This window comes from Zingiber officinale, chromosome 10A (assembly GCF_018446385.1).
Source record: "Zingiber officinale cultivar Zhangliang chromosome 10A, Zo_v1.1, whole genome shotgun sequence".
Taxonomy (NCBI): Eukaryota; Viridiplantae; Streptophyta; class Magnoliopsida; order Zingiberales; family Zingiberaceae; genus Zingiber; species Zingiber officinale.
Window position 1 is genome coordinate 2,063,858 of NC_056004.1, and position 122,917 is coordinate 2,186,774.

At 40.0% G+C, this 122,917-nt stretch overlaps 13 protein-coding genes, 3 long non-coding RNA genes and 2 other non-coding genes across 31 annotated transcripts in view; 9 read left to right on the forward strand and 9 right to left on the reverse strand.

Moving 5' to 3' along the window:
• Positions 1–545, reverse strand: part of LOC122027576 (probable glutathione S-transferase) — a 1,638-nt gene extending 1,093 nt beyond the window's left edge. Inside the window, exon 1 of the mRNA XM_042586561.1 lies at positions 157–545. Coding sequence (XP_042442495.1) covers positions 157–471 — 315 coding nt within the window. The 5' untranslated portion in view covers positions 472–545. The remainder of the gene's footprint in view (positions 1–156) is intronic.
• A 5,655-nt stretch (positions 546–6,200) lies between these two features.
• Positions 6,201–7,313, reverse strand: LOC122027795 (protein TIFY 5A-like). The gene is made up of 2 exons (XM_042586803.1): positions 6,871–7,313; positions 6,201–6,785 (listed from the first exon to the last, which is right to left on the reverse strand). The coding sequence occupies exons 1-2, from the start codon at positions 6,969–6,971 to the stop codon at positions 6,389–6,391; spliced, it is 498 nt and encodes a 165-aa protein (XP_042442737.1). The 5' UTR covers positions 6,972–7,313; the 3' UTR covers positions 6,201–6,388.
• Positions 6,998–13,860, forward strand: LOC122027796. Its single transcript, XR_006124521.1, has 3 exons — positions 6,998–7,220; positions 7,312–7,364; positions 13,621–13,860. It is a non-coding gene; the product is annotated as an uncharacterized LOC122027796 (long non-coding RNA).
• A 2,715-nt stretch (positions 13,861–16,575) lies between these two features.
• LOC122026262 (protein LATE FLOWERING-like) lies at positions 16,576–17,733 on the reverse strand. 2 transcript variants are annotated; one of them, XM_042584929.1, is made up of 2 exons: positions 17,422–17,733; positions 16,576–17,357 (listed from the first exon to the last, which is right to left on the reverse strand). In XM_042584929.1, exon 2 carries the CDS (start codon positions 17,321–17,323, stop codon positions 16,775–16,777), a length of 549 nt encoding a protein of 182 aa, XP_042440863.1. In that variant the 5' UTR covers positions 17,324–17,357; positions 17,422–17,733; the 3' UTR covers positions 16,576–16,774. The 2 variants fall into 2 exon arrangements, with proteins under 2 accessions (XP_042440863.1, XP_042440862.1); XM_042584928.1 differs by having other exon boundaries at positions 16,576–17,353; positions 17,422–17,718.
• Positions 17,734–33,723: 15,990 nt separating this feature from the next.
• On the forward strand, positions 33,724–35,119 carry LOC122026851 (syntaxin-121-like). The gene has a single exon (XM_042585558.1). The coding sequence runs from the start codon at positions 34,043–34,045 to the stop codon at positions 34,955–34,957; it is 915 nt and encodes a 304-aa protein (XP_042441492.1). The 5' UTR covers positions 33,724–34,042; the 3' UTR covers positions 34,958–35,119.
• A 566-nt stretch (positions 35,120–35,685) lies between these two features.
• LOC122028009 lies at positions 35,686–36,174 on the reverse strand. The gene has a single exon (XM_042587023.1). The coding sequence runs from the start codon at positions 36,172–36,174 to the stop codon at positions 35,686–35,688; it is 489 nt and encodes a 162-aa protein (XP_042442957.1).
• Positions 36,175–36,782: 608 nt separating this feature from the next.
• On the reverse strand, positions 36,783–56,745 carry LOC122026848 (D-lactate dehydrogenase [cytochrome], mitochondrial). Of its 5 annotated transcripts, none has more exons than XR_006124177.1 (18): positions 56,449–56,745; positions 56,265–56,358; positions 56,089–56,189; positions 54,664–54,712; positions 54,367–54,459; positions 53,271–53,385; positions 52,186–52,246; positions 52,036–52,072; positions 51,911–51,972; positions 50,918–51,014; positions 46,383–46,457; positions 45,494–45,602; positions 43,757–43,899; positions 43,025–43,090; positions 38,973–39,096; positions 38,698–38,828; positions 37,559–37,602; positions 36,783–37,004 (listed from the first exon to the last, which is right to left on the reverse strand). XR_006124177.1 is itself a non-coding variant. In XM_042585554.1 (18 exons), exons 1-18 carry the CDS (start codon positions 56,682–56,684, stop codon positions 36,885–36,887), a joined length of 1,716 nt encoding a protein of 571 aa, XP_042441488.1. In that variant the 5' UTR covers positions 56,685–56,745; the 3' UTR covers positions 36,783–36,884. The 5 variants fall into 5 exon arrangements, 3 of the variants coding, with proteins under 3 accessions (XP_042441488.1, XP_042441489.1, XP_042441490.1); XR_006124176.1 differs by having other exon boundaries at positions 43,025–43,093; XM_042585554.1 differs by having other exon boundaries at positions 38,973–39,052; positions 43,025–43,093.
• A 111-nt stretch (positions 56,746–56,856) lies between these two features.
• Positions 56,857–58,372, forward strand: LOC122026852. 3 transcript variants are annotated; one of them, XR_006124183.1, is made up of 3 exons: positions 56,867–57,026; positions 57,193–57,416; positions 57,545–58,372. It is a non-coding gene; the product is annotated as an uncharacterized LOC122026852 (long non-coding RNA). The 3 variants fall into 3 exon arrangements; XR_006124184.1 differs by having other exon boundaries at positions 56,868–57,026; positions 57,193–57,409; XR_006124182.1 differs by having other exon boundaries at positions 56,857–57,026; positions 57,193–58,372.
• A 293-nt stretch (positions 58,373–58,665) lies between these two features.
• Positions 58,666–63,261, reverse strand: LOC122026847 (beta-glucosidase BoGH3B-like). Its single transcript, XM_042585553.1, has 11 exons — positions 63,172–63,261; positions 62,320–62,575; positions 62,053–62,257; positions 61,824–61,914; positions 61,562–61,707; positions 60,774–61,017; positions 60,568–60,672; positions 60,221–60,403; positions 59,913–60,114; positions 59,182–59,662; positions 58,666–59,079 (listed from the first exon to the last, which is right to left on the reverse strand). The coding sequence occupies exons 2-11, from the start codon at positions 62,537–62,539 to the stop codon at positions 58,953–58,955; spliced, it is 2,004 nt and encodes a 667-aa protein (XP_042441487.1). The 5' UTR covers positions 62,540–62,575; positions 63,172–63,261; the 3' UTR covers positions 58,666–58,952.
• Positions 63,262–64,551: 1,290 nt separating this feature from the next.
• LOC122026850 (probable zinc metalloprotease EGY1, chloroplastic) lies at positions 64,552–71,496 on the forward strand. 4 transcript variants are annotated; one of them, XR_006124178.1, is made up of 10 exons: positions 64,552–65,315; positions 67,086–67,550; positions 67,632–67,772; positions 68,280–68,381; positions 68,907–69,118; positions 69,749–69,797; positions 69,870–69,920; positions 70,008–70,077; positions 70,788–70,856; positions 71,002–71,052. XR_006124178.1 is itself a non-coding variant. In XM_042585557.1 (10 exons), exons 1-10 carry the CDS (start codon positions 65,004–65,006, stop codon positions 71,292–71,294), a joined length of 1,632 nt encoding a protein of 543 aa, XP_042441491.1. In that variant the 5' UTR covers positions 64,568–65,003; the 3' UTR covers positions 71,295–71,496. The 4 variants fall into 4 exon arrangements, 1 of the variants encoding a protein (XP_042441491.1); XM_042585557.1 differs by lacking the exon at positions 69,749–69,797 and adding an exon at positions 71,136–71,496 and having other exon boundaries at positions 64,568–65,315; XR_006124179.1 differs by lacking the exon at positions 71,002–71,052 and having other exon boundaries at positions 69,863–69,920.
• A 266-nt stretch (positions 71,497–71,762) lies between these two features.
• TRNAG-GCC lies at positions 71,763–71,833 on the forward strand. The gene has a single exon. It is a non-coding gene; the product is annotated as a tRNA-Gly (tRNA).
• Positions 71,834–71,914: 81 nt separating this feature from the next.
• TRNAG-GCC lies at positions 71,915–71,985 on the forward strand. The gene has a single exon. It is a non-coding gene; the product is annotated as a tRNA-Gly (tRNA).
• A 7,966-nt stretch (positions 71,986–79,951) lies between these two features.
• LOC122026953 (glucan endo-1,3-beta-glucosidase 8-like) lies at positions 79,952–82,380 on the forward strand. The gene is made up of 2 exons (XM_042585720.1): positions 79,952–81,045; positions 81,123–82,380. The coding sequence occupies exons 1-2, from the start codon at positions 80,714–80,716 to the stop codon at positions 82,246–82,248; spliced, it is 1,458 nt and encodes a 485-aa protein (XP_042441654.1). The 5' UTR covers positions 79,952–80,713; the 3' UTR covers positions 82,249–82,380.
• Positions 81,818–85,272, reverse strand: LOC122026955. The gene is made up of 4 exons (XR_006124209.1): positions 85,135–85,272; positions 84,548–85,041; positions 82,844–82,914; positions 81,818–82,321 (listed from the first exon to the last, which is right to left on the reverse strand). It is a non-coding gene; the product is annotated as an uncharacterized LOC122026955 (long non-coding RNA).
• Positions 85,273–88,530: 3,258 nt separating this feature from the next.
• LOC122026952 (vicilin Car i 2.0101-like) lies at positions 88,531–90,923 on the forward strand. 2 transcript variants are annotated; one of them, XM_042585719.1, is made up of 5 exons: positions 88,532–89,024; positions 89,154–89,671; positions 89,755–89,826; positions 89,916–90,182; positions 90,254–90,923. In XM_042585719.1, exons 1-5 carry the CDS (start codon positions 88,739–88,741, stop codon positions 90,782–90,784), a joined length of 1,674 nt encoding a protein of 557 aa, XP_042441653.1. In that variant the 5' UTR covers positions 88,532–88,738; the 3' UTR covers positions 90,785–90,923. The 2 variants fall into 2 exon arrangements, with proteins under 2 accessions (XP_042441652.1, XP_042441653.1); XM_042585718.1 differs by having other exon boundaries at positions 88,531–89,671.
• Positions 90,924–90,962: 39 nt separating this feature from the next.
• On the reverse strand, positions 90,963–93,876 carry LOC122026954 (60S ribosomal protein L6, mitochondrial). Of its 2 annotated transcripts, none has more exons than XM_042585721.1 (3): positions 93,669–93,876; positions 93,466–93,539; positions 90,963–91,396 (listed from the first exon to the last, which is right to left on the reverse strand). In XM_042585721.1, exon 3 carries the CDS (start codon positions 91,375–91,377, stop codon positions 91,063–91,065), a length of 315 nt encoding a protein of 104 aa, XP_042441655.1. In that variant the 5' UTR covers positions 91,378–91,396; positions 93,466–93,539; positions 93,669–93,876; the 3' UTR covers positions 90,963–91,062. The 2 variants fall into 2 exon arrangements, with proteins under 2 accessions (XP_042441655.1, XP_042441656.1); XM_042585722.1 differs by having other exon boundaries at positions 93,615–93,876.
• A 110-nt stretch (positions 93,877–93,986) lies between these two features.
• On the forward strand, positions 93,987–99,077 carry LOC122027123 (transcription factor UNE12-like). Of its 2 annotated transcripts, XM_042585982.1 has the most exons (7): positions 93,988–94,311; positions 94,428–94,517; positions 95,101–95,229; positions 96,130–96,195; positions 97,339–97,404; positions 97,821–97,895; positions 98,530–99,077. In XM_042585982.1, the coding sequence occupies exons 1-7, from the start codon at positions 94,075–94,077 to the stop codon at positions 98,758–98,760; spliced, it is 894 nt and encodes a 297-aa protein (XP_042441916.1). In that variant the 5' UTR covers positions 93,988–94,074; the 3' UTR covers positions 98,761–99,077. The 2 variants fall into 2 exon arrangements, with proteins under 2 accessions (XP_042441917.1, XP_042441916.1); XM_042585983.1 differs by lacking the exon at positions 94,428–94,517 and having other exon boundaries at positions 93,987–94,311.
• Positions 99,078–100,875: 1,798 nt separating this feature from the next.
• On the reverse strand, positions 100,876–103,511 carry LOC122027366 (serine/threonine protein phosphatase 2A 57 kDa regulatory subunit B' beta isoform-like). Its single transcript, XM_042586314.1, has 2 exons — positions 102,053–103,511; positions 100,876–101,463 (listed from the first exon to the last, which is right to left on the reverse strand). Exons 1-2 carry the CDS (start codon positions 103,172–103,174, stop codon positions 101,140–101,142), a joined length of 1,446 nt encoding a protein of 481 aa, XP_042442248.1. The 5' UTR covers positions 103,175–103,511; the 3' UTR covers positions 100,876–101,139.
• Between the last annotated feature and the right edge of the window lie 19,406 nt (positions 103,512–122,917).

Consider the following 122,917-nt stretch of genomic DNA (forward strand, 5'->3'; position numbering starts at 1 on the left):
AGTTAAAAAAAACTAACAAACACCGCCAGCTTAGAAGCTTAGAGCCTCCTTAGCAGCTACCTCCTCTGCTATCGAGTCTAACGTACGGTGACCCAGCCTAAAACTAGGCTTATTCTATACAACCAATAATCAAACAGGCGGCGGGCATAGCAATACCTTTTTGTCAATGAAGTCGCCCCAGAAGCGCGCCTGGGCGCGGGCGTAGGGGTCCACCGGCAGAAGCGGTGCGCCATCGGACCACACCTCGTCGATGTATTGCACGATGATGAGCGACTCGCACACCGGCTTGCCGTCGTGGATGAGGACGGGGATCTTCTTGTGGACGGGGTTGGCTTGCAGCAGCAGCGGGCTCTTGTTGTCCAAGTCCTGCTCCTTGTACTCGTACGCCACCCCCTTCTCCGCCAGCGCGATCCGGCACCGCTGCCCGAAAGGACTCACCCACAGATCCAGCAACACCACCGCCTCCGCCATTCTCTCTCTCGCTCGCTTTCGAATACGATGCAGATGAGGAAGCAACGATGCAGATGAGGAAGCGATTCGGGTGTTTTAAATAGAACACTGAAGTAGAACAATTCGATGGGCTCACCGCCTCGTGTGAGGTTATCACTTACGCCACCCACGTTGTCTGGGTCATTCCATGCAGGGAAACAAGTCACGGCTTGCGTCACGAGCGCCGACCGAGGAGCTTCCGTGAGGCGTCGCTGGGGAAACAACTGATTCGCTTCGTTCATGCATATTTCTCGTGTTACATTTCCAGCAATTAATTCCGGTAATTTTACCTATTACAGAAAAACAAGGAAGAATTGTTGGGCTTTGGCTTTGGCCCAGTTAAGCGCTGACATTAAGGCTACGTTGAGTTAAGTGCAATACAATGGAATTTGTAATTAATTAAATTTATAATATAATATAATATAATTTTGATTAACATTCATCATATAATATATGTAATATTATATATTTTTATTTAGTGTTGATTATTTTTTATTAGGAATGTAATTCATATTATAAAATGATAAAAATATTCTGCGACTTCTATTGATGCGTTGTCACATCTCTGTCGAAGTTTGAGGTAGCCACCGGTAACTAGCGACCGTTGTTGCTCGTCGTCGTCGTCGGTTGATGACCGGTGACGACGGGCGACCGATGGCGGCGGGCGGCGGGCGGCGGGCGGCGGTAACGACGGGAGGTCGACAGCGGGCGGTTGGCGGCCGGTGATTGCCGGGGGTGGTCGATGACGGCCGACGATGGATGGCGACGAGCGGTGGTGGAGGGTGATGACTGACTAAGAGTATATTCGATATTTAAATTTTAATTAAATAACGATCTCGTAATGTAATCGAATTATATAATATTTATTTTATAATTTAAATTATAAAATTTAATTATGTTTTAATCTCATTATATTAGAAGACATAGTGTAGCCAAACGTAGCCTAAGAATTAATCAATAATTTAAGAGGTAGCAGGTGAGATATTCGGCCCGACAGCAACGGCACATCAGGCCGTTCGCTGTCCCACTCCTTCGATCCGACGGCTCCTCAAACAGCCAGCACAGGGTACATTTGTTTGTTTTTAATCCAAAGCAGCTATCCAGCACGTGATCGGATGGAAGCAGAGCCATGAATATGGGACAAAACAAAAGGAAAATAAAATTTAAATAGTGGAGTAAAATCATTAAACAAGTAAATCCCTAGCTAGCTCGACATGCAATATCTCTAAAAGCAAATTTATGATAATCCAAAAAGCCATCCACGATCAACATTGACTTGTTGATGCTGATGTAACAACGAATTTACTGCACAACGTGTTAAATATTGAGAAAATTAACTTGCAGCAAATGTTGCAAAGGCCTCAGCTTGCATCGTTTTAAGTTGTCTTATAAGCACACTTTCAGGCCTGATAGATATGTTGATTTGGACTAAAAGAGAAGGGAAAAAGGCAGAAAAGACACAATGAATCTGAAGAGGGAAGAACACGAATAAAACCATATATCATCATTATTTTTCTTGACAACATTAAACTTAATTACTTCTGAAATCCTGAAACTAACACGCACCAACTTTGAACAACTAAACTCCTCCGTTCTACTTCTACACACAAAACTCAATTCATTAATTAATTTCTGATCTGTTAAGCCTAATCTCCCTGTTAATCTTCGTAATAAACTCTTCCACTCTCTTGTTGAGCTCCTCGTCCGACATGCTGGAATACTGATCACTCTCGCTACCGTCTGTTTCTACCGAATCCTGTAGCAAAACTACACTCTTCGCAGCTGGCTCTTCCATTTCTTCGAGGTTCTCTCCAACCGCATCGTCCGGATTCTGTTCCAATGGATCCGGAGGGAGTGAAGTCTGATGCACAACTACACTCCTCCCAATTAGTTCTTGCTCTACTTCCTTCCGCTCCTCCTTCATGACGACCAAGGCAACAGTACTGCCACTGTCCTTGAGGTGCATGACGTACTCATCGTGGAGAACCTCTCCGGAAGCAACAGCGGCGCCCGCGGGGGAGGAGAAGATGCCGGAGTCAGCCGCCACAATGAAGATGAGGGAATTGGACATGAGGAACCAGAAGGTAGTGTCAGTGAAGAGGGAGGAAGGGGGGACGTGGAGGAGGGAGACGTAGAGCAAGGGCAGAGAGATGACGAGGACGGAGATGGACAGCTCCTTGGCCTTCAAAGGAAGGGCTCTAATCTGTGTGCTTGGCTTCGCCATGGCCGATCAGAGATCAAGCTTTAATTTCAAGCCCGAAAGGGGGGGTGGCTTTATATATATCTTCTGCTGGGACTTCATGATTCACTACTAATTAAGATGAATCTTGAGATTACACGTGATTGAGTTTGATTTGTCACCATTTGAGTGGCAATTCATGGCTTGTGACGCACAGTTCTGTAGATGTTTAAGCATAATTATTGAAGAAGTTAGCAAAGGAGAAATGCTTCCTGTAAGCTAAAGTGTCCACGCAAGATTAATTTTAAAGGTTTTTCAACTGGTCCAGACCCTCTTCGTGTCCATTCTGTGGGGTTTCTTGTATTTTAGAACTTTATTGATTTACTTTATCGAAGAAATAATGGACTGTTAAAATTGACATATAGTGTTTTTATATATATCGGCCTACCTATCTCTTTGAATTTTGAACAGGGATGAGTATTCTTCAGACATATCCATTGCATATTTTATCGGTTTCGGATATTTATTTAATCTCTTCTATTCGATTTATTTATTTATTTATTTATTTATTTGTATTTTGTAATATTTGTTTTTTTTTTTTAAAAAAAATCTCCTACTTGTTGGGTCTTTATACATTTGGTTAGTAGGGCTTCGTGTTGCTATAAAGGCCGGCCCATACTTGGGGTTACGGATCGATTGATGGTGAAGTCGGCGGGACTCTCCCAGATCGCCCGACCGACGACGATTGCGCATCAGAAGCACCGATGGGGCTCCCTGCGGCCGGAGGTTCTACTCAAAGCAAACCGTCGCGGGCGGGGCGAGGCGAGGCGCACGGTGGCTGTCAAATTTCTGGAGAAAAAAAGCGCAGGAACTCGATGGATGAAGAAGATTGTAGGGTTTACGGAGAGGAACAAGCATTTTGGGGGCCGACTTGGAGTCTCTTCAGATTGGATTAAAGTAAGCCTCTTTTCGTTTTATGTATGAAAACAAGTGCTTCCTTTTTGTGCTAAGAAAGTTTAGGCAAGTCGAAATCATCAGAATCGAGGATGATGATGAACGATGATTTAATGTAGCGCTGCTGTCTGTCTAATCTTTGCATTTTGCATTAGGTTGTTGCATGAACGTATAAATGGTGCATTTTTTTTTATAAATAATTAAATTGCAGAGTAGCTTCCTATTAATCTCAGCATGATATTTACTACATTGTCTCACTCATAAATGTCACTATCATCGCAATTTCAAAAATTTCGATCATATTCTTAAATGAATTGGATGGTAAACCATAGATCACTGAGTAAGACGTTTTCCTGTAAGTTTGAGATTTGGAACATGTGGTTATCAATCAAGTCTTTGTCAATTATTAATCCCTCTCGAGGGATGATTGACGTCTATGGACTCCTTTTTCCTCCATTATCTACATTGAAATCAAGCTACTGTTATCATAACGAATGCTTCTTTATCACACATACAAAATTAAGATTTGATTATGATTTCTATGTAGCATCATCCTAAATACGAGTTCAATATCCATTTCTGCTCCAAATTCACTAGGACTTAAGAGAATTAGTACAGTGCTAAAGTAGTGTTAGAAATGTGAATGGAAAAGTAGGAAGGAGACTCCTTTTGTATGGGGTTAGTCCCACATTGGAAGTTTCAAGGTACTATGGTTGGTTTATATTGTTGCGCATGCATTGATGATGTGAACAAATACATAAGGAGAGATTCTTTTTTAAATGACTTTAATTCGTCCATTGAAAACTATAAGGGTCTAACCTGCTATATAAGGAGGTTGTGACCAAGAGTAAGAAGAGAGTTAATAGCAAAGTTTTTCCTCCACCTTCGTTCCCCCAAGTTCTCTCTCCGCCGTCTGTTGTTGTATCCTGGGGAACAAACGTCTATCATAACCTCAAAGCACACGACATCTTCTTTTCAGTACTCGGGACCCTCTAGTCGGGAGTCAACACTTGGGAGTTTGCAGCCTTCTGCAACTCGAACTCTGCAATGTTCTTCAACTCAGATTCTCAAGTCGGGACTCTTTAGTCAGGAGCCTCCAGTCGGGAACCTCTAGTCGGGAGTCTGTACTCTCGAGTTTGCACTTGGGCTTTGCTCTCAGAAGTCTGCACTCTTGTTTAGCCAACTCAGCCATCCCAAGCAGCTCTCTTCCTTCTCTTCTTGGCAGTTTAACATTATCAGCTCAAGTCAACTCAACAGATAAGTCTGATTTGATTTTGTAATTTAAATTTGAATTACTCCTCTATATCCGATAAGATTGTCCAACAATTAGTTGATCTCAAAACTTTTTGAAGTCCATGGGGCTTTGAGAAAAATCGTTGTTTATATTTTACTCACCAGTATTTCTAGAATATTGGGCTAACCAGTTAGTAATGGAGCATCTTCACTGTGGAAGATTCTGAATGCCTGCCAATTGTAGGGTAGATGTTTCTCTAACGTTATCTTCACAATGAAGGGAACACGAGATTAGGACATCACCGGTTACTTTTAGTGTTTAGGTGAGTGCATGTGCGGCATATGAGAGGCAAAAAGAACAGCACGTAGTTGAATGGCTGAAGAATCTACTGTTTTTCTAGAACAAGGTTTCAATTTTGGCATTGCTATTCATCAGAATTTGTTGAAGGTGAACCGTGCTTATAGGTGTTTTTTTTTTCTGAAACAATTCTACAGAGCATTCAAAACGTTTGGGCTTTTTATTTTATGTTTTGAAATATGTATCTGTGTTTTTTTTGGGCCAATTTGACTAGATGAAATGCTGCTGCACAAGTTATCTGCAAATGTAGATCCACCATATCTGATTTTGAACTGATGTTGTGAAGTTGTTGCTTTCAAAGTAATATTTGTATACGCTTTAAATAAACATATTGAAAAATTAAGATAAAGTAAAATAAATGTTGCTAACTTGCTACTATGACTCAAAATTGGGACCTAGCAACTGAATTGAAGATTTTCCCAGCCACTAAAACAAAGTCATACTTCAATATATCTTTGGTTTATAATATAGTTTATTGTTGGCGCTTTCCTGTTTTTTCTATCAAACCAAACCAGGATGCCCTCTTGTTCTTTGGTTATCGTGTTTGAATTGAATCAGCCTGCCGTGCCAGATTTTAGCAACAAGGTCATGATTAAGTGTCAGTCATCAAATAAAATGTTAATGAAATATTCTATGATGTCGACGAGGAACCTGGTCTAAACATTGCATATAATTATTTTAAGGGCTAGAATTTCTACTTGAAAGTAAATTATGGGCTGTGTCTTGTAGGTGTATATGTGCAAAAAAGAACCAGCTTGCATATATTTTTCTAGTTTCAGTTATAACAAAGATTTGTTGTCTGGAGAGGGTGAAAACTTTCACTTATGATGTGTAACCAATTAACTATTAGGATTTTGAAACTCTGTCATATTAGATTTTCTGGAGTCGAATGATCCTGTGTCCCCTTTTCTCCTACTGGTAGCACTCTGTATTTTTTTTTTAATTTACTTCTTTTCTGAGGGATAGTTTATCCATGGATACACTTGCTTGAAATCAAAGAAGTTCAAAAGGTTGTATTTATAATCAACACGAATACATTCGAATATTAAAAATCTGCCAGAAACCTGATATGTCAAACAATATCTGTGTCACCTAAAACATATCAGGAAAAATTTACAAAGAAAAAAAAAAGGCAATATTATTTTCTTGCAACCTAAGAGAAGCACAAATACTTATCATGCATGCTGAGGCTTAAGTGGGAACAATAATTTAGGTGTTTGTTTGTAAGGAGTTACTTCACTAGCTCTAGCCTTCCTCTTCTGCAGAAACCGCTGCAGCGACCGCTTCATCGACTGGCCCGGGTTAAGCATCTGCGGCAAGGTTTCAGAAGGCGGAGTGGGAGGCAGAGTCAGAACGTTAGACTCCGCCATGGCTTCCTGCTGCCGATCATGTTGGCTAATCAGGTTTTGCTTTCCGATTATTTCTTCCATCTTCTCGGCCATGGATATAATTGCTCTCGCTTGCATCTCTGTGGCGTCACATACAAAAATCCTGCCTTTATATAAGATCGTCATTTGCTTCATCTGTTCTTGCTGCTGGTGAGCTGGTGAGAATCTCAACCATGATTCCATCCTGCATCATTAGTTTCCAGTCGTTATATATATATTTATATATTCAAAATAAAATAAAACAGAGGAACCTGAGAACTTTTATTTACCTGTGGAGTCTCATAGAGTTGGACGTCCAGTTGCTGCCATCGCCGGCGGCGGCCTGACCGCCAACGGAGAGCCGGAGCTCAGGGTCACACCTCTTTTCCATCTTCTCTTCTTGGGTTGAAGGGAGAAGAGAAGGCGACGAATAAATACGCGGATTCGCGAGAAATATTTTGCGGCACGTGGAGAATGCGGTGTTTACTTGGTCACGAAAGCGACGTCGTCTTCGGCACGCGATCCTGTTGGTTTTTAGCAATTGTTCTTTAATCGGATATATATTTTTCCACGTGCAGGAATTGAAATCCTGGGGCGGGGAGATGGATCCGTACACGCTTTGTGTTGCTCCCAATGTTCGGTAAGCGAGAATCCGTTCTGTCAATAATTTATTTGCTGGAAAGATTTATATAATTACAATAAAAAAAGTGGGGGAGAAAAACATGTTGCAGGGTTTGCCTCGTGCTTTGTTGCTTTTTTTTAGGCTGGTGGTGGGCGTCTCGAGGTATTTTATCATCTACATTGTCAAATTCTTTTTCATATTCTTCAAACTAGCAACCAAAGTATTGATTTTTTAAAAGTTAAACGAGGTGCATGCCGTAGCCTCCAACTTGTAGACAAGGATAAGTCACGTAATGGTTTGTTTGGCCAAGTCGTTCTGATAGAAATTGATGTAAAAAAAAAATAATCGTGTTTATTGATGAATCTGAAAATTTAGGTGGTTAGAAAATAAAAAATATAAAGTTTTATATAATGAATTATCAGAAAAATCTAAATTTTAAATTTAAAAGGTAAAAAAGAGTTTATCAGATAAAAAATAAAAACACGAAATGGAATGAGTCTTGGTAAATATATCAGCTATTTACATTGAGGAAGGAACAAAAAGTAATATAATAATGTCAATCTGTAGATGATGACGAGTGAAATGACAGTCTATCTCAATATGTTTCGTTCTCTCATGAAAAATTATATTGCGCGCAATCTGAATGGTACTCTCATTATTACAATGAAGAGCAGTAGATTTTTGAAGAAAAATTTTTATATCCGCAAGCAATCAACGTAGTCAAACAATCTCACAAGTAGTGGTAGCTGTGACATGATACTTAGTTTCTATGGAGGATTTCGAAATAATATCTTGTTTCTTATTTTTCCAAAAGATAAGAGAATCTCCAAGAAAAATACAGAAGCAGTGGTCGACTTACGATCCGTAAGATCACCTGCCCAATCAGCATTAGAGTATGCACAGAGCTCTAACGAGAAAATAGAAGGGAATAAGAGACTTTAAAACTGAGTTCCTCAAAGATACTGAAGAATGCAAAGAATATCATCCTAATGAACTATGGTTGGTGCAGTGACAATCTGACTAACCACATGTATAACATACACAATATTAGGATGAGCAGTGAGATAAATTAAGCTTCCCACAACTGTACGGTAGAGGTTAGGATCTGGCAAAGGAGAACCATCTGATGGAGAGTACCTAGTATTAGTCTCAAGGAGAGTATCAACTACCCTATTGTCAGTGAGACGTGCAGCTCAAATAGATCAGTTACGTACTTTGACTGAGACAAGAGATAACCTTTAGGTGAAGAGGCGATCTCAATCCCTACAAAAATAGCGCAGTAAACCCAAGTCTTTCATAGCGAAACAACGAGCTAATTCAAACTTCAAAAATTCAATTTCATCAAAATTATCACCAGTAATTATCATATCATCCACATATAAAGATAAAAGTATACGACCTGCACTGCACTTGACAAATAAAGATGAGTCATGATTACTAGCATAAAAACCAAGCGAGGTAACTACCGTGGAGAACTTGGCAAACCAAGCAAGTGGTGCTTGTTTGAGTCCATAGAGAGCTTTGCGAAGCTTACAAACTTCACTAGATCGGCGAGCAACTCCAAGAGGAGGCACTATATACACTTCTTCTTGAAGATCACCATTCAAGAAAGCATTTTTGATATCTATATCTTCCATTGACGAACAGAGGTAATAGCAATTAACATACGAACAGTGGTCATTTTAGCAATAGGGGCAAAAGTTTCCTCATAATTCATGTCATACTCCTGAAAGTAACCTTTACCAACAAGATGAGCTTTGTACTGTTTGATAGAATCATCAGATTTATTTTTGATCTTATAGACCCAACGAGAACCAATGACATGTTTCCCTGGTGGCAGAGGTACCAAATCCCAAGTATGAGTATGATGCAGAGCTGTTAATTTCTCGTCTATAGCAATCTGTCAAAGAGGATTACCAACAGCTTCTCTATAGGACAAATGCTAAAAAGATGATGAATAGAGGTAACAAAAGCGGCAAAGGAAGTAGAATAATAAGAATAAGTAAAATTAGGTAGTTTAGTAGACTTATGAGGACGTGTAGACCGACGAATATGATTGTCCGCAATCTCTGGAGGTGAAGGAACAGTCGTAGGAGGGGAAGGTGGAGATGGAGGAGATATCTTGAGAATACCATATTCAATGAAGCCATCATGTGGAAGAGTAGCCGTGGGGGAGGCTTCGTCGGTGTCGGTACTAAAGGGATCAATGCGAATAAGATCTGTATAAGTCATGCCATGTGATAGAAGAGGTATGGAGAAGAAAGGAATATGCTCAAGAAACATAACATGACAAGAGACATATAATTTTTTACTAACTGGATCAAAACAACGATATCTCTTTTGACCAACACCATAACCAAGGAAGACACACAAAGCAAACTTAGAGGACAACTTATCACACTCAACATGTGGTCGGAGAACAAAATAGGTACAATCAAAAACATGTAAAGAGGAATAATCAGGAGCATAACCATATAGTTTTTGAAAAGGAGACAAACCTAAATTGTGAGAAGTTGGAATTCTATTAATTACATGAGCAGTAAGAATTGCTTCTCCCCAAAAAATACTAGGAACATCTGTAGACAATAAGGATGAATGAGCTATCTCAACAAGATGCTTATGTTTTCTCTCTGCAATCTCATTCTGTTCAAGTGTTTTTCGACACGAGGTTTAATGTATAGTACATTCTGATGCAAGTAAATGAGAAAAATTATTGGAAGTGTATTCGTCCCCTAAATCATAATGAAAACACTTGATAAATGCTGAATGTTGAGTTTTGATAAGAGCTTTAAAGTTATTGAAAATGGTAAAATAATCAGATCTGTGTTTCATAAGATAAACTCAAATATAGCGAGTGCAATCATCAATAAAAGAAACATAATATCTTAATCCTCTTTTTGTAGTAACAGGAGAAGGCCCCCACACATCCCCTCGGATGAGTATAGTGACTAGCGCATGAGGTGTTGCCACCATGAGGTTTGGGGTTCGAATCTCGGCAAAGTTGAGGTAAATGCCTCCCTTATGTGCTAGTCACTATTCCAAAGGCTAGTACCCGCCCGTGATTTACCTCCTCCGTGTTGACCCTGGGACGGGTTAGCGGGGGCGCTGGGGGCGAGCGTATTCGCCTTTTGCCACCAGGAGAAGGCCTCCACACATCAGAATGAACAAGATCAGAAGGATTAGGAGAAAAAGATAGACTTTTATTAAAAGGTAATGTAGAAAATTTTGTCAGTTTACAACCACTACAATTTGAAATATCATGATTTTTTAAAGTTCCTAATACTCCAGACGAAGCTAAAAATTGTAAACGAGAGGTTGAAACATAACCTAGACAAGTATGCTACAAGTAAAAATCAGAAGAAGAACGACTCAATCGGAAAGATGGCAAATCGATACTAGAAGCTGCAACATTTGGTACATGAAGCTTATCCAAGACATAGAGTCCCCTTGCCTACGACCTATCCCAATCACCTTCTGAGATAGTGGGTCCTGCACATAACAATTGGGCGAAGAAAAAGATATTAAATATCCAGACTTAGATAATTGACTAATAGAAACGAGATTAAGTGTAAGACTAGAAATATAATAAACATCAGGAATAGACAAACAAGTTGTAACAATAGAACCAACACATAATAATGGCATTGGAGTACTATCAGCCGTCATAACTGATAAAGATAAATTACAAGATAAGGAGATAAAAGATGATAAGTTAGGTGGCATATGATGAGAGGCTCCAGAATTTAAGATCCATAAAGAGGAAGATATACCTGATGTACTGGAGGATGACAAATCTATATAAGAAGAAGCAGACATGGCAGAGGACTGTGAAGAAAGGGATTTTTGAAACTGCTCAACCATATAAGGATCTAAAGAGAGGGCAATCACTGCATTACTAGACTGAGATAGTCCATTTGGTGACTGTTGTAGTTGATTACCCGATTTAAATGAAGTATTCTGATGTAGCAATGGTTGTTGTTGAGGTCGTTGCTGCTTATATTGCTGTTGCGGTGGTTGTTTTTGCTGCTGCGGTAGTTTATTTTTGTTTAACAATAATGGACATTGAGACTTCCAATGTCTTTTTTCTTTGCAATAAACATACTTATCACTAGAAACCTTCGAAGTCGACCTACTTTGATTATGCGACATAGATTGCTATGGTGCTGTAAAAACAGATAACATAGATGGTGCAACAGTCCTCTTATTAACCTGAGACTTAAGACGAATCTCCTAATCTGGCAATTCATGTACTAGTGAATCAACGGAAGGGAGAGGATTACGATGTAAAATTGTTCCACGCAATCCTTCAAAGTCATCACGAAGAACCATCAAGAATTGGATTAGACGTTGCTCTTCTCTACGAGTGACATAAGCTGGGAATGCTCGTAATTCTGAGGATTCTATGAGTACTAACTGGTCACATAATTTCGACATGGCAGAATAAAAATCTTGGATCCCTATATCTTATTGTCGAAGTGCACGTATATATGTTTTTAATTAATATTGTTTGGCAAAATTAGACTGCATGTATAATTTTGCTAGATGATCCCAAACCTCTTTGACTGTCTCGTACTTGGCCAATTGAACACCAATGGAGTGTAGAACAGAATTATTGATCCATGTAATAATCTTCGCATTATCGATCTCCCAAACATCCAACGATTTTACATAATCATCAGCATTAATGTCCGTAGATTGAACTCGTACACCTGAAATATATCTCTACATAGATTTTCTTCGTAAAATTTTTTTCATGATATATCTCCAATATGAATATTTTTTTTCATCCAATTGGATACTGATCGATTGAAAACTTATATAGTGAATTATCATAAAATTTAAATCCTAAATTAAAAAGATAAAAAATTAAATTATCTTTAAAAATATAAATAAATAATTTTAATTATATAATCGCTGACAGACATCCAACCCAACGTTTCTGTTCTAAACATTCAAACATGCTTAATTTGGAGCTCGACGGATTTCAGTTCCAATGGGCTCAGCCAACAGGGTAAGCATCAACCTCTTCAAAGTGTTATTTAAATTGCTTACATGAAAGTCAGATGGACAGATGGTCATTGGATGGGATATTATCATAAAGAGATCTGGAGGTCAATTTCTTAATACAAAATACTTGTCAGGTTCCTAGCCTTCCCTATGTGATAATCACTATTCAAAAATAAAATTATTCTTAATTTATCTCTCTATAAATAATTATGGAACCGATCGTGGATTATCCAAAATAAGGGTTGATCTTGTCCGCACACTGAGTCGATGGAAACTGGGGACATGGCGCTCTCTGCTGTCTCCCAGTGATATTCGTAGCGACGTAGCTTCCAATGAACCTGCAACAAAGTCGGGCCGGGAAGGGGTTCCCGACGATGACCCTCCGACGCTCAAGTCAATCAATGGCAAGAAGAGGCAGAATAAACATTGTGGCTACAGTAGAATAGGAGAGAAATCATACCTCCGTCGAAGTCCGGGGGTCTTTATATAGGACCCTGTAGAGGTGTGTGCACGCTTTCCAAAGCGTGCACGTTCCATAAAGCATACCTTGGAATGACTGTGTCAGAAAAGCATGTCTGACACAGTCATTCCAAGGTATGCTGTGGGGAACGTACATGCTTTGGAAAGCGTGCACGCGTCTCTCCGGGGTCCTATATAAAGATCTCCGGACTTCGACGGAGGTATGATTTCTCTCCTATTCTACTGTAGCCACAGTGTTTAGTCTGCCTCTTCTTGCCATCGCCTGACTTGAGAGTCGGAGGTCGTCGCCGGGAATCCTTTCCCAGCCCGACTTTGTTGCAGGTTCATTGGAGGCTACGAAGATTACTGGGAGGCAGCAGAGAGCGCCACGTCTCCAGTTTCCATCGACTCAATGTGCGGATAGGATCAAGGGTATATGTGGGATCGTCTAAGATAGGAGTATTAATACGAGTGAGTCGGATTGATTATTTTTTATAAAAATCACAATCAAAGTTTGTCTTAATCTGAATATAATTTGAAACTTTGAAATCTGAGGTCAATCAGTTCTAATTTGATCGGAATAATCTGATTAATCTAAATAAAAAATTTTATTATTATTATTATTATTATATATATATATATAATCATCTTAATTTTAAAAATTTAAATTCAGATAATCTTGATTAATCTGAATTGCAATTTGAAAATTTTATTCTAAAAATTTTTCAATCCGAATCCAATCAGGATAATTTTTCGGATTGACTAATAATCATGTCAAATGTATTTTTGACACGGATCAGCATATCATCTTTTGCCATCAAATTGCTTACGCGAAACGTTTTTCCTTTCTCCATTTTTTTGGTCGATAAAAATGCTATCGCCCTCAAAGCGCGTGCCTGAAAATGATTTCAACTCGAAGAAAAAAATAAAGTTGACTCTGATGTGATTGCAGGTAAGCAAATGCTTAGTTCGCCACAAAACATCTCCAACTGGATCCAGAGAAGCAGCCTAAGAATCCAAAATACCACACGAATTACACGTTTTAGCCTTGTGGACCATTGATTGAAGACCATATTTTATTTAATATTTATAAACAAAGATTGATCCACTGTTGAATAAGTTATTTTTACCAGCCATTAAACTCATGGACTGGTTCTACCTTCTTTGTTTTATTTTTCCACAGTAATTATCCAAGGGCTTGTTCTACCTTCTTTGTTTTATTTTTCTACAATATCAAAAGGGGTACTCAATTAATCAAAAGGCCTCTCGAGATTTAAAAATTGACTGAAAAGAACTTTTCCTCTTTTATTTCCTCTCCCAGCATGCCACACCTCTTGTCTATCCTCTTATCTTTCACTTTGGTATCCATAATATTATCCTCTTATCTTTCACTTTGGTATCCATAAAAAATATACCACAGCTTAATAATATTATTTTTATTCGGAAGATTTGAATCAGTATTACGAGGGGACAGGTCTGACTCAAATTCTCTAGGCCCGTGATAGTGTTGATTAAGATCCTTTGAGCATGATCTGATTTAGATTGGGCCTAATATAGACTTACTTTTTTAGAGATCTTATCACCTACTAACTGTCATCTAATAATATTTTAATATTTACAGAGAAATTGAAATAAATAATAAAAAATATTATTATTAGACTTCTCGCTATTTCAAAATCCACGTGATTCAAAATTAGTCTAATCGGATGTCTTTGGCTAGATTGTGATTATGGTCTCTATAAAATTAAATTTACATTGGGCATTATCCGAATCAGACTAGGTCCAGGCATGATCTAAATCAGACTAGATCCGTGGTGATCCGGTGGTAAGGTGGGGCCCTCCCGGCAGGAGGTCAAAGTGGTTAATGTCCTAAGCAGGCGTTCAAGCGAGCGAACTACCTTCCCGATCAGCAAGAAGAGTAGTCGGTCCGATACTTCGACAACTTGGTCAGACATCGAGCTTCCGATACTCACAAAGCTCAGCAAGGAGGAACGAAGGCCGAGCGGTTTCCCCGCTCGGCTAAGGAGTGGACGTCGTCTCGATCCGGCAGGCAGGGCTCCCCCGCTCGGTAGGGCGGAGCCAAGTAGCAAGTCATCGGCTGAGTGGACGCTCACCCCGACCATTATATCACCCAGACTTTAAACTGGCCAAGCAGCTTTCCCGCTCGGCCCAGTAACAGACAAAAGGAGCAGTTGACAATATCTTTTTAGGGACCAGTGTCATTGACAGGCGGCACGGTCAGCGGCATGGTAAGATAGAGAATCGCACAGTGGAAGCTTCCACTATCACGTTAGAGATATGCTCGGTCTGTTGAGGTATGATGTCAAACATGCTTTTTTGATACGTCCTTTCCAGGTATGCTTGGGGAAACGTGCACGCCTTGGGATGCATGTACGCGCCTCCCGGGAGCCCTATATAAGGACCCCTAGACTTCGACGGAGGTAGGTTCACTATTGTAGCTACAGTTACGCTGCTGCTCTTTCTTCTCTACTTCATTCTTCATTCACTTGGCGTTGCCTGACTTGAGCGTCGGAGGGTCATCGCCGGGGAACCCCTCCCTGGCTCGACTTTAACGACTTGTCGTTGCAGGCTTAGCTTGGCGGAGATTCATGTCACCTTCAGTCAACACCCGATCAACATGAACGTCATTTTTTCAGCGTCCGTCGACTCACCTTCGGACATGATCACATGGTAATACTGATTTAGATTATTTAGGAGAAAAAAAATAATGTAATTAAGTTATGGTACGTCAGACATTTTTAAACCTTACACGTCTTGTGGTTAATTTTAAATGTTGGGCGAGTCCTTGGGTGATTTCGGATTTTCCTGGCTTAGATGAACAGGCTCTATTACTTGATGAGATTTCGAAACACTTGTCTCAAACTTCCTTATCAATCAATCTCAACGCATAGCTTGCACTCACCACAATAAAATAAACAGGAGCTCGATTTATTTTCTTACGAGTTAGAAATATCCCAAAACTCTTGTTTCTCACAATACTTTATCCAAAATCACGCAAGCTGATTTATTAAAATTCGTAAAACACAAACAAGGAATGATCTAGTTGCCTGGTCCACTCGGCCATAAAGCTAAGAACAGCGACATTACGCATTTAATACCTTGTTGTCGTCCTCAATGGTCCAACTCAAAATACAGAAATACCAAACGCGACAAAATGAGTTTTTGTTTTTGTCGCTTTTACACTATAATTAATATTTTATCTTGATTAAATTCTTATTAAATTAACACTCGCAGGGAATATATCCCTGCCCCTGCAACTATGAAACTACTCAAATCACTTGCACACCTCTTAAACAATTCATAACTAGCACAACATCCGAGGAAACACCCTCCGAATATATAAATCTCCATGATAAGTTTGAATTAGTTAACAATAATTTTTAATCTTCGATCTTATCCTTTCTCTGACACCTGTAATCTTAATCAATTCCACTTTTAGAGCAATATGATGAACAGAGGACAGAGGCCAAAACTAATTCCCTGTTTAATTTTTTTTAATGTTTTAATAGTCTCTGGCGGCGATTAAAGAAGGGAAAAGTCTGCAGTAAAAGCAAGTGAATGGAGACTGGAAATGTCGACAAACAGTAGTTCTTACAGAGTTGACAAGAGATCCTCACCTCACACCACTGGCGTCCACGTCGTTTTCCTCATTCAAGAATCGTCTCCACCACCTCGATTCCCCGTTGCTGTTACTCGTAGAGCAACTTCAATGGTGGCACTGCTCGGCCATTGACAGTGGTAGTGTGAAACATCTCATCGACAAGTTGAGTCTGTAGGACCATCGTCGTCTTTCCCATTAGCTAGTGGTTAGTGCATTACACTGAAGCCCCAATTCCTCTATAAGGAAAGAGGGAAAAAAAGAAGAAGAGGAAAGCAACCAGAGGACTTGATGGAAGAACTAAAACTGAATTGTTTTGATTAAGGCAGGGCAGGGCAGAACAGAACAGAGCAGAGACATCCATAATGCAGAATATTTACATAACTACGATTCGTCCACAATGGGTTGCATGAATCGATAATGAAGAGAGAGAATCTAACACCCAGTGAACAGCAGAGAGAGAGAGGGGGGGAAAGATATAGAGATCCTACAGCCGCAAGGATAGGTCGAGTTCCGTCCGGTCTCCGGCGGCGGAGAAGTCCGCCGCTGGTCGTTCATGCGGAGGGCGGGAGCCCCTTTGCCAATTAAGGAGATCGATTGTCTCGTAACCGCTGGCGGCGGGGTCTCCGGCTGCGCACATTGCTCGGCCGTTGCTCACGGTGGCGAGCAGGGGGTGGTCGTTGGAGAACCGAGGGGCTCTGCGGGAGCAGCTCGAGAACTCCGACTGCCCGCCGTAGGTGCAGTCGCCGGGAGGGATGTTCCTGCACGCGTGGGCGAGCAGGGGCGAGCTCAGGTACGGAGGATTAATGGTGGCGGAGGCAGCGGCTGCGGCCGGCGCGAGGTACAGGTAGGAGCTCCATCCGATGCTCCTCTCCTTCTTGTGGGCGTTCTGATGGCCGCCGAGGGCCTGCGACTTGAGGAACTTCTTTTTGCAGAAGAGGCACGGGAAGAGCTTCACGTCCTTGGTATCTAACGCGCCGGCGAGGGAAAGATCCAAGTCCGGCTGCGGCGGCGGCGGCGGAGCAGGAGAATCCATATATCCCAAAGAGGGTGGACTTGTGCAAGCCTGCCTAGGCAAAATTAGGATATGTACCACCACATATATGAAAAGACTAGTGGCGACAGAGAGCATACCTTCTTCTTCCTCCTAATCACTGCGCCACAAAAGGTGAAGGATTAGAGCAACATCTTCCACCACGCAACTCACAGAATCACAGAATCTCTACATGGATTTGCAAGTTGCAACCAACAGCAAGGCACAGTGGCACAACTTGTCTCCCTACTTATAGGAAATCCAAATTGAGGAATAAGCCTTCGATTTTTGCCTGGTCAGCTGACTTGCTTGGGTTGGATTCAACCCGGCCATTTCACCTTCTTGTAGTGAAGTTGCAAGGGAAAGCTAACGCAGCAGCCATTCTGACGGCTGACACTGTAGAACCTGCTCCTATCGCCTTCAAGCGCAACCCAACACAAAATCCCAGCTCAGATTGCCGCACATGCAGTTTTTACTCGAACCCATAACCAATAGGAGCACACGACAAAATCCATGCATGCTCACGTCCAAGAGGATACTAGTTTTTCTTTTTATTTTCTTTTCTTTTATCTGGTCATATGCTCTCTGAGTTTCAGTTAGGATCCTATGTGCAAATATCTCAGCTGAGTGACCGTCTGAAGTCTGACTGCACAAATCACTCCCAACAGATAAACTGATGTTTTGTTTATGCTGTGCACCCTTCAGTCACTTCTGTTCTTGCACCCTTCAGTCTAGTGTAGCAAAAGTTGGATTAAATCGAATAAATTAATTAAATCGATCGAATTTAAAAATTCGATTCGGTTTATTCGAAAATTTGATTTGTTTTTTTCAAAAAATTGATTAATTTGGTTAATTCAGTTTGGGTTCGATTTTAAATTTTTTTTATTCGGTTAAACTAAATTGATCGGATAGACTGAATTTTTGAACCAAATCGATTTTTTACCATATAAATTTTAAACTGGATCAAATTTTTATTAAGCCACATCAAATTTTTAGAAAAAATCGATTTATTGGTTCAATTCAATTTTTATAGGATCGAAAAAAATTTAGATATTTCCACAATAGCAGATATTGTCCACTTTGAACCCCTCATGGTTTTACTCTTGGGCTTTCCCCAAAAGACCACAGTCGGCGATTAAATCTTCTGACAGACCGGACTCTAATACCAATTGTAGGATCGAAAAGAATTTAGATATCTCCACGATGATATGATATTATCCACTTTGGACCTAGACCCTCATGGCTTTGCTCTTGGGCTCTCCTCAAAAGGTTTCATGCCAATGGAAATATTTTTTCTCTTATAAATTTATGATTTTTTTTATGTATTTCCAATATGGGATTATGTTTACCACCCCAATAATTTTAAGAGAATATTCACTAGTAAGAATTTGTTGGCAAGGAAAAAGGGAAAAACTTTTCCAACGTAGTAACTGCCAGAGGGTTCTTGAACCTTCAGGAAGTTTGGACTATTCAAAGAGGATGCCAGACAGCTAGCTGGGTGTGAGATGGTCACTGCTGCCAAAGTTAATTAAGGAGAAGCCAACAAAAATTAAAGCCTTCTGGTTCGAATGCAACTGCGTTGGATTGGATCCATGGGCATCGTCAAAAAAGTGATGGTGAAACGAAAACTGCGGGTGGTCAGTTAATAATATTCTTGACCGTGGGCATTGGGCAGGCATCGTCCAAGAATTGATGGTTCTGATATAAGAAAACAGAAATTAGCAAGCAAATACTACACGCCATTCTTGAAGCAAAGACTTAATTCCTTGCTAGAAAACAAGATGAAGCGGATCGAGCTAAATAGGGGTGGTGGGTCTTTAACTTCGATCAACATGTAAGACGTATCAACTACCGAATCAATTGGACGCCCCTTGCTCATCTCCTTTCGATCTCGTCGACCTGACACTCTTGCTCATCTCTTCTCAGCCATGCCAATCCGACGCTCTTGTTCATCTCCTCTGATCCAACTATCTTAGCTGGTCAATAGCACGTGGGATAACACGTAGACTGACATAATACGTGAGACAACACATGAGTCATCATAGTACGTGAAACAGTATGATATGATCCCACACGATTTTCTAACCGGATGTGAGTGACATAACTCTCTAACATAATAATGTGACACTTTTCATATTAGGGTACGATGTCCCATCAATTAAGATAAGAGATATTATTTTATTTCTTCAACAGTGCTATAAAAAAGAGTCCGCTCCCACGGGTAAAGATACACACATGAAAGACATCCACAATTTGGATGACAAAGTAGTTGAGTTAGAGCCTCCCATCTGACCTCCATTCTAATCCTTTTGTGAGCTTTGTAAGCATCAAGAGAGTTTAGTCTCTTCCTACGCTCGGTAACTTTAGAAGAGCTCAATGGTTCATCCGTCGACGGTCTCAAACAAGAACACAATGTATGAACCAAAAATAAGAATTGTTAATCTTGGATGCGAGTATTAAGAGTCGGCAACATAATCTATGAAATTGATAAAGAATATAATAATGTATAGAAACAATCTTATATATCAAGATCCAAAGCAACTGGCCAAAACGCATAACTTTTGAGTCAGGACTTGCATAATATTCACAGCTAATGCATCTTTTCTTTTATGTTTAGCCAGTTACTTGTTGTCATTGTCTAGTCCCAAGAGCTCTCAGTTGTTGTCTGGCTAAGTGAAAGGCAGTGCTTGCTAATTTGCACCCTAATCCATCTGAAATGCAATTAAACTGACAAGGCCACATGACATGCTGTTAGTTGTCTGAAAACAAACAAACAAATAATAAAAAGAAAGTAAATACAATTTATGTGTGATCTCTGCCGAACAGCTAGTGTATGGGGATTGGGGGCACCCAAATAGTTGCATTTCACAGTGGATCAGTAGGACTGTAGAAGGGATGTGGAATTCAAGCAAAGTCATGGCTCATTTGAAGATCACCAAGACTACGTCTCAATAATGGTTTTGAATAGTTGTCTCGACATAAGTAAATTCCATGGCCCGAGAATAAAGTAACAGTGAAAAAAAAAGATAAATAGAAATTGTGTTGGCAAAAAGACAGATGGTTTCATTTAATAATCATTCATGCCACTGACGACTTGTTGGTCAATTAATTGTTGCTACGAGATCACTAGAGAGAGTTCTGATCTCTTTCCATATTTCATGGCTTGGCGTCCATTGATGGGGCTCGCACAGAAATTAAATAGAGTTGGTTCATATCAATGAAGCCCTTGCACAGATGCATCATGTGGAAAAGAGCCATCAGACTATCTGCAAATCGAGCATACTCCTTCTCATTTACAAGATCGAATTTGATTCTTATGGTGTGATGTGGTCAGACCTCCTGCTCTGCCGTACCATTTAAATAGAGCTCCCACGAGTAGAGCTCCTTTAGTTCTACACTGAGGCTGGCCTCTCATAGCAATCCATCGTTTTGAGCAAGCCTCCGTGTTGGTTTTACCCCCAATGGCGAAGCCAAGCATTAACTTACCCGAGCAATAGCTTAGGGGGTCCGGCTGATAATTAAGTCCAAGGTCACATTCGGATGACATTTTTAGCCTAGGCGGGCTATCATTCTTGACTCATCCGTTATTTATCCTTCCGATACTTAAGTCAGTAAAATAGAAAATAGAATTTGCTTTCTCTAAGGAAAGGACTTATGCTGGAAATAAAAGTGTCCTTTGCTGAGGACTAACTGTAGCAAACTGTGAAAGTAGATGCCTTCCCTTGAGAAAAGGCTTTTTGGTAGAGAAAGGAGGAAGAAGAATAATAGTGGAGCTGGTCAACTATTGGGTTTGCTAGAGAATACTCACAGAATTTGAATTCGGGAGAAAGTAAGGAGGAGAGAATCATTCTCTTGGTGAACTTCCTTTGCCTTGTATAGACCTAAAGCTTCCTCCCCACTGACTTGCCATACCTTGATCACCAACTTGCATGTTTGCTGTTGTCAACACTCTGCATAGGAGAAGTATGATGATTGTCCTCTCTTCTCTGAGATAACTTCTAACAGATTTGACAAACATCAATGAGGGTATATGGATCTCTTCTTATAGTACCACGCTTCTTGTTTTTCCTTTTGTTGGTCCGGTGTGACCGATAAAAGGAGGGTGAATTATCTGAAATAAAATTTTAACCTTTCTCGATCTTTCTACTTTAGCAAATACACACTTAATTAAATAAACTAAAATGCATAAAAAGGAAATACAAGACAACCAGATTTTCTTAGTTTGCAATCAAAAGATCGTTAGTCTAAGACAAAGAGAGCTCACTAAGATATCATTCTACGAGCGAATCCTCGAAGGTGAAGAAGCCTTATACACTAGTTGAAGAACAGAAAAAAAGTGCAGAATATGAAAATCAAAGTACAGAAAGCGTGTTATTCGATCAGGAGAACAAGCTCTCCTTGTATAACCCTTTAGTCAGATTTGATCGTTGGTTAACGTGACATCTCCGGGTGCTTGGAGTGGGTTCGGGCGCCCCCAGCGGTGCACTCTATCTTCTGCGCAACGACTCTTCAATGATTTTAGGATAAAATTTTATCCTCGTCCGAATGCTTGGACCGATCCGAGCGTTTAGAGTGTTGTTGACGTGGGCATTCAACGTTATCCATAGCAAAGTTTATGAAGAGGTGCCTGTGCTTGCCTAAAGTCTTTAGGGCACCCGGTTCTTATCCAAACGCCTGGAGTCCAGGTGCTTGGATTTGGTTCAGGCACATGGACAAGTCTGTTGGTGCAATATTCCCTAGGTCAAGGTTGACCTGGTTGACTGAGCCTGAATTGGTTTAAACTCGAGTCTTGATGGTTGTGTTTCGATGTTTGACAATACATGGAGACAAGACATGGAGATTGCAGGTGCAATTGTTCATGTGGGAGATTGTGAAGAAGAGTCAAGTAGGTCAAGGGTGACTGGATACCTGACTGGAAAATCCTAGTGAGTGAAGCCAGGTGAAAGACCTAGTGAGTGAAGCTAGGCAGTATGAGAAATCCTGGTGAGTGAAGTGTTAGAGTGTATACTAAAAGCCTAGCTTTTGGTATAAACATTTATCTAGAAATAAGAATCACATTGGTCAAATGTCTACATTTATGATAAATGAAGTTGTTCAATTAATTTATATTGTAGATAACATGGTGTGTGGTGTCACACACAGAGGATCATGTTATCAGTACCTTATAAATTATAAACAGTAGCTCATGACCATAATGGAAAGGAACAAACCATTGGAAGGTCGTAGTGTAATTAGGTATTAGTTTATCTTAACTATATAATTACACTAGTACACTTAGAGTGTATTGAGTAGGACCATTAGAGGTCGTTTCTTTTATACTGACTTTATAAAGAAACAAATACCTCAGTTATTATGGAAGTGTGTGCTCTTAATCCTAATATAATAACAAGCACATATATTTGATATTTATTTCTTTAATTTATCAATGGGTGAGATTTAGTTCGATGAATCAATAAGCCCGATAAGTTGGGAAATGATATCACTTATAGTGTGTTGTTGATTATAGAAGGAAGCGTGTCCTAGTGATCTAGGTTGAGAATGTCCCCAAGAGGAGCTCATAAGGATTGTCATGTTAAACCTCGCAGTGGACATAGTCCGACATGACGATGAAGTTGAGTGGTACTACTCTTGGAGCTAGATATTAATTAAGTGAGTTGTCAGTAACTTACTTAATTAGTGGACATTTGTTATCTTAAACACAGGGAGACTAACACACTCATAATAAGAAGGAGCCCAAAATGTAATTTGGAATTGGTGCGGTAGTTCAATAATAGTTCTTTAGTGGAATGAATTATTATTGATGAAATTAAGTTGTGTGTTCGGGGCGAACACGGGATGCTTAATTTCATCGGGAGACCAAAACCAATTCCTCCTCTCGGTCCCTATCGTAGCCTCTAGTATATAGAGATTTATACCCACCACATACCCACCTTCTTACCCATCCAATGGGGCCGGCCAAGCTAGCTTGAAACCCAAGCTAGGGCCTGCCAAGACCAAGTGGATGAGTCATGTAGGTGGCCGGCCAAAGCTTGGGTCCCAAGCTTAGGTGGCCGACCACTAGAATATTAAAAGGATTTTTATTAAAATTATTTCTTATGTGGATATCATGATTTTAAAAGAGAGTTTAAAAATTAAAAATTTCCTTTTATAACTTTCTACAAAAGATTAAGAGAAGAGATTAATCTCTTTCCTTATTTGTAGATTAAAAGGATGGTTTTAATTTTTGGTAAAAACTTTCCTTATTTGTAAATCATCTACATGTTTAAAAGAGAGTTTAAAATTTAAAATCTTTCCTTATTTGTTGATTAAAGGAGGATTTTAAATTTTAAGAAAACTTTCCTTTTTAACCATGTTCATGATTTAAAAGAAAGTTTAAAAATTAATAATTCTCTTTTATTAGTTTCTACAAAAGATTGAGAAAAGATTTGATATCTTTCCTTATTTGTAAATTAAAAGAGATTTTAATTTTTAGAGATAACTTTTTTTTTATCCACATGTTTAAAAGAAAGATTTTAATTTATTAAATTTCCTTTTTATAAACCAATCATGAAGGGATTAAATTATTGGAGAAATTTTATAAATTTCTGGAGACAAATTAGGAAGTTTTAATTAATTAAAACTCTCCTTGTTTATAGCTTGATGGTGGCCGGCCATGTAAATTAAGAAAAGGAAAATTGTTTTTAATTAAATAAATTTTTCCTTTTCATGGCAAAAGAATTAAGGAAGTTTTAAATTAAATTTCCTTATTTGCCAAGACCAAGGATTATAAAAGAGAGGGTAGAGAAGGCTTCATAGAGAACAACCTCTATTATTTCTCTCCCTCTTTTCCTTGGTGTTGTGGCCGGCCAACCCCTCTTCCTCTCTTCCTCTTGGTGGTGGCCGAACCTTCTCTATTTGCTTGGAGCTCTTGTGGTGGTCGGATACTACTTGGAGAAGAAGAAGAAGAAGGAGAGAAAGCTTGTATCCCTTGGAGCTTGGTTGGTGGAAAAAGATCTTCATCTTTTGGAAGCTTTGTGCTTGGCCGAAACTTGAAGAAAAGGAGAAGAAGGTGCTTTGGTGGATTCTCATCTCGGAAGATCGTTGCCCACACAACGTCCGAGGTTAGAAGAGGAATACGGTAGAAGATCAAGAGGTCTTTCTAAAAGGTATAACTAGTATTTTTTCTTTCCGCATCATACTAGTTATTTTTGGAAATAATACCAAATACAAGAGGCTTACGATTCTAGTATTTCGAATATGTTTTTCGAAGTTGTGTTCTTTTGTTTTATTTTTCCTTGTGATTTGATTGTTCTTTTCGGTTAACCTAAAGTTATTTTAGGAAATTAAATATTAGATTTCTATAAAAGGTTTTGTCTAGTCGGTGGTGGTTGCTCCCATATCCAAGAAGGCCATGTGCCTCGCCACGTCAGTACTGGGAACCAATTATGGAAATTAATATTTAATGGAATTAATAACTTAAGGTGATTTGGGTCGAACGTGTTAAGTTCCGCAGGAGACCCAAGTCAAAACCTAAAAGAACGAATAGATTAAGTTTTGGATCAAACGTGTTAAGTTCCGCAAGCGATCCAAAATTTAATTTAAAAGAACACATGGTAGCTAGGAAAAGGTTCAGACCTTTGTACAAAATTTTTGTACAGTGGAACCTCTAGGCTTTCCGAGTAGCAACCAACAATTGGTATCAGAGCTAGGGTTTTGCCTCTGTGTATTTGGTATTAGTTTAATTATGCACATGTCATACATAATTTAGGCAGGATAATAATAGGATGTGCTAACTTTGTGGATGCAGGATCCAACTATTATGGCTTTTAGTTATTATGTGTGTGATTGGACCCTTGGACATGTCAAGGGCATTTATATGTGTGTGCATGATTGTATTATAAAATACAGTAGGAGCTGTATTTAGTTTTATTAGGATTTTATTTTTGATCTAGATACATGTACATTCCTTTTATGGAATATAGGATCAAAAATGTAAAATTCTATTTATGTCGCGGATCGAATCTTGCAAAGCGTGGAACCTTCTAAGGACCAGAGGCGCAGTGGAACTAGGAGCAAGATGGATGCGACAGCTAGACCCGGTGGCGGTGGCCAAATATGGCAGCAGCTTGGGATGACAACACACGGAGGATAACTAGAGATAAAAGCCATAATAGTTGAAAATTAGATTTTCTATTTATTGCTTTTATATTGTGCTGTGTGTGCATGTTGGTTTACATATTTAGTAGGCTAGCATAGTTAAAATTCCTCATTTATAAATAACTAAGTGGGAGAGGGATTTTAAGTAAATCCCATGGTCTCCATTATTGGTTTGTAAGTGATGCAAACAAGCTTGCGTTGGCTCGAGTGCCTTCCTCCATAACGGATGAGCTTGTTTGTGGATCACTAGAAGACTTTCATTTTGGATGACTATAGGAAGTTAATTAAGGGCGTGTGATCTTCCCCAACGGAAGGGCATAATCTTATTAATGGACTTAGTGTCAAGTAATGGTATACACTTAGACACATTTAATAGTATCCTCCCAACGGAGTCACTACTATCACTTGTGTGACCAAAGGAAACCAACTATTGATTTGTCATAAAACTAGATTGGCAATATAATAAAATTAATAAACCCCTCTTACAAATGTTTGAATTTGTATCGTCCACACTAACGTGGCATACAAGATTCATGGTGTTTGAGGTAATTTTATTTGTCAAAAGTTATATTGACAAGATAGTCAATGGGTAAAACCCTTCTCTTACAAATGATGAATTTGTATCGTCCACACTAACGTGGCATGCAAAATTCACGGTGTTTGAGGTGTTGGTGAATTTAAATAATATTGTTTGAGGAATCAATGTTATTTTAAATTCAAAGAGTTTTGACCAAATATTTGATCAAAGACAGATCAACTATTAATTTTATTCGTCATAAAGTAAAGTTGACGAGATAATAAAATTAATGAATAAAATCTCCTCTTCGATTTTGTATACACAAAATTCATGGAGATTTTAAGGAGTTGATATTGACCAAATATTTTTGTGATTCTTAGGATATTTGTCAATCCCTAGTAGTCATACTATAGAAAAAGACTTAGTAGTCCCAATTGTAATGATTGGAAATAGGACTTGGACATTAAGGTAGACTGTCTTCATAGAACTAAGAACAATTAAGGTGTATTTAATTCATTAGTTGAAACATGTCTAGTGGTGTTATCTACCAGAACCTGGAGTGTAGATACAATATGCCATTAATCATGTCTGCAATTCATTACAGGGTTCCAGGAAACCCGACAACTAAATGAAAGGTAAATCACCGTCCACATGGACACTACTGTAAAAGTGGTAGCTGTTGCAGTGGGAGATGTTTATCCTTTGATAAGAATAAAATATGGATTTTAAGTAATTGTCTTTACGTACCAAGTTTAGAAAGAACCTGATTTCAGTTTCTAAACTATTATAGATATTGTGTCTATTTTGATAACAAAGTTGTTATCAAGAAAAATAGGGAAGTTATCTATTCTGGTATGATGGTTGACAATTTATAATCCAATAAACTCCCACGATGCAACAAATGGAAATAAGTAACACATCTTCTAATTTAAGAGAAAGCAACCTTCGGAAATGAACCAATTATATCTTTGGCATCTAAAGCTGGGTTATACTTGAGTAGGATTCATTGGTAGCTGATGAAATTTTGGGTTCATTGGTAGTGGAAATCTTTCCAACCTACGAGTCTTACTTGGAAGGAAAATAACCAAGAAGCTTTTAAGTCCAAGGGGTATGGAGTCAAAGATATGTTGAAAACGGTTCATTCTGATTTGTGTGATCCTATGACTATCCAGACAAGAGGTAGTATTGAATATTTTGTCTATTTAATAGACAACTATTCAAGATACAAATAAATTTACTTAATGTACCGCAAGACTAAGTACTTTGATTAGTTCAAAGAGTACAAGGTTGATGCGGAGAAATGTTAAAGTAAAAGGTCACTATGGAAGATCGTAGTGGCAAGTACCTCTTGAGAGATTTTAGGAGTCACTTATCAGAAGTTGGATTTCAATCCCAACTAACTGCATCTGGTACACCCCAACAGAATGGTGTAGTAGAAAGAAGGTAAAGGACTCTTATGGAATAATTAGATAGATGATGAGTTATTCAGAAAATTACCAAATTTATTTTAAGGATAAACTCTGAAAACGAAAGTGAACATAGTACCTTCCAAGTTAGAACTCTCTACTCATATAGAATTGCTGAATAGGTGAAAACCTATTTTGAAGCATATTCGGATTCGGGGTAATCCAGCACATATGTTAAAGAGAGACAATGATAAGTTGGATAGGAGTTCACTTGTTTGTAAGTTATCCTAGATAAACAAAAGTAGGTTTATAGTCTTAAAAATCAGAAGGTCATTGTTAGCATCAATGACTGATTTTTAGAAAAGGACTATATAATGAACCACGTGCTCATAAGTAAATTTGTTCTTAAGGAAATAATAAAGGACATGTCTAACCTAGTACCAACTGTACAAGATGAGATACCACAAGAAAACTGCAACACGTATCACAAATGATACACAATTGCATAAAGTGTCTTGTCATAGTGGGAGGGTTGTTAGGCAACCTAAATAGGTTCATGTTTTGGGAGAGTTTTTGGACTCGATCCCTGAAGGACATAAACCTGATCTCCGGACATATGACGAAGCACTCCAAGATAAATATGCAGCATCTTGGCAAAGAGTAATGAATAATAGAATTAGAATATATGTATTCTAATAAAATCTGGAAGCTTGTAGAACCACCAAGTGGTGTAAAAGCCTTTGGGTGTAAAAGGTCTATAATAGGAAAAGAGGGATAGACAGGAAGGTTGAAACCTTCAAAGCAAGGCTTGATGAAAAAGGAAACTTTTTTCACTGGTAGCCATGCTTAAGTCTATCCGGATTCTTTTATCTATTTGGCAAGTGGATGTCAAGACAGCATTCCTTAATGGAAGTCTTGAAGAAAGCATCCATATAAAGCAACCAGAAGGGTTCATTGCAAAGGGCTAAGAGCATCTTGTGTAAAGCTCAATCAGTCTATGGACTGAGGCAAAGCTTCAAGGTCTTGGAACATCCGGTTTATCAAAGTAATTCAGACCTATGGATTTATTTTGGTCGCTTGGGTGGTTCTTCTATCATCCAAAGTTGAATTCACCTGAACCTAACTCGGACCTTCTCTTCTCGAGCAGTCTTTCGTTTCGGCTTCTCGTCCCTCGGAAGTGTCACACACGTCCTTCTCGCTCCATTGATGTATTCTTTCGTAGTTTTGCATTCCTCGGATGCATCGAGCCCGTCGATTCATTTCCCATATCATCCTTCTCGTCAGCTACATTTTCCGTTCTGCTTTTTGTGTTACTAAGTCCCTGCACGCTTAGATATAAGACATAAAAAATGCAGAGTCTAACTTAACCTGGTTGATCACATCAAAACTTACTTGGGGTACTTAAAATTTCTCCTTTGTAGATGTACATCAACTCAAATTAAGTTAGGGTAATGAAAAATAATAAAATATTATTACAATTAAGTACAAGTAAAATTTTGTAATTAACTCCCCTTTAACTCCTAAATTTTGTTCTCCCGTTGAACAAAAAAAAAAAAAAAGGATAAATAAAGAAAAAAAATCTGAAACTTTAACTAAAGGTGATAGAAATAGTGACCAAGGTAAAATTGTTTTTTCAAGAATTATTTTTCAATTATTCGAATTTCTGAAATTTAAAAACCAAATTTGTTAGAATTTTTTTTTTAAATATTCAAAAAAATTCTGAAAATATTTATCAACATTAAACAAAAACATTCAGATTAGATAAACATTTTCACAAAAACATAAATATATCTTTAAAAAATAATTCATTTAATACATAAACATATATTTCTAAAAAATAAATATTTAAAAATAAATTTTCACCTCTAAAAATCATCCTAATTTTTATAAGTGTGTAAAATAAAATATTTATCTGCAAAAAAAAAAAAAATTTAAATTATTGAAAATACAGTTTTTGTGAATTTTTAATAATAAAAATTAGTGTTTCAGTAATTAATTTATAAAAAATTATTTATCAATCAGAAAATTATGAAAATATTTTTGCTAACATAAAATCTATGATTTTATCAGAATAAAAATTTTGAGAATAGAATTCGAATATAAGTTTGTACGAAAAACAAAATATCAATTAAGTTAAAAAAAATTCTAATCTAGCAAATTTATTATTAATTTGAAGGAAATCTAGATTATACATGCTTTTGGAACTAAATATTGATTCCTGCCTACATAATTAATCAGGAATTTTCTTGAAATTATATTTCTACTTTTATGTTTTGACTCTTGTGATATTTAAAATACCAATTGAGTTTTTAAAAAATTCTAAAATTTTGAACATTTATTCATGAATGATTCTTGTGAAGTGTCTTTTCTTTCGTTAATGCTCATCTCTGAGGTACTTTCATCATCTTTATGGCAATTCACTATTAGTGCTAGTTCAGCATACGCTTCTAACTCGGACATGGATGACAACTCATCCCACGTTGCTATGATGTTTTGGTGTTTGATTTTATTTGACCACCCTTTATCCATCTCTTTTTTCTTATTCTTCAGTTTTGGGTAGTTGTCTTTGCAATTGTAACATCTTATGTTCCTTTTGCATCGAAAAAGTTTCGTTGACTGTTTCTTACTAAATTTATTAGACTTAATTTTTTTTTTGAAAAGTCCTTACCATAAAAGCCACTTCGTCTTCGTTGAGTGATGTGTCAGAATTCGATTCGTCTTTCTTGTCTTGCAAAGCTAGGTTCTGACTTGACTATGTTTCTTTTGTAATTCCTACACATCGAGACTCAATATAATTCGAAAGTTGAGAATAATTCTTTTAGGATATTTACCTACAAGTCTTTAGAGTTGTAGTATGCATCTGCTAAAGTTAACCACTCTTGTGTTCTCAGAAAGGCGTTGAGCGCGTACCAAATTGAGTCTCGATTCGTTATTAATTCTCCGAGATGGTTGAGTTGGGTTATCAGTTCCTTGATCTTCGTATGGAGTTGAGCCACCTTCTGTCCCTTATTCATCCAAAGGGTTATTAACTGATTTTATAGGATGTCTCGTCTCGCTAACTTGACTTCCGAAGTACTTTCGTGCAACCCCAGGAACTTCTCTCATGAGTCATAGCTACTGATCCGATTGATTTAATTTCTTCATGCAGAAGAACGCTCAGTAGATGAAACTTTGCTTTCCCGTTCACCATGAAGTTGATTTGTTCCTTTTTGGTCCACATGTATTATTCTTTTTTAGCTCTGTGCTAATCTTTAAGTGTTACAAAATTATATTTAATTATTAGAAGAATTTCAAAGTCTGTTTTGAAAAATATCTCCATTCGCTTTTTCCGAATCATGAACTCTCCCTCGAACTTTGGCGGGTGAATGCTAGATCCAACCATCGTCTTGGTGCTTCAGCCGACGGTTAGTTCTTCTGAGACGGTTGGATTCTGATACCAATTGTTGGTCTCGATGAAGTCGATAAGAGGAGGGTAAATTGCCTAAAATAAAATTTTAACTTTTCTCGATCTTTCGACTTTAGCAAATAAACACTTAATTAAAGTAAACCAAAATGCATTAAAAAAAGGAAATACGAGACAATAAGATTTATTTGATTTGTAATCAAAAGATTGTTAGTCCCAGACAATGAGAGCTCACTAAGATCTCCTTCTACGAGCGAATCCTCGGAGGCGGAGAAGCCTCGTACACGCGCTGAATAACAGAAAAGAAAGTGTAGAATATAAAAATGAAAGCACAAAAAGTATATTAGGAGAACCAGCTCTCCTTTTATAGTCCTCTAGTAAGATTTGACTATTAGTTGTTGTGGCATCTCTAGGCGCTTGGAGTGGGTCCTGGCGCTCTTAGTGGTGCACTCTATCTTCTGTGCAACGGCTCTTCAATCACTTCAGAATAAAATTTAATCCTCATTCGAGCGCTTGGACTAGTTCGGGCGCCTGGAGTGTTGCTGACGTGCACGTTCGACGCCATCCATAGTAACGTTCACAAAGAGGTGCCTATGCTGGCCTAAAGTCATTGGGGCACCCAGATCCTGTCTAAACGCTTGGAATCTGGGCACCTGGACCAAGTCTAGGCACTGGACAAATCAACACAAAGTTGACTTGTCCTGCTGTCGCTCCGGTCGTTTGGGTGATTCTTTGACCATCTAGAGTTGAGCTCATCCGAACCCAACTCTGGCCTTCTCTCCTCGAGCAGTGTTTCGCTTCGACTTCTCATCCCTCGAAAGCGTTGTGCGCATCCTTCTCACTCCATCGGTGTACTCTTCTGTAGGCTCTTGTTCCATGGATGCACCAAGTCCGTCGACTCGTTTCTCGTGTCATCCTTCTAGTCTGTTGCGTCTTCTGCTTGACTTCTTGTGTTCCTAAGTCTCTGCACACTTAGAGATAAGACATCAAAAATGTAGAGCCTAAGTTAACCCGATTGATCATATCAAGACTTACTCTGAGTACTTTCAACTTCCACTATTGTTGTTGTCGTCACCTCAATTGGTGAACCTTCACTTTAGCCATGCTTAATCCACTGTTCACTGTTCAACTCCTAGTTTAAGAAGGCCTAGCAATGACAATGAAGTAAAGTAATTGACAGGCTTGGAGTTAACGAGAGATACTCACAGGTGAGGATATTCTTGTAGCCTAGGATTCGATGGTGCCCTTGTCAACCTGTTAGCCAAAAGGTTGTTAATGAGAGTAGCACAGTAAAATGATCGGAGGGGTTATAATCTAGAGGAGACATCTGCGGGTGGGGAGGTTCTTACAACCTAGGATAATTAAGGTCCACGAGTGATCTTTGTAGGTTGGGAGGCTCTCGTGACCTAGGGTAGTTGAGGTACAAGGGAGATCTCCACAAGTTGGGAGGCTCTCACAGCCTAGGGTAGTTGAGGTTCAGGGGAGACCTTCGCAGGTAGGGAGATTCTCACAGGGATAATTTGAGTCCAAGAGAGATCTCCATAGGTATGGAAACTCTTACGGCATGTGGCACGCCCCCGGAGGGGGGGGGGGTCTAGGGGATTTCGCAGTCTAGGACAGTTAGAGTCCAAGGGAGACTCTCGCAACCTAAGACAGTCGGGGTCCATGAGAGATCTCCATAAGTAGGGATGCTCTCACAGCCTGAGATAGTGTTAGTTAGAGACCCATTAACAAGAATGATGAAGTACAATAAGTGGAGTGATAGAAGTCTAAGGGAGATATCCTCAACTGAGGGTGTTCTTGTGGCCTGAATGGTGTGTTGGGGCGTTCCTGAGTGAGGATGCTCCTGTGCTAGTTTGATCGAGGTTGGTGGACTACCACTTCTTCATTCAAGCAGTCTAGCTACCAAATCGCTTTGGGGGATGTTCCCAAGTCATGCACTTTTTGTCTGGTCACATCTCTGGTGAGAATGTTTAGACCCGCTTGAGTATATATGCTCGAATGGAGATTGCGAGGCGCATCACAATGGAAAGAAGGCCCAACAAGAAAGCTCGAAAAAGGTCAGTGATAAATTAAATCAATACTAAACAAAAGGAATTACTAATAACTTACTAGAATCAATATGATTACGGAAGACGATCCAATACTAAATAAACGAAGACCTTCTTTAGACAAGAGCATATCTTCTTTTAAAAGTAATTTAGTTTCATCCGCCAAAGCTTGAAGAATTCCAAGGGATTTACATATTGAAGTATATTGAGATCCAATACATTGTTATAGCACTATAAATATTTCTCTTCCAACCACACACAATTACTAGTACTCCTTTATAATTCCTAATATAAGGATTAAAATGAGTACAAAAGTTCACATGAGGCATGGACATCTTTTAACGATTATGAGGTAGAAAAAGAATATATAATTTGTATTTCTCCTATCAATTATCATTTTAACAAGCAACTTTTCCTATAATAATTTTATACTACTTAGTATTATCATAATATCTAATTTTATAGAAGAATTTGCAAATTTACAGATGGACGAATTTTCCATTTCAAATAAATTTCTAATTCCTCTACTGGGGCTTCCCTCTTATGTAAAGTTACTGTTTCAACAACTCAAAATTAAGTGAAGGTTTTTTACTAATAAATTCTTATTCAAAATTATTCCATTTGATTTTCTCTACCAGAGTGTAGGACTTTTAAATTTTCACAGGTCCGTCAGAATTCCATTAGAAAAGTTATCGTTGTTTTTTAAGAAAACAAATTAAATCAATAAAAGGTTAGCGATAAATAATTAAATCCTAAGCATTTCTAGAGTTCAATATTAAATATCGATATTACAAGGACCAAAAAAACAGTTTCAAATCCAACGCATGAAGCCTGACGTAAAGTCAACGTCAACGATGGTTAGCCGCAGGCTTAGACTCGATCGTCGGGAGGAACAGGCAAAGTAGTTTCTACTTCGCCTGCCGCTGCTGCCTCTTTCTTCTCTGTTTCCTCCATTCAATTCCTCTTTCCCTTTCTTATTTTTTTTATCTTTTACAATTTTTTCCCTGTTTGGTCACCTAAATCCTTATTAAACATAGAGAAAGAGATCGATATGCCAAAAGGGAGGCCTTTTCCCCAATTTCCAAATTATCATCCAATCTTTTCAATCTTTCTAGAGTTTGTTGAGATTGATTATAAGAAAATTTGCAGATAAATTTGAGAAAAGAAGAGAAAGGAGAGATCTGAAGAAGAAGAAGAAGAAGAGAGATCATGAATAGCCTCTTCTCCACGGCGTCTTGGAAACGTGACGTCGAGTCCGGCGGCGGGGATGTGGAGATGGGGGCGGCGGCCGGAGGGGCGGCAGGAGGGGCCAGCCTTGACAAATTCTTCGACGATGTGGAGGCGATCAAGGAGGAGCTGCGGGAGGTGGAGCGCCTCCAGCACGCCCTCCGCGAAGCCAACGAGGAGAGCAAGACCCTCCACGACGCGTCGGCGGTGCGCGCCCTCCGCGGCCGGATGGACGCCGACGTGGCCGGTGCCCTCAAGAAGGCCAAGCTCATCAAGCTCCGCCTCGAGTCGCTGGACCGCGCGAACGCGGCCAACCGCGCGCTCCCCGGCTGCGGCCCCGGCAGCTCCACCGACCGCACCCGCACATCCGTCGTCGCCGGCCTCCGCAAGAAGCTGCGCGACTCGATGGAGTCCTTCGCCGACCTGCGGAGCCGGATCGCGGCGGAGTACCGGGAGACGGTGGGCCGGCGGTACTTCACGGTGACAGGGGAAGCGGCCGACGAGGCGACGGTGGAGTCGCTGGTGGCGACCGGGGAAGGGGAGCGGTTCCTGCAGCGGGCGATCGAGGAGCAAGGGCGGGGCCGGGTGGTGGAGGTGGTGGCGGAGATCCGGGAGCGGCACGGGGCGGTGGCGGAGCTGGAGCGCAGCCTGCTGGAGCTGCAGCAGGTGTTCATGGACATGGCGGTGCTGGTGGAGGCGCAGGGCCAGCAGCTCGACGACATCGAGAGCAACGTCGGGCGGGCGGAGTCCTTCGTCCGCCGCGGCACCGAACAGCTCGGCACCGCCCGCGCCTACCAGAAGAGCAGCCGCAAGTGTACCTTCATTGCCATCCTCCTCATCCTCATCATCATCCTCATCATCGTCCTCCCTACCGTGATCACCCTCACCAAGAAATAAAATTAAATCACTATTATATATCATTGCCATTGTTCCTTGTTGCTCCTTCTCCTGCTTATTTGTTCTTCTTTTCTTTTTTTTTGGATATTATATGTATTTGTATACACGAAATCTCATATGGATTAATAGCGAATTCCTCTGGTTCTTTCTGTAGAGAGTAAATCCCTTAGTAAAATGATATGTTCATGATTTTGAAGCAATTGAATGATTGAAACATGAACATTTTCAATGAGAAAATAAATAATAAATAATAAATAATAGAGGGTTGACGTCTGAGGATGGTGAAGACGAAGCAAACGTGTTGAAGAGCTCAACACGGAATTGGTCTTTGTTGCTGCCAAAATATCATCCAGTGCCAAAATATATTATTTCAGTAATATCTATTATCCTTTCAGTTTCAAATTTTTCAAGAGAAAATAAAGAAAATCACTGGCATATTATCATAGCCTAAAACATCCTGATCGTCATGCAATCACCGTCAAGTTCCTTCATGCTCTTCAACCTCATACATTAATGGACGCTTTTTCTCTTGAAATTGGAAGAAGGAAAGAATAAAAAACGAAGGGCGACCAGAAGAAAAAGAAAAAGAAAACAAAACAATCTGTTCGTTGGAAATGGAAAGCTTGTGATAAAGAGAGATGAGAAGGGAGAAACACAAATGAAGCCGTCGTACTTGTTTTATATAACGGCGTGAGAGGCCGATACCGTCGCGTGTAGATACCGCCATCTTAATAAATCAGCCGTGATCTCGGTTCTTCTTTTTGCGAAGGGCTCCGCCAGAATCCTGCGCCGTGGAACCGCGCGCTCATTTCCATCTCCACCTCCGCCATCTCCACCGGCGTCAGCCCCGCCGCCGCCGCAACCTCCTCGCACTCGGATTCCTCCTCGCTGTCCGCGGGGGAAGTCTCGTCGTCGGTCTTTTTCCCCAACAGCCTCGCGTCTCTGAGCTTCCTCATCCTCGCCTTGCGCGCCCGCATCACCTTCCGGCAGATCCCCGCCGGCAGCCGCACGGCCGTCAGCACCACCACGTCCACCGCCGCGCAAGGGAAGCAGCAGCACACCGCGACGCAGTCCGCGGCCGTGCCGCCGGCCACCTCCGCGCACCGCGCGCGCACGGGCGGCGACCGCTTCAGGATCACCGGTGGCCGGCGGGCGCTGGTTGCCGGAGGCATCGCCGACGGAGGATGTTGCGAATACAGGGCACCACGGCGCGCCATCGTTCCCTCCGGCGTTCGATCAAATCTGGCGGCGCATGGTTACCATGGTCGATCGGCGATCCCAGGGGCGTCCTTTCTTTCTTTTTTTTTTTTATATCAAGAACGTTCTGTAAATCGATCCATTATATAACGGAACGGCATATGGAATGGGCCGGAGACGAAAATAGCGCTCTAGTCGGCGTAGAACCCGGTCGATCCTTCCATTAAAGCCGGAAGAAGGCGTCCACTTAATCAAGGTTGCCCTCCTAAAACACACTTATCCACTAATTAATCGCCCATCTTGGTTAACCACCCAATCTCTCTCGTATTAAGGTTTTGCTTAATCGAGGAGTGAGTGATCCCATCTCGTTCTAATTAAAGATTTTCTTGACATATTTTACTCAATTAATTTGACCAATTCAATCCAAGTCAGCTCAGGCTAAATTGCTAATGGTACGATCTAATTGACACTGGTCGTTCTTCTCTTGCCACACCAAAATTTCCCTCAATTCTCCTATCCTTTCCTAATACGCAAAAGAAAGCGTTCCAACTATTTATTTTCCTTAAAAAATGTTCCATGCGACCAAAGATAATAGAAGAATTTTCGTTTCCAGGAAATATTTTAAACATAGTATAAATTTAGGCATGTTATACAGCCGCAACAGCACAGTGCGTTGATTTTATTCAACCTCTCGTGTGAGAGGGCATTCAAAAATGTCATTCTAGACTATCTATATACAGACGTGAGGAGGAATTATCTTTCCTGGATTCATGATATCGTTGGGATCCAAAACTGACTTTATACTTTTCATTGTTCGTAATGCCCCAATCCCAAGCTCCTTTTCCAGATACTGCAATACTCAGCAGACGAGCAGGGTTGATAATCAATAACATAATCTCAACATTCGATTGTAAAAGTTTCTATAGGCTCATGCAGTCACAAAGTAGGCGAACGCAATGTCCACAATATTGCGAGCAATTCAAATGACTCTGCAACAAAAAAGCAAAGGAAACGTGCAGTTCCTTGCTAGACTGTTGGCGCATCCACATGCGTTGCTACCGTTATTATCACAAATAATATAATGTACGATAATATCATTAGAACTTTTGGATGTTCGCTATTAGTGATTTCTAAGTGATATGATAATGTCATAGGAGGCGACAGGGGTAGTCTACATGATTTTCCAGTCAAAACAACTTCTGCTATTTTGTTGCAGGTTTTTGCATTGCGGATAAGATGTCTATTCTAATCCTAGCATTTGCTTCAGATATATTTCATGAACCATACCTATAAGTTAATGCGCATAATCCAAGGATAGGTATAAGGTTATCCGTGGCTGGTAATTTAACAAAAAGGAAGATAGAATTTTAACAACTTGTCGGTAAAAAAAAATGGAAAACTTACCTTCATTTTCCCAGTACCAACACCATGCTCGCCTGTACATGTCCCTGTATGGTAAAAGTAGCTAAATTATTTTTAATTGTGACAATTAGAAGCAGCAGTTTTAAACATTCAACATAGACATAGAGGAGTATACTTTGAAGACAGAAGCATCTTAAAATAAAAGACCAGGATAACATTAATTAGGAAAAAACTTACAGTTGCAGAACATGCGAGGATATTTTGGATCAATTACCAACCATTACAAATAAAGGTCATTTGTGGAAAGGCTTTTGTGCCAATTGAGACAGTAAACATAAATGAATCACCTAAATACCTGTGCTTGAAGTTTGAGCATATGACTAGACCAATTTTGATCTAAATGAATGATTACATAAAAAAAAATGCACAAGGACAAACCAGCTAAAAAGTAGGCCTGACTATCACTTGTCCCCACTTTATTTAGGACACATATATACCTTTGCTTGTGATTGGGAATCAGTGGAAGATTACAGATCTTTCAAAAGTAATCAAATAAAGCATTATAGCTCTCTACTTTTAGGTAAATCAAAGTCCACTTGATTAGGTAGATCACTGTTCTGCACTTAAAGAAAAATTATGAATTCAGACTAACTCGAAATTAGAACAAGATTCCGAATAGTTCAATCTCTCTACCTTTAGACTACGATAACTTCTCCCGGAATACAGATGAAAACATGATGCAATCTTAGGACCAATGGGTGGCGAATTCTTGGAACCAAATAGTAACTAGTCAACTACCAGGAATTGCATCTGTAACTGTGAAAATTGTCTTAGGAGAATGGAACCAGTGAAATTATTATGGATCCAATTAAGTCCATCAGACATCAAGCCCAATTTTAGTATGGATTGTTAAGTTAATAAAAAACACAATGAGAAGCAAACTTTTGGTAGAGTACATTTGCTGTCCGTGCCTGTATACATATGTAAACATTTCTTAGCCCACAAAAACAAACACTAATTAACTCTTGACAAGTAACTACAAATAGCACAAACAAGGAAACATGAAGAGAAGAAAAATAAGAATTATATTCATAATGAAATAAATAATTTATGAGCCTTTCACAAAATTTAATTCACATGTCAAAATATTGTTCATTGTAATTTCCAAATTACACAAGTACCTTCTAATGATAAGGCAGTCTGGACCATAAAATGATTCAATCTCTCTGCTTCTTGCCGTTGCTCTTCTTGTTCAGGATCAAACATAATTATTGTATGGAAGTTCCCATCACCAGCATGAGCAATGACCATACTGATATTCAATACAGTGTTTTAGATATCCAGGCCAGAGTATAAAATAGCTTAGGAAGACACTTTCCAGTCCCGTGAACTGAGAAATTAGCTAGACTTGTACTAATGATTTAAATCAGGTCTCAAAAATTTCATAAGTACGTACCACATCAATGGTGATGCATCAAGCTCTTCCTTAGACTTTGATATGCACTCTGCCAGCCTTGATAAAGGAACACATACATCCTGTTGAAAGGAAAATAGTAAGGGTGCACAGCAACATCATCTGCCTGAAATTAAAAAGAAAAACAAAACACTCAATGCACGGGCTCTGCCTGGCTTCCAAAAGCTAAAAATGTAACAAAACCCGTACAATATTCTTCTTTGATAGTTCATGATTAAATTCCCATACAGTCAACGAGACTGGCCTTGCTCAAACTGGCATAATGCAAATCTTACAAATGCCAGAACAAAATGGATACTTCTTGTCGGTGGCGTGATCACATACATCTTTGATGAAATGAATAATTTTTGGTGGCCTGATAAAGTGAATAGCTGATGAAAAGGATGAGACTATTGATGTTGGAATGTTACCCTGAGTAGACTTAACAGGCGTGTGCAGAAATGGTGATATAAACAGGAGGTGACATTGATTGAGTAGCTAGCTGCATAGTAAGTCAGCTATATGGATCCTTTTACGCCATTGAGTTCTATTCCCTACTATATTAATATCTATACTTAAATAAATTTTATCTTATTTTATTGTTCCTAAACCAAGTCTTTTTTGATCTTCCTCTTCCTCGTTTAATGTGCGTATTTGTTATAGTTTCACATCGCCTAACTGGAGCATTTATTGATTGTTTAAGTACATATCATACCATCTTAAATGTGTCTCTCGGAGTTTTCCCTCGATCAATGCAACTCTCACTTTCTCTCATTTCTTAATCGATCCATCCCCATATGTCCACACACACCTTCACATTCTCATCTTTGCAACTCTCATCTTCTACTCATGTGCTCGAGTTATAGCCACATTCAACGCCATATAACATAGCAGATATAACCGCCATTTTATAGATTTTCCTTTTAAGTTTTAGAGATATTTTACGATCACATAAAACACGCGACGCTCTCCTCCATTTCAACCATCCTGCTTGTATTCTGTGTAAGACATCTTTCTCAATCCCTCCATCATTTTGTAAAAAAGATCCTAAATACTTAAAGCTCTCAGTTCAAGATAACTCGTCATCTCCTATGTTAACAATTGTTTCATTATGTCTAATATTACTAAACTTAAATTCCATATATTCCATCTTTACTCTAATAAGTATAAAACCTTTCACTTCTAATTTTTCCCGCCAAGATTCTAATTTAGTATTTACTCCTTCACGTGTCTCATCTACCAAAATAATATCATCTGCAAAAAAACATACATCACGATACTATACCTTGAATGTGTATAGCGAGTTCGTCCATAATTAGTGTAAAAAGATAGATTTAGAGTTGATACTTAATGTAATTCTATCTTTATTGGAAATGCTTCGGTTAATCTGCCTGAAGTCTTCACTCTGGTCATTACATCCTAATACATATCATTAATTAGTTCAATATATGTTACGTTAACACCTCTCTTTTCTAGAATTCTCCATATAATTTATTTTGACTCTGTTATAAACTTTTTTCTAAATCAATAAATATCATGTGTAGATCTTGTTTTTGCTCCCAATACTTTTCAATTAGCTATCTGAGAAGATGTATAACTTTTATTGTCGACTTTCCCGACATGAATCTAAATTGATTTTCGATAACCATGGTTTCCTTCCTTAATCTCTTTTCTATTACTCTTTCCCAAAGTTTCATGGTATGACTTATTAGTTTAATACCCCTACAGTTTGTACAATTTTGTACATCTCCCTTATTTTTATAAAAGGGAACTAGAGTACTTATCCGTCATTGATGAGACATTTTTTCGTTTTCAATATCTTGTTAAATAATTGTGTAAGTCATTCTATACCTTGTTTCCCTGAGTAATTCCATACCTCTATTGGAATATCATTTGATCCAACGACTTTTCCAATATGCATCCCATTTAAACCTTGTTCTACTTCTAAAGTTTGAATTCTACGATAAAAGTTTACATTTCTATACTCATTTTACCTACTTAAATTATTTTAGTTAAGTTGGTCACCTAAATCTTCATTAAAAAGTTAATAAAAATATTTTTCCATTGCTTTTTTATTTCTCCATCATTTACTAATACCCTATTGCATTCATCTTTAACACATTTTATTTGGATAAAATCTTTTGTCTTTCTTTCTCTCACTTTAGTTATTTTATAAATATCTATTTCCCTTCTTTTATATATAATTTTCAATATAATCGTTCAAAATTTTCATTTTTTACTTCATTCACTATTTTTTTAGTCTCTTTCTTGGCTATTATATATTTTTTTAAGTTTTCTTCATTCTTACAAATATATAATTCTTCATAAGCTATTCATTTTCTTTCACTTTCTCTCGTATTTTCTTATTCCACCACCAAGATTTCTTACTTGGTGGTATATGTTCTTTTGACTCACCGAGTACACTCTCAACTACTATTTTCAAATTTGATATCATCTTATCCCATGTTGTATTAGTCACCGTATATTTCACCTAATCTTGTACTCCTACCTTTTTCTTAAATATGTTTTTGCATTTCATCCTTTAACTTCCACCACTTTATTCGAGGAGTTATGTATATTTTCCTTCTATTGATACATGCTTGAGGTGTATATCCAACACTACTAACCTATGTTGTGTAGTTAAGCTTTCTCTAAGGACGACCTTGCAATCTTTACAAATCTTTCTATTCCTCTGCCTCCTCATAAGAAAGTCAATTTGCGATCTATTATTCCCACTTTTGAGCGTGACCAAGTGTTCTTCTCTTTCCTTAAAAAATATATTAGCTATATAAAGTCATATGCTATCGCAAAATCTAATATAGTTTTCCCTTTTTTATTTCTCATTTTAAACTCATAACCCCATGTACTCTCTCATATTTTTCATTTTTCACTCGACATACTCATTTAGATCGTCTCCTATTAAATCATTTAATTTGGCAGAATATTTTGTAATACTTCATTTAAGTCATCCCAAAACCTTAATTTGATAGGTTCATCTAATCCTACTATCCTACTTGAGATGCATAAATGTTAATTCCGTTAATAGTTTCTTTCGCCATTACTCTAATTACTCCTCCATTTTTTGCTTAACTATTTTCTCTATACCATAACTCAAAACCCAAGTTTTCTATTATCTTTGCCTTCACGCCTACCTATTTCGTGTCTTGTACATACAAAATACTAATTTTTCTCCTAATCATCGCATCTACTACCTTCATTGATTTACCAATTAAGGTTCCTATATTCCTATGTTCTAAATTTTAGAGTATTAGTTTTCCATAATATTTGTTCTTATCCAACCTTTAGTGTGAGAACTTTTACCTATTTAACAAATTCAAGTTCTCATAGAGATGTACCGGTCATTGCCGATACGTTACAAATGTTGCAAAACCTTGCATATTTAGCACTACACTCGAGTTTTGGAGATGTAACAGTCTTTGTCGAGATGTTATAGTCGAACCTTGCAACACGTTTCTTCCGGGAACAACTTAGTATTAACACAATAGTTTAATGGATTTATTCATTGAACATTTGTCTTAGTTTAAACGCTGGCTGATGCAACTTTCCTCTTTTATCCGAGCTTAGGACCTAACGCAAAATGAAAAAAAAAAGAAAAACAAAAATGTAACTTATATGATTGTTTTGTCCTCGTATAAATTTTGCATATGTTACATGCATGTCTTCTAAATGATTACTTGGTAAAGGAACTACAAATTTCAAAAGAACCTTGTAATTTCCCTCTCGGTGATATGTTGAATATCTACTATAATAATAGACCCCAGTTAAGGAGGTAACCTACAGACATAGACTGAAAAAACAGTAGATGAATTAATCATCAGATAACCAAAAAGGAAACACTAACTCACTGACATTTGTATTGGTCATGTATTCCAATCAAGAGACAGATTATAATTGAGGTCATAAACAAAAGCTCCAAGCCCTACTGTTTATGTCTGTTGCATGGATATTTTTCTATATCTTTACATTTTTCAGAATTCAATATTACAAAATTGCAGAAAACTGTACACTGAAAAGGCATGCATGATGAAACAAACCGTGATCATTGCATCAGAATTATCAGGAGCCATTGCATAGCAAGCCCAGAGAGCCTCCTTCCGTATCTGCTGGAAAAGAATTTTGAGAAGTTAGTCAGGGATCATTGTGTTAATTTGACAAAGAAAATATGTTACGATTTCCAAGGAATCTTTCATTGACTGAATGCTACTTGTAAATCAAATCCAAAAGTGCCATTTTCTTACCATTTGTTATAAAAATACTTATCACGAATCAAAGAGCAGAGGAAACATTCATGTATTAATCCAATTAGCAAAGGATTATCAAAGGCAGTGAATAAAAATCCATGCTTTGAACAAATGTACATGAAGTTAGTCTTAACTATTATATAAAGCACATTAGATGTAAATAATTTGTAAACATGCAAGCTTGTAAGAAGATAATTACAAACACAGAAGCACATCAGGCGCAGATAACTGATCAACTGAAGAACACTAGACAGGTAAGATAATAACCTGACAGTTTTGGCAAGAGTCAGTTAGAAACTGAACTAAAATGTATGCACAATCTGTTTTTTTTTGTACTATACATATTAATTTTGTTCAGATAGAAAGTTTCTTAAACCATAATAAAATTTGCTTCTAAATTCCTTCAAAATGGTCATCAGAGAAAACTTCACTTTTTTTAGGTAGGAATACGGGGAATTCATGAAAGCCTTTCATATAAAATAAAACTCTAAGATATTAGAAGTAAACAAAGATAGGAAAACTGGCCTTCCACAGCTCTTCTTTAGAATTCTCACTTTCCACAAAAACAAAATCAGAGCCATTATGTTCTGAGACAATCTTTTGAACAATCAATGTCTGTTCTCGTGCATATGCTTCTGAGATTGTGCAAAAGAGAGAGAATCGGTCACCTAGGAATAGTCATGTTATACAAGAAAGAATGCCCAAGAAGTTGTCTGCTTGAAGAAAGGAACCTTTCACATGCTTGATTCTTGAAGCATAATTTAATATCAGACAGGAAGAGAGAATCAGTCAGCTAGGAATAGCCATATAATACAAGAAAGAATGCTGAAGAAGTTATGTGTCTGATCAAAAGAACCTTTTACGTGCTTAATTCTTGAAGCACGACTCAATGTCATACAGAAATAAGAGGACAATGCTAAATGCCTTTTTTGGCTTACAAATTATAGTGATTTCTATAATGGGAAGCATCACTAGGTGACTGACTTCTCCTAGATGATTCATTGCATCAAATTAAATAATTGCATACATAATTTGGAAACATATAGAAGAGTGACAAAACAAAAAAACAAAAGAAAATTGTGAAAGGTAAAATAAAAATTTCTGACATCACACACCCTCATTAAAGATTGAAGAAACAAACAAGAATGCTTGCAGCTGAAAATAGTGAAGCAGCCAAAGAGAATTGAAGACAAAAACGGCTGAAGTGGCAGGGCTACTACAAGGAGGCAACAAACTAATTCCAGTTACAAAATTACTTAGATATTACAGTAATTCAATTCAGTAAAGAATTCAATTTTCATCCAAACTTGGGACCACTACTGACGGCAATACTAAAGCACATGATATTAGCATCAATGAGAGAAAATAAGATATCATGATATGAAATATTCAAAGATGCTTATCGATTGTATACAGAAAAATTGAATCAATTAAAGTAAAAAATGTGGTTGAAGATTGTATGTTAATGCAATTAAAAATGATTTTAAAATGAGAATATATTATCTTGCATAAAGTTCAATGAAGGGGTAAAATTATGTATCCTAACCAAATAGTTGGGAATAAAACAAAGAGTGAGAGGAAAAAGGTGAAAACCAATTTATTGCTGAGACCCAGTCAGTAACAGAAAAATTCGTTAGAGGAGATCATAACACTTGGTTAGGGCTGCAAATGAGCCGAGCCGAGCCGAGCTCGTGCTTGGGTCAGCTCGAGCTTGAGCTCGAGAAAATTAAAGAGGTTGAGTTTCTGAATTTGAGCTCAAGCTCGGTTATTTAATCATGGGTTCGAGCTCGGCTTGAAAACAATGAATTTAAATGTAAAAACAAGTGCGCAAGCTGGGATTCGAACCTTCAACTTCTAACAACCTAATGAAACACTCTAGCCACAAACACCTCGTCAACTTATTATTTAATTTTAAAATAGTAATTTAAATATTAGAATATTAAATTAACCGAGCTAGAGCAGGCTCGACGAGCCTTTGAGCCAGTATTAAACGGGCTCGACATCGGCTCGAATATTAAACAAGCTCGGCTCGAGCTTGGTCAACTCCGAGCTTGAGTCGAGCTTTGACCGAGCTGCTTGCAAGCGGCTTGACTCATTTACACCCCTACACTTGGTTACATAATACAACAATGTGCGTTAGAAAAACAAATATAGAATCATTTCGTCGTTAAAAAAGAAAGTATATAATGAGGATCAAAATATCCAAGTTATAAAGAATAAAAAATATATCTAAACATGCGACGAGGAATTATTGTGTCTCACCTGTGCCTATAAATTCAAACATCAAGGTGGGGACTTCAGGTAAACTTTTGCCATTAGCAAAATTAATGGCCTTTACTTGAACCTCATCTAACAGTTCCACCCTTGAGACCTAAGAATGGAATGCATATTCACAAAAAACACCTTAGCATGTGAACATATTCAGGAGAGCAAGGAATAATTTTGTGTAAGTGGGAAAGATATTGACTGCCTTTTTGAGGAACTGAAGCAGTAGATTCCAGCATATTATGAAACTAATAAATTATATGGCAACACAATGTACAACAAAAAAATGGATATACAATGAGACATTAAAGTGGCCCAGTTCATGATAAAAAAGGTTATCCAATTAGGGCGTGTTTGGTTGGGGGTTATCGCTGATAACCTTGGTATGTTATCAAGGATAACTTTGTTTGGTTTAAGTAATAATTGATTCCGGGTAATGCAACATTCTCGCCAAAAAATTGGGTAACATTTAAATTTTAAAAAATTTTAAATCATTATATTTATTTATTACATATTTTATCAACTTATTATTTATTAATATTATTAATTTAATTTAATTTATTTTCAAAAATTAATTGAATATGAAATTCAACTAAGGGTAATATAGTAAATGTTAAATTAAATTATAGTATTACCTTGATTGAACCAAACAACGTTATGGTTATGTTTTATTCCCTATAACTTTAGTTATGTGATTACCTGATAATCACATAACCAAGGTTATGTATGATAACTTGAACCAAACACACCCTTATAGTGATAGAAAAAGACCAAGAACCATTATATATACTGAATATATATACATATATGTATGTATATACAAGCATGTCATGATATAACAAAGTAGCCGATTCATAAAGTGGAGATCCACATTTCATGGATTTACCTGTATACCAGAAAGCATTGTTGCTATAGCAACATCAGCAGCATCCTTAATTGTCTGGAAATTGCACATAGCAACCTGATGTAGCACAGATAGTTTTTGAGAAACAAAGAAATGGTATCAGAGAGTATCAAGAAAAGAATACAAGACATATAGATTGCAAAAAGTTGTAGAAAAATCGTTAAATGGCAACTGTGCACAACGCATTGATAAGACAATTGCAACAAACTCCAGTATTGTTCTAGAACACTGCTTATGTAGTGATTCAATATCAAATCTCAACCACAGTTTTATTTGTCTTAATGCCTCTTTCTATGTACTCTTAGCCTATTACTGAATGATTGGGAAAATGGAATGACATATATCTTGAATAGACTGCACATGCTAACCATCCAGTAATAGACTGCACATGGCTATAGGTTGAGTGGACATTGTTGAACAACTGTGAACAGCTTTCATAGCGTGTACAGAATAAACAGCTGTGTCGAACAGCTAGTACAGAATAAACAGCTGTGACAGTTTCAACAGTTATAAACAACTGTGAGATCAAGGGATGTAATTAGAAAGATATTAATTTCCTATGCATAGAATTTGCTATTAATTTCATATTCTCTCTTATTGTGATTCTATATATAATGGGTATTCCCATTTTGAATGTAATACAATTTGGAGAATCAATTCTTTCCACATGTTATCAGAGTATTAAGCCTTCATTGCTAATTCTTTGCTTTTGCATTTCTTCATCATGGCCAATTCTGCATTTCCTATGTGGATTCAACAATATAGAAATTGAGAAACTTCGAGGATTGTTGGATTCTATCGAATTGTTGGATTCTCTTGATAAACTGTATAATGCGTGCTCTTTGACTCTCTCAGGTATCTCCTCACTCTTTTTGTATGAATACCTTAAACAGTTTTTTTGATAACTCATGGATAATAAACTTCGATGCCACATACCACATGACTCCCAATTCTCAAAATTTCCACACTTATAACCCCAACTCAAGTAACGGAAAAATTGTAATAGGGTTTTGGAAATGTTCACCTAACCCCTAGTCTTATCCCTAAAAACGTCCTTGTACCAAAACTTCCGTCCAAAAATTAACTTCAGGACTCGAGGAGGAGGATTGGACTTGTTAAGGAACATAGTGGGCCTTTTCTATCTTGAATCTACTAAGAAGAATAATTTATCTTTTGTCCTTTCACAGTTCTTCCAATAAAGATAACATTTGGTTATATCACAACCGTGTTGGTCATCCCTCTTTTAGAGTTTTAAAGATCAAGTTTCCTCATCTTTGTCAACGATTGGATGTTTCTGAATTTCAATGTGATGTTTGCAAATTGGCAAAACATTCTCGTGTACCCTTGCCTATTAGCAATAAAAGAAAGTTCTACTCCCTTTCATTTAATTCATAGTGGCATATGGGGTCCTTCTAATATTTCCAATATTTCTAGGACTCGATGGTTTGTTTCCTTAATTGATGATTGCACTTACATGGTTGTTTCTTCTCAAACAAAAATCTGATATCAGTATTATTATTCTAATTTCCACTCAATGATTCAAAATCAATTTGGAGTGAAAATCAAAAGCTTTAGGACCGATAACGCTAGAGATTACTTTAACCAAACCTTGTCCTCCTACTTCCAATCTTAGAGGATTATTCATGATTCGTCTCGTGTTCATATACCCCAAAAATAGCTGAAAGGAAAAATGGATATTTACTCAACACTACTAGTGTCATTCTTTTCCACAACAATGTTCCTAAATCCTACTAGAAAGAGACTATCCTTAATGTCATATACATGATTAACATACTTCTCTCGCATGTCTTAAATAACAAGAGTCCCATGCAACTCCTCAACGATTTGTATCCTCATTTTCAAACCACAAATGGACTTACTCCTAGAATTTTTGGGTACATTGCTTTTGTCCATATCCATGGTACGAGGTAAACTAGACCCCTAGACCCTCGTGCCATCAAATATGTCTTCCTTGGATACTCATCCACTCAAAAATGGTACAAATATTACCACCCATTATCTCAAAAGTTTTACATCTCAGCTGATGTTACCCTCTTTGAGCATACCTCATTCTTCTCCAAGTCCTATCCTCAAAGGGAGACTTTAGTGACAGACGATAGCACTTTTGAGTCATTTAAACCTATTAACGCTCTTGATCTTCCTCCTACTTAAGTCCGTACCGAATCATCTTCTATTCCTATTCCATCTAGCGAGTCACCTCCATCCTCCTTTACATCCAGTGTTTCTTGTGATGCTCCAAGTATTCCTCAAGTCTATTCAAGGAGAAAGGTCGCTCCATAAATGATACAAGTCCAAGAACCTCAACCACAAACCTCTTACCTGATACTAGGATCATGGTAAGATTTGACCCACCTTTTCAACCTACTGAATCATCCATTGACCTAGTAAATAACCTTGACCTTCCCACTGCTATTAGAAAAGGTACTAGAGAAGCACCAAACACCCTCTCTACTTTCTATCTCACTATGTTTCTCTTAAACATCTATCACCAGCCCACAAAACATTCATTGCAAGTCTAAATACCACGACTATTCTCAATATTGTTTCTGAGACATTGTCAAAAAGGGAATGGAGAGATGCCATGAGGGAGGAAATGGATACATTAGAAAAGAATAAGACATAGGAGGTTGTTGAGAAGCCAAAGGGGAAGAACATTGTTGATTGTAAGTGGATTGTTACATTAAAATACAAAGCATATCATCTCTTGAGAGATATAAAGCTAGGTTGGTGGCAAAAGGTTATACTTAGGCTTATGGGGTAGATTATAAAGAGACCTTAGCTCCAGTGCAAAAATGAATACTATTAGAGCTCTACTATCTTTGGCTGCACATTTCAAATGGCAACTCCTACAGTTTGATGTAAAGAATGCATTTCTCCAAGGAGATTTAGACAAAGAAACTTATATAAACCTCCCACCAGGAGTTGGAGGGGATATTGGTAACAAAGTAGAGTATGTAAATAGAGAAAGACTCTTTATGGTCTAAAACAATCTCCTAGGGTATGGTTTGGAAGATTTGCAATAGTCATGAAGAAGTCTGGGTATAACCAAAGCCAAGGGGGCCATACTCTCTTCGTTAAACACTCAACTACATGAAAAGTCTATGTAGATGATATCATTGTAACTGGAAATGATGAAAAGGAAAAACATAATCTAGAGAAGAAATTGATAGAACAATTTGAAATAAAGGAATTGAGCAAATTGAAGTACTTCCAAGGTATTAATGTAGCATACTCTACCAATGGAACTTTTATTTTTCAACAGAAGTATGTGTATGATTTGTTAGCTGAAACAGGGAAGATTGGGTGTAAGCCGATTTTTAGTCCAATGGATCCAAATCATAAGATAAAAGAAGCTAAGGAAGAACCAATTGTGGATAAAAGGATGTATCAGAGGTTGGTTCGTAGGCTTATATACCTTGCTCACACTCGTCTAGACATAGCATATGTTTAAGTGTAATTAGCCAATTCATGCATGATTCAAGAGAATCTCACCTTCAAGCTGCTTACCGAGTGTTACATTACTTGAAACACACTCTGGGAAAGGGAATTTTGTTCTAAGAAAAATGAGACGCTAACTTTAGAAGCTTACAGAGATACAGACTATGCAGGTTCTCTAGTAGATAGAAGATCGACTACATGATATTGTACTTTTCTCGGTGGTAATCTGGTGTGATGGAGGAGTAAGAAGCAAAATGTGGTGGCAAGATCATCTGCAGAATCAGAATTTAGGGTCATTGCTCAAGGATTATGTGAAATGTTAAAGATTATTCGAGATGATTTGAAAATCAAATAGGAATATGCCCCATGAAACTCTATTGTAACAATAAGTCAGCTATCAATATTGCTCATAATCCTATTCAACATGGTCGGGCTAAGCATATTGAAATTAATAGACATTTCATCAAGGAAAAATTTGAGGAAGGATTAGTGTGTATGTCATATATCCCTTCAGGACTATAATTGGCTGATGTGCTAACAAAAGGATGGGAACAATTCTAGATTTCATGATCTTACTGTCAAGATGGGAATGAAAAACATCTATTCCTCAGCTTGAGGGGAAGTGTCAAACAGCTGTGAACAGCTTTCACAGCTTGTACAGAATAAACAGCGGTGTCGAACAGCTTGTACACAATAAACAGCTATGTCGAACAGCTATAACAGTTTGAACAGTTATAAACAGTATCAGCTGTGAGCGCAGAGTAGGAAATCAAGGGATGTAGTTAGAAAGATATTAATTTCCTATGTATAGAATAATTAGTTTCCTATTATCTCTTATTGTAATTTTGTATATAATGGGTATTCCCATTCTGAATGTAATACAATTTGGAGATATCAATTCTTTCCACAGACATTGATGACTGAAGGAAGCCTGAGAAAAATAGAAGAATCTAACCATCTAGTAAAATTCAGTTATAAATAAGTTCAAAAGGATGAAGCATCAGAAACTACAAAAGTAATACCAGAAATGGAATGAATAGAGACAGGAAAAACAATACCACAGAGTGTTGAGGAAGTCTTTGTAGTCTCAGAGTAACCTCAGTTATGATACCTAAAGTGCCTTCACTTCCAATCAACAAGCGAGTCAAATCATATCTGACACAGTAAATAAGGCGCAATATTAACAACAAAATTTATAAGAAAATCCTTTTATATGTGACATATTAAATCTTAACTATTAAGCAGAGAGCATGCACAGAGAAGCTTTCAGTATATGAAATTGTTAGATTCTAAAGGTTGTTATGGTCCCGACAGAAATTAAGATTAAATTAGGAAATATCAGTCAATACATGTCTCCTGCATCTTCTATGTGGAAACTCTTCGGAACACTCTTTTTTTAGCTAAACATTTAGGCACAAATAATTAAACAGCCAATAGGGACACAGGTTTTTCATGTCATCGATATATTCTCTGGTGGAGCATCATACAGTGGGGCATTCAGTAGATGAATGCAAAGGGAAATTCCAGAAAATTAATAGTTTGATACTCTCCAAAATTTTAATTGTTCAACATATGGAGGAAATGCCGGTGGGCAACAAACTTTTGCTTTCCTTAGAACTGTATTAAAAGGTGCAAGATGATAGAAGACGTATCCCATTTTTGAGCCACAGAAAAATCTTGTCATAGTTAGGGCGAGGAATTTGTCACAGAAAGTAATACATAGGAGATTTGAGTTACACTTTTCCTCGGAATTAGACCCCAGTCTTGAAGGGAGTAAGTTTGCAGGACAATAGGTGCTAGTAGAGAAAAAAATTCAATGATTTCCAAAAACTGTGGTTTCCAATTCTATTTCTTAAAGTGCTATGTTTCTCTCTCCTTAATTAAGAATGGTGCCAGTCCTAGGTTTATAAAAAATACATAGCAAAGCATTTCGCAGAGTTTCCTAGAGGTCAATAATATTTCAGTGTGCTCACAAGCTGTTTGCCAAAAAACAAGGACTTTAAGGATTCAGCCATATATCTATCGTAGTTGTAAATAGAACTACAATATACCCAGCAGCACTCTTCCGAGCTCGTGAACCAGTCTTTATGACTTCACCATTTGCTAAGACAACCTACAACAAAGAAAGTTGTTTAGCAAATGGCCAGTTTTTGTTGAGAAAGTTTACAAACAATACCTGAACGTTGATAACATTGTCTCGCATTGTCCCATACCTAAAAACTAACTATTAATTAACATTAACTAATGATACAATCATTTTAGATGGAAACACTACAATACTAAATTCATTTAATGAATTAGGATGGCAATGGTAACCGACAAATACCTTACAGCTAAAGACCCTGAGCAACGGGTAGCACACATGCCCCCTATAGTAGCCCCTGGACCTGTATACAAAGAGTTGGTCAAACGTACTACAATGTTGCCATAGGCATATCATTCTTGTTATACCAGATACATTAAGATTCATTAGTATAGGCCTAACTTCTGAATTAGGCACAGGTAGTTGGTTAAATTAACTGTTGGCAACAGTCCACAGGAACAGTTACATAAATAAAAAAGGGTTAGTATTAAACCAAAGATGCCATTTATGTACTTTGAGTAGAGTTTTGAACTCAAGGAAGCAAATACAGAAAACTCCATATGCGTCAAAATAAATAAAACGGCCATCCCATTTCCAAAGTAGACTGATGAGAGCAAATACTAGTTCATGCATAAGAGTAAAACATCCATTCTATACTTCAGACTTTAGAGTTGCAAAATGGAAAAGAAACAAAAAACATTTTAGACTCTTATGAAGTACAAACACAATTAGACTCTATTTTTCAAAGGAACATAAGTTCATTAACCATTGACCAAAATATTGCAATCCATGTAATATGCAAAGATTACATAAGAGCCTTGGCGCAACGGTAAAGTTGTTGCTTTGTGACCAAAAGGTCACGGGTTCGAATCCTGGAAATAGCCTCTTGCAAAAAAGCAGGATAAGACTGCGTACAATGGATCCTCCCCTGGGACCCCGCATAGCGGAAGCTTCGTGCACCGGGCTGCCCTTTTTTTTGTTTTATGTAATATGCAAAGATTCAGATTGCTAATGCAATCATCTGAACTCTAAATAAACCAAATTTACCAGGATAAATATCAGATGATGGTTTACACAAATATTTGTTTACATTGTACTCAACATTCGGCATTACCATAGAGAATGAAAATGGAAACCACCAAAAAGGGGAGATTACAGTCATAGTTAGGAAACAATAGAAACTAAATGTTTTTTTTCCAAGAAGGTTTCCTTCAGATACATAGAAACATAATTCTACATCCACTTGCATGATACTTGCAGAACATTGTTTACAAAACATGGTTCAGAGTAACAAAATCAATGAGATAAAGATGAAATGAAGAAATGACCTGGGTCAAGTGGGAAAAATAGGCCATATGGCTTCAAATACTCATTCAATTCCATCCATCCAATGCCGGGTTCAACAACAATATCCAAGTCCTCAACATTTAGAGATTTAATTTTCTGTTATGCTCAAGATAAAATAACTGTAGTAAGTTAAATGCAACTAAAAAAAGTATAGTAGAATAGTTAATGGAACACTGAAATTCATCAGTTAATGAACCAATTAACAAATAATATAACTGAACAGAAAAAAATAGTGATAATAGCCTTCCTCTTCCTCTTTCTAAAGAACAGAAATTCCATGTGAATTGCCTGTCCACCACAAGGAAGTGGAATAGACTCTTAACCCTGCTAGAGGACATCAAGAAGGGGTAGTCATCTTGTGCTCAATGAGTATCAACTTTAAGTTAAACTACTAGTTGAGGAGTAACAAGGACAAGAAAGCAAATGGGGATGAGATTAAGCAGGAATCTATATATTGAAAAGTGAACTTTTAGAATGTTAAGGCCTATTTTAAGACCAACAGTACACAGTTCCATTCAAGGATTTAAATATGGACACGAGCAATATTTAGCATTCTGCCCACCAACTGGCACACAGAACAAGCTTGAGACTGCTTTCTGCGATGTTGGTGAGGTCGCATGAGCATTCTGAGACATTAGTAAAAATCACATGAAAATTTCACAACATTAGAGAGTATCATGTAAGAAGTTCATGACATCAGCATGGATCAAATGAGTGCCAACGAGAATTGTGCAAGGGTTCTGTGATGTCATACATCGCCAGATTTCAGCAACGTAGCACGAGAGTTCTGAGCTTCCGATTGTGTACGTGAGGGACTACTAAGTGCAACATTATGCATAAGTCTATCCTTTAGTCCACCTGAGAGAAATTTCAATTGTTCAACTAAGGACCAACCCACTGTAGATGTTTCCAATATCAACTTTTAATAGGACACGTCATAACAATTGGGAGTCTCAAATATATCACTAGTCAAATTCCAGTCATATTCCAAGCAAGAAAGTAAAACAAGGGTATTGCACTTCTTAAAAATTCAAATATTGGATAGTGGGCAGTAGCAAAAAAATAAAATACACTTACTTTCATCAGTGACATGTCAACGCATACACCTCCATGAGGGGCTAATGTATGACCCTCAATTGATGTAGCTCCACCATAGGGTACAATAGGAACCTACATTGTAAAAAATAGAAATAATAATAATAAATAGATCATCATAACTAGCAAGCATATAGTTTATGACGGATTGCCCGAGGTGGAAATCTTAATCAACTTTACATATTTGGATATGACATGAAGCATACATCAAAAGTTTAATATGACAGTATTTATGAAAAGGAACACAGCTAAACATCACCATGTCGAGGTACAGAATACCTTGTACATATTACATGCTGCAACAACTTTCTGTACATCGCCCTGTGATCTGCATCAAGAAAACACTTGAAATGGAAAGATAGAAATATCTTTAATAACGGGATTAGACAACATGAAGCACACAGAAAATAAGATCTTTGAAGTTTGAACCACCACCACTATTATTTTATATTTATGGGATTTCAAGACCAAGCCTGAACCTAAAAAAAAACTCAGATATCTTCCTATCTTTGGCCATGTTGGAAAACAAAAAAAAAAAACCGTCAGTTTTTCTAATCACTTAGTTTTGCTACTTATAGTTGTTGGCATTTATGATGCAAATCTCCTTCTTAGATGTAAGAAAATATTGAACTGTTTAAATATAGCTCCCTTGTCAGACTCAGTTTGATAGTGATCTGACCAAACTCAAAGAATTCTTGTAATACTGAGAAGCGTGACCTAGTTTTGTCCCAGCTGTCTTTCTATAACATAACAACAATTTAGTTCAACGTGTATGTTATATTAGTGGATGAAGGTATTCTTTAAGTTAGATAGCCCTCAAAGCATTCGAATGAACATATCTATTAGAAGACATCCAACCAGTGTGCTTATATGAACAAAAATGTTAGGGCAATGAGTTAGGATAGTATAGGCAAATAAAAAACTACCTATTTACTGTATAATTAGGCAAACTCAACTACAGTTGAAGGTGTGAAAGATAGGAGGAGGCCAAAGACAACTCCACTTAACATAACTATAAAAGAGCCAAATGGAATGCATATTACATGACATGTCATATCTAAAACTCAATGGTAAGACAATATCCATGCAGTTGTTTAACTAGAAACAGAACATGCTACTGTTGTTTTTCAAATTAGTAGTGGGCTTTGATGGGATCACATCATATCTTGCATTTAATGTATATGACTAGCAATAATGACCAATTGGAAATGCGCCACAATATTTGTTGTGGAACTCACCAGATGCAGGCATCTAAGGTTCATAATCCGAACTGACTAGAGGAGCAAGAGTGGTTTATACCAGAGATTAACTTTTTCCAACAATAATGCAAACTAACTCTTGCAACTGTATGCTAAAAATGGAGAATGAAGCTGGAACATATAGAACAAACTTGCAAGTCGGTCAAACTTAGATGGGATCATACATATATCTAATATCTATACCATCACTTGAACTGCATGAAAAGACACTTTACCACTAATCCAATTGACACATTTGGTTATACACCAAAAGAATCGTCAATATCATTATCCTTTATAGTGGTACTTCTGTATCCACTGAACCAAAACAGAAGTAATTCTACATGCACAATAGTAGCCACAAAAACATCTCTTTTGCTAGTCTCTAATCAGAGGAGCACAACCTTTTTTCAAACAGATAACGGTGCACCACAAATCTTACGAATGCAAATAACCGGATACATACCTAGGGAAGACGACAACGTCAGGCACATTCACAGATCGGTGGAAGCTATTCTGCGGCTTCCCATGAAAATACCGCTCTTCATAGTCCAGTGTCAGATTATCCTGTGCACAAAGTAAATCCATAACCTCCTAGAACTAAATAGTTCTCAACGTGAGGTGAATAATCACAGACATTACTTGGAGGATATCCTTTAGCTCCGCGATGAACTCTTTCGGCACCTCCCTGTGAACCCCCTTAACTACTACTTCAGTGCTATCTTTCCCTCCAACCCTACCCACAACAGTAGCAAAGATCAGTCGATCCACTCCACAAGCGAGACGAGGAGTAAGAGGTCACGAAGAGGATAAATCCAAGGAATACCTGATATCGACGCCGGGATCGCAAAGAGAAGGCGCAGCGACGGGTCGGAGATCGAACGCAAGAGCGGCTCCAGCGGCGACGGCGAGAGGGACGAGAGCGCGGGACCATGGAAGGAGGCGATCGCCGGAGGCGTCAGTTCCCAAAGCGGTGGCGTACTGGAGAGGGACGCCACGAAAGCATCTTCGGAGGTGAGGTTTGGAGGCGACGCGAGAAAAGAAGGCAGAGAGGAACCCCATCGTCGAGAGGGAGCGAACTGGGAGCGACTTGCGAAGTGGCGGAGTAGCACCGGGGAGGTTGGAGCCTTTAATGGGCCTGGCCCAATTTGCTTATATAGACCATGGTTTCTCCCATTCAAATGGGCCAATCTTAGTCATTGCCTGTCTCAGCGCGCAGTGAGCGGCTGCTTTATACCGTGGATGCCACGTCGGTCGAAGGGATCCCTTCTCGTCTTGCCAAGCATGAAGCGATCGAAGAGCCGAGGATCATTGGCGAGCATTCTTTACCATCCATATAAGATGGAGTTTAATCGGTCCGAATCAGACCAACAGATCTCGCTTTTTGGGGCCTTCTCCATTAAGGTACGATGTGTTTCTTTTCATCGAAAATCTCTCTTCTCCGTGTTTTGCCCCCTAATTTTATCAGATGAAGAGCGAGCAAGTTTCTTTTGTTTGACATTGGATCTCGATCATTCGGGTAGGATGAGGTTTTCTGATAAGTGATTTCTTGTTCCCGTATGAATTTTAGGTCAACACAGTTCCCGATTAGTAATTACTGCTTTCCATTGGGTTTGATCGGCGATTTCCTTTCCTCATTTAAACTTTAGGTCAAAGGAATATCTGGTTTCTGACCATTGCAGTTCATTCAGATGGTTTGAATAATTTTGCTGGAAATGGAAAAATCTTGCTGGTTTGTTGAAGCTTTCAACCGAGGATCCTTATATGTTCTATGAATATGATCACTTGTGTGAGGTTTATTGATCTGTGCCAGTTTTAATTCACAAACCTTAATTTCACAGTTTATTGCGTCAGTTACACTGTAATCTTATGCTCCGGTGATGAAATTTCTAGGAGATTAAATTCAATTTCATTACTCTCAGGTTTCAGTTCACGTTGTACATTTCTGGTAAAATGGAGGACAAATGTGACTCCGTAGGCAATGTAAATAGAGCGGAAGTAAACGAGGAGTTTTACGTGAAGATCAAAGCAGAAGAGACTGATGCAAGAGCATAAAAAGGAGGAGAAGAAAGAGTTGGATATTGAAATAATCACAAAATTCGTGGAAAAGTAGAAGATTAAGCATGGGGATAAGGATAGTTTTTCACTGGCATCCGGCGGCCAATTCAGAAGTTCAATATCTTTTATTGTGTCTTTTATTTGAAAAAAAAATTCTTACAAATATATCATAGGGATTGAACTATGGATATCTAGATGACAATAAGAAAGTGGATAAGCATGAGATGAATGGGGATTCATAGGGAAGTGAAGGTAGAATATGAGAAGTAGAAAAATGAAATAGAAGGAGAAGAAGTTGAAGAAAGCTGAGGAGGTAAAAACAGAAAGTGAGCACGGAAAGGATAAACACAGATCTGAAAGATTGGAGGATGGGGATGATGAATCAAAGGAAAAGAAGGAAAAGGACAAGAAAGATGAGAATAACAAGGATGATAGATGGTAAGCGTAGGAGGAGGAGGAGGGTGGTCGAGAGGATGATTTCAAAGAAAAGAAAAAGAGAGACGAATTGAAGGAAAAGAAGAAAAGACAAAGGTGAAGCACCAAACGAAAAGTAAGGATGAAGAGGGTGAATCAAAAGACAAGGATGAAGAGAAAAAACGACTATGAAGATGATGGCTTGAAGAAAAGAAGAAAAGCAAGGATGAAGATGTTGAACGGAGAGACAAACCAAGGACAAGGATAATGAATGAAAGGGGAAAAGAAGGAAAAGAACAATAAAGATGATGAAATGAAGGTAAAGCATAAAAGTATAAATGACCATGATGATGGATTGAAGGAAAAGAAAAGAAGGAAAACATGGATAAATTGAAGGCAGATAAAGAAGAAGAAAAATGAGTAGTGTTGCCATAGAGGATAATAATCACAAACATCAAAGTCGATTAACTAAATTGCCAATTTAAATGTGCATGAATGGATATATTTTTGCTAAAGATGAGTAAATAGTATAGAAGCTGCACCTGTGCTCATATTCCCAATTTGCATGTCATAGGGACAAAGTCATCAAACATTGTCATTGATTACCAAAATCTGAAACATTCAGAGTCAACTACAGAAGCCGATAAGTAGTCGGAAGTTCAAACATTCTCTACCCAGTACAATTTGCTTTGCTGAATTCAGCTTTGCAAAGGATAATAGATGAAATCAGAAGAAATCATCTGATCAACTGCAATCCAAAATGAATTGGCACAAAGCAAGGAGTTAAGGTCCTGGTCAGTGGTCACTCAAGCTGACAGATGCTAATAACCTCAAAGACCCTAATCAGAGTAACAATAACTAAGTAGATATCAATGACAATAGTAAACTAAAAAATACAGCGACCACCCAAGCCTGGTTTCTTGCAATATCAGCTTCAGCAGCAGAAGATGCAGTAGTAGAAACCATAGAAGAGGATGATGACAGTCTACAAAGAAAGATCAAACAAATCAAATTAGCAGACTAATAAAGGAAAGCTGACCAACCAATAGTCGTAGGAACCAGGACTAGACATTGGAGTTAGATCTACCTCGTTGTAGCCTTGGTTGTTAAACCAAAACCCAATGGAAATAATGGATCATAGTGCACATCACCAAAATTCATGGGAAGTTGGTTCTCAGACTTGAACCAGGTACGTGAAAGCTTCCCTGTGAAACCATAATCTCCAAAGAGAACATCTGCAACACCTTGGCCTTCAGTTCCAGGAAGCCAAGCTGCGACGAGCGCATCCATTGAGGGAAGATAGGGTTCAATCACAAGCGGCCTGCCGGAGATAATGACAACTACACATTCAACGGCACCACAGACAGTTTGAACGGTTCTAGGGCAGGGGTCTGGGAGTGTGAGGTTGAGGTTGTCTCCAGCAGTTTCAGTATATGGTGGTTCCCCAACGACAACAATGGCATAAGAAAAATCATTGTCTTTGACAAAATTGTCATCTGGGTTCTCAGAATAGACAACTTCAGTTGAAGGGTCCACTGTGGATTTGATGGCATCAAAAATTGTGGTTCCTGCAATGAGGGAAGAGTGGAATGACCACTAAATAAAGGATATTTGAATTCAGAATAAAAGTGTTTGATCCATTGATGCAACACCAGCCAAATGCAATGTGTGATGAAACAAAAACTACTAGCAAATATCATGTTGGTACAATGTTACTGATAATATTAAAATCTTTGGAGTTGGGATTCACAATTCTGAGAGTCAGATCCAACACATAAGCAAGCTAAAATGGATGAATAAAAGGGTGAGAATACAAACCGATGGTGATGTTTCCACTGTCTCCTTGCCATTCAATTGTCCATCCGCCACACTGATAACCCAAGTTGTCTGCGTGACTTCCAGAAACAAGGATCTTTGTAGGCTTTTTAGGGAGAGGTAACAAGGAATCGTTTGCAGATTTCCCATTTTTTAGTAGAACAAGAGACTTCCTAACAGCTTCCCTTGCCAAGTCCCTGTGCTCCTGATGTTAAATGCTAACCTATGTGAGTGTAACTTTGGGAAAAAAGAGAAACTCATGAGACAATGAGAGTTTATAAAAAGAATTTTAGTTGTTAAACATGAATAACCTTCTTTCCTAACTGATCAACTAAACTAAGATCAGCTAAGGGGTTCTCAAAAAGACCCATGGTGAATTTAACCCTGAGAATCCTTCTTACGGCATCATCAATTCTAGTCATGGGGATGACATTCATGTTAACCAGGGACGTCAACGCATCAATATAATCTGTATAGTTGTATGGAACCATCACCTGTCAGGAAGATAGAGGACGATTATGAGATCGAAGGGTAATGCTTACTTGGTTAGTAAAAAATGCTCAGAATCATAAACTATAAATTTCATTATCAGCCTTCAGCAGTTGCTAATGTTCAAATGCAGATCAAGAAGTACTTAATACAAAATATAGATACTGACCATATCAATTCCGGCAGAGATTCCAGCTTGCACGGAGTAAGTGTAATTTCCACCTGGTGGACTGGTGATTCTATCAATACCTTCCCAATCTGAGATAACAAAGCCCTGAAAAGTATTTTGGTCAAGATTACTGATATTGATAAAAACAGCATGACACACGATGTGCATTTTCAAATTTTGGAATCACAAGGATAATAAGAATTCACCCTGAAGCGAAGAGTGTTTTTTAGATAGCCAGTAACCAGGTCTTGATTTGCATGCATTTTGACTCCATTCCAACTCGAATATGATACCATAATTGTTGAGACACCTTTATTGACGGCATCATAATAAGCAGGCATATGAATGCTAAATAGTCCATCACGGTTGATTATAGTATTGTTCTCATTAATGCCATTATGCGTTCCACCATCACCAACAAAATGCTTTGCGCAGGCAACAACTTTCTCCCTGATCAATCAATAGTTGTCAGGATAGACTCTAACCATCAAAATAGATCGAAACCTTTTGTATATGCTTTGCAACATAGCTAGTAAGCCGCACATGTATATCACTTGAGATATCAGTAGCAATCAAAGCATGGTGTGAAGCATATGATGAATAGACTTTTCCTTTAAATTTGGTTTGTTTTCTTGTCCTTCAAGTTTACTAGGATTTATTTAATTGTTTTGGCTTGCTTTGAAAATAAATAATTAAATATATGCATTATAAGTCATTTAAAAGCACAGAGGTATCAGTTGAGTTTGATTGGTCTGAATGTGTTTGTGCCTCAGCTTATGTCATGGTTGTCGGAACCTATATTACCTATGTTGCACACTTATGTGGATGTATCACTATGAAATACGAGCTTATATATTACATATGCAATCAACTAAAAGAACAAAGGCTTCGGTGTATAAGGTACAGCTGAAGAGATGACAGAAATGCCAGAAGCCATTGTAAATATTATGCATCTGATGGAGAGAATTGTGGAGTATAGGAAGAGAGCCCTTACTTTTCAGAAACATATGGAGCACCCTTGCTGTAGTTAACAGGTAAATCTCCCTGTAAGCCAGGAATTATTTCTGTCATTTGCTGCACAATGTTGTGGTCTTCACTATAGCTTTCGTAGCATCGTCCCCATCTTGGATCTCTACAAACCTGCACAAAATCAAAAAAAGTGATCTAGTATGTGGTTTTTTATAACTCAGTAATGCTTTGGTTGTATAAATTGCAAGTGACAAAACTTACAAAGAAAACTTGATGCATTCACTTACTGCTATACAAGGAGCAAAAACATACGGAATCCCTGTTGCCCTGACTTCAAGGGCAGTTGCAGCCCCAATCTTCTTCACAAGTGCAGCATCTCTGGTTAAATAAATCAGGTTGACACCATAAAAAAAAATGTTAAAGATTCTATAAAACAATTCCTGATGTAAAGAAGAGCTAGAAATTCAACACAGGAAAGATTCAGTTGACTGAGCTGGGAAATGAGTTTGAACTTGCCTAGTAGCTCCAAGACCAATATTGTGAGGGAATATTGTTGCATTATAAACATTATTATGTCCATGAACAGCATCAATCCCATATATCATTGGAATCCCCAGCCTAGTCGACAGAGAGCCCTTCTGAAAGTCATTCACCATATTCACCCAGTCCACAGCACTGGCTTGAGGACGAGGCACACTCCCCCCACCACTCAACACGCTACCTGGTGCACACAAACAGCCTTTTGCATCCAAACCATATGATTGTCTAAGGCAACTGTCTTACCTATGAAGTAGTCTTTCATGACTTGTGCAGAAGCAACCTCGCGCTCGATCTGTGTCATCTGACCAATCTTTTCAGCAAGAGTCATTCGAAGCATTAAGTCCTTGATTCGAACATTAATTGGCTGTTTAGGATCCTTGTACTTCATGTAGTCTGCTTTTCCATGCGACGCACAGCACATCAAAAGAAGCACATGCACACAAATAATTTGACATGTTTTCATCTTCTGAAAGCGCCAATCTTCCGTTTTCCCTGAAATCTAGTTCATGAATGGCAGACTCACTGTTACAAGATTGTAGGAAAAGAAGAAGAGTGTGTTGATGAAAGATTGTACTAGAAGCTAAAGAAGATATCAGATATCAGTCTCAAGTAGTAAGAAGAGAAGAGGCAAAAGAAGAGATCAAAGTTAGTAAGATTAAAAACTCCAAGTCAACATCCTGTAGGTCTTAGAAAGGGATGGAAACGCCTAAATAAAAAATTTAGGAGACTACAAAACCAACTGAGAACAAGAAAACATAAAGGGATGAAAAATAAAGTTAGCGAAGGTTCCGTCTCTTTCTTTTCCTTTTTCCCTTTTGTGTTCTTGAACCGATGTAGCAAATGAGCTACGAATTTTTTTTAAAAAAAAAAAAAATCTGGGGAAACCTGCCAGAAACTGCTCGTGAGCATGTGTTGGGAACAAGAATGTCTTCAACACCAAGAAGATGAAATCGCATTTGCTAGATATCGTGAACTAAGGAAGAAAGCAACAGCATTGCTGAGATCCAAGAAAGACGAAGAAGAACAAAGAAAGAGACCGAAATGTACCATTAAAACTAAAAAACAAAGAGAAAATGATAAAAGAGGAATTCATACCTCGGAAGACGATAGAGAGATGAGATGAGATAGCTCGACCTACTGTTCCACTCTCCACGAACCGCACCACGCACAGAATGCGACATTGGGAAAGAAATGGGATTTTATAGGAGAATCGACAAATAAAGAAAAGTATAAAAGTGTCCACCTGCGACAAATTTTCAAATTAGCCCTCCAATCGTGGACTGTCTCGCCGACAAATTTTCAAATTAGCCCTCCAATCGCGGACTGTCTCGCCAACCGACCTGATATTTTGGTAACCTTCTGGTTCAACCCTCGAAGTTCATTATTTTTACGGAAAGACCCCGTGACCTTAAACTTCGTGAAGCAAGGTGTGAGGAATCAGAAGCAAGGTGTGAAGAATGAAGCCTGGTCCGAGATCTTCTTTGAGTTTGCTTTCTCGAAAAGATCTTGAATCAAGCTTCATTCCAAACACCTGCTTCCACCTCTCGCTCTCCACCTTAATATAAGCAGTGGAAGCTCAGAAATCTTGGCCAAGGTCGAAGAAGAAGCTAAAGAATGGGAGACAGAGAAGCTAAGTAAACTATATATAGAGAAGAAAAGCATGCGTATGGAGACGACAGAGGAGTCAAATGACTGCAGTTCTCTGGGGAAGATAAAAATTAAAGGACATGGCCAAATTCAATTAAATTCAGACTCAATTCTCTTCCACTGTCAGTTGCTTAGCTTTTACAGGCACTCGAGGAGTGTATATATATATTCAGCAAGACACTGCGTAGCAAGAAGATGGCTTTTAATTATAATTGTAGAAAAAAAGCAGGAGGTGATAGTTGAAGCCTTGAAGGTGGATTGGGAGATTCATAAAGCAAAGTGAAAAAAGGAAAAGATTCACCGACCAAAATCTTGAAAAATTACTGCATCAACAAAATAGAATATTTTCATCATTCTCTTCCATCTTTTAAGGATGATGATAAATTGGGGATAAATAGTGTGCTACAACATTATGCTTTAGTCAACCGTTGCACCCTCATTTCAATTTCCCGGCAAGGATTGGGCACTTCATCTTTTTGAACTTTGACCGATCATTAATTTCTTGTTCTTGGTAGAATGAGTTGGTCTTCGTAGCTCCACATGGATGAAAAGGTTCACTACTGTAAATTTTCGCACAGACATCAATCATGGCCAATCATTCTGTTCATGTATGCATCAAAATCAGAGCTCAATATCTTCTTCACCAAGGTAAAGGAAAGTGAGCGGAAGGCTCCTTCGAGGTAGATATAATTTTTTAAAAAGATTGTAGTTTGTCTTGGTTTTGGAACAGGCCGAGAAGGCAGAAAACGCAAGTGGTCAAAAGAAAATGGCGCTGCCGGCGCCGTCAGAAAGCTCGAAGCCTAGAGATGGCCGGAGCGAGGGTACAGAGCAGGCCGTGGGTGACGTGGTGGTGGGGCAGCTGACTCAAGAGAGAAAGAAATTGCTGGTGAATGTGACGGCGGCCAGCCGGCAGGCTCGCTTGGTCTTGCATAAAAAAAAAAAAAATCAACGGTGATGCTGCGGGATCTAACGGGAAAGCCACAAGATCCAACGGTGGTGGGGATCCACAGTACGATAGAAGCCGACAATCAACATTTCCTCCCGGCTTCCGGTCCCACCCTTATCTACCTCGCGCTCGCTCGCTCTCTCCCCTCCCCTCCCTCCGACGACCAACCGGAGGGATTGCGATTCACTCGACCTCCTCCTCCTCCTCTTCGTCGTGCTCTGCGCCTGCCGGAATCTGTAGGACGTCAGAAACCCTAATCTCGAATCCGTCCTCCGCCTCCGACGCCCTCGTTCTCGCGTCGTGCTAATCCATTGCTCGAATTCGGTGCGGTCCCATGGGAACGCTTCCAAGCTCTTGTTTCCTCAACCCGAGCCTTCGATTTCGCTCTTTTTTTCCCTTGGGAGGCGGCTTCAAGTGGAGAAATTCGGTTCCGGAGCGGAGTCGTTCCGGAAAGCTGTGTTTCTTGTGCAAGAGGAGGTTGGGAGAGTGGAAATCTGGGAGGCGGTTTGATGGCATAAGTTGCTTCTCGGTCAATGGGAGCGATGGCAGAGGGGAGGAGAAAAGGTCGGGTAATCAGTCAACTGAAGAAGCGGAGTCAATTGCTGTCGATGATGACCTGAACTCGGAGGCAAACAAGACGTCTAGGGTACATCTTTTTTGACGTCATTTTTTATTCCAATTAAGTTTCTTTCTGCTTTATTCTCCCAAATGGATATACTATGTTTCAAATTTTTTTCCCCCAATCGTCTACTCGGAGCATTTGAAAATTTTTCATTGCATGCTAAATTTCAACTATCGTTTTCCACCTTCAATTTGATCCATTTGGCATTTTGCAAAGAACCTCAAGAAAAAAATCGTGTTTGTGCTTCAATGTGATTGAATGCCCACTTATCCTAAAAGTTATTGTTTGTATTTATGTATTCTTCAGTTTCAAGTTTTATTTTAATAAGTATGAATCTCACACTCACAATATATTTTTAACACTGCTTCTTTCCCAAGAGACGCAAGGTGTATAAAACGTTCTCCATCTCCTCCAATTGCATATTGTTATACCACTTTTAGATGGAGAGCAAACTGCAGTAAGCGAGACACTTTGCCTTGGAAGCTCTTTATTTTTTAGAATCAGATGTGAGATCAAATGAGTGAATCAGTGACTATAAATATTATTATCTCAAAATATTAACCTTATGCTGATGTAAGTGATTATAATCTTCAATATTTATGAGAGGTTGGATCTAGGTGGCTACAAGATTTTGTATGGTGGGATTATTTTGATAATACTCACCATCTCTGCCATTCAAAAATTTGTGTGGCATTAGTGTCATGATTAGGTGGGTAGTGAATACAGATACATAAATTTAAGTTGGGGAGTTGGGGCAGTAGGGGCACATTCTGTTGTTCTCTTTCTTTTTTAAAATAAAAGATACTTGGATTATAATTCTGGGCAAAGTTCTCATATGGGATCAGAGTTAACAAGATAGATGAAGGCCAATCCTGAATAATCAAAAATTGAAAGATATGCATACATGAAATTGACCTATGACCTAATACCTTAAGCTTTTCAAAGGGGTGTTTATCCAAGTTTGGTTACTGGTTTACCTTGACTGTAAGTTCTACTTGACATAGATATAGTCTGCCTAGTAAAGTTAGCTGATCCTGATTAAAATTCAATTCATTTTATTTGGAGGAGACATGGTGGGACTGTGTGGATGACTGCCTCTATCATCCAAGATCAAATAGCAGCTTCTTATTTCAAAAAGAGAGTGGTGGTTATGAGATTTGATGCCAAGACGTTGCACAACCATAGTCAAAACTTTTGCTAGCTGGGTAGTAGGAATCTTGAGATGCCTGAGTTACAGGTCAGGATGAATGAGTTTGGACACTTGTATACTGTGTAATTGTTCTCATCAAGGATCAGTTAGCCTTCTGTGTAAGTTGGCATGTAATAGTGAACCAGCAGAGAACCTAATTCGTGGATGTCCAAGTTTCATTTTAGTTATCATGGCCACGAGTTTCACTTGAACTTCAATTTAATCACCTGAAAGTGGATGTAGTTCTATGGCATCATGTTAATTTACTCTCTTTTCTAGTTAAAAAAATAACTTAAGGAAGCAATATAATAGAAACATGCAGAAATCATCTGCGCCATGTCTGTATTCTTTCTAATAATTGGGGCTCACTGTTCTTAGATAGTAACCAAGAAATGGCTAGAAGGTAAAAATTCTTTGTTTTTGGAGCTATAGTTCCTGTTTTTATTTTGTTCTTTGTAATTCTTGAGATAACTTACACAGGAATTCTCAAACAGGTATTTGATTTCAGATATCTGTCTTCTACCCAAGTTGGCATATATGATAGCATTATTTTTTTCTTGGATTTTGTCTATATTTATTGCCCTAGTATTGTTTTTTCCTTGTAGACACCTGGGATATCCTCAGAGGGACCAGTTTATAGTAGCTTTCAAGTTGATTCTTACAAGCTGTTGGAACTCCTTGGACCTGAGAAGGTGGATCCATCTGATGTAAAGCTCATTAAGGAAAAACTTTTTGGATACTCAACTTTTTGGGTGACCAGAGAGGAACCTTTTGGTGATCTTGGGGAAGGTATCCTCTTTCTGGGGAATTTGCGGGGTAAAAGGGAAGATGTCTTTGCCAAACTTCAGAGGCAGCTCCAAGAAGTTGCTGGAATCAAGTATAATCTATTTATGGTAGAGGAACCTGAATCCGAAGGACCTGACCCACGTGGTGGTCCACGTGTAAGTTTTGGCTTGCTGAGGAAAGAAGTTTCTGAGCCTGGACCCACAACATTATGGCAATATGTTATTGCTCTCCTTCTCTTTGTGTTAACCATAGGCTCCTGTGTGGAGCTGGGAATTGCATCTCAGGTACATTTATTCTTGACATTTCTAGTCATAGTTGTGAATATATTTAGATGGTGCTAAAGCATTAATATTTATAAATACCAGATAAATACTCTTCCACCAGAGGTAGTCAAATACTTTACAGATCCAAATGCTACAGAACCACCTGATATGCAGAAACTATTCCCTTTTGTGGAATCTGCTTTACCACTAGCTTATGGTGTCCTTGGTGTTCAGCTGTTTCATGTAAGTCCAATTCAGTGTATACAATAAATTATAGTTTATTGTATTTCTTCCTGTTTTACTGTTATCTTTTCTTTTATGAAAATCATGTGCCACTATTGATAATTGTCTGTCAGCTTCTCCTGAAATTCCTTGAGTATCATAACCAATAGTTGTAGATATTGTACACACTTATACTTGCGATGTAATTAATGCTGCTGATATCATTTCAGTTTCACCCTTCTTCAGCACTCTTTTCAAAAAGAAAATCTCCATTGTTTTTTTTAATACAAAATGCTTCTTCTAGTTGAAATTTAGATCACGATAAACCTTTTCTGCATTGTCAAGTTAGAAAATGATGACTGCAAAAACTGTATGGTGTTCTTTGGAACCAGCATTCATGGAAAGCTTTTCTCATGATGTCTTTTAGAATTGAATTTCATGTTTTGTATGTCTTCTAACTGTTATAGAAGCTAAATCTGCAATATCTTTTATATAGGATAATGAGATGTGTTTATGTTATCTTTGCAGGAGGTTGGACATTTTTTAGCAGCGTTCCCAAAGAAAGTGAAATTGAGTATCCCTTTCTTCATCCCAAACATTAGCCTTGGAAATTTTGGTGCTATAACTCAGGTTGGTGTTTGCATCAACTTCCATCAGGAATTTCAATAAAGTTATGAACCTTATTGTTAAATTCGGAACTACTATCTTTGTCAATTTGTTGCTTGACTATATACCAGTTTGCTTATTTTTAATTTTTTGAAAAAAAAAATATTAATTGTCTAGGTGATTCTTACATGACCATGGTTGTCATTAAAGAGCATCAGATACTCCAGATGATAATCATGTGTTGTTATTCATTACTGAAACTAGTGGCATAGCCCTTTACTTTTTAGCCAATTACTGACACTGAATTGTATTTTTGCAAAAGCTGTTTCAAGTTCTTAGCTAACCTTAAATTGCTTTGCATGGATGCAACACCTCATCGTTGTATTGCCTGTCAAAAGCAATCGCATAGGATTTTGTATATTAACATGCCAAGATTTTCTACTTTTCTTCATTCATTCGGTAGTATGTTTAGACTAAACCTTGAGTCAATATTTCCTTTGTTGCCATACATTTCCTCTATTGCTGATGTTTTGGTATTAACTCCTGCAGTTCAAATCTATTCTTCCTGATCGAAAGACCAAGGTTGATGTCTCAATGGCTGGCCCATTGGCTGGCGCTGCGCTTTCCTTTTCAATGTTTTTTGTTGGCTTGTTGTTATCCTCAAATCCAGCTGCAGCAGGAGATCTGGTACAGGTCCCTAGCATGCTATTTCAGGGCTCACTGCTTCTTGGACTTATCAGCAGAGCTACACTTGGCTATACGTATGCTATTCCATTTATATTATAATGAAACATTGAAATATATATCTATTATTAAATTGTTAATTTTGTCAAAAAAGAATGCAGCATGGTCTATATTTCTTAAATTTATAGCACCCCCGGTGTTTGCCACATCTAATGCATATGCTTTTTCAAAAAAATTTAATTGGTAACCTCAAATTGCTTGCTACCTTTTCTGCTGTATACTGCTCTAGCTGATCAATGTTATTCACTGTTCAAAACTTTGTTGGTAGTTTTTAGTTTCTTTTGCACATCTGTATGGTCATGTCAGTACTGAATTAAAGGTGTCTCTAGGCCTGAACAGGCTAAGACTACTTATGTACAAAAGAGATTTTAGGAGGTTCCTATATGTGACCATGAAGTGATGTTTGTCTATATAGTTGGCTGTCTAATTTGGCCACTTGCATCGTCAAGTTCAAAATGGTTAACTTGCAACTGTGTCTGTAGTTGTCCATAACTTCATAATAGTTGTCCAGTGTAGCTGTATCGTGATTTTAGGTACTTCCCAAAAATGTAGGTTATCGAAGTGACTGGAATGTTTCATTTCTGAGGTTTGAGAATCTTCGCAATACTGAGATTAACTGCCATTTGATTTTTTTCCCCCCTCTATAGTGTGTTGTTGCAGTGCCACCATACAAGCATTTTGACACAAATTGAAATGGTACTTATCTATAATATTTTCTTGTCTTGCTATGATTATGTTTACTGATGCATAGCTTGTATAAGTTCGCAGTGCTATGCATGCTGCAAATGTCTCAGTCCACCCCCTTGTAATTGCTGGCTGGTGAAGCACCATCTCTCATTTCCATTTCATCGTGCATATATGTGCATTCTAAAATGCTAATTTCTGGTTTTATTTATTTAACTGCAGGTGTGGTTTGACCACCTCAGCATTTAATATGCTTCCTGTGGGGTGCCTTGATGGAGGAAGGGCAATACAGGTACCGATTTCATCTTTAGGCTAAGCAGCACATTGACTTGAAATATGAAACCATCTACGCACCCGAGAAAACCTGTTATAATTTATATATATTCCATACATGTTAATATTCTTTTGCCGAGTTTTAAGTCAATGAATTATGGACAGATTTAAAAGTCCCTTTTTAAAATATTCATCTTCTTTCTTTATTCTATATAGGAAATAAGAGAAAGGTGATCCATTTGTCGACCTACCTTTGATTTCAAAATTCATCTTTGATCAGAAGCATCCTTTTAAGGAAATAGACGTAACTGCCTATACAGTCTACTTGTAATATTTATCTTTCGTTTTCTTTCGAGCTGTTGTGTGGACAAATATTCTTCTAAGCTGAGAATTCTTTTATAGTGAGAATTAGGGGAAAACTATTCGTTATCTTTTACATGTGAGAAATTTTAAACAATTGACAGCATATTAGGGATCTGTCGACCTAATTGTTACGTGGCTTTTTTTTTATACAAGTGAATATAAATGATGCTTTTCAACTTGAGCTTATTCAAAACCTTTTTGCGGATGCTTTTCCATTTTATGAGTAGGACATTTAGGTCCTTGTTTGCTTGAAGATTTGCTGGGCTAGTACGACATCATTTCAGCGTTGTCTTTAGAATTTGGATGGATATAAACTCTACTTCTTAGTCTTTTCATTATTAGTTAACTCCATTAGGCTTCATGCAGGGTGCTTTTGGTAAAAATGCACTGCTTAGCTTTGGCTTGGCTACATATTCCTTGCTTGGTCTAGGAGTGGTATGTAATCTCATCTTCTTCTTGACTGTTGTACAAGGTTATGAAACCAACCACACAAACTAACATCCCATTTGTGTTTAAGATTGAAAATTTAGAATCTAATATGTAATTAATTTGAGCATAATTTCTTTTCGACTTTTTGAAGCTCGGTGGAGACCTCTCACTTCCTTGGGGCCTGTACGTTCTAATTTGCCAGGTTAGAAAATGATGGCACTTGAACTATCTTTTCTTATTTTTTATGTTTTAAATTTTCCCTAAAAGAATACGCAATGAATCCAGAGGACCCCAGAGAAGCCATGCTTGAATGATGTGTCTGAAGTGGGAACATGGCGAAGAACTGCTGTGATAATAGCCACCTTCCTGGTGGTACTAACTCTCCTTCCGCTGTGGGACGAGCTAGCAGAGGAGCTCGGTATAGGACTTGTGACTTCATTTTGAGGGGAAAAGAAGAAAACATCTTAGAGAACCGCAATTTCTCTAAGTCCAATTTTGTGCTAATAAGCTGTTTATCGACATGGTATGCTGTTTAATGATATATATTTTTTTGTCCAATAACATTATCGCCAGCAATTATGTAATTTTCTTGGAGGTGTACAATGTTTTTATCCAAATTAGGCCACCCACACCCCTGCATCGTCTACTCTCTTCGAGCATTCTGCTGAAGTATTCTTGGTCATTTTTTTTTAAAAAAATAAATTTTATTCTCTTAATTGTCTGAGAAATCGAGATGGTGTCCTCCCGCCGCCGGCCATTCTTGGCCTTTTGAACCATTCCTTTGTGGCTAAATCCTGCCAGATGCCACTGCTTCATTGAAAAGAATCCAAATCCAGAGAAGTTTGATGCGTATGCGAATTAATATGGAAAATATTTATTGATTAAAAAATTAGGATAGCCTGTTTATAAGGAGCACCAGTGGTCTAGTGGTAGAATAGTACCCTGCCACGGTACAGACCCGGGTTCGATTCCCGGCTGGTGCATCTTAAGCTTTTTTTTTTGCCTTTTATTCTGCCAGTATTTTAAATTATTAGTATCTTATAATTTGGCCTGAAGATGTACCCGCACCAGTGGTCTAGTGGTAGAATAGTACCCTGCCACGGTACAGACCCGGGTTCGATTCCCGGCTGGTGCAGCTTTTTAATAATCCACACAATTTTTACAAAAAAAAAAAAAACTGATGTTAAAATACTTCTGAACCAGTATATTTTCTGTTAAAATATCTTTTGTATGTCATGTTTAATGGTTTAATGTTTTTTAAAAGTACCCTCAGGAATTTTATTAATATTATTTTTTTTTTTGTTGTTAAAATAGTAAAAAAACATTGTTTTACTCTTCTAAATTATCATTTATATTAATTAACGAAGAAGAGGCATTTTAAACATACAATGGAAATTTTAAAGTATTTTTTTTGTTTTTTATAAAGTTGTTAAATATTAATAAATGTTTTTGGTAAAAAAAAACATCCTAATTTTTGTATAGTTAATTGCTAAATGCTCTATGCACTTTACAAATTTGAACAAATCTATCAAATATTTGTAAATATGTCTAATTTATCATATATCTTATTGCTTTCGAGTTTCAGCAAATATATCAAGAAGTTTCAGAATAATTAATTTATCATACATTCTATAGTGAGTGATATAACAAATCTCACACACGGAAAAAAAAAATCTTTTAGAGGTTCATTGACTAGTAGATAATGAGGATTTAAAAAAATAATTAAGCATACAAACACTTTATAAGTTTATAGTTCCTTATAAAATTGTATTTACATGATTAATTTGTTGTATTATTTGTACACGGCAAATAACAGATTAATTACTAATCCATTAAATACAAAATAACTAATTACCTTGTATAAACTTTGTGATAAATTAAATAGGTAACCCTATTCTACAATACATTTTTGTATAAACTCAACTAGCTTATCTTACTTGTTTAACATGACAAAATTGCTTTATTTATTTAATTTGGTTAGCAATTATACTACCAAATGTGTTAAGAGATATTTTTTTTAAAAGAAATACTTTTATGAATTTAGAATAACTGTTTTAAGATAATAAGTAATCTATAATTACTTTGTAATTAATTATGGATGAAGCACATTCATTCCAGATGTGGTTGTCGGCGAACTATTAGAAATTTACGTTCCTTTAAATCCCCAAAAGCAACACGAATGCTACAAATTTAGATTGAAACTAATTAAATAACATAACTTATAACATATAATTACTATTATTAGTACAAAGTAGGTTAATCAGATTTTACTTAATTAAATTAGATTCTCGTTCCTCGTCCTCGTGTCAGTTGCTTCACAAATCTCAAAACCGCATCAGATTCCATCTCTATTAATAATCCAATCTTTTGCTACTAGTTGGATTGTGAATGAACCAAATATGCAAATTTAGTGTTCTGTTTGATTAGAATTTATTATGTTCGTACACAAGATCAATTAAATAAATAAACTTGAATAATTCAATAAACTTAATAAATTAAATAATTTTGAACATATATGTGTTCAATTTGTTAATATTTATGGATAACATTCATGAACAATATTTTTTAACAACATTTGTGAATAACGTTCGCGAACAATCAACTCTAGTCCTAACATTTAGGAGGCACGGGGGCGAAACGATAAAAATAGACCCTAAATTTTTTTAAAATAAAGTAAAAAAAATCATTTACAATGACTTCCTCTAGTTTTTCTAAATGTAAAATCATCTATAATATTATTAATTTTAAGATTTTCTAAAATATATTTTTCAATAGATATAATTGTTAATTCATTCAATCTCTCTTGCGACGTCGTTGATCTCATATATATTTTCAACAATTCTAATTTTGAGAAACTCTTTTCAGTCGATCCTATGGTAATAGACATAGTCAATAATGTCAATAATATTCTATAAACAATTACAATATTTGGATAACAATCTATATTTTTTAAAATTAAGAATATCAATTGCTGACATATTGGTAAAGCCACTTGTAATATTTTTAATTCTGTAAATAAATCATCTAACTCGGCATCTAATGAATTGTCATACATAAAAGTGGATGTCATATTAATATAACATTTTTTCAACTCATCATTATCCAATGATTTTAATATTTTTAAATCAACAAATGACCAAATATATTTTCGAATGTTTTCATTTCATCAAATCTACATTTTAAAAGAAATTATCATATATACAATAATCACAAAATAATCTGGTCCTATCTGGAAACTAAAGAGATGGCATGCTAGGTAAGAGGATGCGTTGTTGACCAAGAGTAGACTGTGATCCCGGGGAAAAAGAGATTTTTTCTTCTTCTCTATGTACACTAAAGATAACAGACAAAATGTTAGAGCCAAAAAATTAGGGAAGGGGTCCTTGGCACAGACTGTCTAACGCTCAAGTCAATATTATGGCCGAGTGAAAATTGGAGAAGATGCATAGTCAATGCGTGCGTGTAAGTAAGACTGCTGTAAAACGTGTAAGTGTTTTAGTGTCCCTTGCCAATGGAAAGGACTTCTTCTAAATGCCACCTCTCATAACCTCTGTAGTCATAAGATGACAGAGAATGTCGGGAGTCAGAGGTTATCAAGTATGGAAAAGTGTACAATCTGGGAGATGTACAATCATCATCCGAGGAATCTTCCATTACCTATATATGCACCTCTTTTGTAACATGCACCGTTAATGAGGCGGTTAAAGGAATATTTTATCAACTGATGGGAGATGCATAATCACCTTCGAAGAAGATTCGATTGAATGTAACTGTTGTAATAGAAGAACATTCTCTGACGAATGATTGTTACTCTTTGACGAGTTATTGTAATTCTCTGGCAATGCTATTCTCTGAAGATATCCCGGCTAGATATTTAGCCAGTTAACTGTGTATTATACTGGTGGATCGATACAAAGGAGGTAAGGCACTGAGTCTCGTAAGGCCATTCGGCCCTTGGGCCGCTCAGCTATGTATTGCGTGAAATTGGGGATATGATTTTGAAGTAATAGAGAACCAAGTCTCATAGGTCTGGCCGGTTCTATGACTGACCGACCATATGTTGGTATACTTGCTTTTGAATGATGGGGAACTGAGCCCCAAGAGACTCGATCAGTGCTTTCAGTCGATCATCCTCGTACTTGGAAGGTTGTCCCTGAAGTGATAACCTGAGCTCTGGAAGTCCGATCGAGTTCCTTCTAAAATTTTCCTTGTATCTTTACTCTACAGAGATAAGGGCACTAAGCCATGTAAATATGTTCAGCATTATAAACGGTCACCTATATGAAGGAGGACGAGTGCATGAACAATGAAGGCTCATATGTTCGACCGACTGTTAGATCGACCAACTATATATTGAGTCATACTCTGAGAGTGAATGGTTGGGTTCCTTGGAGCCAGTCGAATATATGGTCGATTGACCTTGTGGTAGACCAGCCATCTCTTAAACCTAAGCAGCTCATGAATGATCGAATATATACTAAGTGTCTTGGAGTAAAACACTAGGTCTCTCGAGTTCGACCAGCTCTTGGGTCGGTTGTCATTGGATTGAGGGCCTTAGCGTTGGGTGAGGAGAGGAGTCATGCTAATAGTGACACTTTAACCACCACCTCATATTGACTTTGATCACCACCTCACATTGACTTTGACTATCACGTATCCCCTAGGCTCATTCGTAACATCCTGTATCATAATCAATTCTAAAATATTCTTCAGGTGATAATGAAATTTCATCATCTTCTTTTTCATCAAATTATTTTTTTCTAAAAAATGATGTTTCATTGAAAATATTGACTCTATATTCATATAAGATGCAAAACTTTTAGCAATAGTCAAACTTGTTACAAAATTATCGTTCTTATACTTTAAAAAATATGATATTACACCATCTAATTGTTTCATAGTAGAATCAATGTACATAGATTTTGATTGTAACTTCTTACTTATCATGTTTATAGCAAATAAAATATCATACTAAATAACCATACCAAGTAAAAATTTAAAACTTTCAATTGAGTTAACTATACTTTCAGCTTCACTTTTAGACTTTGCATCATCACAAATGTTATATAACTCTAATAAATCAATGTACATAGATTTTGATTGTAACTTCTTACTTATCATGTTTATAGCAAATAAAATATCATACCAAATAATCATACCAAGTAAAAATTTAAAACTTTCAACTGAGTTAACTATACTTTCAGCTTCACTCTTAGACTTTGCATCATCACAAATGTTATATAACTTTAATAAAGCACTTCACACTTTAAGAGCCAGAAATCTAATAGCTTGAATATTTTTAATATAGCTTTCCCAACGCGTGTCTCAAAAAGATTTGATAATTTATTTCTTTCACATTATCAAGTAAAACTTTCCATCTTTTAGAAGAACTTGAAAACAATGTATATACTTTGGAATATTCCATAAAAAATAAATGACTTTAACACAAGAATGTGTCATATCACTGAGAGTCAAATTAAGACTATGACAAGTACATTGTTGGCGTGGCGGGGCCGGTGAGAGGTCGCAGCGTCTGTTAAGAAAATAAAACAAGACCCTTCCCTTTTTCAACTAAGATTAGTAGCACTATCACAATAATTATAATCTCAAAAATGAACAACTAATAAAAAGAAGAAGCAAACAGATTTGACCTGGTTACGACCTAAGTGATTGTTAATCCAAGGCGGTTGTAAAGCTCTACTAGAAAAATCTCCTTCTCTGTAGGCAGAGAAGTCTCTTACACTCTTTAAAAAGCTCAGAAAAAGACTAGGAAATGATTACAGCAGTTGTTCTCAAGTTGTTGTCTTATTTCCTAGCTCAATGAGTCTTTTTATAGCTCATGGAAATCTTATCCGTAGCATCGAGAGCATTGATGAAGGAGGGAAGAAAGTAGTACTACAGGGGGAGCTTCGGATCACGGGATTAATAAGGTAAGTCAAGTATGATCTCTTTCTCCTGACAAATTATTTTAATTTATTAAATTATTAACAAAAAATTACTATAAATTAGAAAAAGAAGTTAAGGAATTAAAATCAATACTAGCTAAATTTTGTCGATTAGAAGACTTTGATAAAATTAAAATTAATAATGAAAAATTATAAAAAGAGATATAAACTTTGAAAAACCACACATGCTCAAATATTCAACATATTAGAAAATATAGTGGATTAAATTGGTACCTTAAATCTTATAAGTGCCAAATTAGAAAAATTTTAAAGAAACACGTACCTAAGAAATTTTTAATTAACCCAGTAGGAAGGAACCTATATTGGATTCCAAAATCATATTTGGACTGAATGTTTTTTTTATGGCTTTCAGAGTAAATTAAATATTAAATTTCTTTAAGAGACTTTGTCTAGAAAGTAGTTGTTGTTCCAATTCCAAGAAGATCTAGTGCCTCACCACAGTTTGAAAGTTAATTATTGAAATAAATATTTAATTGACTAACTGTTGAGCATTTAGAAGTTATAAAAATATCTTAATTTTCTGTTAAAAATTAATTAAATATTTTTTAAATTAATTCTTATCTTTTTAAAAACAGTTAGAATTTTTTTTCTGGTTTTATTATTTTTACTCTTAGACTTTTAAATGAACCCTATTTTAATGTGGTCCAAAGGGAGAGTAGGGAAGAACAAGTCTAAAGGGTACTAAAAATTTTTTTGAAAAATTTTTAGTAAAAATTCTTTTGTATAATTTTTCTAGCAAATTTTACTTAGAAAAATTTTCTTACTTGCAATTTTTTTACTTGCAAAAATAAAAAAAAAAATTAATTACCCTAACTTAGTTTGGGTTTTATCACATCAAAAAAGGAGAGATTGTTGGTACCCCGTGGTAGTTTTGATGTGATCAACCAAGTTAGGTTAGGTCATGTTGGTGTTTACCCTGTGTCTAAGTGTATAAGAATTTAGGAGCACAGGAAGTTAAGCGAAAGACGCGACTAACGAGAATGACGGCATGGGAGAGAGTCGACGGACTTGATGCGTCCGAAGGACGATGTGCTATGGAAGAGTACACCGGCGGACAAGAAGGACGCGCGCGGCGGTCCGAGGTACGAGAAGTTGGAGTGGAAGTTTGCTCGAGGAGAAGGCCGGAAAAAGGATTCGGGTGAGCCCTATTCCGGATAGTCGCGATCACCCAGGCGATCAGAGCAGTAGAAGAGCGAAAGGAGGATGGAAATACTACTGGAGGCACCTTTAAAGGGAATTGAAGGTGCTTCCGCGTCTCACTGTAGAACGCGCCTTCCATGGCTGGAAGGCATATTCGATGAACAGTACAAAAACGCCTTCCATCCCTATGGAAGATGCCTTCGACTAAGTTGATTTTAGTCGTTGCCAAAGGATAAAGTTGGCACCTCACTGGAGGCGCCTTCCAGCCCTATGAAATGCATCTTCAAACTGCGGATAAGATTCTACAAGGGCTATCAAAAGACCCCTGGACCTAGGAAATAAGTAACAACTTCTATATTCATTTCCTAGCAATAGTCAGAGAGCTTCCAACGAGTGTAAGAGGTTTCTCCGCCTTCATAGAGGGATATCTTTAGTGTGTTTACTTGCCTTGGATTAACAACCTCCCCGGTTGTAAACAAGTAACTCTTTTGGCCTTGTTTCTTTTTAGTTGTTCATTTATTTTATTTTTTTCTGAATTAAAAGTCGAGAAAAGTTTTTCTTAATAGACAGTTCATCTCCCCTCCTTCCGGCCTACCTGGGCCAACAGAAGACTCTTGATTGAAGAATTATAAGCGGTAAGTTAAACTAATTCCTAAAAAAAAATATATACATATATATACATGGGCTTTTGAAAATTTTGAGTCTCCTAAAACTTTGGCCCTGGGCAATCTCCTAGGACCGCCCGGCCTCTGGGCTGGGGTTGCGAACAATATTTCTAAACAACATTCGTGAACAATATTCACAAACCAGGTTTATTAATAAAACTCTTATCAATATACTATATAAACAAAAAAATAAAATAAAAAAAAAATTTGATAAACTCAATAACCAATCAAATAAGTAAAAATTTCAAACAATCAAATAAGATTAAATTAAGAGCTCGATAACATCTAAATAAACTAAGCTCGAACCAAGTTTAAGTCAATCTTGAATTGAGAGCTCGATAACATCAAAACAAACCAAGCTCGATCCAAGTTTCAGACAAGCTCAAACTCATAAAAATTAAACCAAGTCATGCCTGAACAATCATTTCAAAGACTTGGTTCATTTTAAGTTTGGCTAAGTTTGTCTCGGTTATCTCATCAAATAAACTTAAACACCCCAAAACTCGACTCAGCTCGGCTCAACTTGTTTACAACCCTAACTACTAGAATAAGATATCAACCTAAATTAGATGATCTGAGATGAATTTCATTATCTTTAATTTTCATCTATTCCCACCAAATACCATCGAAGATTTTTGATTGGATATCCATCCTCAAATTAATATTCATTAAAAATCGAATATCTTTTATACTAATAATTTTTTTCATTTCGTCTAACTATAATCATTCAATAAAAGCATATTAACCCCCACGGATTGGTATAGTTGATATTTACATGAATGGTTGTTCCAATAGATTTTTTATATTAATTCTCAGCAGGTGAAAATTGACTCGCTTAGATATCTGACCTCCTCTGTATAAAGGACTGTTGCATAATTACATTAGGGTAAATGCCTCCTGTAACATTTATAGAGTGTGAGATAGGCTTGAAGGGACTGCTAAGATGATAATTTTACCATGCTCTAATAAAAATATATTTTAGAAATAACATTATATCCAATAAAAAATAAATTAAATATATACTCGATATCTTATATTCAATTATCTAATTATTTAATTAAATTTAAAAACTCATCCATATTTTTTTCTATTCAGATTAGATATTAAATCCGACGTGGGATTAGAAGGAAATGACCATCCATACTCAATAAAAAATCCATTAACCCAAATTGGATATTTCTGGATTCATTGTATAATATAACAGAGTGGCCGTCACGACCTGCCCCGTTACCCGCTGCACCGCGTGTTCCCGCCGGCGCTAGATCCTGATAAATCCGCCACGTCGGTTCGCGTGGGAATCCAATTGTTTTTTGTCCTTAAATCGCATCGGCCATCAAGTAAACGACCATTCTACCCCCGACCTTCTTCGAAATTTCCTTCTCCAGCGAAGCAAACCACCACCGCCTTGTCGCCTCTTCCGCCCGCGATCTGATCTCTACTCTCCTGCCCGAATCGGATCGAATCGGATGAGCGGAAGAGGAGTGCGTCAAAAGCTGAAACCTTTCCTGCCACTTTTCCGCAGTGGGAATCGTCTCGAGCTCCTCTCAAAAGCTCCGACCTTTTCCTTTCTTAATCCTCTCGCCGTTTTCTTGCTCCTGAATTTCAAACGAGTTTTCGGTCTTCGATCCGCTGCGCTCGGCTCACGATAAATGCTGGATCTTTGAAAGGCGGCGCCGTGTTGTTTTCTCTGTCTTCTCATGCCGTAGATCTCGTAGAATATTTTGCAGAGTTCAGTGCTATCGTGGCGATCGACGGGCGGTTTCCGTGATCTTTAGATGTCCGCTCTGTCTACTCCTCTGCAATTCCATCTCTCTGAGAACGTCCTCGGTGTGCAACCAGCTATGTTTTTTGTTCATCTCTTCGCCTTTTTTCTTCCTGTGGCTCTTGTTCTATTCTGTTATTTTAGCTTATCCCCTGTCCCTGTCTTGCCACACAAGAGGAAAGAGGAGTAAATCATTTGTTCCTCTATGTTTAATTCAAACTTAAAGTCCCCCCGACCAATAATACTAACCCCTATTTCGTCCTCCATCTCAGACATCGGCTTCTCAGTTTTTGAAAGCTGATTTTTTTTTGGATAGATTTGGCCGGAATTATGTCGGATTGCAGGATCTTGCTCTGCCTCGTCGTCCTTGTGGGAGTATGTTCTGCGTGGGTGGACGGGTTGGGGGTGAACTGGGGAACGATGGCGTCGCATCCTTTGCCTCCGAAGATCGTGGTGCGGATGCTGAAGGCGAATGGAATCAGTAGGGTGAAGATCTTCGATGCTGACGCCGCCACCATGAACGCCCTCGCCGGCTCCGGCATCGAGGTCATGGTCGCCATTCCGAATAACATGCTCGGTTACATGATCGATCTCGACACCGCCAGGCAATGGGTGAAGCACAACGTCACTCGCTACAATTTCCAGGGCGGCGTCAAGATCAAGTGAGTCGATCGAACGAAATGAATTTGCAGATTGTTATCAAAAGGGCCAAAAAGAAAGCTGAGACTTTTGATTTCAGATACGTCGCCGTCGGGAACGAGCCTTTTCTGACGACTTACAACGGCTCGTTTTTGAATATTACATTGCCGGCGTTGAAGAACGTCCAGGCCGCCCTCGACAGAGCCGGAGTAGGCGACAGCATCAAGGCCACCGTCCCGCTGAACGCGGACGTGTACAACTCTCCGACGAGCAATCCGGTGCCTTCTGCTGGCCGCTTCCGCGCCGACATCAGCGAGCTCATGACCCAAATCGTGTCCTTCCTCAACTACTCCGGCGCGCCTTTCACCGTCAACATCTATCCCTTCATCAGCCTCTACGAGAACCCCAACTTCCCCGTCGACTACGCCTTCTTCGACGGGACGTCCTCGCCGGTGGTCGACAGCAACGGGATCCAATACGACAACGTGTTCGACGCCAACTTCGACACGCTGGTGTCTGCTCTGACGGCGGTGGAGTTGGGGAGCTTGCCGATCATCGTGGGGGAGGTGGGTTGGCCTACTGACGGCGACGTCAACGCGAAGACGGCGTACGCGCAGCGGTTCTACAACGGGCTGCTGCGGAAGCTGTCGGCCAACAAGGGGACGCCGCTGCGGCCGAACCAGTACGTGGAGGTGTACATGTTCAGCTTGATCGACGAGGACGCGAAGAGCATCGCGCCGGGGAACTTCGAGCGCCACTGGGGGATCTTCAAGTACGACGGGCAGCCCAAGTTCGCGCTGGATTCCGGGCAGGGGCAGGAGGTGCTACCGGTGGCGGCCAGCAACGTGGAGTACTTGCCGAAGACGTGGTGCGTCTTCGCCGCCGGCGGCGCCGGCGACGTGAGCAAGCTCGGGGACAATATCAACTACGCGTGCTCGAGGTCGGATTGCACGGCGCTGGGGTACGGGTCGAGCTGCAACGGGCTGGATGCGAACGGGAATGCGTCGTTCGCGTTTAATATGTATTTCCAGGTGCAGAACCAACAAGCGCCGAGCTGCAACTTCCAGGGGCTGGCGGTGGAGACAACGCAGGACCCGTCGACGCCGGAATGTAACTTTACGATCCAGATCGTGTCAAATGGCGTGGCGGCGTCGGCGGTTGCGCCGTCGGACGCAATGCTGGTGATCTTCTTGTGGTTCTTCACGGCGATCGTTGAGGTTTTCTAATTGCGGTCGTCGTTGATTTCTTGGATTGTTTTGTTCGGATATGATTGCTGCTTAGCCACAGCTCCTTCCAATCCTATAAAAATCTCAGAAAATATTGTTCTCAGATTGTATTTTGTGAGTTTTGTGATAATTTAACAGGATGAAAAATTATGAACAGAAACAGATCCTTCGTTGACTATGCAACTCGAATTGTGTATGAAGTTGAAAGATTAGTTTCACCTGCCACCATCTTGACCTGGTTTTAATGACGATCAACGTTTAAAGAAGAATTACTGAGAGTCCCCACTCGACCATTGACCATTATCAGTATCGTTTAATAATTAGCTGATGGAGACCTCAAATGACTGAGAGTGATCAGAGGCAATAATCAAGTTTTGTGAAACTGCACCTCTTTCTGAAAGGAAATCTTATGACTCAGGCGTCTTTTGGCATTTTTTGTTGGGGTTGCAATCACAGTCACCGCCCATTTCTAATCCTTATCAGAAAAGAATCAAATTGTTCTTCGTAGTTTAATTCGAGAAAGGCTTTTGCGGCCTTTTTTGTTTTGATACGTGTGTTTTAGATTTGGACTTGCTGTAGGCTTATTATTGCTCACATGTTTATCGTTCTGGTGGGGAAGGAGACTGGATACGGAGCCTCCAGTCAGCATAATGCTTGATCTTGATCCTGTCCCCACAAAAGATTGGCATTAAAACACCTGTAGATAATACAGAAAGATCAAACAAATTGCTAATCCCAGGCACAGGGTAGTGAATTCTCTCCCGTAACAGCACCTACATTCAAGTTGAGAATTTTGATAGAAAAATCTAAGTTTTGGCATGTCATAGCATTTGCAAAGGAATAAATGACATGGGAAACACAAGCAGAAATCAGGTAAATGTAATGCTAGAGTATTGATCACAGTATCAGACCGAGTGTCTAAACTCCTAAGGACACATTGTGCAATTGAATGGAATGAGATAATGAGAAATGGAATGAAATCAGAGAGAAATGGATGTTTGCATACCCATGTTTGATTGCACTAAGAGACTGGAGATTGAGATGGTTTTAAGAAAATGAAGTATACATGGTGAGAAGTTGATGGATCAGCATCAATTACAACACTACAAATGCATGGAAAATTGAAATTGTAGCAGAATGGTCATTCCAGAATCTGAACACTACAAAATGAATATTTGTTTCACTCATTCTGCCTTTATTTTGTTCATCAAAATGTTGGAATGTAAAACACATTAGGAATGATCCAAACATAACCAAACTAGCATTACATTGTTTGGTTACTGAGATGAAAGTTAAGCAAGATAAACTAACCACAATGTGTAGTGAAGAATATAAATGTAGAGAATGATCTCTTTCCTAACAACTTAAGCTTTTTGTAATAAGTGATCACCGAGTCTAACTTAATATGATATTAGAACTAAAGATCATGTGTTCAAAGTCTGTCCATTTAAGTAATACAAAGGACAGAGTGTAAGGCGCAAGTTGAATCAGTTTCCAATGAGAAAAAAAAAAATCAGATACCATAAGATTTTTGTAACTAGTTATATATTTTAGTGTGACAAAAATATAGGTCTAATTCCATGTAGCAATCAGAAGGTAGAGAGAATTCAAATAGGGAAATTATTATGTCACACAAACACTTGTCTTTTAATTTCATATTCCTTTGGTGGAAATAGAATTGTTTGTCAAAATTTGCACTTGCAACATTATTCGGGTAGCAAAAATGCATTAAAAATTGCTGGAATCAGCAACAAATTAGCAGCACCGAACATATGTTCTTTGATCATGTGGATGAGATAAACTCATAGATTGACTGAAACCATATAATCCATTCAAATATATGCAGTTTAGGGTCAAACTGATCTAATAACCCAGAACAAATGAACAATCAACCAGGGTTTTGCTTGTTCGCAAGAAATAAAATCCAACAAATACTTGGGGGAAAAAAAAAGACAAGTATGATGCTAGAGATGCTTTTACCATAATTAAGGAGCCATCAGCTAATGCAAGACAAAGTTTAACATTCTAAATTGTCATCTAATCAACTAATAAAACCCCACAATTTAATACTTATGGCAAGTATTTTCTATTTCTGACCATAAGTCCATAAGGCATCAATTTTATAGTTCATATTATGTTTGTGTTGTTTGGCATGCCATCTATGCAAAAAAAAACACTTTTTTTTTGTCTTATCAAATATTTAGATAGTTTTCCACCTTCCATATTCTCAGAAAAGGAATAATACTCATTTTCTTTTCTCCCCTTTTACCGTAGCACAAAGAAAAAGAAAATCTCATACCTCTTTTTGTCCACACTTTTTAGTCGATTCCTCTGCCTTTTTCTTTTTCATTTTCGCTTATTCCTTTATTCTAAGCATCAATGCTGAGTCATGAGCAATCCTTGTTTCAGAGCTATAATCTTCTAGACATTCCACCCTCAGCCACCAACAAAGCACATTGTCCATGAAATTGACAATCCTTTCCCCATATGTTTAATTACGTTTCACCTCTCAGACTATGACAGCAGCAGAATCACCTCAGACTATAAAGATACTAAATTTATGACATACTACTCCGAACTACCTTAACAAACAATTGAAGGAGCGAATAAAGCAGAATAATCTCAGCAACGATCGAGCCTTCAAAGATTGTACAAAAGCATCATAGTTGGAGACGCCGAAGAAGATGTGGTGTCTCCTCGGCAGGGTCTCGACGAGAAGCAGAGAGAAAGACGGCGGAAGGCACCTCGAATTCACCGAACTTGGGGGGTGTCGATCCACTCGAACCCTAACACCTTGAAAAGAACAGAAAGAAGAAATGGAGCAAGTAATCGATTCCGGCTGTTGTAGAGAATAGATCGACGACGATGATGATGGCGATGGCGTACCTCGTGGTAGAACACAGCGAGATGCTTGACGTAGGGCAATGCCCTCGCGATGTGGCTAAGCACGACTCCTTCCGCCGCCGCCATAAGCCCATAAGGATTAGTGGAGAAGAAAGAATAGCTACAAGCAAAGGCCACCCACGAATGCGATAGAGAAGTGTCTTTTATGCAGGGAAATTTCATTTCATTATTATAAAAAAAAATATTAATGATTTAAAATAATTAAAATAATACAACTTTTTAAACATTTTAATGACTAATACGATAATACTCTTCGAATATTGATCCAAAATTAGAGGTGGAACGTTAGATAGATGTCTGTTATGTTAACTAAGTGAAGATCTCTGGGTTGATTCGATGGCTCTTGGTTGGTGCGCTAAGTTCTATGTGCACACTTACATGAGTTAATAAAATGTCAATACCAAAAATTAAAAAAAGAATCTTTAGCGAAAACTCTCCGACACTTAAATAAACATGTCACCTGAGCAAGAAGTAGAATAGTAGTGATCAATAACATAATACACGCAGTACAATGTATCAAGTATGTGTACTTTCTCATCGGAGAGGATCCCCTATTTATATATTACCTCTACGACCTCCGTAATCATGAGATGATAGAGAATGTCAAGTGCTAAAAGTTATCGCGCAGTGGAATATATGCATCTTGGAAGACGTACAGCCAGTTCGAGGAATCTTTCGCTACTCGTGTGCACTCTTTTGTAATTGACGCCATCAATGAAGCGGCTGAAGGAATATGCGGTCATAATGTATTAGCTGAGGGAAGCATAATTGCCCTTAAGGAAGGTTCCTTGCATCACCACAGAGGAATATTCTCTAACAAACAGTTATTATTCTCTAATAAGTTGTTAGGATACTTTGACGAGTTGTTAGGATGCTCTGACAATATTATCCCTTGAGCATATCTCGACCAAGCGTTGATCTGTCCGGGCGAATAATAAATGGGACCTTGAGTTTCATAAGGCTGACCTACACTTTGCAATACTCGATATACATGTATAGTAATGCTGGAGATATGAGTGTAATCTCGCCCTGTCTTTATGGTCGCTCGAATATATACCGAGATTCTAGAGATCTGAGTGAAAAACCGTCCTATTTTTAGGGTCGCTCGAGTATATGCTGGGCCTACCTTAGACCTCCACCTTGTATTGACTTTACCTTCTACGTCAATCTGTGGGCCGATCTACTTTTAACACGCCATATCAAATATGATACAAAAATTCTTATTTATTATAAAAATTAGCTATCACTTAATTCCGGCAACAAACATATTTTATTTATAAAAATTTCTTCGCTCACAGTGTTATCAATCCTAAAATATGGGATTAAAGAGAAACATGACAGTGTATATTTTTTATATAAAAATAATCAGATAAAATTACTAATTAATTTTAAAATTATTTTTATAAGATATTAATGTAATTTTATTTGGTCTTCACATAAATTAGTGAGTAAAGTTCATATCCTGAATAAAATAGTAACATACAAATATCATTTAAAATAAAAGTATATCATATCTAAATTAACTTAAATAGATTTGATGATGACAGAGATCAGAGAATTAGATTCCTCTTCGAGTACAATATGAAATAGACATATACATATACATATATAAACACATTCACAGTTACAAAATTAAAAAGATGAAAGATTTAACCAAATAATTATTATTTGGTTAAAATTTATTTTATATATATATATATATATATATAAACCACCATTGTCATCGGCAAAAGCTCTACTTTCCACCGTTGTTAGGATGTCCACCACCCTCATGGATTGGATCCGGCCCTCCGGGGACAACACGCATGCTTCCTCCGTCGAAATCCTCAATGCCACTGCATCTAACAACATCAGCTCCACCGCAAGGTGGCGGTCGAATGAGACTCGAAGTTCCGCGAGATAGTCTTGCTCCTTGGCTACTAGACGAGCCCGAAAGAACCATGAAAACTATTAGCATTGAAGTAAAAGAAGTAGCTCTAGACATCTTCCCTCCTTCCTTGTTCTTTCGGTGTCGATGGCAAGCTAAGAAGCTAACTGAGGTGGATGTCGATCGGATAGGAGGGTATTTATAGCATGCAATTGGATTACCAACATAATCTAGTACAGAGATTTTAATATGAATGTGGATAAGAAGGCATTTCACTCCAAGATTTCCATTTGAAATGGTCCACGTATATTGATTCTAGTTGACCTTTTGTTTTAAAGGTAAGGCATAATTAACAATTAAAGTTAAGTTAAAAAAATAACTCAAAACCAACAACCATTTTGTATTATAGGTCATAGTCAACACTAATCTATGTATATTAGGATTTTATTTTATTTTTATGGATTATGCATGGAGAATATGAATTAATTAAGATATGATGATAATAATAACAATAAACAACTTTTTAACATGACCATATCTTGAAGAATATTTTTAGACAACTTGGTGGAATGGGAGGCTTAGGATTAAGCTTTTTATTTTTTTCTAAAAATGTTTAAGGGAATAATTAACTAGGAAAGTTATGCATTGGATTTGCATATCTAAGAGAAATATTGTTAAAAAAAATTGTTCATCTTGAACAATATTGATAAAATCTAGCGTGGTTTTATAATTGATCATAAGAAAAAAACATTTATTTGAATAGAATTATTGTTGAAAAAAAAGAAATATAATGAAAATACACATGAACAAGTAGAATAAAGTACTTTTGTTACATTAAAACTTGTCCCCGGTGCATGGTGTCGTAGTAGCATATTCAGGTTATTTTTCAGGTGTCCGTGGTTCGAACCTCAACTATGACGTATTTGTAGGAATTTTTCCTCCAAATGGAGAATATAATCAAAGAATGTTGAGTTTCTGGGCTGCCCGCCACGTGATCGATGACTAATTTGATCATCATAATAAATGAGACTAATTAAAATTATTATTTTTTATTACATTAAAACTTTTGTACAATGAATGCGATGCATAAAGAAATATTGAAGTTAGCAATCATTACTTGAACAATTAAACTAAAAGAAAATCACTTAATAACCAATTGTCACTCTCCCCTTTATGCTCTCTGTTTGGATCAAATTGTAAAGAATATATGTGTTTTTACCCAAACAAATTAATATTTATTTTCTTTGTCGATGATCATAAAACAAGAGGAAGACGACAAAAGCGTTTAAGTTTTTTTTTAACGGTTAGAGTTTTAATTTATTTGATAAAAAAATGGTATTTTATGTATTTACCGTAACGAAATTCGTGTCCTAAGTCTCCGCCGCCCAAGGTCCGTCCTGGCCGACACGTTTCGCTCATGCGACACTGCTCCACACGTGATCCCCACGTGCCAGCCATTTCGACGAGCCGCACGCGTTACCCCTGCTAGCCCAGCACCCCACACGTGTGCTTCGCCTCCAAGCTCATCTCCTCTGCTCTCTCTGTTCTTCGTTTCCATGAAAGCAATGAACCGCGCGCCACGTTCCTCCCATGCAATTTCGTGTCCTCGCCATTTCCACCAACTCATCCCTTCTTCCCTCCCTATAAATCCATCCCGTTCTTCCTCCTATCTCCTCACCGATCAGGCTCGGCGAGTTCTTAATTGTTTGCTCCATCGCAATGGCTACTAAGCCCGAAGGTTTGCTGCTTCTCCTCGCAGTAGTTCTCCTCTTGTCCTCCAGCTTTGCCGACGACTCGAGGGGCGACCCCGAGAAGCGACTGCAGCAATGCCGGCAGCAATGCCGGCAGCAGCAGCAGCTCAGCCAGCGGCAGAGGATGCAGTGCGAGCGTTCATGCGAGGAGCAATACGAGAGACAGCAAGGCGGGAATCGTGACGGCGCCGCGAGGCGGTACGAGGAGTGCCTGCAGGAGTGCAGCAAGCACGGCCGCCACGACGAGCAGCAACGCCGCCAGTGCGCGAGCCGGTGCGAGGCGCGATACCAGGAGGAGCGAAGGGGGCGCGCTGCAGAATTACTCGAAGAAACCATTGATAGAAAAGACCCCGAGCAGCGTCGTCAAGAGTGCCGCGAGGACTGCCGACAGAGCGAGCACGGCCGGCGCCAGGAGCAGCAGTGCGAGCAGCGGTGCGAGGTGCAGTACCGCGAGGAGCGCGGCCATCGGAAGGGGGACCCTCAGCGACAGGAGGAAGAGGAAGAGGAAGAGAAAGAGCACAACCCTTATCACTTCGACCGCCAGAGCTTCCGCTGGATAGAGAAAACAGAGCACGGCGACATCAGGGTTCTCCCCAACTTCCTCGAGAAGTCCAAGCTGCTGCTGGGCATCGCCAATTACCGCATCACGGTGACCGAGTTGAAACCGCGTGGCTTCGTGCTGCCGCAGCACGTGGATGCTGATGCCTTCGTCTACGTCGCCAAAGGTTCCGGAGTCATCACTCTCATATGCCAGGACAAGAAGGAGACCTACGAGCTCCGGCAGGGAGACATCATCAAAGTACCTGCAGGAGCCATCAGGTATCTGGCCAACAAAGACGACGACGAAAAGCTCGTCTTAATCGACCTCCTGAAACCCGTCTCCACTCCTGGTCTCTTCGAGGTAGGAAAGCTTCGTGCGAGTTTCTTCCTTTTTTAGATATTTACTTTGTTCTCGAGAGTGATCACTGTCCGATTGCTCTGCAGTTCTTCTACGGTGCCGGAGCACAGAACTTCTTGAAGAGTTTTAGCGATGAGATCCTCGAGGCGGCTTTCGATGTAAAAACTAATCAATTTAAATTACGATTGATCGAATTAACTTCGCCTTTGTAAAATTTTCTTTGTTCTGATTCTGCGTGAGGTTGCAGACGCGGGGAGAGCGGGTGCAAAGGCTCTTCGGGCAACAGAAGAAAACGGGCATCGTGACGGCGTCGGAAGAACAGATACGCGGGCTGAGCCGCCAGGCCTCCGAAGGTCGGCATTGGCCGTTTGGGGAATCCCAGGGCACCTTCAATCTCCTGAGGAAGCGCCCGGTTCACTCGAGCCGCCGAGGCCAACTGCACGAGGCCGACGGCGACGACTACCAGCCGCTAAAAGAGCACGACATCCAAATTTCCTACGTTAACATCACCCAAGTAAATCGATTTATCGATTTCTAGATAGAGATCCGTGCGATGATTAATTCAAATGTTACTCGTTCGCGCAGGGTTCTATGATTGCGCCGTACTTCAACAGCCGGGCGACCAAGATCGCGATTGTGGTGGAGGGAGAAGCTCGCATCGAGACGATATGCCCGCACCTGTCCGAGCAACGGCAGAGCAGGGAGCGGCAAGGTCGAAGTCAAGAAGGCGAGGAAGGTGAAGGTCAACGGTACAAAAGGGTGCGCTTCCACGTGCGACGGGGGTCGGTGGTGGTCCTCCCGCCGGGCCACCCGACAGTGGTCGTGGCGTCGAGCGCCGAACACGGAAAGGGAAACTTTGAAGCGGTCTGCTTCGAGATCTGGGCGGAGAAGAACGAGAAGAACTTCCTGGCTGGGAAAAACAACGTGTGGAAACAGATGGAGAGGGAAGCCAAGGAGCTGGCGTTCGACGTGCCGGCGAGGGAGGTCGACGAGGTGCTGCAGGCACAAAGTGATCAGATTATAATCGCAGGGCCAGAGGAGCGACAGGGCGGTGGGGACGGCAGCGGTCGTCGCCGGGACATTCCTTTGATAGAGCTTGCTACGGCGTTTGTGTGAGTATCCGCGGGTTGTTACAAAATAAAACAGAGAGCTTTTGGGACGTCGCTCTCAGTACGGCCGAGGTCGAGTATCGTTTGTATGTATGTGACTGTGTAAAAACACATGCAAATTAATAAAATCCTGGTCTTCAAAATAAGAATAGGAAAGTTTGGGCTCCAAAGACATGGCAGATAGATTAAGAAAGTTTGGCCGAGGGGCATATGGTTATTGATAATTGAAAGGATCATAATATTTTGTTCAAATCCAAGGAGCTGAAAGTGAAAGAGGCAGGGTCTTCATTTCGATTTCTTACCTTGTTTTTTCTTTACCACTTCGTCTATGTAGAGTATACCCTTGCCTTTGTAAACTTCTGGAGGCTTGCAGCACCGAACGGCACCAGCAAATTGGTGCACTCGGTTTTTGTCGAGCCCCGTGCAGCAGATTATGTTGTTTTTGAAGCAGAAAACGCGGACGGCAGGAGGGACAGCAAACTCCACCTCATGGCTATAACCGAGTTTCAGAAACAGTTGACGGCCTTCTGATTCAGCTCTCGCTTTAAAGCCAACCCCTACAAGTTTCAAGAAGCGGAAAAAGGTTGCCTCTTTCAGCATTATTATATCAGCAGATCACCTAAGCAACGCAAAAGATATCAATGAGTTGAATAAGTTATGCGACTACTGCATTTAACATTGTGTGAAATTGAAAAGTAGAGTTCTAGTTTATTGCATTATATCAGTGATTAGAGATGGATTGGTGACACATGATTCATTGCACTATTCAGAACTCAAAAGAACTTCTCTTACTATAGTTCAAGCCTGTTTTCTTAATTTCTAAAATCACTCTCAACAGAAATAGTCTCTGATATTGCAGGTTAACTTCTATTTCACCAGTGAGACGTCAATTTTGGAACCACAAATAGTGTCAAAAATGACAAACTAGACGAGACAATCTTCCATATAATGTAAACGGACCTCCCTAGGTTGCTTTTCTTTGTAGTTCATAGCTCTCTGATGGCCCAATTGGATGCACCATAAAAATGGCCGGGTGAGAAACATTCTACAAGATGCACTTACCACATTCCTTAACAAATGGGAACCACATGGAATGCTAGATTCAGCAAATATTCTTGAACTTGTCAATGCCCAGGTGACACCTTTCCCATTAGGAGTGTCAAACGGGGCCAAGCCAGCCAGGGATAAGCTGGCCTGATGCAGGTTCAGGGCACCCGATTAACCTTTTCTCATGCATGTGCAGGGTGGCCAGACATGTAGGAGATTAGTGCTGAGCTCAACCAAGTACTGGCCTGGAACTTTCCATTACTCTAAATGTCATTCTAAGTAGTTAAAAAACAATGAAATTAATAGGCCATAACAAGTCATTTTGTTGGTAAGTTACCAAAAGAATTTTTTTTTAAAGAAAAAAATATCTAAGAAAATCTCCTATCCCCTCCCTCTATGCTTATCCCATAAGCATTCTCTCTCCAATGTTAAACACATTCATAATTCATCTTTCTTCTCGTACTCATTCTCTCATACTCGTATTATCTAGCATATCATCCCATAATCATTTTCAGTGGCTATCAAATATTTTTTTCTTCTCAATTATATTTTAGTTGAATTATATTCTTTTATAACTATTTATGTATCAATATAATAAAGAGGATTGAGCATAAGACGATTAAGCTTCCATTGTAGCTAGACACTATAACGAGGAACAATCAACTTAAAACCAGAGATACAATTGCCGACATACGACAATCCAAATGTGTCACACTGGACACACACACACACTCTCTCTCTCATTTATGCCAGATTAAGTTTGACACTAGCAAAATTCTTGCAACCACATCAAGGGATCACTCAAAGTTCATAACAATCAACATAGTCATACTCAGTAACATAATGCGCACGTTAAACACAATTAGCAACTACTCATCCATAAATAACATCTACTCCACAGTTTGTCATTAGATAGGTTAACACAGTAATTCTAATATATGATTTTAATTTCAACAAAGCGGTAGCAAGTTAACTCACACAATAAACAAGTTGAATATCATATATATCATCGTGCATTAGTTATTCACTATCCACATGTAGCATAATCAGTAGCAAGTATACAACCGCAAGTATGAACTAAACAGGTATAACTCTACATGCAATCTCATGGTATAAGAATAACTAATATATGATACACAAGCAAGACAGAATAAACATAGAAATCAACAACTATAGAATCTAGCCAAACAGAAGAAGATAAAATAGGGATCTTCATTGACTTCCAAGGGTTACAAATATACCACCTAAACCAAGATTGCATATGGAGTACCCGACTTAATCGCGGTCTTACTACTTAAACATGACATAATTGCCACATAGTCGACAAGCTCTATCTCTAGAATGTAACCCATCTCAACACCAGTTCCAAGAGATTGCTGCCAATACTAAACCTCGTCAGATGGCATCCATTGTCACAGACCAACATCCCAAATCGATTAGTAAAGGATCAAATAAATTCAGCTATCAGAGAATCAAAAGCCTACGGGATCCTCCAAATCGCCATAACACTTCACTATCCATCCCAAGTCAATTGTTGGCACTAGATCCTTAGCAACGACAACCCAAACCTAAGATTAGCTCAGCAGCCCTTCCCCTTAATCAACATATTTCAACTCAATACAAGCAGCGGTAAGATCCTACCTGATTAGAAGCCTCGATTACAGTTGGGCGTAGTCGCTTCTTGCTGGAAAGCAAACGCCTGGCGGCTGCAGTTTCTGCCAGAAAACCGAAAGAAGAAGCATGAGCAAAAACTCGCGACGGGAGAAGTAGAATGTGACTTTTGGGCAGACTCCAGATCTTCCCGGGAAGTCGGCGCTGCCGAAACCTCAGCGTCGAAGACCCACCGCTATGCTTGTCGCTTCTGCGCTCACAATAATTCCTCGCTCCTGCAATACGATGGTGTTGTCGAGAAGAATGCAAAGCGCGGAAGGAAGAAGGAGATACAGGCGAGGGAATGGAAGAAGGCGACGATCCTGCTGCTCCTGTGGGATGCAGCCACCACTGCCAGGTCGCACGGAGGGCGAACCAGAGGCTAGGGTTTGGGAATAAATATTTTCGGGTTGTGGTTAGAACTATTTATATGCTAAATTTATAAATTGTAAAATTATTGGGACCAAAATGATTAAAGTCCCCACCTTTTTATTCCCCTTTCCCTCTCTCCTTCCTCTGTTCCTCCTCTTCCCGTCCCCCCTCTCTTTCCGTCCTCCCCACGACTCGCCTCCTCCTCGTTGCAGCCGTTGGGCGGTCGCCATGGTGGGCCAGGCGCCGGAGGGCTTGGGAGACGATTTCTTGGAGCAGATCCTGGCCATGCCCTCGTCCTATGCCGTCGGGGACGAGGCCTCGCTTGCTGCTGGGATGGTCCTTCACCGGAGTTCCGCAGAAGGCCACTCAGTCAGCGGAAGTGTGGCGGAGTTTCCCTTGGGGCTTAGCTTGGAGCAGGGTTCTTCGTCCGGGAAGAGGCTTCGCGAGGGGCTTGACGCCAAGCCGGTGAGCGCATGTTCTCTCTCTCTCTCTCTCTCGTCGAGCCCCGTCTCCTTAGTTTCCTCCATTTTGTGGGGAGTGAGTTTGAGCTACGGAGCTCACTTGGTTTTGCTATGGCTCAGGAGAGAGCCTCGATGCAGCTGGCGGGATCGCTTCCACCAGGGTTCGGTCAACTCCACCCTCATCAAATTCAGGCTAATCCTCCACCACAGGTGCCTGACACGCGAAAATCTGAGATTTTGGTGGTTGTTTCTTTGGACAGTTTAAGTTTAAGAAGTCCTCCTCAGAAAGACTCTTACTTGATTGAAATTTTAATGTCGCCCTAGTGTTTGCACGAGCTGTTTTATATATTCAGAGCAGATTTTTTCCCCCATTCACTGTAATCATTTCAAGTTTATGTCAAGTTGGTTGAGATTTTACGACTTTCTTTCAAATTTGGTATGTTTCTTGTTGATCTTTGCGTTGAACACAAGCTTAGGGGGAAAAAAAATAAATTTGGAAGTATAAAAGAAAATATGAATTCATTCCCTTAGGATAAAAATGCTTAGATTTTAGCAGCTCTGTTTTTATCAATCATGTCCAACTTGATTTCTGATGATTTATGAAATTGTAATGGAAGATGAACTTTCTTTTTGTCTGTTTGAGCACAAAAGTCTTTCTTTTTTTTTTTTGAAATAATTAATAATCATCTACCTGAATCATATTGAGTCTTGTATTTGTCTTGGTATGCTCATCTATACATACCATCCACTACCTGTTTACAAGCTCAATCTGAAATGTCTAATGTGTTTACAGGCTTTTCATGGTCAAGTCAAACAAGGTGGAGTTGCTGCACAGTCTGCAGTTCCACAACCTCCAGCCCCACGACCAAAAGTACGGGCACGGCGAGGCCAAGCCACAGATCCTCATAGCATTGCTGAGCGGGTATTGCTTGGCCATTTGATGATGAACATAGGATTAAACTCTCTGCTTCAAATAAAACAGTGACCCAACATTTAGTGTCAAAAAGGAATTAATAGCTTTTACTATATCTTTTCATATTTATCTTCACGCACATCTATTTGTCTAATTTATAGTTCTTAATTCTTTTGTGCATCAAAATACTACTATTATCACCACTGAAATTGTTCATGAATCTCATATGTTAGTCCATTAGTGAGGATTAGGTGTTTGATTTGAGAATAAGTTTGTCAAAGTTAAGTATATTTTCAATCTGTTTTTCTAGCATTACTAATTTATTTCCTTTTCAAGTTAGGCCATTAATTTCACAGGCAAAATATGATCTTTTCCTTAGGGTGCAAGATTAATCTTGACCCTTACAAGATTTGTCAAACCAAGAAACTTTTCTATTGTGATATGAAATTTTTTGCTTCATAAGAGAGTGGTGGCATCTTCTTATATTGACTACAAACGTGAGTTTTATTCTTTATGATAGAATTGTTCTAACTCATACTATGGGACATAAAAGCAAATAAGTTAATCACGACTAGATAACCAACTCCACTCAGTGGAATAAGGCTTGGTTGTTGTTGTTGTTGGTGGTGGTTGTTGTAAGTTAATCACCACTAGATAACATAATCGGAATGGAGATTTTGTTTTGGGTACATAAACTACAATAAAGAACAGCAATAGGAATCTATAAAGAATAGAAGCATGCTATTTCAGGTCAGATACATGGATTTTTCTCTCTATTGAACTTCATGAGCTACAATAGCAATATGAAGATCTTTTTGATGACTTAATCATGTTAACTGGCTCTCTTACATTAAACTGCTTTCAGATTGTATGTGATGTCTAACAAGCATTTCATCCTTATGGTTGCAGCAACGGAGAGAAAGAATAGCAGAACGGCTAAAATCTTTGCAGGAATTGGTTCCCAATACTAATAAGGTTGGTATAAGATTCTTGAATCTCTTCTGTTTTGTGCATGTTACTACAAAAGTTTGATCAGGTAGTCTTGGATCTTAGGTAGTAGTGCAGCGCTTAGTGAAGTGAGCCATTCTCTAGAAGTTCTGTGTGTTCTTTTTACTATGCCATTATACTGAGAAAAATATTAGTATATTGGTTTGATATAGTTTGACAACAACTTTTTATCATTCTTCCTGTTGCTTTTTCCATTATATTGCAGAAAGATTTAGCGTTTTCTTTTAAACTGCAGATTGATAAAGTTTTTTTTTTTAAAAGTCAAATCCACAATCTCCATTGTCTATGTTGTAATTTTGCTGAAAAATGATTTAGCTAATTACGTCCATCATGTTAATGCTGTGTCTTGTTGCTTAATAATTAATTCATTGTAGTATGCACCATAAGTTAAGCTAATGGAAAGATAATTAAATCTATTAAATGAAGATTTTCAGCGTAGAGTGAATTAAATTTTTTCTACTTGAAACTGGAGCTTAAGCTTTATTCTTCTGCAAATATTGTTTAATTAAGATTGCAGCAGATTGTAGTAAAAAGACAGTGAGATACTTGCAAGATTGCTTCTGTCTAAATAACATTGCCCTGTTGATTGCAGATCCATTGCATCTTGATTCAATGGAACATTGATTGAATTTTGAACTTTAGTTATCAATATATACTTTAGTTTAGTTTATATTTGTATCTTCTTGCTTGCTCTGGATCTACCAGAACAGGCATGTATGTAAGGAAGGAGCTAATAGCAGTTCAACATTCTTAGTTTTGTTATGCTAATAAATTTATGACATAATAACCATGAACTATGCTAATGATTTGACTTTTTTTTCTTGTCCCTTTGTGTTATAAATATTTTGTGCAGAGTAAAGATGAGTGTCTTACATTCACAGATTTAACATGGTATAAAGGATGAGTGCATATCTTAGGTGACTAGGTTTTTTATGAGATATATTGGTTTCATTTTAGTTCCTGAACGACTGAGATTTTTGCAAATTTCTGGATAATAATGATGAAATTCTTATAACTAGGTGATTCATAATTTTGGAAGGCCTTAGATTAAAATCATGTACTGATCATGATTCCTTTGGTATGCACTAATAGTTTACTCTCTATATGCAGACTGATAAAGCAGCTATGCTTGATGAGATTCTAGACTATGTTAAGTTTTTGAGGCTTCAAGTGAAGGTAAATGTTCTATCATTCCCCATGAAGAATAATCATTCCAGTTGGCCCACTAACACAAAAACATTGCATGCCCTCTGAAAGGATCATCAAGTAGAGATCAAGTGTTACTTTTCTGCTAGATTTGTATATATGCTGCAGTTTTAATTTTTAACCTTCCAAATCTCATGCCTTTTAAAAATAACAAAATGTGATGTGCTTTTGCTCTGGCCTTTTTGTTTATATCTAGGACATTTTCCATTATGTTTGGTGTTTCATCTAAGATGCAAAGGAATGCAAATGTATATGCCTTCAAGTTCCACACGTGTTGCGAGAAAAGTTATGCTGAAGAAATCACTTCAAGGAATGATTACCTCTAATGATGGTTTATACTGCAATAAGTTGGAGTAAATCATTAACTGTATGCCTTCTGATGGCAGGTCCTCAGCATGAGCAGACTGGGTGGTGCTGGTGCTGTTGCACAGCTTGTAGCTGAAATCCCTGTGCCAGTGGAGGTAAAAACTTTCGGCAGATTTTAGCTTATGGATTTAGATATATTGATGGATTTTCTTCACTCTGTGCTGATATGTGCATCTAGTTTTGATCCCGTATGGTTTTTTTCTGCCTGAGTTTTATTTCTAGTTGCTAAAGAGTTACTTGTGAATTCCACTAGGTCTATGGTACAGGTGTAGTTAACTCTAATCAAAACGAAGAATGATTTCATTTCCTTTCTTTGCCTAATTGACTAGAATATCTTTCCATGCCACCTTTTTCTGCTGCGCAAGTGCTATTTTCCTTTGAATTATCTACTACAGAAACATTTTTCGGAGGGTTGTATCTGAAGTTTTCGCCCTTCCGTTCTCTGACTAGCTGGGTTTAGTTTGGTGGAAAGATAGGAGGGGATGGATGAGAAGGGAAATCTGTTATTCCAAAAGTGGCACAAGGCACTTCAAACATCATACTTTCACTCCATTATGTATTTTGAATGTTTCTTCATATCTTCTGCACATTCACTGTGGCCCCATTGGCTTCTGCAGCTCCCAATGAGTGATCTTTTGCAATTTTACAGAGTATATACGTTGTTTCTCGTCCTTCCAGCAATCATTTTATTCATGACTCGTTCACAATATTTCTATTTCATTTGTCTAGGGGGAAACTAGTGAGAGTGGGAACAGACAACAAATTTGGGAGAAATGGTCCACGGATGGCACAGAAAGGCAAGTAGCAAAGCTCATGGAAGAAGATATTGGAGCTGCCATGCAATTCCTCCAGTCCAAAGCCCTCTGCATGATGCCAATCTCACTTGCCATGGCCATCTATGATACCCAACAACAGTCTGAATGCAACACAATCAAACCTGAACCAAGAAGCCCCCAATAAGCAAATATCCATCTAGTGAAAATCATCAATATCACCAGCTGATGCACGTCTCCTTAAGCGTGTAGAAGCATGCACTCGCCAACCCTCTTAACAGCATGCCTAATGTGACATGCAAGATCTCTTATGTCCGTGAATGTTGGAAGATGTCATAGTCTCATTTTCTAAAGTCAATCACTTCAGGGTCCAACATAAGTGTAGATTCTACTCAACTAGTATCTTTCAAGGTATTCTGATTGAAGGAGGTGTCTATCAAATAACCACCTCTGATCTTTGTTTAGTGGGGAACTTCAATGCGCAAACATGGATAACTTTTTTTTTGCTGTGGACTTCTATATATACGATAGTGGTCAGCGTGCTAATTAAAAGATGTGTTTGGATAGACACTTTCTTTAAAAAAAAAAAAAAAAACAGTTTTCTTCTCGTTAAAAAAAAATAAAGATTAATCAAGTCAGATTGGATTGATCGATTTAGTTGTATGAAGGTTTTTTATTAACTGTTAGGATAAATTAGAAAGTGCTCATGATATGATAGGCTGTCTAAAAATTTAGTATCTCTTGGTTGTCTAAAAATTTAGTATCTCTTGGTTGCGGTGAGTATGTTTTATTTGGAGGTTTTTTTTTTTTTTTTTTCTTCTGTAAATGCAACATAGTGGAGAATCTAATCATCGATATATAGGTGATATTGAACGTCCTTCTATTATATTATAATCTCGGTGATTTATTTTCTCCGTGTTGGTCCTGAGATGGGTTGACGGGGACACTGTGGGCGAGCGTATTCATTTTTTGCCATAATAACCTCAGGGGTTACTTTTCTTTTGTTTTCTATTATATCATAACCTCGGGGGTCACTTTTCTTCTAACAAAAGAAAAATAATTAATCAGGTTAAGTAACATTGAATCTAGGGCGAACGGCTCAGTATCACGGAAGTTTTCTATCGGCCGCTATGGTAAATCGGGAAGTACTTATGCACGGATAGTCTAAAAGTCCAACATCTCTTGGTTGTGAGTTCTATTTGGAGGAAAAATCTCTATATATGTGTCATAGTTAGAATCGAACCGTAGATACTTGGGTGACAAATGGACTAGTTCGGATCCTCTGTCCCGAACTTTCTCTGTCCCCATGTCTCACTGTCGATCGGACGGTCCAGATTACATCTCAAGGATGACTTGCACATCACAAGGATACCGCACACATCTTAAAGATGCCATGATGCCTTGAGATGTAATCTGGACCGTCCGATCGGCAGTGGGACATGGAGACAGAGAAGATTCGGGACAGAGGATCCGAACTACAAATGGGTACCCTTCCATTGCACCATAATCCTGGGAGCACTTTTCTTCCAACAAAGATAATAAAAATGTAGAATCCGTCATCTCAGTAGTCCTATGACAATATATTAGGAAGTAAATCGAGAAATTATAGTTGGTGTAAAATTTTTTTTTTCTTAACTTTATTTAAATTCAAACTCTTATCCGATCATAATAATTCTGTCTCACACAAACTAATTCAACACTACCGGAAGTCCACTTTTCTTCCAAGAAAGTAAGTTGAGATGGTTGTTCATCACAATGATGTTGATGGTTATTCTTTTCCTCAATATTTCGATGTCAGAGGTAGATCATGCACACTGTTTTTTCCCTCGTTCCTGGTGCTTGTCATTGTTAGTGGACTTGCTTTGGATTTGGCTCACTTTCTACTCAAGGAGGAATTGATGGATAAAGTAGGGAAAAAATAAAGTAAAGCCACTACCATTATGGTTTCCAATTATGTTTTTTCTAATCTTTTTTCTTCAAGACCATAAATCATTGATAATAAATCATCCGTGAACAATTGAAGTGATATTATTCATTCCAAACAATTTAGTATCATCAATTCTCCGATAAAATAGAGATAAATAAACCATAGAAAATATTTTATCTTAGTAGAATGACTTTATATGAAGAAATAATGACATAGTTAGGCATATAATTAATTACGAGTTCTTTGCTTGGCACTAAATTCGTTTGACATAGAAATAAAAATTATCACTGTTAAATAGTGTTACTTAAATGCATCAGGCACAAACAACCATTTCTGATTGCCACAATTCGAGCTCCAATGCTCCATAAGTATATGTTTTAAAAGTGACTGCTAAAACAAAAGTTAATTATTATCAGAAGTACCAGTGACATGACAATCAGAGTCCCGATACTGAAATACAACTAAAATGCCAGAAAGAAAACAAAGTCTCTATTTAGACATCAATGGAATCTCCAAAACAATCCAGAACCCAGATATATTCACAATAAGATATGATTGAAGAAAGGTTTGGAAGATTGAGAGGTAATAAATAGGGACGCCAAAAGAATAGTATGCACAAATTTAGGCTGCCAGTTAAAGTTAATTGACTAGAATCATCTTCTCTCCCGCAGCATTAGCTTTAGCTTCTAGTTGTCTCCATGCAAGCTCTCGTTGCTCTTTCAAGGCGTTGGCCTTTGCTTCTTCCTCAATGTACTTCTCTTGGCACTGTGCAAAGAGATTGCCGTCCATGTCTTCGAACATCTTTCGCACATTCGCTGTGAGGCCGTTGATCACTTGGTTCCAGTGGCTCTTCAGGTTCTTCTCCAGCGCTTCAAATATTATGGGCAATATGACACTGCGGTTTTGGGCGATCAAGTTCACGATATGATCGTTATTCCAGAAATACAGAGCCCGTTCAGCAACCTGTCAGCCATGTGTTATCTTTAGTACATGCAGAAAATGAGCTGCTAATCAATGTCAACAGTGAGCACAATTTGGGAGCCATTGGTGCTGATGCTAACAAGCAATAACAGTAAAGTGGTTAGAATTTAATTCAATTTGAATTGGTACCTCATACTTTAAACTCCAATTGATTTAACTTGTTTAACCATAGAATCTATTATTTATCTTAGAACATGTGTCCCTACTATCTTAATTGTCACTTTACAATTACAACTTTCTTGTGTCTGATATCATCATACGCTTTTGTAGCAAAACCTCACTCAGTAACCTGAAGACATAGTTTTGTAAATGTATCTTCGCCAGCTACAATTGACAACTGATGACTAGGGGAAAATATGAATTGGGAGCTAAAGTTCCTATGGAACAGGTCCATAGGCTGCAACCTCACAGGTGGTATCTAAATCATTCACAAATCTAGTTTGAATGTTTGTGCTTCAAGAAACAAATCATTCGTCTGGAAGTGAGTAATTACCATTACCAAAAGTTCAAACACCATTCTCAATGGAGTGGATAGCAAAATGAATTTTTTTCAATGTTTCCAGTTCCATACCTGGAAGTGAGAGCTGTTGAGGCAGCGTGAGATCCTCTTGAACAATGGAACCATGATCCTCTGGAACTCTGTGGGTTGTGTTGCCTCCAACACCTCCTCCAACTGGCCCAGAAACAGAACCTCCTTCTGGCAGTTGGTCACTGGCCAGAACTTCAACAAACCTCGAATCACGGTGTCTGCGAGCTTGTAGTCCTTCTCCACGAACTGGGTCGTGCAGTAGGCCAGCTGCTGGTGGTAAACGCCCACCGCCTTCGTCTTGTGCAGCGGGATGAGCGCCCGCACCAGGAACAACTTGTGCTCCTCTTTCATGGGCATGGCGAAGCCATTGATGATGCTCCCGAGAATCTCCAGAAGCTCTCCTATGCCGTTGTGCCTCTCCGTCTCGAAGATGAACCGGTAGAAGACGTTGCTTATAGCCTTGCGGATGAAGGGGCGGTGGACCATGAACTTGCCGTAGATGCGGTGGAGGATGGTCTTGAGGTACTCGCGCTCGCGGGGGTCCTCGGAGTCGAAGAGGTCGAGAAGCCGGAGCACGAAGGAGTGGTTGATGAAGCGCTTGGCGATCTTGGTGTCGGTGTCAGTAGAGATGACGTAGCGGAGGAGGAGCTCGTAGGCGAGCTGGAGATGCGGCCAGGCGGGATCGAGGAAGACATTCTCCTCCTCCGGATCGGCGGAGGCATCGCCGCCAGTGTTCTCGTGGGCGGCCGGGGGGAGGCATCGGAAGATGTTGGCGCCGACGGTGCGGACGAGCTCCTCCTGGACTTGCTCGGAGAGGCGCCCGGAGCCTGACTGGACAAAGTCGACGAGCTCCTGGAACGCCCGTCGCTTCGTCTCCCGCTCGCGGGCGCAGCGGAGGGAGAGGGTGTCGGAGAAGTCGAAGACTACGGCGCAAAGCTGGAGCTTGCGGAGGAAGAGGGATTGCCGCTCCCCGACGGCGACCTCGCCGAAAGGCGGGAGAACCTCGATATTCGGGCTGGCGGGGGCTGCAGCAGGGGATGGCGATGGAGGAGCTGGTGCGGCGGCGGTGGCCCGAGAGGCGTGATTGACGGTCACCGCAGGGGGCTCCTCCACTTCAGGCTTAGGGGGCTTCCGGCCGCCAAACTTCATAAACCGATTCAACATCTTCTCCTCCGCCGCCGCCTCAGCTTCCGCGTCCCCTTGGAAAATCTATCCCAAATTGGAAATCGCCACCGCCGGCGACGACGTCGACAACAACGATGACGGAAGGCTTACAGATCAATTAGCCGTAGAACCCCAAAACAAGGATGAACTTAACAAATTGGAGAAGAGAATTGGTGGATAATTCATCAATCGATCGCATTCGGGTGAAGAACGAAGCCAATCTAATTGAGGAGGAGGAGGAGGAAGAGGAGGAGGAGGAGAGGAGAGCGATTCGGTAAATGAATTGAGGACGAAGGGAAAGGAAACGAGAGAAGAAGAGAGAGAATAGGAGTGGATAAATTTGTTCAATTATTTTTCCTCCTTTTTCTCGATAAAACTATTTATAGCATCTTGCTCTGTTTTTTTTGTTGTATACGAAATACTTGTATCATAGATTTATTGAAAAAACAGGAATATAAATGTAAATGTTATTGGTCTAATAATTAATTTATAAATATGATTGATCCTGTCCGAACCAGGGGTCAACGAATGCTGAGGATGTGACGCTCCCTACTAGATCCTCAGGTGCTCCGGCGAACCTGCAACAAAACCGAGCCGGGAGGGGTGTCCCGGCGACGGCCCTCCGACGCTCAAGTCAGGCGAGGAAATAGATGAAGTGGCTTCAGAGATCCAGACGCGCGTATCTCCTGTGAAGAAATGGAGACCTTATATAGAACTATCGAAAGAGCCCGGGCACGCCAATCGAAGCAGTCATCTGCTTTAAACCATAGCCAGGTATGGGTCTGTTAGAAGGGCCATGCCCAGATATGGATCTGTCAGGAAGACGCCCAAGAGGTCATACTGCTACTGTATCAACCTTTCCATGATGTGACGGCAAGATCTTCCATCGTGCGATCTTGTGTACGGCCTAATCATCAGACATGCTTCTACTGATATCCCATATCTCGAGCCGAGCGCCTAGGCCGCTCGGCCACCTTTGTACCCTCGCCCTTATCTTGGCCGAACGGACAACCCGCTCGGCCCTTCGGTCCCAGCCGAGCGGACTCCCGCTTGGCCCTTCGATCCTCCTGCCTTGGCGTCGGAAACCCAAGCCCATGGATGGGTTATCTCTAGCTCCGCTTGGACCATTACCCGCTTGGCCAACCCTCCATCCGTCCTTAGGCTGGGACCCTTCAGAAGGTGGGCCCCCCATTCTTACCGCCGGATCACTTGCCTCTCTCTCAAGTCTAGTCGAAGGAGGCAGTGAGTCCGACTGACTGGACTATGTGTTCGAACGGAGCGGTCGTCGCCTTACAGTCGCTTATAATATCCCTTGAGCCGTTCGGCCCTTACGCCACATTCAGCCGCTCGGCTCTTTGTTTTGGATGTCTTGGCGTTCAACGTGGATGTTCGCTTGTCTAAATCTTCTCGAACATCGTGCAAATCCTTTTCATTAAGTCGAAGCATGTGCGGTATGGGCGCATTAATTGCGCTTGGTGACAGAGCGCCACGTGGCTCCTCTTGCGTGGCGGTGATGATCCGTACGATGGGACGCCGATTGCTTTGAAATGGACGGTTAGATGATGACCTCGTCTCCTGTGACCTGCATCCGACGGCGGAGGCCGACCGACCTCAGCCGTATAAAGCCTCCGTCTCCTTCCTTCGCCGCATATTCGCTTGTGCGTTGCCTTCTGCTCCTTCCTCTGCCGTGACCTCCGACGATCCAGTTCTTGTTTTTCGGCGGCTACCATCTCACCGGTGATCCTTTCCGTCCGTTTCCTTCTCAGTGAGTCTTCTCCCTTCGTTTACAAGGTCTTCCCAACTTGTTTTGCCTCTTTTGCTCCCATTCCTTCGATTCCTCGCTATCTTTTTGCTTCTTCGAGATGGCAAGCTCCTCCGAACCCGCTGTTGGTGTTCATGGCCCTTGGTATCTGACCATGGACAGTCGGTTTGATGAGGAGGGTGCTCGGCGCCTTGTTCGGACGTATGGGATTCCCGATAACTATGAAATAGTTGTAGCCGACCCGACTGACTGGCCCCATGACCCCCCGATCGGCACCATTTGTTTTTTTCTAGACCAATTCCAGGGCGGCCTTAGATTTCCTACCCATCCCTTTATTTTAGAGGTTTGTAACTATTTTCGCATCCCGCTCGGCCAACTTGTGCCGAATTCCTTTAGGCTGCTGGGCGGGGTGGTCGTCCTCTTTAAGCTGCACAGTATCCCTCTTGACCCCAAAATATTCCACTTCTTTTTCTACCCTAAACAATCCGAGCCGGACACTTTTATCTTCCAAAGTAGAATAGGCTTTAGATTTTTTGATAATATGCCGACCTCCAACAAACATTGGAAGGAGTTCTTCTTCTACATACGACTTCTCGAGCGGCCAGCATTCAGAACCAAATGGCAGACCGCTGTGCCGACCCAGCCGGAGCTCGGCAAATTCAGAAGCAACTCGGCTTACCTTCATGCGGCGAACTGGTTGTCCGGTCAGCGGTACAAGATCGACCAGTTGCTTCTCAAGGGGGTGTTGTATATTTTCGGATTATCACCCGTTCGGGCCAATCTCCCCTACCGCATAAGTAAGGACTTTTACTCTCCTCGCCTTTTTTGTCTAACTGATTTTAATTTCTTCCCTTACAGCTGAAGTCATGTGGCGCTCCAAGGCCACCGATCATCTGAAGTTGAAGTCCGCGGAAATTGAAGCGGCGACTAAAAAAGAACTCGCCGAGCGGGGTCTTATCCCCAGCCGCCCGGTAGCTACAGGAGAGGGGGGGACGCAGTCTGCCCCTGAAACAGAAGTTACCTCAGCCGCTTCAACGGAGGTTGAGGTGGATCCTATTTCCTCTGCTCCAGCAGAGCTGGGAGTCCCCCAGGTCGGGGATCCCCCACTGGAAGTTCGGCGGAAACGTCGAAGAGACCCCAGCCTTCCGACGACTCAAGGCGAACCACAAGCACCGATCGGGGTAGATTCGTCGGACCGCACACCGCCGCAGATCGGGACCCCCATGGCTTCGCCTACCGCACAGCCCTCTGGCTCTCCTCCCCAAACTCGTCGTCGCTTACGACGGTTGGCCGAAACCTTTACCATAGGGGAGTCCTCAGGCCAGGCGACTGCGGCTGAGGAAGCGCCGGCCGGCCACCCGACCGTCAAGACTACCCTTCGATTCCCATCGGAGGAATATTTATTGTCTGCTGATCGGCCATCAAGCCCCGTTCATGAAATAACCCTGACGGGCCCGCTCGCCAAGCTCTTCGAGGACGCCCAGATTCAAGTGGCCCTCATGACGTCTAAGCAGCTCGGCGATAACAACATGCAGCAGGCCACTCAGGTAAATTCATTTTTCTCTGTGCTATGCTACTGTCCGGTCCCTCATTTTATTATTTCCCTTACAGCGCTGAGCTGAGCAAATCGCCACTAGCCATCGGCTAGCCGAGCTGGAGGATCTCCTGGAGAAACTCCAAGTGTCAGGGGGTCCATCGGCCGAGCGGGAGAAACAAACCCTTGAGGCCGAACAGAAGAAGTCCGCCGAACTAGCTACAGAGGTGGCTCGGCTAGAGGGCCAAGTCAAGAAGCGCGAAGCGGATGCCAAACGCGCTACTGCCCGGAAGAAGCAGGCGATTGCTGATCTGGACAAAATGAAAGTTGAAGACCGAGCCCTAGATCAGCAGTCTAAGAATCTGGAAGCCCAACTAGCTGCCGAACGGGATGGGCGCTCAGCTGAACGCACCAAAGCGGAGGTGGACCAGAAAGTTCTTCAAGATTCGCTGATTGCCACCCGGGCGGCGCTCAGACAATATAAGGAGGGAGAGTTGAGTCGCCTAGCAGCAGCTCGCCAAGAATACCTCCGCTCGGAGCGGTTCGGCGCAAAATTCGGTGGCAACGTCTCCTCAACTTTCCTCGAGGCGATCAAGGTCGCAACGGCATATTTTAAGAAGGGGGGGCACCTTCCTGCTGACCTGAGCATTCCCCCTCCCGATCTGGCGGCCATGCTTGACGACATCCCGGACGCCTTTTTTAATTTTGAGGATCCGGAGTGATGCGGGCTCCTTTTCAAGTACTTCCTGTATTTCATCCGCTCGGCGGATGCAAACTTTTTGTACGTGCCGGTCGGCATAATTTTTCTTCTAATGAAACGCTGCTCCTTTGCCTTTGTCTTCGTACTCATTATCTATAATATTCTTCTGTTTGCTTAACGTTTATGCTTAGAGTCAGTCATGCTCTTAAGCGTTCTCCATCACGCGGCCGATCGGCTTAATCCATTAAACAAATTTAGAGCGGGGAAGACTACTCGCGCTGCACGTATCTGGCTTACGTGAATTCAGCTAACGCCAAGTATCGAAGGACCAACCCCCGATCGGGCCTGAATGTTTTAATATTCGTAGTTTCCGCGGTTTCTTATCCTGATATTCGTTCATCCGCCCGGGGTATTATAGTCGCCGGACCGACTCGATGTTTGATGACGGGGCTCGTCGGCGCGTATATTTATAGCCGGTCGGCGCGGCTCTCGATTTTTAACGACGGAGCTCGTCGGCGCGGATGTTTATAGCCGATCGGCGCGGCTCTCGATCTTTAACGACGGTGCTCGTCGGCGCGGATGTTTATAGCCGATCGGCGCGGCTCTCGATCTTTAACGACGGTGCTCGTCGGCGCGGATGTTTATAACCGATTGGCGCGGCTCTCGATCTTTAACGACGGTGCTCCTCGGTGCGGATGTTTATAGCCGATCGGCGCGGCTCTCGATCTTTAACGACGGTGCTCGTCGGCGCGGATGTTTATAGCCGATCGGCGCGGCTCTCGATCTTTAACGACGGTGCTCGTCGGCGCGGATGTTTATAGCCGATCGGCGCGGCTCTCGATTTTTAACGACGGTGCTCGTCGGCGCGGATGTTTATAGCCGATCGGCGCGGCTCTCGATCTTTAACGACGGTGCTCGTCGGCGCGGATGTTTATAGCCGATCGGCGCGGCTCTCGATCTTTAACAACGGTGCTCGTCGACGCGGATGTTTATAGCCGATCGGCGCGGCTCTTCGGTTTTTAACGACGGTGCTCGTCGGCGCGGATGTTTATAGCCGATCGGCGCGGCTCTCTTTATATTTTCAATGCCGCGCGGGTAGCGGTTATGTCTGATCAGCCTCGATTTAACCGGCGGTGCTCGTCGGCGCGGATGTTTATAGCCGATCGGCGCGGCTCTCGATCTTTAACGACGGTGCTCGTCGGCGCGGATGTTTATAGCCGATCGGCGCGGCTCTCGATCTTTAACGACGGTGCTCGTCGGCGCGGATGTTTATAGCTGATCGGCGCGGCTCTTCGGTTTAACGTCTGGGCTAGACGGCCTTTAAGGCTAACTCCTTACCAGGTCGAGCGACCTTGGCCTTCCTTTCAGCAGAGAATACTCAATGTGCTTTCATCTTTCTACTTCCTGCATTGCAAGTACCTCCGACCGGACGGTACGGGGCCTTCGTTCCTCGAGCGCTCGGCTCGACCCGTTTACCACTGGCCGAGCGGCGCGGGGCCTTCGTTCCTTGATGACGATGCCTTATATTTGTTCTTTTGATTTTTCATTTCTGCATTTCAAGTATTCAGTAGAAAAAGAAATACACAGGATGATTTACAGTGGTACACCTTTCATCCTGCCTGGTAAGGCTGGAGGTGGTTCGCGCTCCACGGCCTATCTAGCTGCCGACCGTCCTCATCCTCCAAATAATACGCGCCCGAGCGGAGCTTTTCGATGATTTTGAAGGGACTTGCCCACGGAGCTTCAAGCTTGCCGACGTCGCCGACCGGCTTGACTTTCTTCCAGACCAGGTCGCCGACCTGGAATGATCGGGGAATGACGCGCCGGTTGTAGTTTTGCTTCATCCGTTGACGGTACGCCATCAGCCGAACGGATGCCTTGGCACGCTTTTCGTCAACCAAATCCAGCTCCATATTCCTCCGCTCGGCGTTGCCTTTATCATAACACTGGACCCGGACGGACTCGACGCCGACTTCAACCGGAATGACCGCTTCACCGCCGTATACCAGATGAAAAGGTGTAACGCCCGTTCCTTCCTTAGGAGTTGTTCGGATGGCCCATAAAACGCCCGGCACTTCATCCGGCCAACTTCCTCCCACGTGGTCGAGCCGAGCTCGCAGAATACGGAGAATTTCCCGGTTGGCTACTTCGGCTTGACCGTTGCTTTGGGGGTAAGCCACGGACGTGAAGTGTTGCTCGATGCCGTAGCTTTTGCACCAATCTTCCAGCACTTTCCCTGTGAATTGCCGCCCGTTATCGGAAACCAATCGGCGAGGTATACCGAACCTACATATGATGTGTTGCCAGATGAATTTCTTGACCATCTGCTCGGTGATCCTGGCTAGTGGCTCGGCCTCCACCCACTTGGAGAAATAATCGACCGCCACCAGCAAAAATTTCCTCTGCCCGGTCACCATCGGAAATGGACCCACAATATCCATTCCCCATTGATCGAACAGATATGAAACGGTTGATGCTTTCATCTCCTCTGCCGGTCGGTGCGAGAAGTTGTGATACTTCTGGCATGAAAGGCATGTAGATACTGTCCGAGCGGCGTCTATTTGTAAGGTTGGCCAAAAGTATCCAGCTAGCAAAATCTTCTTGGCTAGTGATCGTCCGCCCGGATGTCCTCCGCACGATCCTTGATGTACCTCCTGGAGGATGTAAGCCGAATCTTCCGAGCTCACACACTTCAACAACGGGCGAGAGAAAGCCTTCTTGTAGAGCTGATCGCCGATAAGTGTGAACCGACCGGCCCTCCTCCTGAGCAGCTGGGCTTCATCCCGATCGGCCGGTGTGGCTCCCGAGCGGAGGAACTCTATGATGGGTGTCCTCCAGTCGCTTGGAAATGTGAGGCCTTCCATCCGGTCGACGTGCTTCAATTGGTTGCTGAATGGCGACCGGCGTTATAGAACTTGCTAGTTTGGCCAACTCATCGGCTGCCTGGTTCTCCGTTCGGGGAATCTTTTGAATAAGGACCTCTCGGAAAGTGGCTTTGAGTTTTTCAAAGGCTTCAGCGTAGAGCTTAAGCCGAACGCTGTTGATTTCAAAGGTACTAGAAAGTTGCTGAGCGGCCAACTGTGAATCCGAATAGAGTGTCACCCGACCGGCTCCTACATGCCGTGCTGCCTGCAATCCGGCTATGAGAGCCTCATACTCTGCTTCATTGTTGGTGGCTTTGTAATCTAGTCGGACGGATATGTGCATCTTTTCTTCTTGAGGTGAGAGCAGCAATATTCCAATCCCCCTTCCGAGCCGAGTGGAAGACCCATCCACATATATTCTCCACAGAGCTTCCGGCTCTGGCCTCTGCACTTCGGTCACAAAATCAGCCAAGGATTGCGCTTTGATCGCCGAGCGGGGTTGATATTGGATGTCAAATTCACTTAGTTCTGTCGTCCACTTGATGAGCCGCCCGGACGCTTCTGGATTCAACAGCACTCTTCCTAGTGGACTGTTCGTCCGGACGATGATGGTGTGAGCCAAGAAATATGGTCGAAGGCGCCGAGCGGCTAGAACTATAGCAAAGGCCAACTTCTCGAGCCCGGTGTAACGAGATTCAGCATCCTTCAAGATGTGACTTAGAAAATACACCGGCTGCTCTTCGCCGCTCGCCCTCACAAGTGCCGAGCCTACAGCATGCTCAGTTGACGACAGATACATATAAAGTGACTCACCCCTAATCGGCTTGGCAAGTACAGGCAGAGAATTTAGATATGTTTTCAATTCTTCAAATGCTCGGTCACATTCTTCATCCCACTGGAACTTAGTAGCCTTGCGCAGGATCTTGAAGAATGGTAAGCTCCGGTCGGCGGTTTTAGAGATGAATATGGACAAAGCAGTTATCCGACCGGTCAACCGTTGCACTTCCCTTGTATTTCTGGGAGGCGGCATGTCTTGCAGAGCTTTCACCTTGCTGGGATTGGCTTCAATTCCCCGCTCGGTCACTATATATCCCAAGAAACGCCCCCCTTTTGCTCCGAACAAGCATTTCTGGGGATTTAACTTGACTCCATATTTGCGTAGCGTTCGGAAGGTTTCTTCCATGTCCTTGAAGAGATCGGCCGCTCGGACGGATTTGATAAGAATGTCGTCCACATAGACTTCCAGATTACGCCCGATCTGCTCCTTGAACACTTTGTTCATCAAGCGTTGATAGGTGGCCCCGACATTCTTCAATCCGAACGGCATCACATTATAGCAATATGTGCCGTCGGCCGTCACAAAACTAACTTTTTCTTGATCATCACGGGCGAGCGGAACCTGATGATAGCCTTGGTATGCGTCGAGCATGCAAATCAATTCGCAGCCGGCCGTAGAGTCCACCAGCTGATATATCCGTGGCAGAGGATAGAAGTCCTTGGGGCATGCTTTGTTTAAGTCCCGGAAGTCGATGCAGACTCTCCACTTGCCGCCCGGCTTGGAGACTAATACTACTGCACTTCTCGTATGTGGCCGGCCTCCAGAAGTTTCTCTACTTTCGCCCGGATGATGGCATTCTGCTCGGCACTGAAATCCCTTTTTCTCTGCTTCACTGGCCGAGCGTCCGGTCGGACATGCAATTCATGCTGCGCCAGGCTCGATGAAATTCCGGGCAACTCATGTGTCGACCAGACGAAGACATCATGATTTCGTTGGAGGCATTGGATCTGTTCCTTCTTCTGCTCCTCCTCCAGATCAGAGGCGATAAAAGTTGTAGCCTCCGATCGGGTCGGGTGAATCTGTACTTCCTCTTTTTCTTCATAAATTAAAGAGGGCGGCTTTTCAGTGATGGCATTTACCTCTATTCGGGGTGCCTTTCGAGCAGAGTTGGATTCTGCTCGGACCATCTCGATATAGCATCGCCGAGCTGCTAACTGATCTCCCCGTACTTCTCCTACTTTGTCTTCGACGGGGAACTTCATCTTCTGGTGGAAGGTTGAGACGACCGCTCGGAATTCGCCGAGCGCCGGTCGTCCCAAAATGACGTTGTAGGACGAGGGAGAGTCAATCACCACGAAATTTATTGTCCTGGTCCTCCTGAGCGGTTCCTCTCCCAGCGAGGTAGGCAACCGGATCTGTCCGACCGGCTGAACTTCATTGCCCGTAAACCCGTAGAGGGGGGTCGTCATGGGCTGCAGCTCGGCTCGATCAATTTGCAGCTGATCGAAAGCCTTCTTGAATATGATGTTGACCGAGCTCCCTGTGTCAACAAATATGTGGTGAATAGTGTAATTTGCTATTACCGCTTTAATGAGCAGCGCGTCATCGTGGGGCACTTCAACTCCTTCTAAGTCTCCGGGCCCGAAAGTGATTTCCGGTCCACTTGCCCGCTCTTGGCTACAGCCGACTGCGTGGATCTGCAGCTGCCGGACTCCCGCCTTTCTGGCTCGGTTGGAGTCTCCTCCGGTCGGCCCGCCTGCAATAACGTTGATCTCGCCCCGGGAAGTATTGCTTCTGTTTTCCTCTTCTCGAGTGGACGGTCGGGACCGTTCTCTGGATGCCCGGCGATTATCTTGTCTCGGAGATCGGTGCCGATCGGGTGTCTGTTGATGTCGCCTCTCGGTGCGGGTCCGGTCAGCTTCATGAGTCCTTTGTCTCCTGTCGGTGGGAGGTGACCGTCGTTCGGCCTTCCTAGGAACGGGATGGGCCACGAAGGGAAGACTTCGACAATCCTTCGTGTTGTGCGTATCCGTCTGGTGGAAGGAGCAGAACATAGGGGTCCACCTCTTCTTTGGCTTGGGCCGAGCGGCAGCCACTTCTTGTACGTGCGACCTGGCGTGGGGAGATCGGATTGCTTCGGCTCTCGGTCCTCTAGGTGGCTGCTGAGCGGCGTGCTGTTTCCGCTCGGCCTGAATAGGTGCCCGCTCGGTAGGAGTTTCCTTTTTCCGGGCGGCTTGTGCTTCTTCCACGTTTATGTATTCGTTGGCCCGATGTAGCATATGATCATAATCTCGGGACGGCTTTCGGATGAGCGACCGGAAGAAGTCCCCATCCACAAGGCCCTGCGTGAAGGCATTCATCATGGTCTCCGATGTGACCGTTGGGATATCCATCGCCACTTGGTTGAATCGCTGGATGTAGGCTCGAAGCGATTCTCTCGACTCTTGCTTGATGGCAAACAAGCTGACACTTGTCTTCTGATAATGCCGACTGCTAGCGAAGTGGTGGAGGAAGGCCGTTCGGAAGTCCTTGAAGCTAGTGATGGATCCGTCCGGCAGCCTCCGAAACTACCGTTGAGCCGATCCCGAGAGAGTTGTAAGGAAGACACGGCACTTTACTCCATCTGTATATTGATGGAGTGTAGCTGTGTTATCAAACTTACCCAGATGATCATCCGGGTCCGTTGTTCCGTTGTACTCGCCGATCGTCGGAGGCACGTAGTGCTTGGGTAGAGGGTCTCGTAGAATAGCCTCCGAGAATTGGCGATTGATCCGCTCGGGAGATGAGTCCGCCCGGGGGGCTTTCCCTTTTCTGTCATCCCGCCTTGGCATTTCGTCTGAAGAAGAGCCTCTATCTCTTCGAGCTGGTGCGGCTTCAGGGGTGCGAAATAAGGCCCGGTGGAATGCGACGGTGGCTTGAGGTGCTTCCGCTCGGCCACCCGACGCAGAAGTTGCTTGCTGCTCCGGCCGCTCAGCTGACGCCTTTTGTTTTTGCTCCACAAGTTTGGCGGCCCTCATTTCGACCAGAGCGTCCAACTCTTCTTGTGAGAGTGCCACATTGTGTATTCTTCCAGCCTCGTCCATTGTCTCTGTTCAGATGCAGGCGCGTTCCCACAGACGGCGCCAAATTGATCCTGTTCGAACCAGGGGTCAACGAACGCTGGGGATGTGGCGCTCCCTACTAGATCCTCAGGTGCTCCGGCGAACCTGCAACAAAACCGAGCCGGGAGGGGTGTCCCGGCGACGGCCCTCCGACGCTCAAGTCAGGCGAGGAAATAGATGAAGTGGCTTCAGAGATCCAGACGCGCGTACCTCCGGTGAAGAAATGGAGGCCTTATATAGAACTATCGAAAGAGCCCGGGCACGCCAATCGAAGCAGTCATCTGCTTTAGACCATAGCCAGGTATGGGTCTGTCAGAAGGGCCATGCCCAGATATGGATCTGTCAGGAAGACGTCCAAGAGGCCATACTGCTACTGTATCAACTTTTCCATGATGTGACGGCAAGATCCTCCATCGTGCGATCTTGTGTACGGCCTAATCATCAGACATGCTTCTGCTGATATCCCATATCCCGAGCCGAGCGCCTAGGCCGCTCGGCTACCTTTGTACCCTCGCCCTTATCTTGGCCGAATGGACAACCCGCTCGGCCCTTCGATCCTCCTGCCTTGGCGTCGGAAACCCAAGCCCATGGATGGGTTATCTCTAGCTCCGCTCGGACCATTACCCGCTTGGCCAGCCCTCCATCCGTCCTTAGGCTGGGACCCTTCAGAAGGTGGGCCCCCCATTCTTACCGCCGGATCAATGATATTACTGAAATACTCATGTATAAATTAAATCCATCTTCCATTTATATTTATACGTAATAATTCTCTTTTCTATTTTAATGGCATTTAAGATGACATTAATTTCTATCCATCAATATTAAAGTGGCACTGATACAATATCAATCATCTTAATACTAATTTAGTGGTGTCCGCCTCACTAACACCACCTTAATATTGATTTTTAAGTATCAACATCAAGGACCAAAGTGACACTAGCACTATTCACCTTAGTTTGATTTCTATAAATTAATATTATCTTTGTGTTCATTTTTATAAATCAGCACTATAGTGGATGGTACTGATTTGGTGGTGCCAACATCACCTTAGTGTGATTTTTTATTTTTACAAACCAATATCATCTTGCACTGCAGGAAATTTCATTCGATTGAGAAGCGTATCTAAGAATATTAGCCGTCTAAATGAGCCGCCATTAGCACTTTTCAATTTATCCTAGTCGCGGATGAAAAACTTCTATAGAGTCGGATTAGTCATCTTCAAAAATAATATGTTCAAAGAACTAGTTACCGAATTTTCTCTCTCTCTCTCTTTCTATATATATGTATAATGATATCCTGCACAACTTATCTTGCACAACCGTGGACGATAGTATACGTTGATGATTTGACGTGGGCAACACATTTTTTTATTCTCCTCTCATTTGCATGCAAAGTTTTTCTCTTTCTTGCATGCAAGTCTCTATTCTACATATAAAGTGGTGCTAGTCTTTAAAGATTAGCGCCAATGTTGGTTTGAAACCAACACCAGTCAGTATCATGTTATTCTTTAAAGACGAGCACCAATGCTGATTTGAAATCAGCACCAGTCAATATCATGTTAGTCTTTAAAGACGAGCATCAACGCTGATTTAAAATCAACAACAATCAGTAGCATATTAGTGTTGGTCTTTAAAGACTAGGACCAACGTTGGTTTCAAACTAATACCACATTGGTATTTATCTTTCAAGACCAACATTGGTGCTAGTCTTGAACGTTGATGCTGATCTTGAATTGGTACTAGTCTTCAAGACCAACACCAAGGTGAAGACCAACACCCTTGGTTCTGGTCATCAAGACCAACACCCTTGGTTCTGGTCATCAAGACCATCATCCTTGGTGCTGGTCTTGAAATATCAACACCAACTTTCAAGACCATCATCCTTGGTGTTGGTCTTGAAAGACTAGTACAAATGTAGAGCAAGTAGCATTGGTGTTGGTCTTTAAAGATCAGCACTAACGCTGATTTTAAACAAGTACTAGCCAACACTACGTTGGTGTTGGTCTTAAACATTAGTGCTAGGCTTGAAAGACCAACACCAAAGCTCTTAGTGTTGGTCTTTCAAGACCAACACTAGTTTGGAAAGACTAGTACTAACGTTGGTGTTGGTCTTGAAAGATCAACACCAAAACCCTTGGTGTTGGTCTTGAAGACCAGCAGTAAAAACCAGTACCTTTGTGTTGGTCTTGAACGTTGGTACTTGGTGCTAGTCTTTGAAGATCAACACCAAGATGCTAGTCTTGAAACACCAACACCAACATTGAAGACCGGCACCAACGAAGAGATCATCATCAACACTAATCTTAAACCAGCACCAACATCGGTACTAGTCTTGAATGTTGGTGTCGATATTTCAAGACTAGTACCAAGGATGATGGTCTTTGGTGTTGGTCTTGAAGACAAGCACCTGGTCTTTGGTGCTGGTCTTGAAGACCAGTACCAATTCAAGACTAGCATCAACGTTCAAGACTAGCACCAATGTTGGTGCTAGTCTTGAAAGATCAGCACCAATGTGGTATTGGTTTAAAACCAATGTTTGTGCTAGTCTTTAAAGACCAGCACCAAAGACCATCATCCTTGGTGCTGGTCTTGAAATATTATCACCAACGTTTAAGATCAACATCAATGTTGGTGCTGGTCTTAAAAGACTAGTACAAATGTAGAGCAAGCAGCATTGGTGTTGATCTTTAAAGATCAGCACCAACGCTGATTTCAAACCAGTACTAGCCAGCACCACGTTGGTGTTCGTCTTTAAAGACTAACGTTGATGTTGGTCTTAAACGTTGGTGCTGATCTTGAAAGACCAACACCAAAGCCCTTAGTGTTGGTCTTGAAAGACCAACGCTAGTTTGAAAAGACCAGTACTAAAGTTGGTGTTGGTCTTGAAAGATCAACATCAAAGCCCCCTTGGTGTTGGTCTTGAAGACTAACAGTAAAAACCAGTACCTTGGTGTTGGTCTTGACCGTTGGTGCTAGTCTTTGAAGACCAGCACCAAGATGCTAGTCTTGAAAGACCAACACCAACATTGAAGACCGGCACCAACGAAGAGATTAGCATCAACACTAATCTTAAACCAGCACCAACATCGGTACTAGTCTTGAATGTTGGTGTCGATATTTCAAGACTAGTACCAAGGATGATGGTCTTTGGTGTTGGTCTTGAAGACAAGCACCTGGTCTTTGGTGCTGGAGACCAACACCTGGTCTTGAAGACAAGCATCTTGTCTTTGTATATATATATATATATATAATCCTGTCGGGAAGCTGAGAAGACGGACCTGTCGGAATGACGTATCTGGAATGCTGACCACATCTCCATGACCCGGATGGTGCGCTGTCTTCTGTGTTGACCAAGTCGTCAGAGGTCCTCCGGTCAATGGTACTTGTATCCAGTGACCGGGTTGCCTCGGTCCCTGGTACCCCGATGCTCGAGGCCAGTTCCGTGGATATATAAGTAGTCGAATAATGATAGAACAATTAAATAAATATGAGACGAGTACAGTGACGTACCCTGGCCCCGGGGGGTGCCCTCGGATGTATCGGTGAGCTGGTCGCTATACTGATTGAGTCATCGCGGTCCTGACGGATAGATGGATGTGAGTCAGCCGGATCTGAGGGGCGGCGACATGGAATCCGGTGCAGCATGGATCCGGAAGGCGGCATATAGGCCGAGACATGACAATGACACCTAGGCCGGAATACCATGGCACGCAGACCGACTAAGACCAATAACTACAATCATAATAACAGTACGAAACGAAATATAACAGCTCGATAGCCGGCACCCATCAATGGTCAGATCTGCATATAGAACGATGGACACAACGGCTGTGAAGCCGTCGAGGTCAACTGTGGGGACGTCGGAGTCGGCTGTACGGCCACAGGACAAGGTGGCAGCGGTTGGGAGAGGCGACGGCGGTCGCTGTACAACACCAGATGAGAGAAGAGGCGGCAGTTGGAGGATGCGTTGGTGGTCTACCGGCTGCCAGTACGCCTGGTGGTGGCGTGAGGCGCTGGCGGCGACGACGCGAAGTACAGGTTACAGCGGTGTGAGGGAGAGAAGAGCAATGGCAGGTCTATCCGGTGGTCCGGTGGCGGCATCGCGAGGAGAACAGAGGACCAGCGATAATGCTGGTCGCGGGGAGGAGAAGTCGCGGCTGTGGTGGCGTCGATGATGGCATCCGCAACCATCGGAGACGGTGGTGGCAGCGTGAGGCGTTGCTGGCGACGACAGGGACACCGGGGTCGAAGGAGAAGGGAGGATGAGGCCCCGAGGATGGTAGTTGCTAGTGGATCTCTCCGGCGGCAGCGACGAGGGACCACGAAGGAAGAAGAGAGGTGGAGAGATGAGCCTGCGACGACAGCCAAAGGACGAAGCTCCCTCCTCACCTACTGGCGGCGCCACACGCAAATGAAAATGCCCTTCCCATCCTCCCTAATCCCTCCTCTGTCCTAAGCTACATATATATATCGATTTTGATATCCTGTACACCATTATATGGGTGATAGCCTACGTGGCCACCTAACACGGCTTTGATAAAAAAATTTTAATCTCTCTTTCATCTGCGTGCAACAATTCTCTTATCTTTCCAACATGTAAAATGATGCTAGTTTTTAATTCTCTTCTCTTTCCTACATGTAAAGTGATGTTGTTTTCAACAAACTAGCATCAATGTTGGAGTTGATATTTAAAGACTAACTCTAACGTGCTGGTCTTTAAAAACCATCAATAGCACGTTGGTGTTGGTCTGTACAAATCAGCACCAAAGCAGCACCAACGTCTGTAAATCAGCACCAACAATCCAACATGTGCAAATCGGCACTACGTTGGTGCTAGTTTGCTCAAATCAGCACCAACGTGTGCAAATCAGTACCACGGTGGTGATACTTTGCGTAAACTAGCACTAATAGTTTGCACAAAGTAGCACCAACGTGTACAAATCAGTATCATGTTGGTACTGATTTGCATAAATCAACACCACGTTGGTGTTAATTTACAAAAATCAACACCAACATATACAAATCAGCACTACGTTGCTGTTAGTTCACACAAATCAGCACCAATGTATGCAAATCAGCACCACATTGTGCTACTTTGCAGCTGCTTTGTGCAAACCAGCACCAACAGTTGGTGATGTATCGAACAATTAAGCACCAACGTGCACAAATCAAAACAACACTGGTATTAATTTATGCAAATCAGCACAACACTGGTATTAATTTGTGCAAATCAGCACTAACGTGCACAAATCAACACCAACTTTTGGTGTTGGTTTCCATAAATCAGCACCAATGTATGTAAATCATCACTACGTTGGTGCTGGTTTGCACAAATCAGCACAAACGTGTGTAAATCAGCACCACGTTGGTGCTGGTTTGGGTAAATCAGCACAAACGTGTGTAAATCAGCACCATGTTGGTGCTGGTTTGGGTAAATCAGCACAAACATACACAAATCAGCACCACGTTAGTGCTGCTTTGCGTAAATCAGCACCAACGTATGCAAATCAACACCATGTTAGTGTTGGTTTATGCAACCCAGCACTAACGTGCGCAAATCAATATCACGTTAGTGTTGGTTTGTGCAACCCAACACCAATGTGCACAAATTAATTCCATGTTGGTGCTGATTTGTTCAAACAAGCACCAATGTACGTAAATCAGCACCATGTTGATACTGGTTTGGTCAAATTAGTACCACTTGGTGTTAGTTTAGAAAAAATACAACCAACATGTGCAAACCAACACCAAACATAGTGTTGCTTCGTGTAAACCAGCATCAACCAACAGTTGGTGCTAGTTTGCACAAACTAGCATCAATATGTGTAAACAAGCACTATGTCGGTGCTGCTTTGTGCAAACCAACACTACCAGCTACTTTACGCAAATCAGCACCAACTATTGGTGCTAGTTTGTGCAAAGCAGCACGCACAAACCAACATCAACATGGTGTTGATTTGTGCACGTTGGTGCTGGTTTTTGCAAATCAGCATCAACGTGGTGCTGATTTATAAAAACTTGCACTAAATCTATATCAACGTGCACAAATCAGTACTATATTGGTGCCGATTTGCATAAATCAACATCACATTGGTTCTAATTTTCAAAAAGCAGCACCAACATATGCAAATCAACACCACGTTGGTGTTGGTTTGTGCAAATAAGCACCAACGTAGTGCTGATTTGCGCACGTTGGTGATGGTTTACGAAAAGTAACACCAACGTGGTATTAGTTTGCACATGTTGGTCCTGATTTACGTAAACGAGCACTACTTGGTGCTGGTTTGCATAAAGCAGCACCAATGTGGTGCTGATTTACTCACATTGGTGTTGGTTTGCATATGTTGATGTTGATTTGTGCAAACTATTACTAACTGTAGGTGTTGTTTGTACAAAGCAGCACTAATGTGGTACTGATTTACGCACATTGGTCCTGATTTACACAAACCAACACCAACTTGTTGGTGTTGGTTTGCGCAAAACAACACCAACGTGATGCTGATTTGCATAATACTAACGTGGTGTTGATTTGCGCACATTGTTGTTGATTTGCGCAAATTAACACCAAAGTAGTGTTGGTTTGTACATGTTAGTGTTGGTTTGTAAAAATTAGCACCAATGTGGTGATGATTTGTGGAAATCAGTGTTGATGTACTCATGTTGGTGCTGGTTTGCCCAAACTGGTAACACGTTGGTACTAATTTACGCATGTTGGTGCTGGCTTATGCAAATCAGCACTAACGTTGGTGTGAGTTTACGCAAACCAGCGCCAACGTTGGTGCTGCTTTGGTGCTGGTATTTAAAGACCAGCACATTAGACTTGATCTTTAAATATCAACTTCAATATTGATACTGGTTTGTAGAAACTAACATCACTTTGCATGTAGAAAAGAGAAGAGAATTAGAAACTAGCACCACTTTATATGCAGGAGAGCGAAAAGAATTATTACATGCAGATGAGTGAGAGAAATTAAAAAATTTGGATCACAGCCGTGTCAGGTGCCCATACAAGTTGTTGCCCATGGTCGCTCATATAAGAGAGTGTAGGGTATCAAAAATGATATATACATATAGGGTTTTGATACCTTACACAATATGTATGCGCCGCCCATGCATGCTACCCACGCATGTTGTGCAAGATAAAATCCCGTGTATAATATATATATATATATATATATATATATATATATATATATATATAGATATAGATATAGATATATATAATCCTTAAATATTTTTAATTAAGCGGACGTTTTACTCATCTTATAAGCTCTATACAATAGTTTATAATCTTTTTTATAGTTTATAAACTCTTTAAATAAATTTGGTAAAAAATTTTACAAACAGCTTATAAGTTATTTTTTAAAAAAATAAGAGAGACCCTATATTTTTGTTAAAAGACTTTTTTTTAACAATTTTTTCTCTAAAATATTCTTATATATTTTCATTAATTCTCATCTTATCCTTCACAAAATTGTACAAACCTAACCATTTTCATGCCGACTTTTTTTTCCTAGTGCACTCTATTATCTTCTCTTCCCAGGGCGTAAAATCTCCGATACTCCTTTCCATTTCTTCTCTACCCGATGCACAAATTTTCCGACTCAGTTAGAATTTGATTTTTCTTCTAATTTTTTCTTAGGATTTTAAAAAATAAAAGTGTCAAATATATTATTTATCAACTTTTAACTATAAATTTTATTTAAAATATTAATGATATAAAATTTTCTAAATTAAAATATATTTTTTTTAATATAACGTTAACATGTCATAAAATATTTTTTATATATATATATATATATATATATATATATATATATATATATATATATATATATATATATATATATATATATATATACTCTTTTATTTTATAATAGGAAACACATCACTATATTTAAGTTGTTTAAAATAAATTCATCCAAATATTTTAATAATTTATTTTTTAAAAAAAGACCTAATATATTTAAGTTGTTTAAAATAAATTCATCCAAATATTTTAATAATTTATTTTTAAAATAAGACCTAACAATTTATAAGCTCCTAAAAATTTATAAGTACCAATTTATAAACTGTTTTTTTTATTAAATTTAGTCAAACACCTATAACTGTTTAATAGTTTTATAAAATTTAAATTAAAAAATAAACATAAACGAAGATTCTACAAATGCAATAGTATTTATTTAACACAAATGTAGGTAAGACTTGTAAATCCTTAAATGCTTTTAGTTAACTAAATTCACTTTATATTTTCCATCCAAATATTTAATTATCTGATCATTATTCGAGGATTAGTAATAATTATCAAGGACCACACTCTTTTGCATCTTTTTAGCTTTTGAGATTGAAACTGCATGCAATCATTGTTCCACAGCATCAAGCCCTTATTCAAACCCACAATTGGATGTAATTTGGTGAATCCGATAATCCGAAAACCTTATTGAAGGATAATCGAATGCCGACTTGATTCAAATTTTGCCTTTTTTTTTTTTTATAAGTTTAAGTTTAATTTGTTTAGATACTAAAATATTTTTTATTTATTTAGTAAGTTGATAAAAATTTTATTGATAAATATAATTTATAATTATTGTTTATGAAATTGATACGGTGATGATGAAGGGTCTACCCTGCCATCACGGTGGAGGTTAAAATAGGGTAAAGTTAAGGCGGTCAACGCGTAGATGGCATCGTCCGATCGGGCGAAGCATGCCAACCGGGGAGAAGGCTTTGACTTGTCGTCGCCTTCGCTACGAAGAGAAATCAAACAACCGACGCTCAAGGGAGACGATGTACAGAAGCTGAGCCGAACGGCTACCCCGCTCGGCCAAACAACAAAGATTGATATGCACAGAGTTCAACTTTGGCCGAGCGGCTATCCCGCTCGACTTGGCAGCAGGTATCGACAATGACAGAGTGGAACTTCGGCTGAGCAGACACGCAAAGGAGTATTGAGGTTTTGACCGACTGGACGGGGCATCAGAGCGGCGAATCACCGACCGAGCGGT

Coding starts and splice junctions, on each gene's coding strand:
- LOC122026851 (XM_042585558.1), top strand. CDS start 34,043: ATGAATAGCCTCTTCTCCACGGCGTCTTGGAAACGTGACGTCGAGTCC.
- LOC122027795 (XM_042586803.1), bottom strand. CDS start 6,971: ATGGAAAAGAGGTGTGACCCTGAGCTCCGGCTCTCCGTTGGCGGTCAG. Junction 6,786..6,870: donor AACTCTATGAGACTCCACAG/GTAAATAAAAGT, acceptor CTAATGATGCAG/GATGGAATCATGGTTGAGAT.
- LOC122026848 (XM_042585554.1), bottom strand. CDS start 56,684: ATGGGGTTCCTCTCTGCCTTCTTTTCTCGCGTCGCCTCCAAACCTCAC. Junction 43,900..45,493: donor GTTTGAATTTATAGGCACAG/GTGAGACACAAT, acceptor GACTATTCCTAG/GTGACCGATTCTCTCTCTTT. Junction 37,603..38,697: donor GACTGCCTTATCATTAGAAG/GTACTTGTGTAA, acceptor TTTACCATACAG/GGACATGTACAGGCGAGCAT.
- LOC122027366 (XM_042586314.1), bottom strand. CDS start 103,174: ATGTTGAATCGGTTTATGAAGTTTGGCGGCCGGAAGCCCCCTAAGCCT. Junction 101,464..102,052: donor TCAACAGCTCTCACTTCCAG/GTATGGAACTGG, acceptor CATGGCTGACAG/GTTGCTGAACGGGCTCTGTA.
- LOC122026954 (XM_042585721.1), bottom strand. CDS start 91,377: ATGCTGAAAGAGGCAACCTTTTTCCGCTTCTTGAAACTTGTAGGGGTT.
- LOC122028009 (XM_042587023.1), bottom strand. CDS start 36,174: ATGGCGCGCCGTGGTGCCCTGTATTCGCAACATCCTCCGTCGGCGATG.
- LOC122026847 (XM_042585553.1), bottom strand. CDS start 62,539: ATGAAAACATGTCAAATTATTTGTGTGCATGTGCTTCTTTTGATGTGC. Junction 62,258..62,319: donor CATGAAAGACTACTTCATAG/GTAAGACAGTTG, acceptor TGTGTGCACCAG/GTAGCGTGTTGAGTGGTGGG. Junction 61,018..61,561: donor GCTCCATATGTTTCTGAAAA/GTAAGGGCTCTC, acceptor TTGATTGATCAG/GGAGAAAGTTGTTGCCTGCG.
- LOC122027123 (XM_042585982.1), top strand. CDS start 94,075: ATGGTGGGCCAGGCGCCGGAGGGCTTGGGAGACGATTTCTTGGAGCAG. Junction 94,312..94,427: donor AGGGGCTTGACGCCAAGCCG/GTGAGCGCATGT, acceptor GCTATGGCTCAG/GAGAGAGCCTCGATGCAGCT. Junction 95,230..96,129: donor CTCATAGCATTGCTGAGCGG/GTATTGCTTGGC, acceptor TTATGGTTGCAG/CAACGGAGAGAAAGAATAGC.
- LOC122026850 (XM_042585557.1), top strand. CDS start 65,004: ATGGGAACGCTTCCAAGCTCTTGTTTCCTCAACCCGAGCCTTCGATTT. Junction 67,551..67,631: donor AGCTGGGAATTGCATCTCAG/GTACATTTATTC, acceptor TATAAATACCAG/ATAAATACTCTTCCACCAGA. Junction 70,857..71,001: donor CCTTGCTTGGTCTAGGAGTG/GTATGTAATCTC, acceptor GACTTTTTGAAG/CTCGGTGGAGACCTCTCACT.
- LOC122026953 (XM_042585720.1), top strand. CDS start 80,714: ATGTCGGATTGCAGGATCTTGCTCTGCCTCGTCGTCCTTGTGGGAGTA. Junction 81,046..81,122: donor CAGGGCGGCGTCAAGATCAA/GTGAGTCGATCG, acceptor TTTTGATTTCAG/ATACGTCGCCGTCGGGAACG.
- LOC122026952 (XM_042585718.1), top strand. CDS start 88,739: ATGGCTACTAAGCCCGAAGGTTTGCTGCTTCTCCTCGCAGTAGTTCTC. Junction 89,672..89,754: donor CCACTCCTGGTCTCTTCGAG/GTAGGAAAGCTT, acceptor ATTGCTCTGCAG/TTCTTCTACGGTGCCGGAGC. Junction 90,183..90,253: donor CCTACGTTAACATCACCCAA/GTAAATCGATTT, acceptor TCGTTCGCGCAG/GGTTCTATGATTGCGCCGTA.
- LOC122026262 (XM_042584929.1), bottom strand. CDS start 17,323: ATGGATTCTCCTGCTCCGCCGCCGCCGCCGCAGCCGGACTTGGATCTT.